Raw genomic sequence first — 137,366 nt, 5'->3', positions numbered from 1 at the left:
TCTCTCACTCGAGGCAGGGCGGGATCACGATTCGTCCAGTTTCTTATCTGCCTGGCACAGACTGGTGAGGACTCGAGAAAATTCATCACTAGCACGAGCTCCTGTGGGATTGGGACATGTTCATCATTCTCTTGCAAAGTAATCGACATTTACTACATGAATCCCTGGTCTATGTACAAAGATGTATTCATATGCTACCAAAATTAGGGCCCAAATTTGTACTCTTGCAGAGGCTATGGGAGGTATAGCCTTTGCTTCACTAAACAGACCCAAAAGTGGTTTGTGGTCTGGCACTATTGTGCAATGTCACCCGTGCACGTATTGGTGGAATTTTTTTATACCAAAATGAATCAACAGGCCTTTTTCGATCTGAGAATATCCTTTTTCCGCTCTGGTAAATGCCCTGGATACAAAGCCTATCGGCCTCTCTGTGCCAGCGTCCATTTTGTGAGACAGTACCACTCCCACTCCATAGGGGGACGCATCGCAGGTTAGCACCAATTCCTTCATAATGCACTAACAAATTTGATGAATGTAAGAGCTGTTTTACTTTCATGAAGGCTTCTTTTTGGGGTGCCTCCCAAAACCAATGCTTTTTTTTTATCAGTGAATGTAGCAGGGCTGTGGTTGGTCCCAGGAACTGTGGATAAATTTGGTAGAAATCGCCCATAATAATTTATCATCCCTAAAAATGATTTAAGTTCAGAGGCGTTCTTGGGTGTAGGTGCCTCTCCTATTGCTTTAACCTTCTCTTCAACCAGGTGTAACCTTTGGGCATCTACCCAGTGGCCCAAATAAATGACTTCATTTACTTGAAAAGTGCATTTTCCCTTCAGGTGCACACCTGCTTCTAAAAATCATTTCAGGACTTCCTCTAGGTTAGCCAAGTGTTCATTTTCTGTGAATCCTGTTATCAGTACATCATCCAGGTCAACCACAACCTGAGGTAGTCCCTGCAATAAGCTCTCTATTGTCCTCTGAAAAATGGCACAGGCTGAGGAAACACCGAAGGTCAGGTGTGTATATTGGTATAACCCTTTGTGGGTATTTATGGTTATGAATTCCTGGGAGCTCCAGTTGCTGATAAGCGTGACTCATTTCAAGCTTTGTATACATTGTCCCTCCAGCTAGTTTGGCATACAGGTCCTCAATCTTGGGAATAGGGTACCTGTCCAGTTTGGCTGCTCTGTTGACCATTAGTTTATAGACCCCCATAGATCCGGACGGTCTGGTCTGGTTTAAGGACAGGGGCTATGGGTGCTGCCCACTCAGAACTGACATTTTTATGACACGCAGCCTCTCTAGCCGGTTCAGCTCAGCGTCAACCTTCTCTCTCAGGGCTTATCGCACCGGTCTTGCTTTCAAGAAGCAAGGGGTTCTTCTGGGTCCATGTAAATTCCCACCTGTGAGCCTTGGATTTTACCCTGTTCATCCTTGGAGATAGTGTCATTTTTTTTAGCAGCTTTGGTATTCCACCTTTTCGCAACTGGAAGATTTCAGACCAGTTTAATTTAATCTCCTTCAACCACTCATGCCCTAGAAGGCTTGGCCCTTCACCTTGTACCACCATCACTGGTGACTGTGCTGAATGGTGTCTATAATGAACAGTTGCTCTGGTGATACCTTTTACTTGAATTTCTTCACCTGTGTATGTTTTCAACTTGGTCCAAATTTAATTGTTGATCACCTTTATTTAAATACCTGAAAGTGTGTTCACCTATTACAGTGGTAGAAGCACCCCTGTCTACTTCCATTTTTAATGGCTTACCATTCACTTGCACTGTAACAAATATTGGCTCTGTCTTCCCAACCTTCATGTTGAATAATGAATAAACATCAGAATTGGTTGTTTCTGGCTCATCTACACTATAGACTTCATAAGACTTCACTTGTTGTTTGGAAGCCTGTTTAAATCTCACGTTGCACTATCTCATTATATGTCCACTTCTGTGACAAAAATAACATTATACTTTTTTAAAATTGTCAATCCGTAGAAGACTGATTGTTTCTAAGTCGATGAAAGTTATTTTTCGATTTAGTTGCTAAGCTGTTTCCTCTCATTTTTCAGTTAGCAGGGACTATTTCAGGCTTCATGGCGGAGCCCTGGCCTTTCGCATCACTTTCGGCTGACTGTTCCCGCCCGACTAGGAGAATGACGTCATTTTGCGCCCCTTGAATTGCTTGTGAATTCCTTACAGCGCTTTCCATCACCAACGCTATTTCTAACGCTTTCTTAAAATCAAGATTCACTTCAGCCAGCAATCTTCGCTGAATATTGTCTTCCTGCACGCCACATACTAAATGATCTCTGAGCATGTCATTCAAATTTTCACCAAAATCACTATATTCCATTAGTTGTTTTAATTTCACCACATAGGTAGCAATTATCTTCCCCGGGGCTCTATTCCATGAATTGAACCTGAACCTCTGCATTGTGACTGAGGGCTTGGGTTGAAAATGTCCCTTAACAAAGTCTACTAATTCATTGAAAGTCTTCAAATTTGGCGCACAGGGGGCCGTCAAGCTTTGAATTAAACTGTAGGTCTTGCTCAGGAGAATCGCTCTCCTCTTTTCCACCCCTGTGATTTTGTTTGCTCAAAAGAAGAACGCAAGACGTCCTACATATTGAGACCAATTGTCCGTGGCTGGCTCAAAGCGATTGATTCTGGAAAACTGTGGCATTTCAGACATTTTTAACAAACTTAGATACTCACAATCACTGAGTGAGGTACAGCACCGAATCTGATCCCATCCTCGTCGTCAGTTTGTTATAGAGTTGTTTTTTCCAGGCAACTTTTCTTGGTGGAAACATTTGACTTTATTTACAAGACAGCAGCAGCAACTACATGTGTGCATCAAACTCTATGTAACTAAAAAGAACTCTCCCCGAGAGGTTCCCCGCGCTGCTAACCCATTGATTTACACAGATCCTGTGACCTTACAACACAGGATTATTCTTAAAGCTACAGTTCTACGTTTTCGAATTACTACAGGCCCCCCACCGACCCCCCTCACCCTGCAGTACCGACCCCTTCTCGCCGCAGGTCCAAGGTCTCGACCCCACTTTCCAACTCAACTGGATGCCTACCTCCACCCCCCCCAGTACCCCCACAGGCCTTAGCCCCCTCCCGACCCAACCGGACCTCCCTCCTGACCTCCGACAGCCCTTCATCTCTGTCTGCCCCTCCCCACCCCCCCATTCCCCCTGATGTCTGATCCAACCCTCACCCCCACGATTTCCGACCTCCCCACACCCCCCATGATGTCTGAATCCCCACGCCCAGATGTCAAACCTCCCCAGCCCCCTGATATCCCCCTTGATGCCCGACCCCCCCAACACCCCTCCCCCCAGTGTCCAACCTCTGATTCTTCCCACCACCCGCAAGCCCTATCCACCTACTTTAAGCACTTATCTTCAATTTCAATCGGACCCTTAAACTTACCTGGTTTATGGCAGTAAGGGGTGTGTCCTTCTTCAATCCGACTCTGCTGGATTATGATGCTGGGCTTTGGAGGCAGCTGCGCTGCATGGAACTTGCCTGGCCTGAAGCTTGGGAAAGACAGGGATGGAAGGAATTTAGAGTAAGTAATTGGGCACAGAGCGGCAAGCCAATGGCAGTTGCCACTTTGAGGAAGTTATGGCCCAATTTGTTCTTAAAGTGGGTCTGAAGTGTAACCCGAGATTTAGTGCCTTGGAAACAGCTCTACTGGCAATGCTGGACACTAAAACAACCAAAACCAACTGCAGATAATCCAGGTCACCATTTGGCCATCGGGAATCTGCACCAAATGCCAGTGCTCCAAAAGTTGTTCACTCCAGCTCAGGCTGAGTAACTCATCTTACTCCCAAACCCAAACGATTACTGCTTTATTTTACCAATTCCAGATGTACTGGTCAAACATATCCCTCAAAAAACCCCTCAAGACCCTTGCATTGGATTGAACGGACTCCTCATGCAAGAAGGTTGGCAGTCCTGCTTTTACACTCACATCGCTGCAGTCTGCAGCTAAAGTCAGGGCTGCCATTGGCAGCACGGCTGTATCGTAAATGCAGCATTTTTAAACATCTTCAAGTTAGACATGTGATAAGCTATATATTAAAAAAATATTTGAATTCCTATGGTTCCATTTGTGATGGAAACTGCCTATGAAAATTTATGCTGTAATTATACCTCCCTGTCATTGAGGATACTGAAGCATTTGTTATGTAACTCCCAGATACCCTCAGCTTCAAGCTCCAATCAGTTCTTCTCAGCCTCCCATTTTGCTGTTTTACTGTATAACTAATATAAAATAAAAATGTTACATGAAGTAGGGACAGAATAAATGGCTTTAAAATGGGGACAATAGTACATATCTTGCTCCAATTATCTAATTATCCCATTCTGTGATCCCACTTCACCTGAAGACTACACAGCAGATGGACTAGTATTCTTAAAACTTTTGTGCTCAGTTTCTGTAAATAAACCTTACTTGCTGTTGTTATGATCTTTCGTCATACTCTTCAGTCAGATTTCCACACCCTAAATTATTATGGCAACATTTCCCATTCAAATTTATAATGTCAATGTTCATATAGTTGCAGGCTGTTGCTCGTCTGGCTCCGTGAAGCAAGTTGCTGAAATCCAGCTCCTAACACTGTTGCAATCTTCTTGGATACATATTTTTACATTCCACAATTGACTGCAGGCATGGCACAGGCAATTTACTAGTATATATTTAAAAGTGTGTGAATTTTCCCTGTCATATTTGGATATTGCAAGCTGGTTGGTTCATGAGAACCACATGACTGAAATTTGCTTCATTATTGATTTGGGTAACCATTTTTCATTGATCACTACTCCTTGGTATAATTGGTTACTCATTCCTAATTCAGTGGTAACAATTCCCAGACTAACTTTCCACCGAGTACCACCATTCCCAGATCAACTCTGCATCTAATCTCGCCATTCTCAAATCATATCCACTTCTGTTCTCCCACCCCCAGAACAAGCTTCAACTCAATCATGACAGCAAATCATGATTAATGCCCAGCCACATTATTCCCACCTCCTGTCTTCTCCAAGTTCTATTCACTCCCTGTGAACTTAAAATTCCAAGTATCTCTGTTGCCTTGCTTGATCCTACTTCACTGATCTCCTGTCTATGTCCCTCATGCAAACTCTGCTCCTCTAATGCAGGACTTAACTAAAGCATCTTGAAGGAAAGTCACACTGAATGAATACTGGACCAGAGCAAAGCTAGGAATCTGGAAGTTAACATGATCGGAATGATGATGAACAAAGCCCCAGAGAGAAAGTAGCAACAGCTTGATGAGAAACAATGTGTTAAGATCACCTCACCACAAGTAACATCGGAAAGGAATGAGTGGGAAGTGGAAGCAGCAGGGAGGAGAAAAGTAATAAAGTGGTAAAGCACACAGAGAAAATAAAACAGGGACAGTTAGCTAGAAGGGGAAAGCAAGTGAAAGTATGCCAAAGAAAGGCATAAAGGAGATAAGAAATGATTTAAAAGAACAACAAATTATATTTATCTTGTGCTTTTAACATAAAATATCCCAAGGTGCTTCACAGGATCATTATAAGACAAAATAACACATTGAGCCACATACGGAGATATTAGGTTCAATGACCAAAGAAGTAGATTTCAAGCAGTGTCTTATAGGCAGAGAGTGAGGTAGAGAGCCAGAAAGGCTTTAGGGTGGATTTCAGAGTTTAGGTTCTCAGCAACTGAAGGCATGGGCACCATTGATGGAGCACTTAAAAATGGGAATGCTCATGAGGCCAAAATTTGATGCACACAGATATCTCAGAGGGTTTTAGGCCTGGAGAAGTTGACAGAGATAGGAAGGGATGAGACCATGAAGGGATTTTAAAGCAAGGATGCAAATATTGAAATAAAGACGTTGCTTGACCAAGAGCCAATGCAAGTCGGTGAGCACAGGGCTTATCGGCAAACGAGGCTTGGTGTGTGTTAAGACATAGGCAGCAGAGATTTGGATAACCTTAATTCTATGAAGGCTAGATTGTGGGATAGCAGCTGGATTGCATTGGAATAGTCAAGTCTAGAGGTAAAAAAGGCGTGAACGGGGTAAAAGAGAGTAAATGCAGTAGAATTATGCAAAAATAAACAACAGAATGAAATAGTCTATTAGTGACACGCCAATTTTAGCAAACCCTATTTACATAGAAGAAACAAAGATTAACTTGGATTTATATGGCACCTTTCACTTTGTGCAACACATTGGACAAACGCTAGTGTCCTTCTTAAAGCCAGGTCCACAGGCATTCAGGCAAAATTCCTGCAAAATCAACTTTAATGGACTGGCCACCATGTCTGCAGGGCCAAAAAGCGGTGTGCCCTGCCAGGTACTGTTCTCTCAACTCTCGAAAGACCAACGTTCTGGGAGAGGACAAAGGAAACACATCAAAGACACTCTGAAGCTCTCCTTGAAGCGCAGTGGCATAGACCTTAATGACTGAGAGGAGCTTCCTATCAATCATTCAGAATGGCAACAGCTTGTCCATCAAGCTACATCGCACCTTGAGTTCTAATGCCTTAATGACGAGGCTGGGCAGCGGCAGAGAATGAAGGAAAAGGAAGCAAATCCTGTACTCCAGATCCCACCACCTTGTGGGATGTCCTACCCCAAGTGCCCAAGGATCAGCGGGTCAAAAATCGGCCTGCTCAGTCACATGAAGACCCTTGGCAGAAACACGTGACCCTGAGTAGATGTCATCTTCCAATCAAGGGACAGTCGATGACAATGACGATGATGCAAAGCATCAGACCTCTTTCCATCCTAAATGACAATGCCAACAATAATCAATCACTTGATTGAATAAGTCAGCACAAAATCAGTACACCATTTCCCATATGATCCAATTAATACAAAGCAACAAGCTCCAAAGTAAGCAAAAGCAATTTTACTCTTTCCTAATATTTGTTTCCCCAGTTGAAAAAAGAGGCCTTTTATCTCCTATTCCAGTATCTCTTCAAGATTCAAAATAAGCGTCAGTATCGGGTTACAGTGGGATTGAGAGCAGTACCATCCACACAGTGATGTAAGAAAATACATGTCCCACACCTAGGGGTCAGTGTAGTGTAGGACAGAGCCATGTGTAGAAACAAGCATGGAGACAGCTCTTAGCTTGGACCTTTACCATACCTATATATATAGTTGCTAGTAATTAATAAATACTTACTGTTGAACTACCTACAACTCTGAATACCTTAATAAGATGGACCAAACTATGCCTGACTCCTTATGACATGGTGCCAGTGAATAGAACAACTCAAAACTTTGCAGAGACTGCAGAAGAAAATTAAAATCCTGGAAAACTGAAGGAAAAATCAAAGAAAGCAATGGACCTGAAAAAAGCTCAAGAAGCTAAGGCGCAGAAGGAAATCACCAGAGAAAAGCTCCATAGAAAGGTTTGGAAGCTGAAGGCAGAAATTAAATTCCTCATTACAGCAGAACATTCCATTGAATCCCATGGGAAGTCCAGCTTCAATACCAAAGGGTTGCAGAGTCCTGATAAAAGTTAAATACTGCGGTGGTCAGAAATTGCATTTAAATCACAGTCCAAGAAACCTGATTCCCGAGTCTGTGCCTGAACACATGGCGGAAAAGCTTGCTCTGAACAAATAATAATTAATTAAAATTTAATGGCTGAAGGATGTGATTACGGTGACCTGAAATCTGAGCTAATCAGGAATAGAATAGTTGCAGGAGCGGTGGACGACACACTCTCAGGCATGCTTTAAGCGAAGGAAGATCTAACCCTTGAGAAAACCATCCAGATTGTCAGGCAATCTGAAATGCATTTGCAACACAGATCCATACTAAGGGGAGAAAGCAAACCATGGTACAAAGTAAGCCCCATTGTCCAGTTAGTGAAACAACACAGAAACAGGGAGACTCCAAGCCAATGGAAGCAATACCTTTGGAACATATTTTTAAAAAGGAATTTTGTTTTATAATGAACTAATCATTCGAAGTTTCTTGAAAGAAGCCTGGTTAAAGTCTCTTTTATTCTGAGTCTACCAAGAGCAAAGGTAAATAATTAGCTATTTTGATAAGTGTATTAGCACTAGTTGTATGACCTGTGGAATAGTGGGGCAAGATAAACTGCACACTCCTCCCATTCTGGTCATAACATAGACTGGGCGCTCTTGCGGAATTTTGAAATGAGTGATTGGATACGGAATAATAATTGGTAAAGGATAAAAGGACAGATACCAGGTTTCTTACACATTAATAAACCAAAATGGCTTTGGAAGTTGCTAAGACTTTTCTAGAGATTGTTGTGACGTGGTAGATAATTTGTGCCAGGCAGATCAAGTCCACAAGGGAAACTTGGTCACACCATCACAACAGTTTTGCCAAATGTATTTATTACGAGAAGATGTGTACACTGAATTCAGAAGAAATGAGTCCGCCAAGACCCTTAAAGATTTTTTTACAAATTAAATTAAAATATTTATTAACAAGATAAAAGATTTCAAGCACATACATTGGACTACAATTACTTACTACTATAACAAATCCTAAAATTCCTAACTGACCTGACTCCCAGTTACACACCTCCTTTAAGGCAACAGTCCAAAATATATTCTAGATTTAAAGCAAACCCAGCAAGTTAACACAGTACCCACTTGACAGTGGAGTTCCAAATGGCTTTTCCCCAACTTCAGTCACTTTACATAACAGGCTTATGCACAAATGGCTGGAGGCTTCTTGAAGGCTGTTTCACGCACTCCTCTTAGATCTTACATGACCTTCTTCACATAGACTTTCATTCTCCTTATATATGTTTCTGTCTTTTTAATATGTAAATTCTATTGTTCCATATGCCATTGAAACCTTATCTTTCTCATAATGTAATAACATTCATGTTGCCAACATTGTCAGGAACCTTTGGGAAAAATAAACACACTCCTTAGCCTTGCTTATTTGGCTAGTTGCAAACAGACTAACAGCCCTTTGAAATCCAACAATCCCTCCATTTATCTAAAAAATGCAAATTCCCTTCACACCTTACATGTTAAGACAGCATCCATGTTTACTCATTAGCATCTCAAGCATATTTCAACACCAAGCTTCTTTTGACCATTTCAAGCTTGCAGTCTACTTGACCCCAAATGTAATTAAATCACACAGGCAGAAGCACCTATACTAACACCCATAAACCTACTTTACAATAACCAGAAAAATATGATGAAAATTATTATACTTTCATCACAAAATGGAAGATCTAACCCTGACTGGTTTACATCAAGTAACCAGGACTAAGCTAACGGAATTGGCGGAAAAGTTGCAGTTAGAATTAACCGTAGGGGCAAGGAAAACAGACATGGTGAAGGTAATGCCACAGCATTTGAAATTGAAAGGGATACCATGTTCTCTAGAAGATGAGTCAATTGAGTTAGCTAGGATTCAGTTGCAAATGAAGCAGCTTGAATGTGAAAAGGAATTGAAAAAGCTTGAATTGGAGGAAAAAGGAAGAGAAAGAGAAATGAAAAAATTTGAGCTAGAAAAAGAAAATGAAAATGAATAAAATGAATTACAAAAAGAAAGAGAAATGAAAAGGCTTGAACTTGACCTCCACAGGGAGAAATTAGCAAGGGAGGAATGAGAAAGGGAATACCACCTTAAAAGGCTGGAATTAAAAAAAGAGGTCTCAGATGCTGGGGAAAATTATCATGATGAAAAAACTACCTCCAACCCAAAGCCCAGTGGGGAGATACTTAAATTTGTACAAACCCTTCCAAAGTTTGAGGAAAGGAATGCAGAGACATTCTTTATTTTGATTGAGAAGGTAGCTAAGCAAATGAAATAGCCAAAAGAAAACTGCTCCTACAGATTAGGTTGGTGGGTAGAACTTATGAGATTTATGCATCACTTTCAGAAGAGGTTTCTATGGATTATGATGCAGTAAAAAGGTCCATTCTTAGTGCGTATGAGTTGGTCCCTGAGGCATACAGGCAGAAATTTCAAAATATAAGGAAACAGCCTGGGCAGACCTATATTAAATTTGAGAGGGTAAAGCAAAGTAATTTTGACCGTTGGATATGGGAATTAAAGGTAGATGCAACATATGAAGCTCTTAGGGAAATAATTCTCCTGAAAGGATTTAAAAATTCACTTCCTCCACTAGCTACAACCCATGTTGAAGACCAAAGGGTTGCAACAGCTGGACAGGCAGTGGAGATGGATGACAATTTTGAGCTGGTCCATAAATCCAATCCCTTTTTCCATCATCCCCACCAACCCGAGAAGGATAGAAGATGGGAAGGTGAAAGGAAGGCAAGTAGCCAGGGAAAAAAAGGTACAGCTGGAATGGCACAGAAACTTCTGCTCAGACCAGAAAGGAAAGAGCTGAGGGTGGAAGTGATATTCTAAGGCCAAAGTGTTTCCATTGTAACAAAGTGGGACACATGCTGGAAGATGCTGGAAGTTGTGTGGCAAATCCTTGGGACTTAATAGTAAGGGTGATTCAGGAAAAGGAGCCCTGACTAAAAAATATAATAGATCAAGTGGTAGTGTTAACTACAGCTGTGAAACTGAATGTGAACACCGCTGTGAGTTCAGGAAAGGTGAATAAGATATATAAGAGTTATAAAGAATTTTTGTCAAGAGGAAAATTAACCCCTTATCCCTCAAATGAGACAACTAAGCCTATAATTATATTAAGAGATGTAGGAGGCGCTCAAACACTTTTGCTGAGGAAAGGCATAACTTTTCCCCCAGAAAATGCATTAAAAGCCAAAGTTTTAATAAATGGTATTGGTGGGGAGTATATACTTGTACCTTTGTACCCGGTACACTTGAAGTGTGACCTAATGTTTGGGACAGTAATGGTAGGGGTAGTCCAAAAGTTACCCATAGATGGAATTGACTTACTCCTGGGAAATGATTTGGCCAGAGTGAAGGTAGTAGCTTCTCCTATAATTAGGGAAAGCCCAAGTGAGGTTAAAGAGACAAGCAGTTACAGGAAAGGGTTCCAGGAATCTTTCCTTCGTGTGTGATCACCTGAGCAATGGCTAAGCAAAGTCCACCATTGGAGGTAAAGTGATACCACAGACAGATAATGGCTAGCTGAAACTTTGTTTAAGGGCTTAGATAACCTAAAAGAGATGTTTAATAAATCTTCTCTAGTTGAGGCTCAACAAGCCAATCCGGAGTTAAGTATGATAGCGCAATCAGCCCAAACTGAAGCTGAAGCTAAGGAAGTTCCAGAATGTTATTATATTAAAAGTGGGATACGAATGAGGAAGTGGAGACCTCCTCACAGACCTGCAGATGAGGAGTGGACAGTTATTCATCAGATAGTGGTACTGCCCAAATATCGTAAAGAGATATTACAAACAGCACATGAAATTCCTATGGCGGGACATGTAGGGGTATGGAAAACTCAAGCACGGATAAACCAACAGTTTTACTGGCCGGGTCTTCACAAGAACGTGGTGCAGTTTTGTCATATGTGCCATATGTGCCAGATGGTGGGGAAACCACAACCTATAGTCAAACCAACATCCTTAATTCCCCTACCAATTTTTGAGGAACCGGTTAGTAGGGTCTTAGTAGACTGTGTGGGACCATTACCAAAAATGAAATCAGGACACCAGTGTATCCTTACTATTATGGATATGACAACTCGATTTCCAGAGGCCATCCCTTTAAGAACAATTATAGCTGAAGTAGTGGTAGAGGAGTTAATCCAATTTTTTAACTCGATATCGATTACTGATATGGAGATCCAGTTGGACCAAGGTTCCAATTTTTTGTCAAAAGTTTTTCAAAACATACTGAACAGTTTGGGTATAAACAGTTAAAATCCACAGTATATCACCCACAGACACAGGGAGGTACCATCAAACTCTCAAAACAATGATTTGACGATATTGTCATGAATAACCCCGTGATTGGGACAAAGGACTGAACTTTCTTTTATTTGCTACAGTAGATTCAATGAATGAATCTATCAATTTAGTTCTTTTGAATTAATTCATGGACATCAGATAAAAGGTCCTCTGAAGTTAATCAAAGAAAAGTTTTTTGGACAGAGGGAAAATTCTTCTGTGTTAGATTATAGTGTCTAACTGTCCTAATATTTCAATGTTAGCTAACCAGATAGTAGGAAGTTCACTTTGTCAACTGTCTAAGTGTCCTTCTGCTTCGTTCTCACTGTCTCTTCTGTCCTCAACTGTGCTTACAACCTGACATACCTGCTCCTTCTTATCCTTCTCCCTACGATGGTATTGTTTTAACTATTGATATGACACAGCTGATTCTTTTTTCTGTGATCAGGAGTGTCTATCAAATAATTTACTTTACCTAACCTCTTGATTACCTTGTATGGACCACTGAACCATACTTTCAGGGGTACATCATGTAAAGGCAATAACACTAATACTTCATCATCTGGTTGTAATGTTTGGGTCACAGCTCGCTTATCTGCCCATTCCTGCATTTTTGTTTGAGAAATTTTAAGATGTTCTTGAGCCACTTTGCAGGCTCCAGTGAGCTGTTCCTGGAACATGGACACATAGGCCGGAATTTTACGGGGATGGGGCCATAAAATGTGGCGAGCCATTCTAAACTTGATCGACTTTGGCTAGAACACAAAATCCCACTGCTGTAAAATTCCACCCATGAGCAGGATTTTGAGGTCATCGGGCAGGCACGGTGGGCAGGCTGGAGAGCAGCCGGGAAACAGTCCACCAGCCGTGGTCGGCTCCCAACCACGATTTTACGCTGGTGGGCCAATTAAGGCCTATCCAGCATGAAACGTGGCTCTGCATTGGTCAGGGAGGGCTGAGCAGGGGCAGGGGCAGGGGTCTGTCGGCCGCTAGATCCAATGGCGACCTGGCAGCTGGTTTAAAAGCAGCTCAGGCAGCCCCTGGAAGGCTACCACGGAAGGACGTCTCCTCTGTGTTCCCAAACCGAAGTTATAGAGCTGAGTGCGGCTGGACACAGCAGGCGGGAGGGCAGGTCAGGTGAGCACTTGGCCCCCCGCTTTTCCAACGAGTGCTTCACCGTCCTCCTGGAGGAGTTGGCACCCAGGAGGGACACCCTTGTCCCAGAGATGGGAGGAGGAGGCCACTGCACCTCACAAAGAGGGCATAGGAAGAGGTGGCAGCAATGGTGAGCAGCCATGATAGCGGTGCACACAGGTACCGAGCCAGAAGCGCTTCAATGATCTGCTGCGCTTTGGAAGGGTGAGTACCGTGTTGGCATGGGTCAGTGTGCAGAACTGTTAAGGTGTGGCTGACCCCCCTCAGGGTTGCTAGAATCTGAGTGCCAAATGCCAATCCCCATTGCCAGGGTAACGGAAGGCTGTCTGACACCTGGAAGGGTCCACACAATCCGAATCCTCCAGGGGCCTTGCAGATACCGAGGAGTCCTGAAATGAAGCCTGGAAATGCTGGGAATGAAGCCGCCAACAGACATGAAGCTGCCAAGATGCCAAGTACCAATAAGTCAACAGCATCTACCAAATCTACGTATCTTTCAGACTCCTCACTACTCTCACTGGCAATGCTACTGACCCATTTTATCCCGCCCTTAGATGAGGTTTCTGAAAATGTCAGCTGGTTGCCTGCCCATTTTGACTGTGCAACGAGCGTGAAATTGCAAGGGCAATGAAAAATCACCATCAATTTGACTGTCAATGGCCTTAAGTGGCCTGTTAATTAATGGCGGGTGCGGCTGCAGCGCACACGTGCGCCCGCTGAGCGAAATATCACGCGAGTGCACGATGGCATCGGGACGCTTGCCTGATGTCATCGCACTCTATTTTACTCCTGATCGGGCTGGGTGCAAGCCCACCCATGAGACATAAAATTCTGCCCTATACTTTCATACTTAGAGGCTGGACAATGAGAAGATCTAGTGAGGTTACTTACAGAACTTAAAGGAATCTGTAGTGATAAACCAGGGTGTACAACTTTCGCCATGCATGATGTGGATGTCGGGAATATTTTCCTACAAAACAACATCCTTATCATTTAAGTCCAGGGAAACAAGCTCCATTGGAAGCAGAAATTCAATGTTTATTAGAAAATCACCTAATTGAACCTAGTCAAAGCAATTGGAGTTCTCTAATAGCGTTAGTACCTAAACCTGATGGGTCAACCAGATTCTGCATAGAATATAGAAGGATTAATGCAGTAACAAAAATGAATTTCTACCTTATCCATTGTTTAGAAGATTGTATTGACAGGTTGCCACGTTCCTTTCCCAGATAGATTTATTGAAAGGATGCTGGCAAGTACTTTTAATGTTGCAAGCTAAGCAGATATCGACTTTTGTCACGCCGAATGGGCTATACCAGTGCCAAGTGATGCCACTGGGGCTAAAAATTGCTCCAGCCACTTTCTAAAGACTAATGAAACAAGTTGTAGCTAGCGTTCCTACTTGTGTAATTTACTTGGATGATGTATTGATTTACAGCAACACTTGGAAAGATCATTTAAAACAATCGGAAGCCCTATTAAAAACAATTACATTTGGCAGATCTAGTAATAAACCTTGCCGAGAGTGAGTTTGCAAAGGCACGAGTAACTTATCTGGAGCATATCATAGGGCAAGGGCAAGTGTTGCCAAGAACAGCGAAAGTACAGGCTTTGACGGAATTCCCTGTCACTAAAGCTAAACAGGAAATCATGAGATGTTTAGGGATGTGCAGCTTCTATCTTAAATTTGTGCCAAACCTCAGCACAATAGCTGCTCCACTAACAGATTTATTGCAAAAGAAGGCAAAGATGGTATGGTCAAGAGATTGCCAGACAGCTTTTGAGGAGGTGAAGGCATCCTAACTAATGAACCGGTGTTAGCCGCCCCTAATTTTTCTAACCCCATCAAGGTAGCAATCGATGCTAGTGAATTGGAGTTGGGTGTGGTCTTATTGCAAGATGAATCGGGCATACAGAAGCCACTGGGGTACTGTTCTAAAAAATTAAATCAGCACCAAAATGGTAGAAAAGGAAACCCTGGGATTGTTACTGGCTGTTAAACATTTTGAGGTATATATCCATCATGGCTGTAAAGAAAAACTAGCATATACTGACCATAATTCCTTGGTCATTGTGGAAAAATGTAAGACTCAGAATGACATACTGTTCCGATCGAGCTTGCTAATACAGCCTTGTAATTTAAGGATTGTACAAAGTGCTGGGAAGGATAATAGAATTGCTGATGCATTACCAAGACTGTAATTTTTGTAGAGTTACCTGGAAATCAAGAAAATCAGAGAACACTGTACAGATTCAGTAAAAGAAGTGAATGACTGAGTGAGTGAATGTTTGAATTTTGTTTTATATATTGCATGTGCTTTCCCTATACACTTTGTAATGAAACATATTTGGAAATGGTGTTTCATTTCTTAAGGGTGGAGGCGTGTCAGAACCATATCTACAATTTTCTTTTAAAATTTGGAAGGACATTGCATTGTTTGGATACTTGGGAGCTGACCTGGGTTTTAAAAAAAAGGTTATAAGTTCATCTTGGACTGGAGCAAGCATGCCTTTTCCAAGAAATCACATGAATATCAGCTGAATGACCAGCATGGCAACTGAGGAGAGATATCGGTGGGACCCACCTGCCCATGCATAAAATGACGCGCGGTGATGTCGGGTGTACGTCCCGATGTCACCGCACGTCATTTAGATTGTCAGTTCGGTGGGCGCGCAGCCGAGTCAGCTCTGCGCCCACCGAACTGTCAAAGGCCTATTACGGCCATTGAGAAAGTAATTAAAGTTGTTAAGAATGCTGCTCGTCCAACTTTAAGGTTGGCGGGCAGGCAAAGAGCCCAGGCGGCCTTCACATGACGTGTTTATTAATTAAATTTAAAAATTTGAAAAAATTAATGGACATGTCCCAGCTTATGTGACAGTTTCATATGAGGGGACATGTCCTTAACTTTTTTTTGCCTTTCTTCAATGTTTCATAAGTGAAAGTAATCTCCCTAGACACCTCTGTGCCTCAGGGAGATTTCTGCGCTCATCCGTGCGTATACGTGAAAGAGCGCAGGCCCCGACCCAGGAAATCCCCCCCCCCCCACACAGGGAGCGCTCAGCGCTTCTGGGTGCATGTCATGGTGGGCGGGCTGACGTAAAATGGTGGTGTGGCCCCGATTGGGGGCACCAATCAGGTTTGCACCCGCTCCCGCCTGCCCCCACACAACCCCCTCAATGGGGGGAAATTTCTGCCTTATGTCTATTTGAACTAGTCACTTTAATTGATGGTTAAAAAAAAGAACTATTTTAAAGGCAAAGGCCTGGTGATTTGCTGGAAATCACCTGGTGGAGGAGCTTTATGTTTTGAACTTGTTTTGAATTCAGTTGGGAATGAACTAATGAAATCAGAAGGGAAAGAGCTACCCAGCTTGTGCTCTCCTTGCCTTGCTTGCAAGACAGTGTGATTTATCAGTATCCTGCTAGGAATCCTCATCTCGGGGAACTTGTCTGTATTTGGAAACCCGAGAGGCTGAGATGAGAAGGATTGATCTGGCTCTGTTTTCCTTCAGGCTGAAGCTCCGCTGGTGAGAGCCTCCATTACTGGGTCTAGCAACCCAGTCCTCACATGAGGGAGCACCAGATCGACAATGTCAGTACCCTGAAAACGTTATCCTTTTTGTAAAGTTTTTCCTTCAACCACCTATCTCTGCAGAGATCCTATTTGTTTGACCTTTGTTCGTGTGTCTGAGTCTGTGTCTGAGCGTGTGTGCTAGGGAGTTTTAAAAGGGATAGATAGTTACACTTCCAGATTACAAATTGTACGTTAACAAGCACTTGCAACTTGTTTTAACAAAGAAGTTTTGTTTTATAATAAATCAAACATTCTCAGTTTACTGAAAGAAGCCTGGGTAAAGTCTCTTTTATCCTGGGTCTAACAGTAGCGAAGGTAAATAATTGGCCACTTTGATAAGTGAATTAAACATTTACCCTAATGGTATAACCTGTGGAGTAGTGGGGCTAGATAAACTGCACATTCCTCCCATCCCGGTCGTAAAAGCCTTCACTGGCGTGATCAATGTCCAGCAATTTCAGCCCAATGTTTTCAATGTAACTGAAGAGGACCCTTCGGGAAGCTGTGCAAAGCCAAAGCATCAAAACGCACAGAAGATCCCAAGAGGACTCACAAGGTCAAGACTGCACACCAAGAGGACACACAGCCATGCTTTTTGAGTGAGTTCAAAGATCCTGGATTTTCATTCTGGAATGCGGATATCTTGGTTAATTTCCATCTCACAAACTTTTAGTTGGACACAGGAGCCAGTGTTACAGTCCTATCAGACAAAGACCCATGGCTGAGAGACTTCTGGCTACAAACAACAGACACACCACTTTATGGACCTGGAGGAATCCGACTTCTGGTTACAGGCATGATTCTGGAACCATTAAGGTCTGGCGGCAAACAAATGTTCAAACTTTTGTACGTCATCCATAACCAGTCCTTTCTCTCTTGAGCAGGGATGCGTGTGTAGCCCTGAATCCCCTCAAAACAGCAGAAGATGACAAGGCAACCACTGTCTTGAATTATACAGAACTGTAAGCTTTCAAGAGCTCCAACAAGAAAGATTCTCTCAACTGGGACTTCAGCTCTGAATTGTTTACTCTCTTTGCAGAGCAGGATTGTCCACTTTCATTACGGGTGACAGAAGCACCTCATTGGTCAGACCAGCCAACCACTCAGTTGGTTACCACGGCACTTCAAGTAGATGACAATCAAGAGAGGAACCAGCAGCGAGAAGAGACTCAACCTGGCTCCAATGACAGTTGGAAGGACAAACCTGAGATCATAGAGCAGACACTGCAATCCCCAGCCAGCATGACAGTGCCACAAATGATGCTGGAATCAAGTAGCAGCCATCCATTTATGACAGCACACCACACATCCAAACCCAAATGTGAGCTTACTACCAAGTCACAACCTCACAACAGGAAGAGCCATCTTCCATCCCAGTATGTGTCACAGTGATCCGCACGAAGGAAGAGAAAAACACTAGAGAGATGAGCCCAGAGTTCTTTTGCCCTGTAAAGAATGGAATAAACCAACTGCCATCTATCACTACAATTGGGGAATTGACAAAGAGCGATTCAGTGCCCAGGAAAAAGAGGATGAAAAGACACCCAGATGCCAGAACAATTTCCAATTCAACAAAGTTTACCTGGAATGACAGAACCTACCACTCCTCTGACAGTGGTGAGAACCAGACTTGGAAGGGTTATTAGGGCTCCAGGATGCCTGAACGTATGAACTCAGAGACTTGAGGAGGTGATATGCGGTAGTAGTACTGATGTAATACATGGGGTAAACTGGGAAACCTTGTAAGTACATTGGATAAAGGAGGTGTAGTATAAGGATCTGGCAGATAAAGGGTAAACATGGAACTGATTCCAGTACCACCCACACAGTGATGTGAGAGAACATATGACCCGCACCTAGAGGTCAGTGTAGTGTTGGACAGAGCCATGTGTAGGAGCAAGCATGGAGACAGCTCCTAGCTTGGACCTTTACTGTGCCTATGTATATAGTTTCTAGTAGTTAATAAGTGCTTGCTGTTGAACTACCTAAGACTACGAATACCTTAATAAGACCAACCGAATTATGCCCAACACCTTACAACAAGTATTACAAGAGGTGATTGGCAGCTCTTGTGCTGCAAAAAGCTCATGGAAATAAGGTAGCTCTCCTCTCATGGTAACTTGCTTCTGGAAGAGAGCTGCTGCTGTCTGCACCTCTGAAGCTTGTACCTGGGAAGCCTGGTTTCAGCCCCTACACACCACTAATGTAGTGCTCTGAGGAGGTGCCTAAAGGCCTGGCTTGTGCTTCTATCCTAAGAGACGGCAGTATCAGGAAGCTTGAGTCCTGCCATTGCTTTCCACTGAGTTTCGGACCTGTGTCCTGACTGATTAGCAGGATGGTTGGTATCCTGGCAACTATCATTTCCTAAAAGCCCTGAAAAACAGCAGTTTTCACCCTTGCTGCTTTGGTCTGGAAGGTAGTTTGAAGGGTACCTTCTGCTCTGTCCTTACCACAAGGACAGTAGCTTATGCCTTCCCAGAGGTGAGGGCACTAACTAGTTCCAGGACACTGGTTGGAGGGGCTGTTGCAGAAAACAATGCTACATGTAAATTATGTAGTAATTGTGTACTTAATTGTATTCAGATGGTGGGCATTAATTGGGGGTTCACTTATCCTCCTATGCCCAGATGACTCAGTTGATAGAGCATCAGACTTTTAACCTGAGGGTCTAGGGTTCCAGTTCCTGTCTGGCTGCTGCTTTAGACCTACAGTGGTGTAGTGGTAATGTCACTGGACTTATAATCTAGGTCCCTGGCTAATGCTAATGGGGACATGGGTTCAAATGCTACCATGACAGCTGGTGGAATTTAACTGTTGTGGCACACCCTTCCTCACCCTTGTCAACTGTCTGGGTATGCTATGGTATTCTCTCCTGCCATCCAAAGATGGCAGGTGCAAACAGTGGAAGGCTCTCCATGTGGGGGTCCTTGCCTTTACCATCGGGGATTTGGCATGGAGGGTGCTGTATGCAGCAGTCCCGTACAATCGTAGGCTAAGATGGTTCACAGACTCCCAGGATGTTTGTTTTTTCTGCAGCCTCGATGAGTCCGTGTTCCATGTTCATACAGGTTGTCAGAGGTTGTAGCCCCTTTTTGATTATTTGAAGGGGCTGCTCCTCAAATTCTGGTTGCACTAAAGCCCCACGCTCTTGTCTTTGGTCACCCGGTGCAGAGCGGGGGAGGTAGATCGGAGGACCTCCTCATGGGTCTGCTCCTGGGCCTGGCCAAAGTGGCCAGGCAATGGGCTGTGGATGGGGTTGTTAGATCTGACTGTGTGTCCCTATTCCATGACTGCATTCTCACCCTGGTGTTCCTGGAGAGGGAACATGTGGTATCCATCGGCATGCTTGAGGCCTTCTGCAGCCAGTGGACACCGCAGAGGCTGGAGTGTATCGTCAGCCCCAGGAATTACATTTTAATTTGATTGGATAAGTTTCCTTTAAAGTTTTTATCCTTTGTTACAGTGCCCTTTAAGGGGCTGTCAGTTTGTTAATCATTAATTAGTTTATTTTATTGATTTATTGTTTATAGAGTATATAGGAATAGACCGAAATTGTGGTGGTTGGTTTTAGATGTGCATGTTTGTAATGTGTAAATAAAGCTTATAAAGTATGTAAAGATTAGGCTTGAATTCTATCCTTCACCACTTGGCTTTTTGGAGTAAAACACTGCATACTCCATTGATTACTGCCAGAAAGAAAAACTTTCTTGATGTCACAAATGACTCAGCTGTCACAGCTGTCACTTGTCCTGAATCTTTGTAAGTTGACCTGTCTGCACTGGATTGCTGCTTTGGGTGATTAGAGTGCTTAAGTTGGGGTTTGGTGAGTGAGGGAGTTTTACGGGTTAATTTTAAGGGTTAATTTAAGGGTTAATTTCTATCTAATTTCTATCTGAAGTCTAGTCTTTTCTTTAATTTAGCAATTAACTTAAATTTGCTCTTTGGGTTGGGAGAAATTGAGTTTTATTCCAGCTTTAAAACAGGGTTTTACAAGCTCTCCTTGGAGCTGCAGGTAGTTAATTTGATAATTGGTTTAAACTGGTTTTCAGAAACTTGAATCAGGGAACCAAAAAAATGGCCTTCTTCAGTGCTGCTTTGGGTGTATTAAAGTCCTTAAGTTGGAGTTTGGTGAGTGAGGGAGTTTGCTGAAGAGCAGAAGGAGGTGCTCCTTTCTTTTTCTACCTTTCCTCAGCCTCCAGTAGCTGGCTCTTACTTTGCTACAGGGGAAGTAGTTGACTGAATGTCATTGGAGCCCCTAAAGCAGCAGACAGAGTCAGGAGTTTATAAATAAAATCTCTAAGTGACATCACAGGAGTCCCATCAGTTGATTTGTTGGTAAGTAGGTGCCTTTCTGGACATGACACAGAGAAGACGATTGGTGAGTGACAGGTGAGTTATTACATTACCATACAGTAATAAACACCTTATATAAAGTTTAAGGTATGTCAGTGCAGCTCAGCAGTGTGGAATGTGCATCCTGCAGGGTGTGGGAAGTTGTGCAGGCACAAAGTGCAGGCCCTTGATGAGTATGTCTGCAGGAAGTGTCACCAGCTGCAGAAACTTGAGGTCCAGGTTGCAGAACTCGAGCGGTGGCTGGAGTCACTGTGGTGCATCCGCAAGGCTGAGGATTAAATGGATAGCATGTTTAGAGTGGTGGTCACACCACAGCTAAGAAGTACACGGACAGAGAAGGAATAGGTGACAGCCAGAGCATCTAAGAGAAACAGGAAGGTAGTGCAGAAATCCCTTGAGGCTGTTTTGCTCCCTAGCCGTTTTTCCAATTTGGATACTGGTGAGCAAGATGGTTCCTCAGAGGACTGTAGCAAGAGCCAAGTTCATGACACCATGGGTGGCTCAGCTGCACAGAAGAGGAGGAGGAAGAGTGGAAGTGCTATACTGATAGGGGATTCCACAGTTAGGGAAACAGGCAGGAGTTTCTGTGGCCATAGATGTGTCTCCAGGATGGTATGCTGCCTCCCTGGTGCCAGGGTCAAGGATGTCATAGAGTGGCTACAGGACATTATTCTTGGGGAGGTGAGGGAGGGAGGACAAATAGCCAGAGCTCGTGGTCCCACGTTGGGGCCAATGACATAGATAGAAAAAGGGATGAGGTTCTGAAAGCAGATTTTAGGGAGTCAGGAAGGGAATTGAAAAGCAGGATTTCAAGAGCAGGAATCTCAGGATTAGTCCCAGTGCCACATGCTGGTGATCAAAAGAATAGGAAGATTGAGAAGTTCAACATGTGGCTGGAGAAATTGAATAGGAGGGAAGATTTTAGATTTCTGAGGCATTGGGACCGGTTCTGGGAAAGGAAGGGTTACATCTTAACAGGATTGGGACTGATGTCCTCGCGGAGAGGTTTGCTAGTACTGTTGGGGAAGGTTTAAACTAGATTGGCAGGGGCATGGGAACCTGAGGGGGAATTCAGAGTGGAGAGGACAAACACTGGCAGTGGGAAGTAGAGAAGCATTAACTGATAAGGAGGATGTATCAGAGAGTAGTAACAAAATAAATAGAATACTTGGGGAGTTTGGTAGAATTAGAGTAAGCAATCGTAAATCATTTAGATGGGGTCAGAACAAGGGGGAAAGTAAAAAAGGCTCAATCAGGGTTAAAGTGCACAGAGTGTGGTTAATCAGATTGGTGAACTACAGACACAGGTTGACAAGTGGAATTATGATATTATTGCTATAACAGAGACCTGGCTCAAAGAAGGACAGGACAGGGCGTTAAATATTCCTGGTCATGTTTAGGAGAGACAGGAAAGGAAGAATAGTGGGGCAAGTGGTAGTATTGATTAAAGTTGGCATTACAGTACTAGAGAGAGAGGATGTTCCAGAGGGGCCAAGGACAGAATCTCCCTGGCTAGAGGTAAGGAATAAAAAAGGTGCAATAATCTTTAGTATCTAGACCACCAACTGGTGGAAAGGATGTAGAGAAACAAATTTGCAAATAAATTACAGAGAGGTGCAAGAATTATGGAGTGATTATAGTGGGGGACTTCAATTATCCAAATATAAACTGGGATAGGAATAGTACAAAGGGACAAGAGGAGCGAGAGTTCCTGGAATGTGTTCAAGATAATTTTCTGCAGCAGTATGTTTTTGGTCCAACGAAAGGACATGCACTGTTGGATTTGATTCTGGGGAATGAGTTGGCCCAGTTGGATCAAATATCAGTGGAAGAGTACTTAGGGGACAGCAATTATTGTATCAGAAGGTTTAGATTGGCCATGGAAAAGGACAAGGAACAATCCAGAGCAGGGATAATTAATTGGGGGAAAGCAAACTTTGATGGAATGTGAATGCATCTGAGTCAAGTGAGTTGGAATCGAATGTTGGCAGAAAAGACAATGACTGAACAATGGGCTATCTTCAAGGAAAAGGTATTGCAGGCAATGTCAAGGTATATTCCTTTAAAGGGAAAAGGTAGGAAATAAATCCAGAGCACCCTGGATGACGAGAGAAATAGAGGTGAAAATGAAAAGGAAGAAGTGCGCATAAAGCAGATTCAGCTAGAAAATACAATGGAGAATCAGGCTGAATATAGAAGGACCAGAGGGGAGGTGAAGAAGCTAATAAGAAAAGCAAGGAGAGAGCATGAAAAGAGACTGGTAGTTGATATAAAAGGGAGTCTCAAGGTCTTCTATAAGCATATAAATAATAAAAGGGTGGTAAAAGAAAGAGTGGGGTTAATTAATGAGAAAAAAAGAGGACTTGCTCATGGAGGCAGGGGTATTAAATGAATACTTTGCATCTGCCTTTACAAAGGTAGTAAATGCTATCCAGCCCAAGGTGAGTAGGGGGTAACTGGTGCACTAGAAGAATTTACAGTTGAGAAGGAGGAGGTGTTTGAAAGGTTATCTTTACTTAAAATAGATAAGGTACCAGGACTGGATATGATGCATCCAAAAGTACTGAGGGAAGTGAGAGTGAAAATTGAAGAGGCACGAGTGATAATCTTCCAGTCTTCCTTAACCACAGGGGTGGTGCCAGAGGACTGGAGAATTGTGAATGTTACACCATTTCTCAAAAAAGGGGTGCAAGGATAAAGCTGGTAAATGCAGACCAGTCAGCTTGACTTCAGTGGCAGGGAAACTTCTGGAAATTATAGTTGGCACAAAATCAGTAGTCGCTTAGAAAAGTGTAGCATAATTGAGGAAAGCCAGCATGGATTCATTATGGGAAAATCATGTTTAACTAAATTGCTGGAGTTTTTTGGAGGTAACAGAGAAGGTTGATAAGGGCAACACTGTTGATGTGGTGTATATGGATTTTCAAAAGGCATTTGATACAGTGCCACACAACAGACTGGTGAGTAAAATTTTAGCTCATGGAATAAAAGGGAAAGTAGGCACTTGGATAAGAAATTGGCTGTGTGACGGGAAACAGAGAATAGTGATAAATGGTTCTTCTTCAGATTAGAGAAAGGTTTTTAGTGAAGTTCCCCAGGGGTCAGTGTTGGGACCCTTGATCTTCGTGATAGACATTAATGACCTAGACTGTGGTGTTCAGGGCATGATTTCAAAATTTGCATAAGATACAAAGATTGGAAACATTGTCAATTGTGATTAGGATAGTCTTGAATTTCAAAAGGATATAGACATGTTGGTGGATTGGCAGACAAGCGGCAGATGAAGTTTAATGCAGAGAAGTGTGAGGTGATCTATTTTAGCTGGAAGAATATGGTGAGACAGTATAAAATAAAGGGAGAAACCCAAAAGGAGGTGCAGGAACATAGGGACATAAGTCATTGAAGTTGGCAGGGCATATAGTATCTTAGGCTTTATTAATAGGGGCATTGAGTACAAGAGTAAGGAGGTCATGTTAAACTTCATAAGAACTTCATAAGTTAGGTCTCACCTGGAATACTGTGTCTAGTTCTGGACGCCATACTTGAAGAAGGATGTGAAGGCAATGGAGAGAGTATAGAGGAGATTGACATGAATGATTCCAAGGATAAAGAATTGTAGCTATGAGGATAGATTGGAGAGGTCGGGACGGTTTTCTGTGGAGAAAAGAAAGCTGAGAGGAGACTTGATAGAGGTATTCAAGATCCTGTGGGGTATGGACAGGATAAGTAGGGAGAAACTGTTCCCACTGAAGAGAATATCAAGGACCACAGGGCACAGATTCAAAATTATTGGCAAAAGGGGTAAAAGTGATGTGAGGAAATTTCTTTTTCACCTAGAGGGTGGCTGGAGTCTGGAATGAACTTCCTGAGAGGGTGGTGAAGGCAGGTTTGATCGAGATATTCAAAAGGAAATTGAATTGCTACCTGAAAAGAAAGAATGTGCAAGGTTACGGGGATAAGGCAGCGGAATGAGAATAGGTAGAATGCTCTTTCAGAGAGTCAGTGCAGATCCGATGGGCCAAATGGCCTCCTTCTGCACTGTAAAGATTCTATGATCTCAGAGCCTGCAAGCAGGTGTGAACTTTCTTGAAATTCCTTCTTTACAGGCGTGTACCACGAGTTCCAGATACTGAGGCTCCAAAGCTATGGACAGTCTTCTGCTCAGCTTCCACTGAGAAAGATGCATGGCCTCAACCACTTCTTAAGCTCCTCTGTGCTTTTTGAATCATTCAGTACCATGTCCCCCCTCTCACTGTCTAATTCCCTCCAGGTGAAGGTATTTGAGCGGGCACTTGAGGGTGAAAAATCAAATGATGCAGGTGGTGAGATGGGGTTTGTGGCAGAGACTTTGGTCCGAGAACTTAAGGATGGGTATGACATCCTCTCCCTTTCATTTCATCATCCTTATTTCCATAATACTCATAGTTGACAAGGAAAAGTTCCACATCTAGGAGTGTCTTTGTTCAATTCAATAACAAATTGGCTTCAAAACAGAAAGCAGTAAGTTGTGGTAGATGATTGTTTTTTGGACTTGAGGGTGTGGAAGCCAGTGCGGTTCCCCAAAGGTCAGTGCTAGGACCACTGCTTTTTTGCTACACATAAATGACTTGGATCTTGGAATATGGAGTAAAACTTCAAAATTTGCCGATTATACCAAACTTGGAAGAGTGGCAAACAGTGAGGATGATATGAATTGCCTGCAACAGGACTTAGATAGACTAGCAGAATGGGCAGACAAGTGGCAGATAGAATTTACTACAGAGAAGTGTGAGGTGATGCATTTTGGCAGAAGGAATAGGGGGAGGCAATATAGACTTCATGGCACAATTCTAAAGAGTTTGCAGGAACATAGGGGTGCATGTGCTTTGATCTTTGAAGGTGACAGGACATATTCCAGTATGTAGAAAGCCCTACAAGGGAGGGAGTGGTCCTGGACTTAATTTGAGGGAATGAAGCCGGGCAAGTGGTAGAGGTATCGGTGGGGGAGCATTTTGCAGATAGTGATCATAGCTCCGTTAGATTCAAGATTGTTATGGAAAAGGACAAGGATGGGCCAGAACTCAGAGTTCTAAATTGGGGGAAGGCCGATTTTAATAAGATCAGATATGATTTGGCCAGGGTGGACTGGGAGCAGCTACTTTTAGGTAGACCTGCGTCAGAGCAGTGGGACTCATTCAAGAAGGAAATAGGGAGAGTACAGGGCCAACATATTTCAGTAAAGACAAAGGATGGGACCAACAAATCCAGGGAACCCTGGATGTTGAGGGATATACAGGATTGGATAAAGAGAGAAAGGGAGGCGTATGGCAGATACCGAGGGCTCAAAACAACGGAAGCCCTAGAGGAGTATAGAACGTATAGGGGGGAACTTAAAAAGGAAATTAGGAGAGAAAAAAGGGGGCATGAAAACACATTGGCAGGTAAAATAAAGGAAAATCCAAAGTTATTTTACAAGTATATTAAGAGGATAACTAGGGAAAGAGTAGGGCCCATTAAAGACCATAGTGGTGATTTGTGTGTGGAGCTGGAAGACATAGGTCGGGTTCTAAACGAATACTTTGTGTCGGTGTTCACAAGTGAGAGGGATGACATGGGTATGGAAATCAGGCAGAAGGACTGTGATATAATTAAAGAAATTAGCATAGAAGGGGAGGAGGTTCTAAGTGGTCTGGCAGGCTTAAAAGTAGATAAATCTTCAGACCCAGATGAAATGTATCCTAGGCTGTTGAGTGAGGCAAGGGAGGAGATAGCAGGGGCACTGGCAATAATTTTCATTACCTCTCTGGCCACAGGAGAGGTGTCAGAGGATTGGAGAACAGCCAATGTGGTACCATTATTCAAGAAGGGAAGAAGGGGTAAACCAGGGAACTACAGGCCAGTCAGTCTAACCTCAGTGGTGGGGAAACTATTGGAAGCAATTCTGAGGGACAGAATTAATCTATGCTTGGAGAGGCAGGGATTAATCAAGGACAGTCAGCATGGTTTTGTTAAGGGGAGGTCATGTCTGACCAATTTGATTGAATTTTTCGAAGAGGTGACCAGGTGTATAGATGAGGGCAATGCATTTGACATAGGCTACTTGGACTTCAGCAAGGCTTTTGATAAGGTCCCGCATGGGAGACTGATAACGGAGGTAAGAGCCCATGGGATCCAAGGCAATTTGGCAAATTGGATCCAGAATTGGCTGAGTGGCAGAAAGTGGAGGGTGATGGTCGAGGGGTGTTTTTGTGACTGGATGCCTGTGTCCAGTGGGGTTCCTCAGGGATTGGTATTGGGTCCCTTGCTGTTTGTGGTCCATATAAACGATTTAGGCTTGAATGTAGGAGGGTTGATCAGTAAGTTCATGGTTGACACAAAAATTGGTGGGGTGGTAAATAGTGAGGAGGATAGCTTTAGGTTACAGGAGGATATAGACGGGCTGGTGAGATGGGCTGATCAGTGGCAAATGGAATTTAATCCAGATAAGTATGAGGTGATGCACTTGGGCAGGACAAAAAGGCACGGGAATACACAATGAATGGTAGGACCCTGGGAAATACCGAGGATCAGAGGGACTTGGTGTGCATGTCCACCGGACCCTTAAGGTAGCGGGACAGGTAGATAAGGTGGTTAAGAATGCATATGGGATACTTGCCTTTATTAGCCGAAGCATAGAATATAAGAGCAGGGAGCTGGAACTGTATAAAACGCTGGTTAGGCCACAGCTAGAGTGTTGCGTGCAGTTCTGGATTCCGCATTATAGGAAGGATGTGATTGCACTAGAGAGACTGCAGAGGAGATTTACCAGGATTTACCTGGGCTGGAGAGTTTTAGTTATGAGGAGAAATTGGTTAGACTGGGGTTATTTTCCCTGGAGCAGAGGAGATTGAGAAGGGACATGATTGAGGTGTATAAAATTATGAGGGGCATAGATAGGGTAGACAGAAAGGAACTTTTCCCCTTGGTGGAGGGATCAATAACCAGGGGGCATAGATTTAAGGTAAGGGGCAGGAGGTTTAGAGGGGATGTGAGGAAGAATTTTTTCACCCAGAGGGTAGTGGGAATCTGGAACTCACTGCCTGAAAGGGTGGTAGAGGCAGATACCCTCATAACATTTAAGAAGTATTTGGATGTGCTCTTGCGATGCCACGGCATACAAGGCTATGGGCCTAGTGCTAGAAAATGGGATTAGAATAGTTGGGTACTTGTTTGACCAGCGCAGACTCGGTAGGCCAAAGGGCCTTCTTCTGTGCTGTAGACCTCTATGACTCTCTGACTCTATATTGAGAGAGTGGTTAGCAAAACAAATAGGATCTTGTGCTACATAAATTGAGGCATTGAGTACAAAAGCAGGCAAGTTGTGCTGAACTTTTATAAAACTCTGGTTAGGCCCCAAGTTGAGCATTGCATCAAGTTCTGCTCACCACACTTTAGGAAAGATGTCAAGGCACTTGAGAGGGTACAAAAGCGATTTACCACAATGATTCCAGAGATGATGCGTTTTGGTTATAAGGTTAGGTTGGAAAGGCTGAGGTTGTTCTTGCTGGAGCAAAGGAGCTTGAGGGGAAATTTGATAGAGGTGAACAAGATTATGACAGGCTTAGATAAGGTAGACAAGGAAAAACACTTCCCATTAACTGATGGTGCAAGAACTAAGGAACACAGGTTTAAGATTTTGGGCAAGAGATGCAGTGGGTGTGTGAGGAAGAACCTTTTTATGCAGCAAGTGATAAAGATCTGGAACTCACTGTCCACTGGAAGCGGAAACAATCAATGATTTCAAAAGGAAGTTGGATGGACACTTGAAGGAAATAAATTTGCAGGGCTTTGAGGATTGAGTGGAGGAGCGGGACTGACTGGATTGCTCCCCAGAGAGCTGTCAACGACTCAATGGGCCGAACGGCTTCCTTCTGTGCCCTAAATGACTCTATGGCCCCTCTATCATATCACCATCATCACCTTTCCTGACACTTTTGGAGTGTTATATCATCAGGAAAGGAGGTTAGAAGCTAAGATAATGTGTTTTATGGGATTAAAGAGACAGAGACGGACATGGCAACTTGTGGTTGTGTGTGCTTCACATAGATGCTGCAGTTACTGTGCTGATTTGTGGTCACGAATCTGGTGCTGAGTCCATGCCTCCAAATTTGCCATTTCTGATATCAATTCCATGGACTGTCCTTCATAGGGAATAAACTTTGTAAAGTTGTGAATGTTCCCTCCAGCCCCCTACCTCTCACCAGCATTCTGCCTGCATAAGCTTCTTTTGCAATACGATTGAGTGAATTAGGTGAAGGTTTTAATAATGACTTGCATTTATATAGCACCTTTAATGTAGGAAAACATCTCAAGGCACTTCACAGGGGTGTTACCAAACAAAAAATTAACATTGAGCCACATAAGAAGATATGAGGTCAAATAACCAATTGCTTGATTTAAAAGGATGTTTTAAGGAATGTTTTAAGGGAGGAAAGAGAGATAGAGAGGTTTAAGAGGGAATTGCAGAGCTTAGGCCCTCAGTGGCTAAAGGCACAGCTGCCAATAGTGAAGCAATTAAAATTGGGGATGCTCAAGAAGCCAGAATGGGAGGAGCGCAGATATCTTGGACAGTTGTACGGCTGGATGAGGTTACAGAAATAGGAATGAGTGAAGTCAAAGAAGGATTTTAAGACAAACATGAGAATTTTAAAATGGAGGCATTGCCAGATCAGGAACCTATGTGGGCAGTAGGCATAGAAGAAATGGGTGAATGGGACTTGGTGCAAGTTAGGATACAGGCACTAGAATTTAAATGGACTTATTTTTATGGAGGGTGGAAGATGAAAGTCTAGCTAGGAGTGCACTGGGATAGTCTAGTCCAGTGGTAACAAATGCATGGATGAGGGTTTCAGCAGAAGATAAGATGAGTGTGGGACAGAGACAGGCAATGTTATGAAGGTGAAATATGAAAATAGGTCATGTAACAGTTCTGTGGTCATAAGCTCTTCTCGATGTATAATAAGCATCCAGGTTGCGAATAGTCTGGTTCAACTGCTGACAGTTGCCAGGGGTCAGCAGCTAGACAGTGAAGTTTGTGGAGGGGAATGAAGCTTGTGGCAATGACCAAAGGCATGGCTTAATTCTGAAGATTTACTTAGAGGAAATTTCTGCTCATCCAAGCAGTCTGACAACTTAGACAGTAGATGGTTTGAGAGATATGGTGGTGAAGTAAAACTAGATTTGTCAGTGTACAGGTAGACAGGTACAGGATGTGTTTTTTGGATGGTGTTTCTGAGGACAGGATGTTGATGAGAAATTGGAGGGGGCCAAGGATTGATCCTTGGGGGACACCAGAGATAGTGGTTGAGATTTTCCAGCCCCATCATGGTGGGACCTGCCACGGAAGATTTGGTGGCCCAGCCAAAAGTCCATTGACTTTCGGCAGGACCGGACGATCCCAGTGGTGGGCAGGGCCGGAAAATTCCACCCAAAGGCTTTGGAGTGGGAGAGTGTGTATTTCTGAAAGTTAACTCTTTCAGGTGAACCTGAACTTGTAGCAAGGAAATGGTGGAGGCATTGAACAGGTATTTTGTGTCTGTCTTCACTGTAGAAAACTTGGAAAACTTCCCAAAGATACTTGAAAATCAAAAGGTGAACGGGAGGGAGGAACTTAAAACAATCACCATCACTAGGGAAAAGGTGCTGGGAAATCCATTAGACCTAGAGGCTGACAAGTCCCCGGGACCTGATGGCCTGCATCCTAGGATCTAGTGGCTGCAGAGATAGTAGATGCATTGGTTATGATCTTCCAAAATTCTTTAGATTCTAGAAGAGTCCCAGTTGATTGGAAAGTAGCTAATATAACACCTTTATTCAAGAAAGGAGGGAGAGAGAGCAGAAAACTACAGGCCAGTTAGCCTAACATCTGTCATAGGGCAATTGTTAGAATCCATTATTAAGGAGGTTATAGCAGGATACTTAGAAAATCATAACATGATCAGGCAGAGTCAACATGACTTTGTAAAAGGGAAATCATGTTTAACTGATTTATCAGAGTTCTTTGAGGAAGTAACGAGCTAGGTGGATAAAGGGGAACCTGTAGTCCTGGTGTGCTAGGATTTCCAAAAGGCATTTGATAAAGTGCCACATCAAAGGTTACTGCACAAGATAAGAGAACATGGTGTAGTAGGTAACATGTTAGCATAGATAAAGGATGGGTTAGTTAAGGAAGCAGAGTGTAGGGATAAATGGGTCTTTTTCAGGTTGGCAAGTTGTAACAAGTGGAGTGCCATAGGGATCAGTGCTGAGACCTAACTACTTACAATCTACAGCAATGATTTGATTAAAGGGACCAGGTAGGAAAGTAAATTGTCAAGAGGAGGTAGACAGTCTGCAAAGCGGTATAGACAGGTTAAGTGAGTGAGCAAACATTTGGCAGATGGAATATGATGTAGGAAAATGTGAACTTGTCCACTTTGCAAGGAAGAATAGAAAAGCAGTACACTATTTAAATAGAGAGATCTGGGTGTCCTGGTACCTGAATCACAAAAGGTTGGTATGTAGGTACAGCAAGTGATTAGGAAGGCAAATGGAGTGTTGGTGCTTATTGCAAGGGGAATGGAATATAAAAGTAGGGAAGATTTACTGCAGCTGTACAAGATATTGGTGAGACCAGATCTGCAGTACTGTGCACAGTTTAGTTTCCTTATTTAAATCAAGATATAATTGTGTTAGAAGCAATGCAGATTCATTCCTGGGATGATGGGCTTAACCAATGAAGAAAGGTTGAATAGGTAGGGCCCATACCCATTGGAGTTTAATGACAGGTGATCTTACTGAAACATTTGAGATCCTGACAGGACTTGATAGGGTAGACACCAGGAGGATGTTTCCACTTGTGGGTAGGACTAGAACTAGGGGACACAGTTTAAGAATAAGAGGTCTCCCTTTTAAGACTGAGATGTGGAGATTTTTTTGTTTCTCGCAGAGGGTTGTTAGTATGTGGAATTCTCTTCCCCCGGAGAACAGTGGAGGCTGGGGCATTGAATTTATTCAAGGTAGAGTTGTACAGATTTTTGAGAGGCAAGGGAGTCAAGAGTTATGGGGGGCGGACAGGAAAGTGGAATTGAGACCACAACCAGATCAGCCATGATCTTACTGAATGGTGGAGTAACCTCGAAGGGCCAAATGGCCTGCTACTGCTAATTTGTACATATGTTCCTATGTTGTATCAAAGGCACAATATAAATTAAAATAAATTTACTTCCAGTCCATATGGATAAAAGTCCCAAAATGTTACATGTTCATTAAATGCATTTCCATAAGCAGCAAATTTGTGGTTGCCTTAGATGTCCTTTTTTTATTAGTGGTTAAGTGTGAGAATGCCGTGTGTGCATAGATACCAGAAAATTGCAGGGATATCTAAATAATGACCGAAATCCTGCACAGGTGCCAGAAGTCCTACTGCCAGGGCCAAAAGTGGGAGGCAACCAAGCTTCAGCAGGAAGTGGGATCCGGGGCTGCATTCTGCTGGCGGCAGCTAATTATTAAGCCTATTAAGAACAGCAGTTTGCCCCAAGAGCTGCCAGCCCAATCCCTTGTTTATCCTTGTCTATCAAAAGTCTGTCCAACTCTACCTTGAATAAATTCATTGATCCAGACTCCATTGCCCTTGGGGAAGAGAATTCCACATACTAACAGCCAACCCTCTGAGAGAAAAATGCTCCACATTTAATTTAAAAGGGAGACCTCCAAGTTCGCCTCCAAGCCACTCACCATCTTGACTATATTGATGTTCCTTCACTGTCGCTGGGTCAAAATCCTGGAACTCCCTACCTAACAGCACTGTGGGTGTACCTACACTACATGGACTGCAGCTGTTCAAGAAAGAGAAATGACAAACACCTTTTTCTAAACATCTACCTTGTATGCATCAGTCAGTGTAGGCAATCAGAAAACCTGCCATATTGTATCTAAACATCTTGCAGACAAATTTTATCTTGAAATATTTGCTGATAACCTGTTGACTGAGGGGACTCAGAAGATCATGAGAACACCTTAAGGTATGAAATAAGAACAGAACTGTTTCTAAAGAACCCACTCCTTTCTCCAAGACCATCCAACATCTGTGCTGCCAGAGCCCCTTTCCAATTTATTTAGTCCCTGAAGAGAAGTGATTAACTGCAGGTCAGGTTTACAAGAAAATAAAATGTTGAAACTTCTCTCTAATCCTCAAAGGTCAGCTTATCAAACTCTACACATGATATAATGTTTACTGACTAGTGTTCATACCCAATAAGTTGCACTCCATTGAAGATATTCCTATAATTCAGACCATAACAGTTGAATTGCATAGGTTATTGATCAACTATGTCTATAAAGTTATCGTCATAATCTTAAGTCCTGTTCTTAACCACACTATTGTCCAAATCCTTCTTAAAGAAGTTAAAACAGATAGAATTAATTGCTTCTAATAGCAGTTCATTCTATATATTTATTATGGTATGGGAGGAGTAACCTTTCTGTCTTGTTTGAGGTTTGTAAATCCCTCTAGCTCTGTGTTTAGTGCATAAGCTGAATAACTCAATTACAGTTTATACATTCATTTACCATAATGTTGTACATTGGGAGTCAAAACTAAGCATAGTTTTAGGTGAAATCGATTCAAAGGCAGAAAAACAATTTTGTTGCTTTCCAGTGAAGTCTACCAATATCTTTATGAAGGTTAGAAGCTCAAAACAATATTATATTTAAAACTGGTTCTCCCAATAAGTTATAAAGATCAAGTAACTTGTTTCATCTCATAATCAAATGTCCTCGAAGTACATTGAATCACGGGATAAGTCTGATTGAAAACAGTTCATTGCTGAATATTTTCAGTAGACGATAAGGAATACGAGTCTTTTGGCTTCATTTTATAACACTGATCTAAATGCGTCTGATCTCAGTCAGGCTTGATCTGCAGTTTGGCAGGAGACTGCCTGAATAAAAGAAGTGCAGTTGACTTTCTACAAAATCAGACCAATATCCATTGTGTACACACCTCCAATATGCTCTTCAGATGAACACGGAGGGTATCCTTTAAAATATTAACTGGATCATAATACTCTGTTACCCATTACCCAAAAGAATTATCCCGTAACTTGTACAAAAGCTTGGAAATAATTATAGCAATGTGGCTGCATTCGCTACTCACTAGAAAGGTCAACTGCCTTTGAACAATGAAGTAGATTCACTAGTGTAATACTGATTGATCTGTTTTGATGCTCTTGTAACATAATTTTTTAATTTTGGTTTTGAAGTGTTAAATTGATTTTTATGACAAATAATTCAGGGACAAAAGTAGTATTTTAATAGCTTTTGCACAGCAACACAGTACAACATCAATTGAAAGTTGTGAGATGGAGCTGGGATATGTTAATCAAGAATTGCACTCATTAACTGAAGTTTTATGTTAATAAAAATCAATATATTTACTTCTATCAACTTTATTACTAACGTCCTCAAAATATGTTACTATTTTGTAAACTGCTTATGCTATTCTTATACAAAAAGATATGTTCATACTGTCTAATCTGCATCTGCTGTATGCATTTTAAATGGAAAATATATTATGTGACAGACGTGTGTTATAAGCCACAATGTAAGAAAATGCTTTCAATGGAACTATCGCTACCTCAATGAACGCTCATCATTCTTAATAAACATGAACCTTCTGAAAGATATTTGAAAAAGTTGTAACGTACAAAAAAATAACCACAGCAGCTCAAACACTTTAATCGATATAACATGGATAATCGTAGATCATACATCATCTTAAGTAAACAACTAATAATACAAACGTTATACATTAAATTCCAAATAAATAAGCAAAATTCAGTCTCCCTACTTCCTGTGCAACCTTTCATTGATATTACTAGCTATATAGTTACAACATAATTCCGGCTTTAAGATAACCATTTCGCTCTCGTTTTTTTGTCTGTAAGGAGATCTTTGATATGCCAACCCTGTAGCAACAACCATTGATTATATACGAATGTTCAATGGAAAGTAAGGATTTAATGTGCACAAAAATCTTTAGCCTGGGTGAGTGTATTCGATGACCACGAGGTATAAAGGCAATAACAAGGCTGTATTGCCAAAGTTGCACTTTATTAACTTACAAAATGTAGTTACAACAGAGTGGGGAAAGTCTCAGTCAATGTTGTCTATGCGTGATTTATATTTATTGGCATAATTAAATCAGAACGACACCACCTTTCACTTTTCCACTTAAAAGAATTGATGAATTGCAAATATTAAGGGCATTAGAACAAGTATTAGGGTGTTGTGGTGTTTTGATTGAAAAAAGCCATTCACATTATCCTGTTCTTCAGCGGCCTTCAAATAAAATCTGAAAGCGATAGCACGTTATTTCCAGTTGGAACATTTATTTTTCAATATATTTACATTGGACTGGGTGAACAAATTTTTTGGAAGTAATTTGACCCTAAAAGCCATATCTAGATCGCAGAATCGGCCAACATGTATTTTCTTTATCCTACTACTTATTAAACTAATACATATTGGGCAATGCTCTGCAACCGTCGGGGGATTGTACTTATATAACGTACAGCTGAACCCTCAAGCTAGCAAAAGTTTTATGAACTTATGGTATATAGAGTTAATCGTTGTATTTTATTAAACTAATTTAGTAAAACACACGATAACATCCAACAAAAACACAGTTTACTAAAGTAGTGAGCGTTTGCTAATAAGAAACATTGCAGTTACTAAATTCTTGAAAAAATTATTTTGAAGATCCATAAAGGTACATATTTTACAAACAATACTCAGCGAACCCGTGTTGTGTTCAAAAATCCCTTGAGTGTAATTAGTGTTCGTCTGTTTAGGCAAGAGGCACATTATGTTGTTAAGGTTGCTACTAGGAATCTCAGATTTTTTGATTTTTTTAAATTTTGGGAGATGCTAATGTATTAATTGGCAATTTACATGCGTTTGCAGATGCTACCTTAGCTCAAACCTGACTCTGGAATGCTTGATTGAGATATCACAGCGCATTTGGCAGTTTTCCCATTTTAAAGAAAGCTTCAGCAACTCGAGAACATCTGACAGACCCGACAGCGTGAATTACAATTACAGTACTTTTCACACTAAATGTGGGTGATAGCTACTTGGAAAGAAGTTTTGTCGTTTCGTTCCAAAAAACTGGAAAAAGAATTACATGGTCATGCTGTGCTTTTAAAGGCAGTTTGGCTCACTTAGGTCTATTTAACACCTAATTCAAAATAGTCCATAGGCGTCTGAATATGCTAATGTTATATAATTAGTTTACTGCAAGCTAGAAAATTTGAGAAGCCTAAATCAAATTACATTTAATAACAGGGCGACAACGAAGTGCGATTTTTGTCAGACGATTCTTTATTGAATAATCTGTAGGTATTTTCAGTTTTTATATTTGAGTTTGCGGGGGTATTCAATGTCAGATGGACGTCTTAACTGTTTAAGCTTTCTAGAATGTGACCACGAACCGGAAACGTTATGATAAAGGACCTGATGCAACCACAGCTAAAGAAAGTCCACAGATATTGTGACCTTCTAAGGGGTACATTCTACTGCTAGTCTTAATAATTTTAGTTTTAAAAGCAATCTAACACATATTAATTGAAAGAAAGTCCCCTACATTTCAACAATACGCATGTATATTAATTGCATGATTCGATTTGTGCATTGCTAGCGTAAAGAACTACCTTCAAGACAAACACGATCAGAATGTCATCAGGCATCTGTCGGCCTTTCAACAAAATGTTTATCCTTAGATAAATTAATAATTTAAACACGATCTGCCAGAACGCATAATCACAGATCTGATTTATTATTTGTAATCATACATTGCTACAGTAGCAATGTTTTATAGTTAATATCATGTTGCGTTCTTACAGAATAAAATAATTCCCCACATATTGCATTTCATGAATTGGAATCTAAGGGCAACTGAATAAGTGATAAATCCCTGATGCTGAACCGTGACCCTTTTTGTGGTAGTGTCGATGTGAAAACATTTTTATCTAAACAATAAAGCTCAGAAATGCAAAAAAAAAGTTCTTCATGGTGACGGCCATGATCTGTTAAAAAATAAACGTGATAATGATTATATGACACAGACAATTATGTTTGCATCATGCAGTCCTTTTGTTAAGATTATTTGGATGTTGAAGGGTTAATGTTACTCTATATTAACTAAATGCTATATATTATGTGTGTAAAAAGCATTTAATGCCGATTTCTACGTGAGCTGAGACATTTCTGCCCACAGTCATCTTTTCCGGGTACGGTTTTAAAGGTACTCTGAACTCATTAGAATTATACGTGCCATCTCCAAGTGAACAGACATAATTATAATTTAAATTTGTATTTTTATTTAGCTAAGAAATTGTATATTCAGTAAATACACAACACAACACTGAACTTGAGTTGTTGAAGAAATGTACCAGGACTACACATCAATTCTGGCCTTATTTTACTATATGCATAATCTAAAAAAATACGTAGGAAACGAGCCTTGAATGTAATGGCATATATATTTAATACATCTATACACTGAGTATATAGAAACATAACAATTGAAACAAATTTATATAAAGCAATTGAATGATTTAAATAGTTGAAAATTATATCTATATCTCTATACACACATATTAGTATATACTTAGCAACACCATATCTATCCATATACATAGAATCTCACTTGAATGCGGAAGTGTCATGCTAACTCGGGGCTCCTGAATAATTATTTTAACTATATTTGATTATTGTTTGCAATGTGCAATTACCACTCCTGCACATGATTTCAAACATCTAGCTGATTGAATTTAATGTGGTATTACGACTAAATTATGTTGTCACACACATTGGTATCTGCAGTGTTGCCTGCGCCCGTAAGAAAATAAACTTAAAATCTGAATGTTAAAAGTCTAATATTAAAAGAGAAAAGGCAATATTAAACATTATTTACATCAATATAGAATGTGGTATATTTGCTACTTTATACACCTAAACGTTACCAAAGCTTAAATGATGAATCAGAGAGATAAGGCCGTAGCAAATAACCAGATAGGGTATATTTTATTTTAGTTTCGGCGGATCGTGATAAAAGTTCTCCTACATTATTTGGCGCCCAGCTGATTGCGCGGGAAGCGCCTGTTGGCGAGACGCCACCTGAGGAACAGGCAACTCTGAGCAGCACACAGCCATCTCTTTCTCTCTATCTAGATACATAACTGGGCTCTCTAACAGACACAGCCCGCACTGATTAGCATGCCGTAATGAAGCCGAGCCGGCCCCATTGTTTTAACACCTCCCGATCCTGCCTCACCAATCTGTCACTATTCCCCAGCTCTGCTGATCGAGTCGATAAATGAGATGTATAATTAGTTGCCCGCACGAATGCCGCAGTCTTCTCACCCCGCTGTAGCTCCTGATTGCTATCACCTTCTTGCTCCTGGCAATTTTGACACCTCGTAATCAGCCTGCTGCTTCTCCCGATTCCATTTTTTGTCTCTACCTCCATCTCTCATTGTACCGCCTCAAAAAAGAAAACCTTGCAAACAAGCTTTTGCTTCTATGGTTACCACCAACCATACTGAGAGGACGCGGGAAAATGGGACTCCTGAGGAAACTTACATTCATCACAACACAAGGATTCCGTGCTCCTCTATTCCTCGTATTCTTACCACCATGAGATATAGGCAGAAAAACTAGCTTTTGATTGTGCTAAAATTCCTCTCAGTAAATAATAAGGTGGATATATTGACAATATAACAGTAGTGACTAACAGGCCGCTTTTCTCGACCCTTACGATGGAAACAACGGTATATATGGGATATTCTGTACGAAATTCTTGCAAAATAATCAAACGCTGAAAACTTTAAAATGTCGGGAGTCACATTAATTAACGTTTTCATTCAAACTTACAGGAACCCAATTGACAGTGGTCTGGGATAACAGTACACGACATTGCCGAATACAATTCATATTCCTGAACATTTACCAGCTAAGCTCTCGTGCACTTTTATTACTTTGTCTTATTACTTCTACCACCAAATACCTGTATCATCACAATTGTGACTAAACAAAGTCAGCGTTGAATAAAGTATCCAGTGAAGCAAATGTATCGCGGCGGGCATTATTTATCCCGGCAGGTTTCATTTACTGTTGTTCTAAATTTATTTTTATGTAAAATCTTTCAAGGGTTCATTGTGTTATGACGAAGTTTGACTGATAAGCCTGAGAAACCAGTTTGACTTCCTCCGTCAGTAAATAGACATTTAATTACTTCAGTTGTAAAGTATACTTTGCACGATAAACCGCCCAGACAGATGACCTTAATGCGAAAATACGCGTACGTCTATACAGAATATGACAGGTATTCTGTGACAAATTCTGTTTTTAACAACTGGAAGCTATTTGAAGGAAACATTATAGCGATCAATGTTATGTAACAAAAAAACATTTTACTGATTTTTTTTTTAAATCAGCAGAGATACGACAAAAGTGCTGGCAGCAAATAAAGAGTATGTGGTAGAACCAAACTGATCCAGGCTGATTGAATCAAAGTTCGTGCTCCTCAGCCTAAGGAGTAATGAACACGTCACATTTTGTCCCTTGTTGTCTCAACTTTTGCCAGATTGTTCATTCTTAGCTAAATAGCTGCCCATCAGTTTAATGTAAATAAAACAATGATCAATAACGATATATTCAAAGCAATGGATTACTCGGAGATGAACTGCGGAATATGCCGATTCACCAAATATCATTTAAATTTAGTGATTTAATCCAGAGCATACTGTTGCAGTTTTGAATGATTTGCACTTTACAACGTATCTATTAAGTGCGGATTTTTGTTAGCACTTTTTCGTTAGAGAAAAACGAACGATTTAAACTTGCAGCATCTTACTATTTCTTTTACATGAGACTACGGATAAACCCTAAGTACGTGTTCTGCTTTCGATAATGAGACGTTTATTGATAAAACCTAAAAGGGACAATCATGATATAAAGTAACAACTCGATTTTAATGAGTACAGCCGCGAGGTTCATTTGAACATCAACTCCACTGCAGTATCAAACAGGTTACTTATGGTTACAATATATCATTGTATTTATGTTACCAATACAATTCATGCCTCGAACAATTAGACATTTCAAGAATTTAAAGTTCGGTTAAATAGAAAACGATCAACAAAGCCTTTTTACGGTTTGTCCAACCAAGTCCACCCATTCTCCGAAATGTGCTGGTACTTGTCTCTCTCTGACATTAATGTTAAGAAATTCCCATTATGGGGGTAATAAATCTTACAATCTTCAAACCTGCAAATTGTGTTACAACAGTGATAGTTCTGCCAACAGTTTGAGTTCGAAAAGCCAGCAGTTGCCGGTACTCGCTCAGTTTCCACGTGTTAGATTAAGGCTGAGTTACAACATCCTATTGTGACACCATCACACATTGCGTTAGTGCTCCATATATTATTGCTAAATTCAGGTTAGAAACCAATGCATAATTTTAAGGGAAATTGCTCCCTTGAAAAGAGGCCCCAACTAATAAATAGGTAGTTCATCGTTGCAAATCAGGCGTGAACTACCCAAAATAGGGACTCTCTAAAGAGTGCATATAAGATTTATTAGCACATTAGGTTGTGATCACGGTTGGTTTCCAGATGATTTTCGAATTACCGTATCCGTATGAAATGTGGTCAAATAGCTCCAGAAATTGGAACACACTCCATTGTAATGATAGTAGATGCAAGTGAAATATGCTCTCACATTCTACATAATAACATATAATTTGGAGTTGGAGAGTTATCACTGCATCTGATATTATGTTTTCCTGCATTAATGCTTGCTTAGTATCGTGGTAGACTGTCGATAAACGTACTTCGATTCGTGTACTGTATATTACATGCCACTTCAGCTCAATTAACATAAACTGTGTATTTTACAAATCTACTGACATTGCCTATTTCATTTTTTAGTTTCACTTGTACAAGGTTTCACATTTTGAATAATTTTATATATTTCATTTACGTCGGTTTAACAGGCTTATAAAACAATTAACATTAGCTTCCTTTGGAATGACTGAACATTAGAGGATACTGCAATCTGAATGCACTAATACATTAAACGTTATTAACAATGTTAAACGAATCACTGGTTGCTATTGAACTTTAACATATTAGCGTCAGCATAATGTTGCGAGTTCTGGAAATCGGCACTATTTTCTATTTGTCAGTCCTGACAGAACCTCGAAATCAGAATCGTAGTGAGTTGGTTATATATGGAATTATATTTTTTTTAAATCACCTTAATTTGAAGCTTCTCATATTGCATAAAGTCAGAAAGCTAGTTAAATATCTAGCCAGTAGCTTATTTTTTCTATAAGCTCTTGTGAAAAAAAGGTAACACTTTAAAGTTTTTGGTTAGCTATTGCCACAATGACTTGAGCTAAATTTATATTGGTTCTGTCAGCAAGAATGTGTATTTACATAAAATATGATTTGTCATCTCTTTAGGATGCCTCAAAGCACTTCTTAAAGTATTATTTTTAAAGTATTGTTATGTTGGTATATAAGCAAATACAGCAGTTAATTTGCACATTGCAAGATCCAGAAAACAGCATTGAAGATAAATAACCAATTGTTGTGTTTTCCTGATATTAATTGAATGAGGAGTGTTCTCTGAACAGTGTGATGGAATCTTTAACATCCACCTGAAGAGATCTTGGTTTGACACCTCATCCAAAATACAGCACCTCCAACAATACAGTACACTCTTGTACTGTATTGAAGTGTCAGCCTTGATAATCTGTTCAACTCCTGGAGCAGGCCTTGAATGCACAAGAGATAATAGGGCTACCATTTGAATCAAACTAGCATTTAAATTGTTGTTTGAAGTGTTTATGTGTTATAGTTCAATGTGTGGTAACCAACCTGCCTACCGGTTCTTGCTTGCAATTTACCAAGCTTCACTTATATATAAAAGGAAGACTTGCATTTATATAGCACCATTCATCACCATAAGACCATAAGACATAGGTGTAGAAGTAGGCCATTCGGCCCACTGAGCCCATTCAATGAGATCATGGTTGATCTGATAATCCTCAATTCCACTTTCCTGCCTTATCCTCATATTCCCTTACTGATTTAAAATGTCGATCTCAGCCTTGAACATACTTAACGACCCAGCCTCTACAGTCCTTTGAGGTAAAGAATTCCACAGATTGACTATCCTCTGAGAGAAGAAATTCCTCCTCATCTCTGTCTTAAATGGGGGACCCCTTACTCTGAGATTATGCCCTCTGATCCTAGACTCTCCCACTAGGGGAAACAACCTCTCAGCATCAATCTTGTCAAGCCCCCTAAGAATCTTATATGTTTCAATAAGGTCACCTCTCATTCGACTTAACTCCAATGAGTAAACTCCGTCACCTCAGAATATCCCGTACACTTTACAATACTTTTGAAGTGTAGTTATTGTTGTAATGTGGGAAACACAGCAGCCAAATTGTGCACAGAAAGCTCCCACAAACAGCAATGTGACAATCACAATTGTGTATTCTGTCCAATTCCAAGTAATTGTCCAAACAAAGATAAAACAATTTAGTTTCTTGCACACATTTTACCAATTAGCCTGCACCACACTGTCAAGGAACAGCGTGATTTCCTTTTTGTTGAATTATATTTTTTAAATCTGGAAACTTGAATATAAAACGATAGAAAATAAGATTTTAATGTCTTGAATGTTTTAACACCTTTATATGTATTTCTGATGGCCAACTCTTCTGAATAATTGAAAAGTGCATTAATAACCTAGTTCCTTTCACCATATTTAGTTTACAGGCCACAGGTGCACAGTATTGAAACCAAGTTGTTTAGCAGACTGTGTTCTATTATGCATGTTCTAGTTTTATTCTGTTTCAAGTATAAACACAGATGAATAGCAAAAGTAGATTCACTCTTATACCCTTTCTTCCCCACCCTCCAAACAAATTGTTCTGCAGGAGCTTTAGTGGCACAATCCATTCCAACCTAAACTGTTAAATGACAAGTGAATTATAGGAATTTACTTGTAGAGTTATTTGATCAGTAAGGGAGTCAAGGATTATGGGGAAAAGACAGGAAAATAGAGGTGAGGATTATCAGATCAGCTGTGATCTCATTGAATGGTGGAGCAGACTTGATGGGCTGAATGGCCTACTTCTGCTCCTACGTCTTAAGAAGACTGCATCAAAAGAAAGTGCTGAAACTGATCATTATCTAGTTCCCGTTTTACAAAAGTCATAATGCCAATGTCAGTAGGAATAGTTGGCAGATAAGATGCAGAATATAATAAAGCATTAATTAATTAAACATTGGTACCTTGTGTAAGAACTACATATTAAAATTACACTTACATTTGATCAACTGCCTGATTGTTTCTCCTTCCCGATTATCACTGATCTGCATTGATGCTTCTGAGTTTTGGTGTGTGGTAAATAATTTAAGCTGTCTTTCACAATAATTTTAAATATGTTTTATGTAACATTCTTAAAGTTTGTGAAACAACTTATGGCTTTTAAAGATACGAATTTCCACCCAGTGGGACTATCACCTGCAACTGTAAGGATGGGAAGCAACTTGCTCCAAAACTTGGAGAAGAGTGAGGATAGTGTAAGCATAATTTTCTTTGAAATGTTTTCACTTTCCCTTTCTGTGGTGACATTAGACCTTCTGGAGGAAAGTTAATAGTACAGAGTAGATTAACGTATTTCAGTATAAGACATTTTGGTCTCTTGTTATGTGATACTAACTTCAGTTGGTTGTAAATACCAAATCAATTTAGTAACAACAAACTTACTGCTAATGTGTCATTATTACATCTTATATAAATACAGGATATATCCCCTCTATAATTGTGAGATAATCATAAACATCTCCCAGTAAGATAGTTGCAGTTCAAGTCCCACTCCAGAGACTTGAGCGCAAAGATCTAGATTGGCACTCCAGATACAGCTAAGGGACAGTTTTGGGTGATCCCTACCAGTCCAGGGGAAGTTAGCACTTCTGGGCAATTGCCGTGCAAACCCTTATCTGGGAACTTCCGAGAGGGTTTCCCCAGCACATGTTTGGGGTACCTACCAAATCCGACGCTGGAGAGCTCGGAAGTTACGATCGTCCTGCCAGCGGCGAAGCCGTGTCTTACGCCGCTGACTGCATTTTCAATGACGTTTTTACCTTTTTCGCTGGCTGCAGCAACTACTTCTCCTGGAAGCAGTGTGGATCGATTGTCAAGGAGAAATGCGAGGCCTGGTGGCAAGGTGTAGTCGAAGTGCAACCAGGCCCCTTTTGTTTTCATAAACTGAAGGCATGTCCCTTGAGGCCTGCCTTCAGTTGTGTTTCCAAGGAAATTGTTAATTAATTCTTAATTGAAGCTCCCCCCACCCCACATCCTCAGTGCCACTCACCATTCCCCATGTCCGGTACCCGCCTCCCACCCCCGATTTCACTCACATATCCGCATCCTCCCCTTCTGGGTGCTGCACACTCCTTCCCATTTTACCCCCGGTGCCGTTCAACACCCTCCTGTTAGCCGTACCCGTGACTCACCCTCCGCCCCCCGCCACCGTTCCCCTTCCAACAACACCACCGGCTCTGGTATAACTTTGTCGAAACTACGGAACGAGGGGGTGGGAGGGTGAGTCATACCGGTGGTGATGGGAGTGTGCAAACACTCTCCTGATTTCCTAAAGCTGCTAGGAACCACGCGAAATAAACCAGAGTAGAAAAGTGGGCACGCTCTGGCGGGATCATCAGCAGGGGGCTCCCACGGAGCCATTTGGAGTTAAGTCAAAGTTGGCTCCCTGGAACATTGCTAATCTCATTAGCGGCAACCGTCTCAACATTCGCGCTATTGGGAGTGGAAGATCTGGGCCATTTATGTATATCATTGAAGATTTATTTTAGCCCCTTGCAATTGAGGTTAAGCATCAGAGCAAAAAAAAAATTCATTTTTACCCCTAGTCACCCAAGCCATACTATATTCTGCATTATCATTCTCAGGACTGTGGTAATGTCAAAGAACAATATTAGGGTGGAGCTGTCCCTTGGTTCATAGTACTGGAATAGCAACTGAGAAACTCTCTCTCTCTTCAGATATCATGCCCCGAGAGAGTGTTGGCAACCATGGACCATGTGTTGGTCCTGGGTTATGCCTTGCAGTGGTTTGCCATTGCCTTCTGCAGGTTCTGGCTGACCAGGAAATCCTCCCGCTCTTAGCACCTGCCATAGGCACATTGGAATGATTTACAGGTTGACAGTCAACCAGCTTGGCCATGCCACAAACATGCCTTTATGGCCTTTGAGTCTTGGGGTGGGACTCGAACCTGGGGCTTCTGGCACAGAGGTAGGAATGCTACACACCAAACCTCTTGTAACAAAACCTCTTCCTAACCTAGGGACTATAAACTCATAATCTCAACATGGCAAATTGTGAAAGTGAATTAAATAAATATGGTAATTTGTGGGCCAGTGCTAGAAGAATACCCATGAAAAGCCAACTGGTTCATTAATATTCTTCGGGGAAGGGAGCCTCTTCCCACTATCAGTTTGGCCTACATGTGGCTCCAGGAGGACATAATTACCTCACAATGTTAGAGGGATTATGTTGGAAAGAAGTGCAGCTATCTAAACAAATTGCAAGCAAAAACATGCCAGGTGGATTAGTCAGTAGTTATTACATGTCCCTCAATTGACACTAGATGCCTGCTGGAGTGATCCCAGGATCACTAAGGATCATTAAGGCAACCAGGGTGTGCAATAAATGCACCATTTCAACATTGCCCCACAACCTCAGAAATAAAACACTTAAAACAGGCTACAATATCATCATATTGTCCATTGCAGTAGGCAGTAGGAGACTCTGATTTTTTTTCCTGCTGGTTGAATTTGACTGGAAAGATGCCAATGAATGAAAAGATGATGAATTATATTTATAAAATGGACACAGAAATTTTGCAAATTAAACAATAGAATTTTCCAAATTGGCTCAGCTCTAGACGTCTATACCAGTTCTGAATGATGAGGAAAACAAGGATGTGTTCACAGCACCTGAATCTTGCACACTTGGGGAAAAGAGCAATATTTTTTTCCCAACCTGCTTTTAATGCCACACCATTCACTATTTTCTTTGGCCACCTGGCAGATTGGCTGAATAATTATCACACAAATGGTGTTTACACAAGCATAAATGTTTTTTTCACCAATTAGCTTTTCTTCAGCCAGACAAACAGTTCCAGTGAAAGATAAAACAAAAGTAAAATAAAAGAAAAAAAGGTAAGACTTTCATTTATATAAGATCTTTCACAACTACTGGATGTCTCAAGTCACATTACAACCAATGAAGTACTTTGAAATGTCGTCACTTTTGTAATGTTGGAAAAATACTGGAAATAAAAACTGAAGATGTTGGAAATACTCAGCAGGCTTGTAAGCATCTGTGGAGAAGGTAACAGAGCTAATCTTTCAGATCAATGACCTTTCATCAGAATTGTTCTGATAAAAGGTCATCAACCTAAAATGTTAACTGTCCACAGATGCTGCCAGACCTGCTAAGTATTTACAGAATTTTCTGTTTTATTACAGTTAAAGATGACTGCTTCACAAATCTATAAGCACATGGATGTGGGTTTAGTCCACCTGCTTATGAAACACTAAACAAGGCATTCAAGGTATTAAATGGAATATGGTGAATTCAGGACTGTCTTGCTGTGATTGAGAAGTACACACTTTACATTTCTTTTTGAGATATGGATAAGGTAAAAAAGGACTGCAGTTTGGCTATTTAGACCAAATTATCTCAATTTCAATCAGGTATGTGCTGCGTCAGATAATCTCAGGTAGGCCAGAAGTAGAGAGACTATAAAAATCAAAATACTGCAGATGCTGGAATCTTGAAATAAAAACAAAAATTATGGCAATAGTCAACAGGTCAATTTGGCACCCACAGGGGAGAGGAAGGTGCGGTTAACGTTTCAGGTCAATGACATTCTGTGTCATCTCCCAGTTCCGACAAAGCAGCTTATAAGGAAAAACAGAGCTAGGGAAAAGGAGGTGTGGAGAAAAAAAAGCTTGTAATAAGGTTAAAATTGGATGTTTAAATAACAGAAGTGATAATGGTGCAAGACAAAAGGAGACAATAATAAGAAAAATTCGAGAAAAGAAATGTATTTGAGGCCCATAGCGTATGCAATATCGTAGAATGGTTGAGGGGAAAGCATGGGAAATCTGACAAAGCAGGGAAGGGCCCAGAGGCTCAGCAGTGTGGTAGAAGGAAAAAGCAGGCAATTCCAGGGTGCGGATCACTATCCCTATCCCAAGTACTATCTCACAACCTCCCCATATGCATGTAACAAGATCTTACAATGAGATGATCAATTAATCTTTGTGTTTTTGCTTGTTGAGAGAGGAATAGGGAAAACCTCTGCACTTCAAATAATGCTATGGGATCTTTAACATCCACTGGAACTATTGAACTAATAGTTGGGACTTCAGATTAATGTTTCATCCAGAATAGTGTGCTGTTAGAATTTGAGCTGACACATTTTTAATTTGTATAACAAGAAAGCAGCAGTTTTCATAAGCAGACCTACACCTCCTATGAACTAAAATCTAAAAACTTTTATGTACGACATGTGACAGTATACCACAGGACAAGCAGATGGCATTTTTGCCATACGATTATGCATTAGAGACCATGTTGGCTGTCCAATATGATCTGCTTTTCACTCCAAAGAATGGAAAACACCACACCATTGAGCTAATATATTCTGGCTAAAATTAATAGCCATTGTTTATTTACAATTATGATAAATACAAAAAAACACAAGTACAGAAGCACAAGAACAGATCGTGATACTTAATTTGTTTCAAAGCAATGAAAAATCCAGAAATGCAGCTCTTCCAGTAAATTTTAACCTCGTCTCCAATGGAACATTATATAGTGTGATGAAACCATGGGCCCTGACTTTAACTGTCATACATGGAATAGGCTGTGCAAAGTGGGAAACTGATCAATTTATATCCTTGCCTTTACTTTGAAAATCTAAATGGGCACGTTTGAAAAATGAAACAAATCCTTTGCAAGTTTTACAAGTGTTAAATTTAAAACATCCAATTGTCTCCCTTGCAAAATACTTCCTGATGGGACAAAATACCAATATAAATTATTTATATTAGTTTGCAAACTCTCATTAGCATCTTGAAACAACGAGTAATCTTCTAATGCAATTAATTCCTGGATAAAGCAGCCAACATCAAGAAAGGAAAACCAGTTTGGCTAGACAATTTTCATAAGAAAGCAAACATGTTAAAGGATCAAAGCTGGTTTATACATCAACTCTAATTACTCACATTGTTCCAGAACCCTCGGTAACCTTACATAATAATAATCTATCGATTTCAATCTTAAAAATTTCAATTGGTCCAAAATCAATAGCCTTTTCAGGGAGCGAGTTCCAGGTTTCTACTACCTTCTGTGAAAAAGTGCTTCTTGATTTCACACCTAAATGGCCCACCTCTAATTTCAAAATAATGATTTTGCCCACCAGAGAAAATAGCTTCTATTTATCTATCCTATCGAATCCCTTCATCATTTAAACACCTTGAGTAGATCACCCCTCAACGTTCTAAACTCCAAGGAATACAAGGCAATTTTATGCAACCTGCCCTCATATTTGGCCCTTTAGGCCTTGATATCATTGAGGTGAATCTGCATTTTATCCCTTCCAGTACCATGCCGTAGATCAGTGCTCAAATCTGAACTCACACTCAAGATAAGGTCTGACCAAGGCTAATCAAAACAATCCCTTTCTCCCTACTGCCCTACAAACATCCCAATTACTGACCCATGACTCAAGGTTACCTCCATTTCTGTGCACTTACATTTTTGATAATCTCTTCGTGAATAACCTAATTAAATGCTTACGGGAATCCCATTTGGACACTACTCATAGAAACGCACCCAACTGCCATGATTGTGGCCTCCTCAGAAAACTTAACTAGATTAGTCATTTCATTCACAAATTTATGTTGACTCTCTTTAGTTTAACTTCTCCACAACTGATAATAAACTGATACCTGGTGTCTTCGGGCCTCCTTTCTTAAATAACGGAATGCTATTAGCAATTTTCATATAATGAATAACTTCTTGCCATTTGAAATGTTTCCACAGGCCATTATGTAGAGAATCATAGAATTGATCTTTGTTTGAGGCACAGGCATACAAGGTTGGTGCATCGGAGCAGATGAAGTTGACAGCACCTCCATCAAATAGGCGCAGAGAGATGTGGCATTCAGAAGTTGCTAAAGCCCAACTGACTGCATCAAACTACTGCTGACTGTGAAGCCTACACCATGCTCATGGGGGTCTTCTGTGCTCTTGCCGTTGCAATAGAAGGTGTAGTTAGCCTAACATATAGAGCCTATGTCGACTAATCTGGTTTCCTGTCGACATCAAACTTCGGTCAGTCAGTGTCATTTTGCGTACATTTGCTGTGGAATGTGGTCATTGTTCATGCAGGGCATCTAGTCCTGACATTCCAGCTTCCAAGCCAGAAAATTTCTCCTTTGTTTCTTTCTTTGCTATGTAGCCCAGGCATGGTTTTAGGAGATGCAGACTTGCCTAGCATCTGAACTTCCCCCTAAACCTTGCAGGCTAATATCCAGAGGAAAGATAAAAGCCTGTACCTATGGGCGGCCTAGTTGGTTGCAGGAGTTGCATTAATCCCCCTAGATAAAGCCCCACCTCACTAGGCCTCTTTAAAAGTACCTGCATCTCACAATTGAACCTCCTCAATAAAACCACCACCACAATATAGCTCCCTCAATAAAACCTCCACAACAATTTAAACCTCTCAATAAAGCTAACACATCAATACTAAGCTCCCTTGGTAAATCCCCACCTCAGCACTAAACCCTCAACAAAACCCCCACCATAGCAATAACTCCCCCAATAAAAAACACCCTCACCTCACCAATCAAACCCCTCAGTAAAGCCCCCACCTCAGCACTAAATGAACATTACCCATGTTCAAAACTCTTGCACTGTATCAATTTGTCCCTCACTAGCTCCCTGGCTTCTCCACATCCCAAGCACATGCTAAGCCACCAGCCTTCCCCACCTCCTGTAAACCAGGCAGGGGTCTGCTACCAGCCAGCCACTGATACCAATCTCCCTAGAGCGAAGAGGGTCTACCACAGCCCAGCTCCCCAGGGTCACACCTCACATAATACACACAGTCATGGGTTGCAGGACTCTGGTCCTTGACCCTTGCTGCTGCACGGTCTACACCCTACCTTCCCTGATCCTCCAACAAATGTTGCAGGAACTCATCAACTTTCATCTTTGCTTTTTGTGGCACATTCTGGGCATTTTATGGAAGGACAAAATCATAATTGCAACAGTCCTCTCAAAGGCAAAGCTTTCAAGTATGTTGGCACTCATCAAGCAGAGACAACTTTGCTGGCTTAGGCAAATTCGCAGGGTGGAAGATGGTCACATACCTAAGAATTTTCTATATGGCGAAGTAGTCTGAGCCAGACGATCAGCAGGATGCCCACAGATCCATTTCAAGAATGCTTGCAAGCATGACATGTAGCTCCTAAACATTGATTCTTCTTTCTGGGAGACACTAGCTGGTGACAGAGGAAAATGGCAACATCACCCATGGGCTGGTGTGGCACTATGACAAGCAGTGGCCACAGCAGTTTGGCAACAAGTGCAAACACTGAAAACAACAACCCACAACCATGATAACCATGTCATATGCAACACTTGTAGAAGAGCCTGCTTCTTATGGATTGGTTTCTCCAGTCAGCAGCGAAAGTGCATCACATGATGCTATCCTATACCTAACAGATTTGATTTGCCGCATGTCCAACATCATATCCAGATGGAAGGATGCCAACAGGCAGTTAGCAATTTTCCAGTCCAAAAGTTACAATCCTGAATTGGGAAGTTGTAATATTATGATTAATGCATCTATAATTTCATTTTTTTCAATCCACTTTAATATGTTGAAAGATCTATTTTAGCATTGGCCATAGTGATTTGGAGAATATACGTTTACAAAGAAGCATTTTGGGATATGGAAGTAGGGTAGGGATGCACATCTTGATTTTACAAAAAGACAAAAATGTAGTTTATTTATATTTAGCATAATTTGGTTTTTTTCCTGACTGTTCATACTTGATTCATTCTTTTCGTATGTCCTTACTAGATCCTCATTCATTTATCTATCCCTTTTCCTTGTGCATATATGGGCCTGATCAGTTTTGACTAGTTACTGTTTACTATATACAAAATTTTACCTAATGAACCACAAAACATTTTCAACTGTACATGTGTGATACTGAATGGTGGATGATAGATTAAGTACATGTTCAACACAATATTGCTAAAGATAGAGACAAAGGATTTTGTTCAAAGAAAAAATGAGTTAATACAAATTGGTAGTTGGCAAAAATAAAGTTTTATTTTCCCTCACCAATTCTGACCCTTCGTTTATAGCAGGTATCAACTCATAAGGGGTATGGTTCCACAGGCACTAGTCACTCTCCAGTACCTCACCTAAATAGATAATATTCATGTGTAAAACTCAAAAGAGCATATTAGCAAGGTACTTAACCAAGGACATTCCAGTTGGGTTTGGCTTTGTCCTTATCCTATTCCCACATTCAAGGAGAGTTAAAGGACAGGCAGCAAAAGCAGAAATTTACTAACTTTCCCTCTTTAACCTTAGAGGATCAAAACCAAATGTAGCACTTCCATATGCACTCCAGATGACATTAGCTAATTTAACAGAGCAGGGATTGAACATGCAACTTTTTTGGTCGAGATAGCTGAGATAATTGTTAATCAGTAAGCTAAATCGTATAGTCCAGAAAGCATCAAAATAGCTTAAACAAAAAATATTTAAGTTGATATTTTTTTCTAGAAATACTTACTGGATAAACATTTTAATTTCAAAAAGAAATGTGGTGGAACCTCTTTTATTAAATAGCAACTTAATTTTGAGGTACATAGTTATATTTGAAATATGCTATCATAAAAATCCCAGTTATTTGTACTCCAACTTTTAATGAACAAATCTAGAAGAACTATTCATATATAATTCAAAGTATTTCCTTTCCATCAATTTATATTTTTTAACAAGATAGCCATCTATGATTCCAGCATAGTATACAAAACTTTCTCTCATTTCTCATGCCAATCTGGATTTTCAAAATATTTCCAAAATGGATGTAGAATAGAGAATTATGAAGTACCAATTACATTATTTGCAATTTGAACACTCCAATACAGGTACTGATACAAAGTCATCCTGGACATCACTTTGTTAAGCAGGAGCCTATTGTAAACAAGGCTTTTACTTAAATTTACTATTTTAATTGAAGATTTATAGTTTAAAAACCTGTAAAATTCTTAATTTTATATCCCATAATGGTTACAATATTTTATATGGAGGCTTTTCCTGACTGTACTATTATTGCTAAAACACAATGTTGCTTTGCACACGTAAAAAGAATTACATATATTAAGACCCCCCACCGCCCTTTACACAGTATGAATTCCATCACTTTCTACTTCTCTTTAGCTCTGAAAAAGAGTCATACGGACTCGAAACGTTAATTCTATTTCTCTCTCCACAGATGCTGTCAGGCCTGCTGAGTTTTTCAGCATTTTCTGTTTTTATTTAAGAATATACACATATTTGTCTGCAACCTGATTTATAGTTGGGAAAGCATACAGTGTCCAATGAACATGGACAATCTATTAAGCCTGCCACATTTTCATAGTGGTCAATGAATTAAAACTAATTATTTAAGAAAAAATACAACTTTAGGTCTAAATCTTAACATGATTCTTAGTTACCCGGTTAACTCCAACTTTTGTACATTTCATTAAAATATTACAATTATATAATCAGGAAATGAAAAGTAAACATTGTGCAATATAAAGGACTATGTGATACATATGGGTTGGATCACACATTTTCACATCTCAGACAAGGGGTTGAATGCAGCCTCAGGAAAATTAGTGGCATCTGGACAAATCATATGATTGTTCTGGAAATATTACAGGTGTCTGGGAAAACCAACAAAAAAATCTGTCCTTATGTGCTGGGAAATCTGAGGCACAAACAAAAATCATATTAGCATCACTGGGTGCTCCCAATTAAGGCTGGTATCTTCTTCAACAGGAGTTGAGTTGATCAGAGAAAGAACCCAATAAGAACTTTCAAAATCCTGACGTTAGAAAAGGCATTGGCCCAGATCTTCCAGTCTCTGGATTGGCGGAGACCAGACATACCCTGAAGGATGCGCTATGGGATCCCTAGAAAGTTCCAGCACGAGGACTCTGTGGGAACTGCCCAGGAAGTTTGAACTTGTGATGGGTAATTCCTTAGCTCCTCAGGACCTTCTGAAAAAGTCTCCAACTCTGTGTTAAGAGTTGGAAACTTCACAGGGTTCCAACTTATCTGAATGGTTACCGAGGAAATCTTAGACTGAAAACAGCATGTCTAACTCATGGGTAACTATACAACTGACCACCCCCCACCACCTCACGCTGACTCCCCACTGACCCCTCGACGCCCCTGCCGACACTCCGAATCCCGACCTTCCCACTCTATGACCCTCTGACTTCCCCTATAACCTGAGTCAGCCTCACCACCCTACCGACTTAGCTCACTCACACATAACACACTAAAACATTATTTAAATGTCCCAAAGCTTTTCAGTATGTTAGTGAATGAAGACTTGCCAGAATGTGGCAGCTAGTACCATAAAAAGGGAGTATGACATCGCTTCCCCTGACAATCCTGCGTTATGAGGAAGGATTCCAAGAGCAGGTACGCTCTGCATTTCTGAAGAGGCCCATTTCGGAAGTCCGGGCCATAAATAAAGAGCTCTGGTGTTGTGCAAGAAAATAGGAGTAGAGTGGGAATCACACAGTGATTGCCTCTCCTCGGAAGATTTGACCCATTATGATTTAGGCAATGAAAAAGACAGAAGAGATGTAACACCTAATTGGAGTCCTGTTCAAGAAACAAATCAAAATTTGAAATTAGAGTTTTTAACACCTGCCTCTTCAGTTGAATGACATCTTGAAAAAGGATCCATGTGACTGAATTGATCACCTTGGTTTGGTATTAATAGATAAGTCCACTAAGTGGACTTCCTTAGCGATAAACTAAAACATTTAAGGTCATCCTTTGTCCACACACACTTTATGAGAGTAAAGGAAGTGGTAGAGACTTTTAAGAAGCCAGTATGTTACAGAATGATCAAGCCTGGGACTCTGTCCTCAAAGATCCACTTTGTAATGGTAATCTGTTACCATAGATGTTGTTTGTTTTAGTTAATGCACCTCTGTATCTAACTTCATTTTAGATGAAAGCATTTTAGATGAAGAGTCATACAGACTCGAAACATTAACTCTGTCTTTCTCTTCACAGATGCTGTCAGATATGCTGAGTTTTTTCAGCAATTTTTGTTTTTGTTTCATTTTAGATGACATTGACAAGTGGGAATTAAGTATATTCTGCTCATTTTTGTATGGAGGGCCTGTGGTGATTTAATAGGCTAGGGTGACTATTGATATATCTGCGATTCTGTTTTGTGGGACAGTCCAAAGGTAAGCTAATTTTGGCATCTTATAAATCTTAGGTACGAAGGCTCGATTCCAATCCTCAATTCCAAAGCATACAAGTTTGAAAGAGGGCAACATATTCAAATGCTAGTCTTAAACTAAGAGTACATACTGGAATTTCAGATACAATGAGCTGGATTTCCCTGGTCCAGTGGCAGCAGGAATGAAGGCAAGAAACCAGGAAAGTAAGTGCTAGCTGTTCGAGATAGCTCCCCACACATTCCTGCCATGGAAAAGTTTCCCAGGGGTGATCTAAGAAGCAGATTGCCTGCTAACTGCACAGAGATGGCAGAGAATTTAAATCATTATATAGGGGCAATTTTGCAATACTGTCGACATTTTCCCAGCGGCAGAGAAACCCCTCGCCACATGGGGAGGCTGAGAGGTCCGTGAGGCGCCCTCCTTGTGGCAGTTGCCGGGGGAGGGGGGTGGGGGTGGGGGAGCACGTGGTTAGGCCATCAAAGCCAGAAGTTCCATCACCCAAAGAGCAAGAAAAGTGTCCTCCACCCATGCCCTAACAATCCAACTGAGGGGGTTTCCCCTTCGAGGGGCTTGCCACCTTCCCTCCTCTGAAATATTTCATTATTTTTATGCCTCCGAGGGCACCTCTATGTTGAGGGTGCCCTCCCAGTCACTCACCAGCCTCAGCAGGGCCCACCTCTCCTGGTGAGGCTGCTGACAATCTAGAGCTGCAAGCCCTTTAATTGGACTGGCAGCATGAGGAGCTTGCCCGCGGCAAGCATGGCAGTGGCCAATTAGGAGGCTGCCTCCAGGAAAATATCTCCGCCAGTCTGGCTCCCACCAAGTGTGGGCTCAGAACCCTCACTTGATCCTGCGTCAGGGTCCCATAGCCAGTAGGAAAGTCCTGGCCACTAGTTCTGATCGTGTGCAATTTAGCATTCATCGATCCAACGGCCTAAAGCAATGTGGTAAACATCTCTGTCTGATGGCTTTGAGGAATTACTTTGATAGTCTCAATAATTTAAAACTTGAAACAAGTTCATAAGACAAAATTCTTCATAATTCTCTAACTCATCAACAAATTCAAACTAATGCAGGATGTGAAAATGTGACAGCAGCACAATAATGGTTTCAGTTGTGAGGTTTGAGTTAAACCATGTTGTGGAAGAATAGTGAAATTTTTTGATGCTGACATTAGGTGAAAAAATGTGAAAGATAACTAGAAACTTCAAAACAAATAAAGAAATAAAAACTTCACTGCAATTCTTCAGGAAAAAAATGTAAAAGGATTGCACGGATAATAACAATTGCTGTATTTAATTCATCTGCTTTTCAATACTAGAACTCCACTCAATGATCTGCTCATTTTTTAATACTGACTTGGATGACCTGCAATTCGAATATTCAAATTCCATGTCACACAAATAACCCTTGTACAATAGGACTATTTGCTTCAAATTAACTTTAGTCAGAATGTATAATGAAAAAACTGAATAACTACACAATATATTTCTTTAAAAACCAAACATTTTCCCTATTGTAAAAAAAAAGCTGTTTCAATAAAAAAAACACAATGTACTAGCCTTCAATTCATAAATGTCCTTTTGGTATTTACAATTCCACACTAACAAGGACTATTTTGTACATTGAGCATACATGTTAAATTCACAAGACAGGTTTCTTCATTTCAATGTGGAATTGTACAAGCATTAAGATCCATTTTTAGCAACACCCACAAAGTGTGAATTAAGATGCCTGAGGAAGTCTTCCCTAGATGTGGTGCCTGCTGGGAAGGCTGTATGACAGAATTCACAGATTTTGGAGTTTAGGTCCAGGTCAGAGTCTTTGGATGCTTGATGCAGTAATTCACCCTCTTTATTGTGGTATGGATTCCACACAGGCTGCAGGAGAGAGGAGACATTTTTCATTACTGAACGTGCTGTGTAAATGGAAAACACACCATATGTCTATAAAAGTCAGATTATAATGCAACAGCTTTAGCAGAATAATCAGCCCTTATGGCAGTCTAGAAAAATATGTTCTGATCAACCTTTTATCTACCTCAGTACTGTGTAGGAAATCAGCTCAAAATACCCATTTTGCAGGATTGTTTTTTCTAAAACAATGACTCAACAACAATAAATGCACACACGTATGTCCAAAGGTTGCTTTTCAAATTGATTAAAAAGTGATTCACCAGTTAATTTGCATTAAAAACGCTCAATAAGAGCAACACACAATGACGCAGTTTCTCACTTTCATAAAGTCCAGAGATTTCTTTAGTCAATTTTTATACATCTCACATACAAACTTGCATTTTCATGCATTACAACAATTTCAGTGTATAGAAAGGCTACAGAGCATACAAGTATTAAAATAGTTGGTACACAGCATGTTTTATTTGATATCACACATAGCTGGTGTATTGGGTCAGAAAAGTAAAAATTTAGTAACCATGTGATAGCTTAAGTATACTGATCTGAACTATTCTTTAAACTTGCTATGTAGCAGAGTGCATGAATTCTAACTGCATAGCTGGGTCAGCATCAATGCATATTAATGTCCTAATTTTAAGTGTAATAGCACCACTTCCTGTTGTTAATAAACATTTTGCTTGATGTATGTAACTAGCAGTTGGTGTAAATTGCACATGAAATCTGCTTAGGTGCAGACAGAACATTTATCTAAAGCTACTGAAACATATGTATTTGCTAAATACTGTACTTGACAGAATATAAAACTCAGATTGTAACTGCTCCCAGGAGGGTGCAATTTATAAGGGGATTTTGTATTGCAGACTACTTATAAATGTTCACTGACTTAAGCTGTCTTTGTACCTTATCTTTGGCATCGGTGTTAGACCAACATTTTCTGCACACTGTGCCAAAACAGTATAAAGCTGCCAGTGCAGGCTGCTACTGGAGGAAATGCCAGCGCTTTGTTTCATTTTATACCAGTGGCAGTATAATGATTTCTGGTGTGATGCCTGCTTTTTAAACTTACCTATATATTTTTGAAACATAATTCTGGGTACAGTGGCTCATCATTTAATTTCTACCAACTGAGAAGGGCTTGTCAGTAATAAACTGCCCCAAGTGGGGCTCCAAAAAGCAGCACTCCGTACACATATTTAAGAGGTGCAAGTGGGCAACAAAACACAGGTCCCTAATAACATCTGAGCTAATTAAATCAACAGAAAACTCCACAGATACACCTGGACTGATTCAAAGACAAACTTGCATCAACTATAACACCAAACAGTTTTTCCATTGTGACTTTCTGTCATCCACTACCACCAAAAAGATCCAGAAACTAGTTGTATTTGAACTCCCATCCAATGTCTCAGTGAACATGTCAAGGGACATTAGGGAGGGCAAAGTTGGCCATGGCTCCTGTTATCCAGTGACTCCTGCTGGAAATGCACATGTGTGGATGTAAGGGAAGGGCTGAATTGGCTCAGCTGCAATGGCCCCTGTAGCTGAACAACATCCTGACATTCGCTTTAAAACTAATAAGTAATTAATGGCCACTTAGTGAGGCACCAGAGGATTCCCAGGACCTGTGTAATTGTTCCAGTAAGTATTCAATGTCTTCAGGAAAAGAGAGAAGATAGTTGGCAAACTAAATAAATGTCTTTCAATTCTTTTGTAAATTATAGCAGCTGAACTGGAACACAAAATGGATAACCGAGAGAGATTCTAAAATTTTGAACATCATCAGGCTATTGAATTAGCTGAAAGGCAATGTGTCAATCAAGTATGTTTTAATTTTTAATGTAACAGTTAAGCTATTTAAAATTTTGAATGTCAAGAATAAGTCAGAATAAATAACCTGACACTTATACTTTGACCTAGACAGCTCAATATCAGATTGCTTTGAATAACTTCATGCAATATGATAATCTTCCTTTATGTCTAAACAGCATAAGTATTTTGCAAGAAAAGAATAGTGTTTTGCTCCCTAGCACACAAACAGGAAGGAACTTTGGAACAGATAGCTGACATGATACATTAGCAAACTGAAGACACACAGAAGGGAGTGATATTTGATGGTAGTTAAATAGGACTACTTCATGTAATTTTATTAATTTCCATGGAAACAAAGATCTTTAAGTAAATGACAATGTTATGGAAAACTGCACTTTTTCATAGTCAACAATTTCATACATATTAATGTAACTTTACTAACTGCATATCATAATCAATGAGTTGATAACCCCTTTCTATGCAACTTAGCAGCAATTCTTGTTTTATATTTTTAAATAACCTGCCTCTTCATAACATGTAATTACATACCAGCTGCTTCATTTGCTTCTGTACAGTTTTGCACTGTACAAAGCAGGGTGCCATCTACTGAAAATAGATACTCAGATAACTAGTAAAAGAACAATCCAATGAGATAATAGAAAAAGGCATTAGTAACAAGTAATGTGATAGAGTGTGTGTGTTTCACAGCTCCACAGGGCTTCTAAGTAATAGAGGAAATAGTGTAATTTGTTTTTGCTAAATCTCTTACAACAGCATTGGTGATAAACATGATGCAAAAGAATTAATATACTGTACTGACTATATAGCAAGCAACAGACCTTGGGCTAGAACATTTGAGAAACCCTATGGACAACACATTTTTGTCTCAATAAAAATGCAAGACTTTTTTTTAGAAGTTGTGTTTGTTACTATGTTCATGTTTACTGCTAAACAATATGGCCTGGAATTCACTCCAATGACAATACTAGTTCTGAACATCCTAAGTTAGACTGTTGTGCTCCCCAATCCTCCAGCTGTAAATTTACAACACAATTTGTTGGAAGATAATGAGAATATATGCAGCAAGCATAATGGTGGATTGGGAGCAGTGCAGCCAATGGCTAAAGTAATGCTACTTGGACCCAGATATATTTAAAATAGATGCATAAAAGTTGATGGGCAGAAACAATCACATTGGATGCAACAATGACCCTCCCTTTCCCACTGAACAACACAAAAACCCAATTCCAGTATTGGCAGAGCAGAAATTGACTCCAATTAAATATTGAGGCCTGACACCATTATCGTTGGTTCCCTGGCACAAATTCTGTTCCCTAAGTGATAGAGGTCACAAGTTTTGGAGGTATTGTCGAAGAAGCCTTGGCGAGTTGCTGCAGTGCATCCTGTGGATAGTACACAAAGCAGCCACAATGGAGAGAGAAGATGTTTCAGGCGGTGAATGGGGTGCAATGAAGTGGACTGCTTTGTGCTGAATAGTGTTGAGCTTCTTGAGTGCTGTTGGAGCTAAACCCGCCCAAGCAAGTGGAGTGTATTCTATCACACTCTAGACTTCTGTATGGTAGAGAGGCCTTGGCAGTCAGGTGACCATTCACGACAGAATATAATATAATCAGCCCCTGGTTTTCTCTAGTAGCCACAGTATTTATGTAGGTGGCCCAGTTGAGTTTCTGGTCAATGGAGACCTTGGAAGGTTGATGTTGGTGTTTTCAGTGATAGTAATGCCATTCAACATTATAGTGGCGGAGTTATGATCTCTTGTTAGAGATGATCATTGTCTCAAAGGTGTAACTGCTTCTTGTCACTTATCAGTCCAAGCCTGGGTGTTACCTAGTGTTGCTACATGTAGGCATGGAGCGCCTCATCATCTGAGGAATTGCAAATGGAACAGAACATTGGAATCATCTGCAAACAAAAATCACATCTGACCTTATGATGGAGGGTAGGTAACTGAAGAAGCAGCTGAAGATAGCTGGGCCTATCACATTTCTGTTTTACACAGACTCCTTGGTGGAACACTTGGTCACATGATCCCTTGATGTCAGTGGTACTTACATCTCACCTGTAAATCTTTATGGAGTCTTCCACAAAGGATACATTCAGTTCCAATCTACCATCCACGGATCCTCAAGTGTGTTGTCTTGCAATCAACCTGATCCCAAAATGACCCAACTTATTTCCTCCACCACTAAGGATAACAGACACGAGCTGGTTATAAGAGAACTAAGTAGCTGGAGTTTATGCCCTCACTAGATGGACAGTAGGCATCAAGAACTTGTCCAACAGCACAATTCGCCATAAAATGTGCAAGTGCACTGTCACCGTTCTGCAATCGTGTTTGAACGCAGACATTAACCCAATAAGCTCCTGGAGTTGGAGGTACAAAGTTGCAGGAACTACTCATTTCTCTATAAACTCAGTCAAGGTAGGCATTGATAAATGTGCGTGTGTTTATATAATCAGCCTCCAACTGTTGTTATTCCTAGTCTGAAAAGTTTATTAACAGCAACATGATTAACTCCTACTTTCGAAGTAGTAGAAGGAACTATACAGGACAGTTGCCTTGATGTTCAAAAGTCCAAGCCTAATGACAATAACCAGGTTTACTCATTACCAACTGCTTAATATGGCTTCTTATGGAAAAGCCTTTGGCAAATAAATGTATTCACCACAAAACTGATTTACTGTACAGGTGACTAAGCAACAGGCTGAAGTGACTGAAGCTCTTCCTCCCTCCAACCATTTGCTTTTCCCCATCTGGATCTTACACAAGCTAAAGGAAATCCACCTTTTGCATGCCCAATAACTTTCAACTATGAAAGAGAACTATTACTACCCTCTTAGACCCAAGGTCAACATGCACTGGGACTCTGAAGGGGAATGATGAAGGCCAGTTTTCTTCATCCCTTCTTTAAAGGCAACAACCAAGCTCTTCATGGAAGACAGCAGAATGCACATATATTGTTGTGAATGTACAACTGGGGGAAATCACTTGCATTTTGTCTTCCAGAGCTATAACACTGTGCTAAATGGCAAGCAGTATCCTATCCCACTGGTTCTTCATTATCCAAGATGGTGAAAAATACACAATAGATCCTGAACAAACCCACTAAACCATCTGTGAAAACAAGTATCATGGCTTTTTGAGAAACAGCTTGAACTGACATTCAAGCTGCTGTGTTTCATACAAAAGCAAAATACTGTAGATGCTGGGAATACCCAGAAGGTCAGGCAGCATCTGTGGAGAGAGAAACAGAGTTAAAGTTCTAATGAAAGCTCATTGACCTGAGTATTTCCAGCGCTTCCTATTTTCGTTACAGTGCTATGTTTTCATGTTCTTCGAACCTGTTCCCTCAAGGTCCTCTTGCTCTGCAACAGGACCATGCCTACTTCCATTCAGAGTACAATTACTATTTTAAAAAAAAAACAAAATGCATCGCCTCACTCTTAGTGACAATGAATTCCATCTGCCACTTTTTAAGCAATTTCTTCCCCTCTTATTAATATCCCTTTGTAGTTTACTTTGGTCTTCTAAAGAATGAACTGTACCTCCTATTTTGGTTTCATCTACAAATTTCAATGTAATTTCCTTTAGAGCTGTATAAGCAGCGAGTGGCTAGGATCTGGAATGCACTGCCCGAGAATGTGGTGAAAGCAGATTCAATCATGGCTTTCAAAAGAGAAGTGGACCATTATCTGAAGAGGAAAAATTTGCAGGGGTACGGGGAAAAGGCAGGGGAGTGGCACTAAGCAAATTGCTCTTGCAGAGAACTGGCACAGACACGCCAGGCCAAATGGCCTCTTTCTGTGCTGTAACCATTCTATGATATCCAGATTTTTGTTATTGATATACACAGTGAACAGAAGGAGCCCCTGAAGTGAACTCAGAGTAATATTACCCTCTTCCAACCGCTCTGATAAACAGCCCTTAACTTTTTCTATTTATTCTTTCACGTGGTGTGGGCGTCGCTGGCTAGGCCAGCAATTTTCCCCCTTCTAACCAGTTTTTAATCCAGTTTCCATTTTCCCTCAAATTCCATTTCCCTTAAGCTTCTCTCATAATCTCCACTTGGGTACCTTGTCAATGATTATCCAAAAATCCATGGACACTACATCCACTAAATTTCTCCAATCTACCAAGCCTGTTACATCCTCAAGAATTGTGATGTTGGTCCCTTTTGAAATCAGTGTTGACTGCTTATAACTATTTTTTCTTTATCTAGATACATGGTTATTTCACCCTTAATGGAAGACTCAAATATTTCTTACCATTTCTTAACATGTGTTAAGCAAACTAGCCTGTAATTACCCACATTAGCACAGTCTCCGTTATTTTTTTCTAAATAAAACACACTGGCAATGCTCAAGTCCTCCAGCACACACCCATGCTCAATAGAGCCCTAAAATATATTTGCTTGGGTCTCTTCAATTTCCGCCTTCAACTCCTCAGCACTTTGTCTACCTTTACCCGAACTAAAATTTTTCTTTCGTCTATCACAGTATCACTCATCTTGCCTTTAATCACATTAGGATTCACGTTCTGCAAAAGTCCAGCACTGCAAATTCAGTTCTGTTAAATCCCTGGATACCACCCCATCCCACATGAAACCACTTAAGCTCAAGGACACCTGTAATAAAGTACCATATCTTAGCACTTTCATTCTAACAAAGTGCAGAACTCTCTCCAAATGCTACCAGAATCCAAGATCCCACCCCCATACCATTAAACCCCAGGATTTCAATTCTACAAAGCTTAGGATGCCCATTTCCATATTGTTAAATATCAGTATCTCCACACCAGTTCTTCCAAATTGCAAAAGCACCCCAAGTGCTCCAGACCACAAATTCTCCACCAGGTGCTGTCAAATACCACCTTTCTACCCTGGTTTTAGAATCTTTTCCCTGGCTTAGTCAGTCATTGTTAATGAATGGCCTTGGTAATACATTGGCCTTGGTAATAGCATAACACTCCTGTATCAACCACCCACCATGTGCAATATCACGAGAAATCAGTTTATATATCTGAGCAGATATCTCAAATGACTGCTCATGAGAAACCAGATGATATACTTGAATAAGCAGCGGAGCATTATATAATGCAGTGCAGAATGTATTATTCAGAGGCTAAGATAAAGCTGTTGTTTTCAGAGCACAAAATGTAATTGGTGTCAAGCTCAGAGAGGCACAGTGAATTCAAATTTAATTGGTTTATGATGACACTGATTAAGCTGTAATTTAATTAAAATAATGTCTTCCATAGTCTTTCACATGGTGTCTAATACATACATTCATAGGTACGTACAAATGGCAGGAGTAGGCCATACAGCCCCACGAACTTTATCTGGCATTTGATAAGATCATGGCTGATCTGAATGTGGCCTCAATTCCACTTTCCTGCCTGACCCCATAACACTTGTTTTCCTTGTCAATCATGAATCTAACTCAGCCTTGAATATACTCAATGACCCAGCCTCCACTGCTAAGGAAGCAAATTCCGCAGGCCAATGATCCTCTGAGAGAAAACATATCTTCTCATTTCTGAACTAAATGGGAAACCTGAGATAAAAGCAAAAAACTGCGGATGCTAGAAATCCAAAACAAAAACAAAAATACCTGGAAAAACTCAGCAGGTCTCACAGCATCTGCAGAGAGGAATACAGTTAACGTTTTGAGTCCGTATGACTCTTCAACAGAACTGTTGAAGTTCTGTTGAAGAGTCATACAGACTCAAAACGTTAACTGTATTCCTCTCCGCAGATGCTGTCAGACCTGCTGAGTTTTCCCAGGTATTTTTGTTTTAAATGGGAAACCACACCTTTAAACTGTATCCCTTAGTTCTAGTCTCGTCCATGAGTGGAAATATCTTCCGAGCATCTACCCTGTCAAGTTCCCTCAGGATCTTATATGTTTCAATAAGATCACCTCTCATTTTTCTAAATTCCAATGGGTATATGCCCAACCTGTTCAACCTTTTGTCATAATATAACTGATTCCTAATATGGAGGGGTTGAGTGAACCTTCTCTGAATTGCTTCTAATGCAATTTTATCCTTTCTTAAGGAGAGACCAAAACGGTACACAATACTCCAGATGTGGTCCAACTAAGGCCCTGTAGAGCTGTAGCAACACTTCCCTATTTTAATATTCCAGTACCAGGACACCCAGATCCCTCTGTACTGCAGAGTTCTGCAGTCTCTCTCCATTTAAATTGAATTCTGCTTTTCTATTCTTCCTGCCAAAGTGGACAACCTCACAATTCTCCACATTATACTCCATCTGCCAAATTTTTGCCCACTTACTTAACCTATTCATATATCCCTCTGTAGACTCTATGGCAGGATTTTCCTGTCGTCGGGTGGACACGGCAGGCAGGCCCAGCAGCAGTTGGGAAAAGGTCCACCGCCCACGATTGGCCCCCGGACCACGATTTCACGCTGGCTGTCCAGTTAACGGCCAGTCAGCATGAAAGGCACGCTGAGAAGTTCAGCACTGCCAGGGTGAGGGCAGGAGGAGGGCAAGCACAAAATTCTGTGCACACGCAGGGGGGTGCACACCGAAAGCGCTCCTTGAAGGCACAGAGCAGCCTTAGGGAGCTGAAGCATTGTACAATTAAAAAGAAAGATTTTTAAAATGTTAAAAACATGTCCCGACATAGAACTCAGTAACAATAGCAGAAACATAAAAAGAAATTTTAGGCATAAATTTTTATTAATTATTGTTGGAAACCTCATCCCGCCCATGGATGAGGTTTCCTAAAAAATCCAAAGGCTGCCTGGTTGATTTGCCCGCCCGCCAACCATAAGGTTGGACGGGCAGCAAAAAATTACTTTTCATTAATTGATTAAAGGTCTTAATAGGCCTCTTAATTGTCGGCCGAATCTTGCGTGCACCCGCCAACCGAAATATCGCGCGAATGTGTTATGACATCAGGACGCTCACCTGACGTCATTGTGTACTAGTTTAAGTCTGATCGGGTCGGGCACATGCCCGTCCGTGGGATGTAAAATTCTGCCCCATGTCCTCTTGACAATTTACATTCCTACTTATCTTTGCTCATCTGCAAAGTTAATTTCCATACATTCAGTCCCTTCATCCAAGTCATTGATACAGTGTGTAAATAGTTGAAGCTCCAGCACTGATCCCTGTGGCACTCCACTAGTCACATTCTGCCAACCTGAAAAAGATCCATTTATCCCTACTCTCAGCTTCCTGTTAGCTAACCAATCCTCTATCCATGCTAATATGTTTCCCCCTACACCATGAGTTATGAGTTCTTATCAAATGCCTTTTGGAAATCCAAGTACACCACATCTGCAGGTTCCCCTTTGTCCACCTTGCTTGTTACTTCCTCAAAGAACTCTAATCAATTAGTCAAACATGATTTCCCTTTCACAAAACCATGTTGACGCTGCCTGATCGCATTGTGATTTTCTAAATGTCCTGCTATAACCTCCTTAATAGATTCTTACATTTTCCCTATGACAGATGTTAGGCTAACTGGCCTGTAGTTTCCTGCTTTCTGTCTCTCCCTTTTCTCGAATAGAGGTGTTACATTAGCTATTTTCCAATCTGCTGGGACCTTCCCAGAATCTAGGGAATTTTGGAAGATCACAATCAATACATCTACTATTTCTGCAGCCACTTCTTTTAAGACTCTTGGATGCAGGCCATCAGGTCTAGGGTTCTTGTCAGCTTTTAGCTCTAATAGTTTTCCCAGTAGCTTTTCCCTATTGATTTCCCTGGCGAATGCACTGCTTCATAAAGATGATGTATTGCAAAATCAATTATTCTTCTACTAAAATCAAAATGTCTCCTTTAAGATTATAAAGTCTAATTGTCATTAATGAAACACTGGGTGATGTTGATTTTAATTTCTGCCATAAATTGGGGAGGCAGGCAGTGTGTCTCTTCCACCCATCTGAAGTAAGCAGGAGGCTCAATAGATTTTCCTGATCAGGATCTGGTTAAATACAGAACGTGAGCTGCCAGTACTAATTCTGTTGTTTACGGGCAACTCGCTGTTTGGGGCAGCAGGAAATCATTAGCGTAAAGATTGTAGTGGAGCTGCTGCAGCACCTTAATGGGGATAGCTAAAACAATGGCAAAGTTGGTGGGAGGGTGGGGCGGAAGAGTTGAAGCAGCAGACTGAAGTGGCAGGAAAATAATGTACAAGAGCTCAGAAAGCAATGATGAGTTCATGTTTAAGGCTTAAATGTCCCAAAAGTAATGAAGGAAAAGTTATTGGCAGGCTTCCTTCCAGCCTTGCCTGAACGCAGCTTATTATCCTTTAAGTAGTGCTGCAAATGGCTGCCTTCCATCCAGAATACCCGTCATTTGTGGGCAGGTTGAGGCAGTGGCAGTGCTGCTGACAAAAATAGCAGTGGGGTCCTAACTGTGCAGGAGGACTCTTATTTTCACAGAATTGTTGTGCTGCAGAAAGTGGCCATTTGGCCTATTGTGTCTGCACTGGCTCTCTGAATGAGCAACTCACCTTGTGCCATCCCCCCGCCTTCTCCCCATAACCCTGTACATTCTTCCTTTTCAGATAACAGTCTAATTCCCTTTGGAATGCTTCAACTGAACCTGTCCACCACGCTGTCAGGCAATACATTACAAACCCTAGCCATTCACTGTGTGAAAAATTCTCTCATCATAACACTTCAGCTTCTTTTACTAATGACTTTAAATCTGCCCTCTTGTTTCGATCCTTTCAGGAGTGGGAACAGTTTCTTCCTATCTGCTCTGTCCAGACTCCTCATATGATTTTGAATACCTCTATCAAATCCCCTCTCAACCTTCTTTTCTCCAAGGAAAACAGTCCTAACTTCCTCATCCTTGGAACAATTCCCGTGAATCTTTTCTGCACCTTCTCTAATGCCTTCACATCCTTCCTAAGGTAATATTCTAGCTGAGGCCAAACTAGTGACTTATACAAATTCAGCATAACCTCCTTGCTCTTGTACTCTATGCCCTTATTAATAAAGCCCAAGATACTGTATGCTTTATTAACTGCTCTCCCAACCTGTCCTACCACCTTTGATGATTTATGCACCAGAAAATCTCAGGTCGCTCTGCTCCTGCACCCCCTTTAGAGTTGTACCCTTTATGTTATATTGTCTCTCCATGTTCATCCCACCAAAATGAAAATATATTAGTTATACACTTACTGGTTTCAGGTGGGAATGTTAGCTGCCAACATTGAGGCCCATCTGAAGATTGCAATGGCCTTCAGCAATAAGTTGGCAACTTTCTTTTGGCTGCAATTTTCTTCCTGATAGCGCCCAGTTAACACTGAGAAACAGGAAGCAGGGAACTAAAAATCAAACCTTGTAAATTCAGAAATGAATAGCTGGAGCTTAAGGTGTCAGCTGTAGTTGTTTCTTTTGTTCGGTTCAGTCAGAGGTTAGAGATAATCAGATACCAAATAAGTACCTTCTTTTCTATGAGTGCGGCACTGAAATTTGAATGCGATATTTGAAACATGTAGATAGGAAATGTTTGGAAAAGTTGGATGAAAAAACATATGGATCTCCAGGAAGTTGGGACATTTCATTTCTTTCTTGTCTGTTTTCACTCTGTCTAATTCTTCTCTTTCCTTTTTTTGACAGGTGGTGTAGTGTGGCGTGTAAAGAGGCTGCAAAAGGCTACATTTTGAGTCGGAGTTGCAGGGAAACTCATTATGTCCATATTTTCATGGAAAATATAAGTCAGAGGTTGTGATCATTATACATTTCTATAGTTTTACGTAATTTGATTATTTTTTAAAGTTGAGGATTTACAGAGACAGTAGAGAAGATTTTTCAGGTTCCAGGGATATAAGAGGACATCAGAAGCATTGAGAAGAGGGGTTGATTTGGGTCAGCAGTAATGGGAAGCTAGGCTAAATCTGCGGAAACAATGATTTCAGGTGGTGGGATGTGAATATCCAAGAATATTGTGGAGAAGGTTTGTGAAGAATTTGGTTCTTGGAGTAGTGGCTGAGGATTCTGAGGCCTGGGCTTTTTAGTGTGTTGAAAGTGCAGATGCGATGGAAGATACAAGTGCTACAGTGTGACAGTAGTGCAAGATTGTTCTTAGGGTATGGAAGCACTGGGATAACATGACAAGCTGGGGCATATTGGAAGAGCTGTTGTTAGGGAATCCTAGAAAAAGAGCAATAAGCACTTAAAACTTAAACCTGGTTTCTGGGACAAGGTTGAGAACACCACGACCAAGATTTTCTCAGAAGTTGGATGTCAGTGGGAAGCTTATGAAAAGGCGTGAGTGCCTAGCATGGGAGCAGTGGGAGTGGAAAGCAGTAGCAGGAAAAGGGGTGGGGGTGGGGGGAACAAGCGCCTGTACTTTAGGTACTGGTGATAAGAGTAGTGGGTAAAAAGGAGAATGAAGTTTGTAAAGCCTTCCCAAACTCCCCAAACCCTCACGCACCAGGAGAAATTTTCCAAATGGGCTTCCCCACCAGTGAGAGTACTGTGGTAATACTATATTTGTTATTTGTACGTACTACTTTAAGGAATAGAGGTTTTGTCAATTCAGTGCTAGGCAGTCCTTTGGGAAATCCCACTTCGAGTGAAATAAGCTATATTAAGCCCTTGCTATAATTCAACTATTTTAATAAAATTATACCAAGGGCTAAACAACATACAACTGGAACTGATGCCAGGAATGTGGTTTTTCCCATTGTGGCCATGGGGAGAAAAAGTAGTGTAATTTAGAATGGATTAGTGCATGGCAAATGATGATAAAGATCGAGGGGAAAGGGTGTTTGGCTGCCTCAGGGCAGTAAGCAAGACAGGAAGAGGGAGCAGCGTCAGGTTCGTAGGTACAGCTACGGAGAACATCTCCACCTCTCTTGGAGAGATGGTTGGGAGGCTTCAGTGGTGGACAAGCATACTGAATAGCGAAGTGGGTTAAGATGGGCAAGTTCAAACATGATGTGAAAGCATTACATGACAACACTATATAAATTACACATTCCTTCCATTTTAATAGTTAATGTTTCTCCTTTCCTTACGTTGTTGCATCATTTTTTGATTTTTACATGCCAGAGGTGGTCAGACATAAAACACGTTGTTAATTTGAAACATTGGGCAGAAATTTTCGCTCAGTGGACGGGCGCGCACCTGACCCACTTGAGTGTGAAACAATAAGCGTTGACGTCGGCCGAGCGTACCAACGTCAACGCACAGTCATGTGATAGTTGGGTTGGACTGGCAGCGACAAATTTACGTTAATTGATTACTTAGTGGCTTTAACAGGCCTTTTAATCGTTGGCGGGCACACTGCCGGCTCCAGCGCGCGCCCACCGAACGAACTATCACGCGACTGCGCGTTGACATCAGTACACTTGGCCGACGTCAACGCGAAAAGGCCAAGCGACCATTGCATTTTCTTGCACGGGCGGGATGAGGTTTCCAAAAGCAAATAAAAATAAAATAAAAACTTTTTCATTCATAACATGTCGCTGCTCATGAGACAGAGTCACGTGAAGGTACATGTTTCATTACAATGAAAAAAAAATTTTTTTCCCCGTATCTCTTCATCTCCTTGAGGCAGCTCTGTGCCTCGGAGATTATGAAGTGCTCATTCGCATGCATGCATGAAGTTTGTGCTCGGCCTGCTCGCCCTCCTCCCCTTCCCCCTCCGCACAGGCAGTGCTCAGCGCTGCCGCTCGTGTTTCACACTGGGCGAGCCTTAATTGGCCGCTCGCGGGAGGCGGTTGACTTTCCAACCGGCCCCGCCAAGCCCGCCCACCAAGGGCAAAATTCTGCCCCTTCTTCCAAAATTACTTTGTATGTTGCCAATAGGAAGAAAATGGCAGTGATCCAAGGACAAATGTATTTAATAATTAGAAATGGAAAGTAATAAAACTAAAATAACAAATTGGATTGCGTAATAGATTAAGAATAAAATCTTGATGTATGTCAAATAATGGATCAAATGTTGAAAACAATCTTAGACCATAAATCACGTAAAATGCTGGAGTATGCAAACTGATAGAAGTAACAAGTCCAAGAAGTGAGAGTTACACTGTACAAAACACTCCTGTTGTAGTCAGCATAAATAGAAAATAATAGAAAAGCTTTGGAGAAAATTCCAAGAATAAAGGTAATTCTAGATTCTGGGTTATCAGTTATGAGCAGAGACCAAGGAAAAGAGTGAAGAATATGTTCTTAGTTGTTAAAATATTGACACAACTCAATGCCTGCGGATGTGGAGAAGTACTTCATGTGAATGAAGAAAGAGTAAAGATAAAGTTAAAGAATAACATTTTCATGCTTAAAACTCCAATTTATAAAATAAGCTTATCTGGTGCAGCACACAGTGAGTTAAATGTTGCAAAGAAATTAATTTGATTCCCAATTCTGCAGGGTAGTATAGATTTGGGAAAGGAAAATGATCAGAATAAGTCTTGAAATAAAATAAAATGAGAGAGTGAATTGATTGGGAGGCTTCTCAATTCTACTTTCTTATGCTCTTATCAACTATAGGATATATGGCTGCTGTGCCTTAAAAAGGTAATTCTCAATTATACTAACAGGAACTAATTTCCACACACGATTAAAAAATGATGAAAAAATAAGTTACAAACAATGTAAGGTTTTCAGTAGTGATTATATGCAAGCCTAGCCTGACTGGTTCAAGACAAACCATTTAATTTTAATACACAATAAAAGGTGATGCCATGCCATCAAGGGATGGGGAGTGCTATATATGGTTTCTAACACCCACATTCTCTAAAACACCAGAACCTCTACATTAACAGCTCATTTTGACCGGAGAACATACTTAAAAACTCCAAAATCAATACTAAGTCAATTGATGATATGTGGAGAATGCAATTCATTCTGTGAATGAAGAACACAGGAGATGGATAACTCATTTTACTTCATTCAACAGCTGCCATATATCAGAGGTGCCCACCAAAGGCAGAAGTTAATCAGGAGAGTGGAAAGATCAAAAATGCCAGTAGTCAGGATTAAACTGTGGAAGAATAAGCCTATGCAGCAGTTAAATACAGTCAGTAATGGTCTGTGTGTGTATTGCACCAATGGGACTGTTTTGCAAATACTTGTGCATTGCTCAACAAGGTTTCACGATATTGCACCATGTATGATATGACCTTTAATTTTACCTGTGCTTTCTTTCAGGAAAGAGGATAGCAGTGTAGAATGTATTTCAATTTGCTTAGCTAGCCACTGCTTGATAATTGGTTAGTCTTCAATAGTAGGCAATAGATAACTGCTATAGCTTCTGAAGATGCATGGTATAGTTATTGTGGAGCTTAATGAATATCAGCAGAACGAACATGAAATCACACATAAATACATGATTGCACTTGAAAACTCATATGAGGTCAAACCTTCTTGGTGGCTGGGCAATCTTAATTTGAAATACAAGGTCCCAGATCTTCTGCAAAGCAGCAATCATCATCAGATTGCTGCTCCACATTTCTTCTGAGCCCGGCTTCTTCAGAAAAATGGAGCGTACGGTCCAACAAAGAACTCCACTACAGTGCTGTAGGGTAGGGGTAGACAAAATAAGGCCCCTTTTTACAGCACAAACTGCCATAAGGTAAGCTTAAATGTCCAATGTGAATGTTAATGAATAGATGAATGTGTGCATGGGTAGTGTGGTAGGGTAGGGTGAGTGAGGTGGGTAGGTGGATCGGGGTAGTTGTGTCTGGTAGGGAGGGGTAGTCAGGTCAGGTCTGGAGTTGCATATTCAGGAGGGGTAGTCGAGTTGGGTCGGCAGTTTGGCCAGTGGGGGTTCAGGGTGAGCGATTGTGGGGGCGGCGGGGGGGGGTCAGTTCTGTAGTTAGCCAAGAGTTAGACTAGGATTTTTCTGCCTAACATTTCCTGAATAACCATCCAGTTAAATCCATGGAACTGTCCGAAGTCTCTGGGCAGGATTTTCCGGCCCCACCCATCTGGGATTGTCTAGTCCCACCGAAAGTCAATGGACTTTTGGCTGGCCCGCCGAATCTCCCACATCGGATCCCGCCACGACAGGGCCTGAAAATCCCGGCCTCTGACTCTAGCTCAGAGTAGAAAACATTTGCGGAGGGTCCCAGGGGCCAGGGGAATTGCTCGACAGAAGTTTAAACTTCCTGGGCATTCCCACAGAGGTCAGCACGTTGGAACATCTGTGGGGTCCCGAAGCGCATCCTAGGTTGCAAGTCTGATCTCCAACAATCAGGGGACTGGAAGATCTGGGCCAAGGTCTCTGAGTAACAGATTGACGAAATAAATGAATTTGATTGGCAATGAAGCTTTGTTCTAATTCACTCAGATTGTACACTGCTAAAAAACATTGACAGATATGTGAATAGTAAACAAGTTATGATTTAAATTGCTTTTCAGTATCAAAAGCTCATTGGCTATCAGATATGTAGGATACTACTTACCTTGCAAATGTTTGAAATGGTTAATATCTAAATTGATTGAGCATTATAAATAATTAATTTGCTCACAAAATAAGCCTGTTTTATCAAAGACAGACATATATGGGGGAGGATGAAGGGAATAACAGTGTCAACATGAAGCACTTCAAATTCAGATGTAGCAAAGCTACATGCAAAATAAAGTCTGCTGTATTCTGCTACAACATGTGCCTCAGCCAAACCCAAGAAGAGCAGCTTCTACTGCACCAGACTGTCTCCCTGCGACTTCATTTTTCACACCAATCAAACTGATCAGAGTAACACTGCCAATTAGTGCCAAATCGGGTTCAATTGTGTGCAAGAAATTAGGTTGAGATTACTCAAACTTATTTCACATATGACTCCTACAGCCAATAGACAGAGAAGATCTTGCTCCCATGAGTCTTGGTTGAATTTGAACACAAGTTCCAGAGGTAAAATCCAGCATCACGGTACACCCACATCCCCAACACAACAGTGTGTTTCCTGCTTTTCTGAACAGACGGGAGATTATGGACATCCATGAAGTATCCAGTATAATATACTGTGGTTAAGGGATAATTGTTAGTCCCAAGGCATGTAGAAGCGCATGTTTTGGTTCATTAGAGACTAGATACAATTACAGCCTCTTTGCCTAGACAGCAAGGTTGGGTAAGAAAGGTCAAAAGCTATTAGAACAAAGAAAAGTACAGCACAGGAACAGGCCCTTCGGCCCTCCAAGCCTGCGCCGATCATATTGCCCGTAAAACGAAAACATTTTGCACTTCCGGGGTCCGTATCCCTCTATTCCCATCCCATTCGTGTATTTGTCAAGCTGCCTCTTAAACACCACTATCGTAACTGCTTCCACCACCTCCTCTGGCAGCGAATTCCAAACACTCACTACCCTCTGCGTAAAAAACTTGCCCCGCACATCTCCTCTAAAGTTTTCTCCTCTCACCATAAATCTATGTCCCCTAGTAATTGACTCTTCCACCCTGGGAAAAAGCTTCTGACTATCTACTCTGTCCATGCCACTCACAATTTTATAAATTTCTATCAAGTAGCCCCTCAATCTCCGACGCTCTAGTGAGAACAATCTGAGTTTCTCCAACCTCTCCTCATAGCTAATAACCTCCAGACCAGGCAGCACCCTGGTAAACCTCCTCTGTACCCTCCCCAACGCCTCCATATCCTTCTGGTAATGTGGCGACCAGAATTGCACGCAATATTCCAAGTGTGGCCTAACCAAGGTTCTATACAGCTGCAGCATGACTTCCCAGCTTTTATACTCAATACCCCTGCCGATGAAGGCAAGCACGCCATATGCCTTCCTGACTACCTTATCCACCTGCGTTGCCACTTTCAGTGACCTGTGGACCTGTACACCCAGATCCCTCTGCCCATCGATGCACTTAAGGATTCTGCCATTTACTGTACAATTCCTACCTGTATTAGACCTTCCAAAATGCATTACTTCGCATTTGTCCGGATTAAACTCCATCTGCCATTTCTCTGCCCAAGTCTCCAACTGATCTATATCCCGTTGTATCCTTTGACAATCCTCTTCACTATCTGCAACTCCTCCAACCTTAGTGTCGTCTGCAAACTTACTAATTAGCCCAGTTACATTTTCCTCCAAATCATTTACGTATACTACAAACAGCAAAGGTCCCAGCACTGATCCCTGCGGAACACCACTAGTCACAGCTCTCCATTCAGAAAAGCACCCTTCCACTGCTACCCTCTGTCTTCTATGACCAAGCCAATTCTGTATTCATCTTGCCAGCTCACCTCTGATCCCGTGCGACTTTACCTTCTGTACCAGTCTGCCATGAGGGACCTTGTCAAAGGCCTTACTGAAATCCATGTAGATAACATCCACTGCCCTTCCATCGTCGATCATCTTTGTCACTTCCTCGAAAAACTCGATCAAGTTCGTGAGACACGACCTCCCCTTCACAAAACCATGCTGCCTCTCACTAATACACCTATTTGCTTCCAAATGGTAGTAAATCCTGTCACGAAGAATCTTCTCCAATAATTTCCCTACCACTGATGTAAGGCTCACCGGCCTGTAATTTCCTGGATTATCCCTGCTACCTTTCTTAAACAATGGAACAACACTGGCCATTCTCCAGTCCTCTGGGACCTCACCCGTAGCCAGTGAGGATACAAAGATTTCTGTCAAGGCCCCAGCAATCTCCTCCCTTGCCTCCCTCAGTACTCTGGGATAGATCCCATCTGGCCCTGGGGACTTATCCACCTTAATATTCTTCAAGATGCCTAACACTTCCTCTTTTTTGATCTCAACATGATCCAGGCTATCTACACACTCTTCCCTAGACAAATCGACCGCTAAGTCCTTCTCTTTGGTGAATACTGATGAGAAGTACTCATTTAGTATCTCTCCCATTTCTTCTGGCTCCACACACAGATTCCAACCTCTGTGCCTGAGTCGGTCTACCCTTTCCCTGGCTACCCTCTTGCTTTTTACATATGTATAAAAGGCCTTGGGATTTTCCTTAATCCTGGTTGCCAATGACTTTTCATGACCCCTTTTAGCCCTCCTGACTCCTTGCTTAAGTTTCTTCCTACTTTCTTTATATTCTCCACGGGCTTCATCTGTTCCCAGCCTTCTAGCCCTTACGAATGCTTCCCTTTTCTTTTTGACTAATCTCACAATACCCTTCTGTTATCTAAGATTCCTGAAACTTGCCATACTTATCCTTCATCCTAGCAGGAACATGCCGGTCCTGAATTCTTATCAACTGACGTTTGAAAGCCCCCAACATGTCAGTTGTTGTTTTGCCCTCAAACATCCACCTCCAGTCTAGATTCCTCAGTTCCTGCCTAATATTGTTATAATTAACCTTCCCCCAGTTAAGCACCTTAACCCGAGGACTCCTGTTATCCTTAACCACCAGTACCTTGAAACTTACTGAATTATGGTCACTTTTCCCGAAATGCTCCCCTACTGAAACTTCGACCACCTGGCTGGGTTCATTCCCTAATACCAGGTCCAGTATTGCCCCTTCCCTAGTTGGACTATCTACATATTGTCTCAGGAAGCCCTCTTGGATGCACCTTACAAATTCTGCACCATCCAAACCCTAGCACTAAGTGATTCCCAGTCAATATAGGGAAAGTTAAAATCACCCACCACAACAACCTATTGCTTTTACATCTTTCCAAAATCTGCCGACATAACTGTTCCTCAATCTCCCGCCGGCAATTGGGAGGCCTATAGTAAACCCCCAACATCGTGACTGCACCCTTCCTATTCCGGAGCTCTACCCATATTGCCTCGCTGCATGAGCCCTCCAAGGTGTCCTCCTGTCGTACAGCTGTGATTTTTTCCTTAACCAGCAGTGCAACTCCCCCACCTCTTCTACATCCCTCTCTATCCTGCCTGAAACATCTAAATCCTGGAACGTTTATCTGCCAATCCTGTCCATCCTTCAACTAAGTCTCTGTAATAGCAATAAACATCATAATCCCAAGTACTAATCCAAGCTCTAAGCTCATCTGCCTTGCCTGTTAGACTTCTCGCATTGAAACAAATGCATTTCAGACCCCCAGTCCCAGTTTTCAGTAATTTCTCCCTGCCTGCTCTTCCTTTTAGTCCTACTGGCCATATTCACTAGTTCCCAGTCATTTATTTCACCTGCTGACCTATTGTTCTGGTTCCCAACCCCCTGCCATACTAGTTTAAACCCTCCCGAGTGACACTAGCAAACCTCACAGCCAGGATATTGGTGTCCCTCCAGTTTAGATGCAACCCGTCCTTCTTGTACAGGTCCCACCTGCCCCGGAAGAGATCCCAATGATCCAGATATCGGAAACCCTCCCTCCTACACCATCTGTTCAGCCACGTGTTTAGCTGCACTATCTTCCTATTTCTAGCCTCACTGGCACGTGGCACAGGGAATAATCCTGAGATTACAACCCTAGAGGTCCTGTTTTTTTAACTTTCTGCCTAACTCCCTGAACTCCCGCTGCAAGACCTCGTCACTCTTCCTGCCTATGTCATTCGTACCAATGTGTACCATGACCTCTGGCTGTTCTCCCTCCCCCTTCAGAATGTCCCGTACCTGATCAGAGACATCCTGGACCCTGGTACCAGGGAGGCAACATACCATCCTGGTGTCTCTTTCACGACCACAGAAGCGCCTATCTGAGCCCCTGACTATAGAGTCCCCTATGACAATTGCTCTTCTGTGCATTGACGCCCCCCACTGCTGAACAACAGAGCCAGCCGTGGTGCCACTGCTCTGGCTACTGCTGTTGTTTTCCCCTGATAGGCCAGCCCCCCAACAGTATCCAAAATGGTATACCTGTTAGAGAGGGGGACAGCCACAAGGGATTTCTGCACTGACTGCCTGCCCCTTCTAGCGGTCATCCATCTATCTGTCTGTACCTTGGGTGTGACCACGTCTGCAAAACTCCTGTCTATGACACTTTCTGCCACCTGAGTGCTCCTAAGTGCATCCAACCGATCCATGCAGTCTGTGAGGAGCTGCAATAGGGTACACTTCCTGCAGATGTAGTTGTCCGGGACACTTGAAGCTTCACAGATTTCCCACATCCCACAGGTGAAGCACTTCACCCCAGCAACTGCCATTTCTAGAACTATTTAATAAATTAGGAGGTTGCACCATACTAAGAACAGTTTCTTGGTTAGAATAAAGTTGAACAAGAATATTTTCCAGAAACTCTCACAAAGTACTTCAAACAAAATCTCATCATTAAGGGTTTTTTTCAAGACAAAAATCAGTCTTGAGATGTGGGCTGCCCTGAGAGGTGGTGAGTCAACTTTTTCAACTTCTGCAATTCTTTGTAGCAGCTTGATGCAACTGAGGAGCATACTGGGCCACTTCAGAGGGAAGTTGACAGTTATTCATACTGGCATGGGATTAGAGTCAAATAAAGTCAAGGCTGAGGAAGGATGGCAAATTTCCTTCCCAAAAAGGACATTAATGAACCAGTTGGGTTTTTGCATCAATCCACTAGCTTCATGGTCACTTTTACTGATCATCTTTTTTAAAATACTTTTTTGTAGTTCACCTACTCTTTAAGCCACAATTAAAATTGGCAGTGCAATTTTCTATGTGAGGAGCTTAAAAGTCACATGTTCAGACTTTCAAACCATGGCCATGACATATGCTTTTACTAATTTCAAACAGATACTAGAGATACTCCAAGATATAAGGAAACTCAAATAGATATTGCTTATTTGTTTCATAAAACAAAAGCAAATGTTTCTGCTTTGTGTTATTGGCTTTATTGGTTGGTATCCTAAGTAAGCTCATCTATGTATTCACTAGCAAAGAAGCTATCACTGGCCTAGCGATCACCTTTCAATAGGGGTGCCATCAAAACAAAAGTTTGAGATTTTAGATGTAATATTTGGGTCAGATTAAAAGGCAAGGGCAGACATCAAAGCATCCAGGGCCAACACACTGAATAGCTTTAATTAGAATTGGACATCGAGTGATAAAGCTGTATTGTTTACAGATGTCGCTTTGTTTTTCCTTCTTGGATTCGAGCCGTATTGGCAAAGTAATGTGGCTTAGGTGTTCTGAGGCTTCAATTGAGAAATTTTGGCATCAGGTCATTGGCTGCAAAACAGAAGTGACTACACTTCAAAAGTAAATAATTAGCTTTGAAGCACTTCGGGAAACCTGAGGACATGAAAGACAAAACATGAAGTCCAAGTCTATCTTTCTTTTAGACAATGTACGCTTGTCTAGAATGTTTGGAAGACTTAGTGAGGAAAGTTGAGGCCAGAGGGTGACATCAATCTCTGGACAGTGTTTCTTTGATGACCTGGCAATGCATTTCTCCAGTAGCCAGAGTCTTTGAATATTTTTAAGGCAGAGGTGGATAGATTCTTGGTAAGCAAGGGGGTCATGGCCTATTGGGGGTAGGCAGGATGCAGATTTGAGGTTACTATCATATCAGCCACGATCTTATTAAATGGCAGAGCAGGCTTGAGGGGCTGAATGGCCCATTCCTGTTTCTTGTTTGTATGTTCGTATTCCAGGTCTTCCTTGATATTGGTCTCCAGGTTCTTCTTCCAGAGCAGCCAGTTATCCTCAAATGGGGCCTCCAGTAATGAGGTCAATGCAATAACCAGAATTTAAGATTCCCATTTGGGAACCATTTCAGTGAGATCAAAGTATCTAAAACATACTTTTAGTATTCAGGTTTTCCTCTTATTGACAAGAAGAGTGACTGCATTTGCCTCACTGTACCAATGTTCAAAGATAGACACTCAGTGAATTCAACAGCCAGGTAACAAAGGTTGGATTCTGTCATTGAGAAGACATCGACACACACATCTATCTAAGTCTTCCTCAAAATCAGCAAACTAAAATGTCACGCGACAGCTTCCAGCAAAGGAGGCACTGGTACCCAAGATTCATTACTTGGTTAGATACCAATTGAACATTGAACAGGATCCCTTTCTATTTAGGAAATTCAATGGGTTCAATACAAGGGGCTCCTAAGCCAATGTGGATCCCATCTACAGCTTCCTAAAAGTTGATAAATCCAGCCACATAATAAAATTGTATCACTCAGTTACACTATTGCCAAGCTATCATACCAAAAAGAAAAGTTTGCATCTTTCCAAAATATAATGTGTGTTCTGATGAATGAAGGCACTTACTGAGCCCTGGCTAATGTTCCATAGATCCCCAGCTGCAACAAAAAAGTATGATTTATCCATCTCTTCCATTCTCCACCAACCAGGTGGGGATATAATACCTTAGGACAATGTCAATTTGAATCAGTCATGGATAGCTTATGTCTTGTAATATATTTTGTGTATTACTTTTACTGAACAATGTAAGTAATGTTATTTTTCTTTAGTAGGTGGAGGGTCTAAGCTACAAAATAATTTTAGGTGTCCATTAATACTGTACTACATCTAACCATGAGAATCACATCATTAGATCTTGCATTAAAATGGAAACCCTTTGCTCAGTGACTGGCCAAAAATAACGACACCTAGAGAAACATAATGGGGTAGATTTTGCTGTACCAGGGGATCTAATGGCATCTGCTATTAGTTATACTTGTTTCTGTACCCTTCAGCTCAAAACATTTTTTGCCCACTAAGTTGCTGAAAGCACGAGCTGATAATGTTGCAGTGAGGAAAACAGGGAGTCTGGGACCTGAGTGGACAAGGCAAGCAACAGTGTGTCTCCTTAACCAGATTGAAGGATTGAGAAATAGAGAGTGGAAGGAAATTTAAAGTGAGTAGTTTCAATGTCAAATCAAATAGAGAAAGAGTAAAAGAGAGAAAGAAAGATTGGATTATGAGACAGAAAAGAAAAAAGGTTTTAATTTAGTGTTTTTAAAATCTCCAATAATTAATGCCTGAAGGAATGAAACTCCACATTTGTAACCATTAATTTTCAAGCGGCAGTGAGGTTGTTTGGCAGTAATTATCACATTGTTAAGAGTACTTGCGATTGAAATGAATGACAAAAAACTTAACTTTCTGTGATAAGCTTTTGTATTACCTTGTAAATGCAGCAACTTCGAGGCTCAATGCATGTCAACGGTGAGGCAGTTAGCAAAATGCCATTTTCGTGAAGCTGACACAGAATGGTGACAACTCAGAAAGTGACTTTTGGATACTGGCATTTAACCACATATCTCCTCCTCACCTGAAGTTGTACTGTTTCCGCATAGATAATTATGAGTGTGAGAGCCTCAGTGCTACTTTGACAACAAAATATGATCCAAAAAAATTGGAAGTATGGACTCATGCCATTAAATAACTAAGAATGCAATGTAAATACATTATTTACAGTGGTTGTGGGATGTTTTGACTTACCTGTTGCGGTCCTCTTATCTCTGTTGGCACTGGTGAAACCATTGGATCAGATTCAACATTTAGAAAAGGATTTGAAGGCTTAAGAACTGGAGGGCTTGAAGGGCTTCTAAATGTGGTCTTATCAACTGTGGTACCTATGGATGTATTAATATTTGTAGATATTCCTTGCTCATCACAAAAAGGATTATGTGTTGCTTTATTAGCTGGTCCCACAGTAAATGTTTCAAATAAAGTGCATTCTTCCTTATTTTTATGTTCCAAGTCTTGGATATCATCTTTCAATAGCACCTCTTGAACTTTACATGCAGGATCTTCAAAAGGAGCTTTTGGTCTTAGTTTTTCTGGTGCACTGTTTAGAAAGTCATAGTCATTGTCTGAAGGTGGGAATTTGACATCTAGATCAGACAGAGACTCAACAACTGGAAATTGTTCCTGCTGCGTTCTGTGCCCTCGTGTTCCATTTGTGCTCTTAGGCATACTTTTGTCATTCTGCTCAACAAAATGTTCTTCTAGTTGTTCTTGTTCTCCTTCATCTGTACACTGTATAGGCATTGAGAAAGGCATATCTAAAATAATTTTAAAAAAAACATTCGTCAATAATTGGATCACAAACTATGTGGAAAAGTCAAAAGAAAATGTTTTAAAAAGTAACACGGTCTTAGAGTTCTGCTATCAGCCTGTAAGGCAACGTTCAAGCTATTTATGTCATAATTTGTACCTTCTCCCCGTTAGCACATTACCAGGCATATATTTTCAACAGCACCTTCCAAACCCATAACCTTTACCACCTAGAAGGATGAGGGCAGCAGATGCATGGGAACACTACCACCTGCAAGTTTCCCTCCAAACCATACACCATCCTGACTTGGAACTATATCGTGGTTCCTTCTCTGTTGATGGGTCGAAATCCTGGAACTCCCTCCCTAACAGCACTGTTACAGGCGGCTTACCATCACTTTTTCAAGGGCAATTAGGGGCGGGCAATAAAAATGCTGGCCAAGCCAGCGATACCCACATCTCATGAAAGAAAAAAAATCATAAATATAGGGAATATATTTGGTTTCATCAAGCCTATCATTAATAATTAACTACTTGCATGAAGTTCCTTTGGCTAAATTCGGATAGGTGAAGCATATTACACAATGGGGAATAAATGTACTTAATGTATCACACAGTTTGTTCCAAAAAATGTGTTAAGTTTTTTTTAAACTTGTGAGAATAAATGTTAGTTTTCATCAATACCTGGGAAACCATTTAAATTCTGGCCAATACAACTTTTTTTTTCATTGAGCTGGAGTTCGAACACCAGCGTCCATGGCTGGAAAGGACAACAGTCTACACCTTAGTATGGTAGCTGATCACTCACAGTTCTGCAAGATCAACACAGCAGCATGGATTGCTAGGACATGGCTCCAAGCATGAAACTCTCAAACACTAAAGCCCTGGTTTTTCAATCATCATCATTTTATAATTGAATGGCTTACACATTTGTATTAAAATAATGGTGATTGGAAAATCTAGGTTTAAGTATCTGATCTCTATCCTATGACATAAGGAGGTCCTAATTAGAAGCCAAAGGCCTCTTCATAGGCAAAAAGAAATATAAACCTCCTTGACTCAAGACAACAGTAGCAAAAATCTCATGGATGAGGATGGTGTATGGCATAAGAAATGGGATTTCAGGAAATACCTACAGGGGAAAAATGGGCTAATTATACATTTTTGAAAATACTTAATTTTCTAGAGATTAGAATATGAGTAGCCATGTAAACTATTAAACTAATGAAGGGAATATTAACATATTGCTAAATTTTGAAATACAGAGTTGAACTGTTTCATCCTTAATCTTTTCCACTTAGGTTTATTGTAATAAATCCTATTGTTTAAAAAAAACCCAGAAAGAAAATTGACATTTTACAACTGACAACCCAACTCACTGCACTACACAGTGACAGTGACAATCAGTAGTCTAATGCTTGGCCATACAGAGGGAAAATTGGGGGCCAAGTGAAATTGGGCTCGTGTACCTTCTAATGACTACTCGAGAGTAACACTGGTATAATTCAGAGACGAGTCACTTGCTTTCCCCATCCCTCTCTCCAAACTAGGGGCAGTATGCAACTGGAAACGCCCAAAGGCAGGAAACAAATGTATGACAAAATTATATTTCTATTTCACGATTTTCTTTAAAGCTACCTGAAGTGGAGGAATGTTTACATCACTTTCCAACCCACTACAGAAGTAACCAATTGATGGAATTGACCTTTCTTAAAAAGTTAAATACTGAGATTGTGAAATCAGTATAGTTGTTTTGTCAAATCAGTCAGGATTTATTGGAAAAATCTTGTAATTATGTGCCCACCGATTTCCACAGGTTAAATTTTGATTTAACTTCTTTAGTTTTTCCCCTAATTTCAAAAATGTTAACTGGACATATATAACCTTTAAACTAAAGTTTCAAATTCATTCTAATACTGGCACCTCCAATATTAAACATTCCTTTTCATCAGTTCCTGTAATCGTTACATCACTGATGTATAGGCAGATCTTGTACTTTTGGTATTATCAAATTAGAAATACCTATAGAGAAAGAACTCATTCTGGAACCATTGAAAAATTTCTAATAGTCCTTTGAACACATGAAAGATTTCTACAGGTTAAATTTTGATCTAATTTCTGTTTTTTTTCCCCCATTTCAAAAATGTTAATTTATTGGAAACTTATGCCTAAAGTTTTAAGATATTTAACTATTATGGTCAAAAGGAGCAATGCATTTCTACAGGCTGACATGAATTACAAATATGCAATTTCTCACAGCATGGTAAAATTATAAGCAGTCTTCTATATTGCGTTTTCAACTATGTTCAAAAAGTCTGCAGATTATTCCTCTGTAATTATAAAAAAACCTGGTGGACAAACATTTAAAGTTGTTTCAAATATGATGAAAATACAAAGCAAGAAAATAAAGGGTTCAGACAATGAAGATTTCCAAGGAAGGATATGACATTCTAATTAGTGGAAAAAAATCCAGGTATGAATTTTTGCAGTTTTACAAAGATGCCATTTGGTTGCCTAAACGACTGAAGTACAATGCAAAGAAAATGTGCAGAGTACTCACTTATTACTTCTTTGTTGCAGTTATGTTTACTCAGAAGTTCCGTTTGTTTCTTTGTTAAGGCACACAGTTGTTTAAATTCTTGACAAACCTCCTGAAAAGCAAAGTCCAACCTCCCTCTGTAATACAAGTATTGGTATGTCAGAAAAGCGGTTTAATGTTAATTTTCCTACATAAATCACTTGCCATTACACAGCCTTCTTCAGTAGAAAGGAGGGACGGTCTAGGTCTCAGACTTGGCCGTGACCATAATCAATGCTGTTACATGATCAGCTGACAGAAGGTGCGCTTATAGCGAAGTAGAAAACTGCCAATTTTTCACATTTCCTGAACCTGTGATCATCTGGTTGGGAGGCAGGCCACCAGGTGGTGATAAGAACCACATTCTGAATAAATGGCTTTATTTCTTTGTGCAGGTATGAATACCAACACCTCTTTGCATCAAATCTTTAGTTATAGATGCAATGACATTTATTGAAGTAGTAACCTATAATATTTTGGAACTAAGTATTAGTTTCATAGGAGAATATCACATTTGGAACTAATTCCTCAACACAGAAGTCGAATGTTTTATAACCAGTCTATACTGCCAAGTTTGTGTCCAATTTAAATTTGGCATTTACAATGATCCAGCACTAGACTGGCACTATAAATCCTGCTGAATTACTACTTCAAGCTCATACCAGCATGGCAAGATAATCACCCCTTCAGGGGTTGGTATCATGCCAGTAGGAATTCAGAGGTACTTCACTGAAGACTCTGGCAGAAATGCAAGCTGGCTTCACTATCCTGGCACCCCTTGTACCCATCTATAACATATCTGGTCTGCTTTCATTGATGGTTTATTACTACCATTTAATAACTGAATAAAAGTATCTTGTGAACTGTAAAATGTGCTCCAATAACACACAACATACAAGAAATTACTCATTTTTTCTCTCCCAATTTTCTTCCCTCCTCTTGTTGGGATACAGTTTCCAAAATGTGAAAAACTAGTGCGAGAGGCCATTTTTCAAGTCTAAAGCCACTTGTCAGTGGACCCCCGAGTTGTGGTGGGCATCGCAGCCAAGCACCTTATATTCATACACACAAATTTTCAGGGGTCACTACATAGTGATGAGTAGCAAGATACTTCTTTGATTTTTTTCCCCCCAACCAAGCCAAGAGTATAGAAGCTAATTATAACACCATTGTTATTATCCCATGTGAGCTCAACTACTAAGCACAGATATTGGGTCCTTCTGCTCTGTAGGGAAAAGTTGTGCCTTTTACACAGCAGACTATCATGGAAGCTCAATTCTTATATATAGTATTTATTTTGTCAAAAGTTGCTGCATAGTAGATTCTTCAAAACCGGACGGTTAAACACTTAACATACTTTAAAAAAATATACACAGTTATTCTTTCTCTCATGGCACAGCTCAGACATTGAACGAAAGGTTTGTGAAAACTGGAAATATTTTCAACTAGTGGGTGGGGGGGGCAGAGCAAAAGTGGAGATGGAAAATCTTTATGGAACAGGGAAAGATCATAATCATAGATGAGAATGGAAGATAGGTAAAGAAAATATAAAAGGACTTTTTAAAAAAAAGTCCAAATACATGCAGTGAAAGTCAGATTTGAATAATTAATTTATGTTTGGGTTTGACGATAAAACAAGAGGTGGGGGAAACAAAGGCCAGGGAAAGGAATCAAATTGCAGGTAAGAAGCAAAAAATTCCAAGATCTGAAAACACAGAAAAACCTTTACAAACAAATCATACAGGAGTCAGGAATATCTTATTAAATAAGAGAAATGCATAACCAACTTCCATGACTTGAAAGGATTTTTTTTTATTGGTTTATCTTAGAAATGCTACTTGTACAGCCATGTCAGATTAAAAATGACAGTCAGAGTGGCTTTGAAAGAATAAATATGGCACGCAATATATTGAAATTTCAGCCTTTCAAGTAGCTCTAACTGGGAGCTGTTTGCTGATCTAAATTTCAGTTAGTTCATTTTGCGTTGTTTATTGAAGTCAATGAGAAAAGTGGGGCACTTGGTTTCCATTCAGCCCAGCTAAATTTAATATGCCACTACTTTTAATTATAAATAGGTAATTTTTTTCACATCATCAACTGGGTGAGATTAAAAGGATTGTCCAGATCTATAAATAAACATGGTATTTTAATATCAAATATTATCTCCATTGGTAGATACATGACTTGGCACCTGCAGTAAGAGAGACATTTGGAATTAAATTTTCAGAATAAATAATATGGAATACCGGAAGGATATGTTGTCTTTACAAAAGAAGGCACTATAAAATCCACTAAATTGATCCTCAAGCTGGCTATCAAAGAAGCAACCCCAACTTACAGTATGTGCAGACAGTTCCTTGGCAAAATGGCATACACAGGAATTGGAAAACTGATTAGGGTCCCAAGTGTATAAATTTACTGTCCATTCCATCAACTTTCAGGTCCAGAAAGACTTCTTAAACAAAGAGTCCCAAGGTACATTTTCTGCACCCAAATTTGAGGCCACAGAACTGATGCTTTGAAATATCTTTGTTTGCACAAGTTAAGAGTCAATCCAACCAAATCTTTTGGGTTTAGTGTCATTGAATATTCATTGCATTTTCCCAGTCCCACCTCAGGGACCCTGTAACTGTAATTAAAAGGGGAGTTAATTTGTTAACAGTAAGTGCATCACAGCAGCAATGTACTGCTGCAAGTAATGGCATAGAAACAACTGTGCAGCTCCATGAAAATATGGTTGCTCCACTTAGCATCGTAGGACACTCCCTGCACAAGGGCCACCTGGAATATGTGAAAGATGGTGGAACAAAGAGTAAACATGGTGGCTCACATTCAGAGGACTTAGCTGCAGCTGATAATAAATTTTCCTGCTTCAAAATATCTGGTAGAATTAACCAGGATTTCCCCACACAGAGTATATAGGAAAAATAGGGGTACTACAAAAGAGTTTCCTCTCAAGTTACTCCGCTTTGACTAAGTCTGCACGCAAAGCACTGAAGTGACCTTGCAGCTCTTTCCCAGGTTCATAGGCGATATTGCAGCAAGGCAAACTCTTCAACTACAATTTAAAACTGGAACTATTAATGCATTACTATTGTCTTGTATTTTGTAGGACACATGTTGGATAAAAAAACTTAAAAGGGTTCCAATTGTAGGACAATTGCAACCTGTGCTCTATGAATAGGCAAATACACATCCAAGGTGCATTCTCTCAAGTCACTGAGTTTGACTAACAGTGGGAGAAGCAGGATGCAGAGGGGTTTCTGGACTGTATGGTGCAGAAACAAACTCTGGGAGGCTTCTTAGTCAAACAAAACAAAGTTTATTTACACAAGAACTTCTGTGGCTGCTTGTATCCAGCCAGCACCTCATACAGCCATCTTTTCTTAGGAAACCCCTCCCTAGAATTTATTTCCCCACACTAGCCACACATTGGCTGAACAAATCACATGACCCCCTACTCAGTTGAACTGGCCTTAAAGTGACAGTCATCACATACAGTCCAAGAGATGGTTTGGTCCCATGGAGACAGATTGACACAGGAAAACAATTTGAAGTGATTGATCATCTATCGCCTTGGGAAGAAGTACAGAATTCCCCTATGATAATGCCTTGCCAAATAAGTTATCAATACTGAGGACAATGCGTCAAGACCCCAGAAGGGTCATCAACCTGAAATATTAACTCTGTTTCTCTCCTCAGATACCGCCTGACCTGTTGAGTCTTTCCAGTATTTTCTGTTTTTACATCCAGTAGAAAGGCCTGGGAAAGGTCCTTGAATGCATTGGTCGCCTCCCAAATCGCCTTGCTTGCAATTTCATCTTTGAATATTTCTGATCAAGTTTCATGGCCCAACCACAGCCCTAATCAAAGTCATAAATTACATCATTGCCCTCCATGTTTTCTCTGCAGCCTGTGGCATGGTTGATCACACTATTCTCCTCCATTGTCTAGCTCTGTGAGATTGTCTTTGCTTGGTTTCATTCTTAGTTATCCAATCACATCCACAGCATTTCCAGCACTGTTGCGTTTGAAACCCCCACAACCCAAGGATCTAGGAACAGAAGTATGCCATTCAACCCCTTGAGCCTGCCCAGGTTTCCTTTAAACCTTTGTGTAAAGAAATATTTCCTCACATCAGCCTGAACAGCCAAGCTATAATTTTAGGGTTATGTCCTTGTTTTGAACTCCCCTCTATCTACCCTGCCAACTCCTTTATAATTATTTTAAACACCTCATTTAGTTCACCCTATAATCTTCTATACTTAAGGGAATACAAGCCTAGTCTATGCAAATTGTCTTCGTAATTTAGCCTCATTATCAGTCTGATGAATCTGTGCTACTCTCCTCCAAAGCCAATGTATCCTTCCTGAGATGCAGTGTTCAGAACTAAATGCAGTACTCTAAATTGGATCTAATCAGAGTCTCATAACTAAGCTAACTTCCACCTTGAGATAAAGGCCAACATTCCATTAGCTTCTTGAATTATATTTTGTGCCTGTACATTAAGCCATTTCTGTAATTGGAGCCTTAAATCTCTCTGTTCCTCCAGTTTCCACTTTTCTTTCTGAGCCAATCTATTTAATTTGGCCATATCCCTTTATACGTAACCAGGTAATAATTGTGAAAGAGATGGATAGCAATTATTGGTGTCATGTGCATGAGATTCAACAAATTAGACATTAATTTGCAATTTCAAAGAACGCCATTGATGCTGAAAACGAAGTGTTCATGAAAATGAGCTTCCTCAATATTGCTACATTTGATCAATATAACTAAAATATTTGTCGCACCAGTAGAATATATGAAAAAAATAATTATGCTTTTCCTACTGTAGTAGCCTTCATCACTGATAAAGGTTTATGTTACCAAAGTGTATTATTGGCATAAAACAACTTTCCATTGAAGGAGGGAAAAAAACATACTTGTACAGAGGATGATGATCAGTCCCTGTCAAAGGAACAGCCTTCTTTGAAGATGATTCAGCCGTCTTCGACTTCACCTTGAAATACAAACAGTTTTAACCCCATTGACTAAATTTTGCTTTGGAGTATACATAATAATTAAAAATAAAGAGACTGAGTAAATCATTGCAAGACTGAGAGAACAAAGCTCAGATTTAAGGTATACACACTCTTACAAATACAGTATATGTTAAATACTTTATGGTGAAAATAACAGCTGATGCAATGTATGCTGCAAGCCCGATTCCAACTGGCTGAGCATGTAGATGATCAATGAGCACCATCTGCTGAAATTGTGTCACACTACAAGTATTAATCTAACATGACTGATCAAGTCTTTTCATCTTAATGTACAAGACAACTTGAGGGATACACTTAAAGCTCAGATCCACATTCCTATTAATTTATATAGACCACATTTTACAGACTCCAACAACTTGGAGTTTTAATGTGCAAATTATCTGCCAATGGTGCTAAGATTAACTCCCTCCAAACCCACAACATTCAGTCAGGAGAAACAAGTAAATAAGAAAGAAGTTCTAAAAGAGTTCAGTTAGTTGGATTTTGCAGGTTGGATTGCTGCAGCTCTGCTTCTGTATGCTGGTTTTAGACTATTTTTTGCACGCTAATTTAATATTTCAGAAATAATTTCGGGAGGCTCCATAGTTAAACAAATTTTTCAAAATTTTAAAGTTGTACACATCCCTCTCAGTCCCTGTGCATTCAGTTTCTGAGATCTGATTGGTCAGGGAATACCACATGCCCGCAAAAGCCATGCTCTCGAAAGATTCAGGTGAAAAATTCAGTGTTTGTTTGTCATAACCATGACCACATCATGGGATTCTTATCAGGTCCACCTGCCCAAATGTCAGAGGCCTGTTTCCCCAAGCAGGCAGGACCCACCCAAAGTGTTCCCTGACAAATCCACCTTCCAAGCATGTTCCTTGGTTTCCTTCTAAATGATTCCAGCCTCTGCTGTGTGATCCCAGACCCAACGTGAACATTCCTGTGTCCATGCCCATCTTGCTCCCCAAAGGCTCCCAAGCCTTTTTACGCCTTCATAGGCCTTAACCCTTCCCTACCTCTCCACCAGCATTCTCCCAACCTCCATTCTTTCTGATCCTTGCTCCTCACTAGCTCCAGCTCATGACCGTCTTGCAACCCAGCTTCTCTCATATCTGTACATGCTTGTGGGAGACATATATCGTATTGCAAGCTTCCTAGAAGTGCTCAGCTCCTGAAGTGGGAGCAAGAACAGGATTAGGATGGATACTGATCTCCCCCAGTCTCCTTGGAACCCATCTCCCAATTTTAAAAAGAAATTCTTCTTGAAAAGAAGAGACCAACCGAGTGAGACTGATCGATGCCCCCTGGGATAACAATGGAAACATTTGGCCACCCATTTAAAATGCTTCTGTGATTGTTCACATCATGTTTAACCTTTGCTTCACCAGCTAGCATACATTCCAGATGGCTTTTGTGTAGGGAGAGTGCCCTATGGTACCAAACGGAGCAACCATATTTGGATGGAGATACAGGGCTTTGTATTCAAGGAGAAAAAGTAATTTCTGTGGCCAGAGGGTCTCATCATTGAATGTATCTCTGTAGACTAAGAAAGTGTAAGACACAAACAGAAAGGGCAAGAGACATAGAGAAATAGAGATTCAGTAAAAATCAAAGTCGAAGATAGAGAAAATGGCAAAATTGTGTAAATGGCATATATAGACAGTGGGAGCCATTCAAAAGAGAATGAGAAGAGGAAAGACATCGAGGAGTGAAGGAGGGAGAGAGAACTAAACAAAAGTCTGAAACAGCCGATAACAAAACATGAGAGACAGAGCTAAGAGGTTGAGAGAGTGAGCACAAGAACGAGAAATAGAAGATGATTTAGAAATTACAAGAAATGTAGACACAGTTAAATGAAAAGAGAGAGAGAGAGAAAAACTATTTTTGTAGTGAATAGGGATACTGTGGAAACTTCTAGCTTTTGGTTAGTTTGATGACGTCATTTGCCGTTCATGTGAGGTAAACTCAATGGCGTCACTTTCATTATGTGTCATTTGCTGAGTGAATGGTGTCCTATTACACCTCCTACTTCCTTATATTGTCAGTATAGTTCTACTGGAGGTGAAAAGTTTCCATTTAAGTTGAAGTAAAATATAAAATACTGAAGCTGTTGGAAATCTGAAATGAAAACTGAAAATGTTGGAAACACAAAGCATGCCAGTCAGCATATTGGAGAGGCTGGCAAGCTATCTTTTCAGGTCCAGATCCTTCTCCCAAACTGTTTTGAAGGGACCACACCCAAACATTAATTTGCCTGTCCTCTCTGCAAATGCTGACTGATCTTCCGTGTGTTTCCAACAATAGTGGTTTTAAATAAGAAAAATGGTCAAAGTAGGGTTCAAAGATCCAAGATTGTCTGACAGATTTCCTGATTTAATCAACACTTGCACAATGAAAAAATTTTATTTTCCCTCCTAGATAGCCAACACCACATAATTGGTCACATTTCAAGGTGGAGCATTTGACAATGCGTCTCATTTATTTGGCTTTCCCAAAACACCCTTCAGGTAAAAAAAAACATTTGCACCGTAACTTGCAGGAAGCTCATAACATTGCAGCTGGGACCTTAGGATACAGCAAGACCAATAATGTATCTCTTCAATCAATCAATGAGATTTAAGGATTGGGCTAGAAACAGGGAAACAGCGATGCGTGAATTAGAGCCAAATCAGACATATAAAGAGAAACAAAGAGGGAAAGAAAGATTAGATGAGAGAGAAAAAAGGAGAAATGGGGAAAAAAAAGTTAAAAAGGCAAAGGTTAAAATGATACTTTTAAAATCTCCAACATCAATTGACCACAAACAAGAATATGATTGAACAGTTTACATTGTCCCTTTTCTGGGCCAGAGAGATTGATTAGCTTGTATTAACAATTATCGTGTTGCTAAAAGGTATTGACACTCAATCACCAATCCTAACTTTCTAGGAACTTATGTGGCAGTTAATGTGAAAAATCAAACAAGTTTTAAAAAATTAGGGGAGAGGCTAACAGCAAGATGCTGTTTGTATGAAGAGAAAGAGTGAAGAGGCATAAATCAACCAGCAAATTCTGGTGATTTGCAATTTACGGCATCTCTCTTTATCCCCTGAATTCACAGGCAAATCTGAGTGTAAATAATGACGTATGTTGTTAACATGCTGTTATTATTCCAGCAAGATTCAGCCCAATGTTTGTTATCCACGCTACTTGCAAAGTAACCGATTTATACAGAAGCAGCACCTGTATGCTACTCAGATAAGCTACAACATAAAATCATTTTTAAGTTTAACCTTAATAAATGAAATACTGTATAACCAGGACAGTAGTTCCACACAAAAATAAATAACATGCAGATTCTCAAGATCTAAAACTGGATAGTCAGTCACATCCATTATCCATGAAATGCAGTAACACTGCTATAAAGACACATTTTGTTTGCAATAAACTGTCTCATTTATATTCAGATTTTTATTTTATCAAAAATTTAATATAACTGTCACCAATACTCAGTGTCCAAAAAGGATAGAAATAGTGACAAGTAAAAACCAAAAAAGATGCATTTCACCACAAAAACTTTATTAGGCCTCATCTGCACCAATTAGACAATACAACAGGAAAATAGATCATGTTAGTTCTTGTATTTACAATAGCATGTAAGTACTGTAGGTCACACACTGACCCTTTAAGAAATTAAAACAGAAAATGCCAGAAATAAAGAGATCTGTCAGCACCTGTTAAAATAAAGCATAGTGCTTCTTACCCAATGCAGCAAGAGCTGAATTTTGGCATGCAGCAAAAATCCATTCTGCAACTTCACTAGATTGCACTAGAAGTGGTACAGAGGAGATATACAAGGATGTTGCCAGGGATAGAGAATTTTAGTTATGAGGAAGGATTGGTCAGGCTGAGGTTGTTTTACTTGGAACACAGGGGGCTGAGGAGAGAGTTAAGTGAGGTGTATAAAATTGGGGGGCCCTAAATAGAATGGATGGGAAGGACCTATTTCTCTTAGCACAGAGGTCAATAACTGGGGGGAAGGGGCAGTTATTTAAGTAATTAGTAGAAGGATTAGAGGAGAATTGAGAAACTATTCTACCCAGAGGCTGGTGGAAGGTCTGGAACTCACTGAAAGGTTAGTATAGTCAGAAACCTTGACTGCATTTAAAAAGCACTTGGATATGCACTTGAAGTGTCATAACCTACAAATTACTGGAAAGTGGGATTAGGACAAATAGCTCTTTTTTGGTTGGCATAGACCCTGACAAATTTAAGGCCCTTTGGTGCCTTAACTTTTTGTTATTCTATGATTCACTGTGCCCTTGTTTCGGATGGCTGTTCTTGAAGTGATGACTTGAAATAGCGCCACAACCAATATTCCCTCGAGCTGTATGGCTGTGTTGGAACCCAAAAGTCCCCACTTAGGCCGTGTGCAAGTCAGCCCCTTTAAATTACCACACGTGCAGAACTGTGCAAAAAAGTTTAATGGGGTCACGCACTCCAGAAAAAAATTACAGCAAGCATTGCCCACAACCAAACAGTTGAAGTATCCAGTATGAAAAAATAAATCCTGCTTCCCATTTCTAGGAGCTACATGCTTTATCAACGGGTGCCTGATCTGAACATTTTTGTGAGAAGCAATATCACTGTCTCATCTTTGCATCTTACCTTTACATCTTTTATACAGTTGAGCGGTTCACCATGTCTTAAGGAGTCAGTATATTCCTTTAATTCGTTTCTCAGCTGTCTAAGTTCATGGTCTTTTTCTTCAATAGCTCTTTTAAATTCCTTTTGCTTTTGCTGATAATCCTTTATCTGTTCTTTTAACCTACTATTTTCAGTTGCTAACTGTTCCTGAAAGTATAAAGTGATTAAGAGTAGCAAAAACCTGTTGTATCAGTACATATTATGCAAAATAACCAAGCACCCGGGGCATATTCATAGAGGGCTCAAAAAATATGATAAAACCATCCCCGGACCAAATGCAATTTTATAAGCTGATCACACAATGAATCGAATTCTACACCATTGCCGGACTACCTTTGTCGTTCCACCCCCCCAAGGAATCATTGTATTGAAGACATAGTTCATTACTGGTGCTTTATTACTGTATTTGCAATAGGTGTCAATGGAACATGAAAACCATAGCACAAGGGTATCATTGGATTTGCTGCAAAGGAATAGGACCGGGAAGTTGTATAAATCTCTGAGTTGTTGAATTTTTTAAAATGGCCAATCTCAACACTTTGGCCAAATTTAGAGAAGGCATGATGAAACAGGTGATTGGATGGCACTAGTTCAGTATCTGCCATTGTCACTACAACTGGTATCCGAAGGTTAACTGCAGACTAGAGGCCAAACATTTTCCATGCTCTCTGCCTCCCCCCACCTCTACTTATCAAGTTACAGAATATAAACCTGCATGAGTGTGACAGTTGTTAGGAAATAGAGATAGCTTAAGTAAGTTATATTGGTATTTGTGGGTGTTAGGAATGAATTTTAGCTTTAATGTTTAAGTTTGATTTGTATTTCTATATCTTAGTTCTGTTGAAGGGTCATGAGGACTCGAAACGTCAACTGTGCTCTTCTCCGCCGATGCTGCTAGACCTGCTGAGTTTTTCCAGGTATTTCTGTTTCTGTTTTTGTTTTGGATTTCCAGCATCCACAGTTTTTTGCTTTAATCTCTATATCTGTGTGTTAAGTAAAGGTCAAATTGAGTTTTAGTTTCACTTTAAATGGTGCTTGCATTTCTAATGAGAGTTTTCCGACTGTAAGCTAAGTTAAACAAACAAGAGTAGAAAAAAGTGCTATTGCCTAGCAACAGGGGTCCAGAGAGATAAATCCCTCCCACAGACACACAGAAAAACTAAAGAAACAGCACTTTTAAGTTCAGTTTAAAGCCAGGATTCCAGGTAGACTGGACACTGGGACAGGGAGCTGCAGATTTCCCAAAAGAACCAAAAGGTCCCAAGGCCAAAGGAGTGAAACAGGAGCAAGTTCCAAACAGACCTTCTAGTCAAAGGAAGGACAGGAACCTGGGAAAACATCCTGTTAAGTGAAGTTAAGAGTGAGGGGCAGAGAAAGGCTCCAAGCTTCAAGTTTAAAAGAGACAAAAACTACAGAAAGATTTAAAGCGAGAACAGCTTGCAAGAGGCAAGACGATCCAAAGAGATGGCTAAAGGTCTGTAACTCTTTACTATGGGCACGTGAAGCAGTGGTGTACTGTTGACAGCTGAGTCAGTGAGAGAGAGTGCGAGGAAGGCAGCTTGAATGCATGAAGAGGAACATCAGGAGTGTTCAAAACCCTGGAGGTGCACCCTTGCAGAAGGCGTCTGAGAGAAAGCGTCAGTTTGGGAGAAGATTCCAAGGCAAGTTCTTGGAGAGTTGAGATTGGAAACCTTCATGTGAAAGATGGAGTTCAGTGAGACCAGTTGGCTCATGACAAGCATCTGGGGGACGTTGAGGAGAGATCCATAGCATCTGTTTGAGGGGGCATCTGTCAATTGGTTTCAATGTGTGATGTGTTTGACCACAGGTCACCATAAGTTTACATATACTTTAATGTTCACAGTAAGTGCACAGTCTAAGATAGCTTTTGTAACTTGTGTTATCCTTACAAATCTGTATATATCTGTTAAGGTATAGTTGTGGATGAAGTAGCACTGTAATATAGTTCATCTTTTCTTGTTGAAAAAATGTTTTATTCTTTTGTTAAAAGTTCGTTAGCTGACTCCAGTGACTCTGTTCAGTAGCCACTCGCCACGTAACTAAAGAAACAAGTTAGGATCTATCAAGCTGGGTTCTACTCTGGGATCAGGCTTGTCCAGGGGTAACCTCAGCTGGGATCATAACACAATCACCAATAGAGATGAATAATCAGGTAGCGATATCTATCAAGCTGCTTTATTTATTAGTGTCAGCCATGGCTCAGTTGGTAGCACTCTTGCCTTTGAGTCAGAAGGTTGTGTGTTCAAGTCCCATTCCGGAATTGGAACACAAAAATTAAGGCTGACACTCCAATGCAGTACTGAGACAGTGTTGCTCTGTCAGAGGTGCCATCTTTCAGATGAGACATTAAACCACGATGCTGCTGGCTCTTTCAGGTAGTGGTAAAAGACACCATGGTACTATTTCAAAGAAGAGATAGGGAGTTTTCTCCAGCGTCCTGGCCAATGTTTAGCCCTCAATCATCATCACAAAAACAGATTATCTGGCTGTTATCACATTGCTGTTTGTGGGAGCTTGCTGTGCTCAAATTGGCTGATGTATTTCCTCCATTACAACAGTTGCTATACTTCAAAAGTACTTGATTGGCCGTAAAGTGCTTTTGTCCTGTGCTTGTGAAAGAAGCTATATAAATGCAACTCTTTTTTTCCTATATGAGCCAACTCGTATAGATGGGAATTACCTCAATAATGAAACCTTTAGATCATTTATCTGCACTAAGTGGAATGAAGCATGCTTTCACAACAACATTGTAATAACCAGCATCACATAAAAATACAGAAAATAGGAGCAGGAGTAGGTCATTCGGCCCTTCGAGCCTGCTCCGCCATTCAATATGGTCATGGCTGATTCTGTATCTCAATGTCATACTCCCACTCTCTCCTTATATCCCTTGATGCCTTTAGAGTTTAGAAATCTATTTCCTTCTTAAATATATTCAGTGGCTTTGTTTCTTCTGTGGTACAGAACTCCGCAGGTTCACCACCCTCTGAGTGAAGAAGTTTTCCCTCATCTCAGTCCTGAATGGCCTACCCCATATTCTGAGGCTGTGACCCCCTGGTTCTAGAACCCCCGCCCAAAGTCAGAGGAAACATCATCCTGCATCCAGTCTGTCCAGCTCTATCAGAATTTAATACGTTTCAATGAGATCCCCTCTCATTCTTCTAAACTCCAGTGAATACAGGCATAGTCGACCCAATCTCTCCTTATACAATAATCCTGCCATCCCAGGAATCAGTCTGGTGAACCTTCGCTGCACTTCCTCTATGGCAAATATATCCCTTCTTAGGTAAGGAGACCAAAACTGCATTTAATACTCCAGGTGTGGTCTCACCAAGGCTCTGTACAGCTGCAGTAAGACATCCTTGCTCCTGTACTCAAGTCCTCTCGTAATGAAGGCCAACATACCATTTGCCTTCTTAACAGCTTACTGCACCTGCATGCTTGCTTGAGATCGGTGTACAAAGACACCCAGGTCCCTTTGTACATCAACATTTCCCAATCTATCACTATTTAAATATTAAAAATTCTGTTTTTCCTACCGAAGTAGATAACTCCACACTTATCCATGTTATACTGCATCTGCCATGTATTTGCCCACTTACGCAACTTGTCTAAATTATCTTGAAGCCTCAACATCCTCCTCACCACTCACATTCGCACTAAGTTTCATGTCGTCAACAAACTTGGAAATATAAGATATGGTTCCCTCATCCAAATCATTGATATATATTGTGAATGGCTGGATCCCAAGGACTGATACCTGTGGTACCCTCACATTCAGAAGTTTCTAGCTTGTTCACCGGTTTGCCTTGCTACCACAAATGGATCCAGCAACACCTCTTATAGAAGAGCTCCAATCATACATGTCAACCTTAGCAAGTGGTAGCACTCTTGCATTATAGTGAGAAGGTTGTGTTTCAAACTCCACTCCAGAGACTTGAGCACATGATCTAGGCTAACAATTCAGTGTAGTCCTGAGGTAGCACTGCATTGTGAAAGGTGCTGTTTCTTGAATGAGGCATTAAATCAAGGCACTTCTGTCCTCCTGGGTGGATGTAGCAAGGCCCTTCACAATGTTCAAAGAAGAGCAGTGGAATTACCCAGGTGTCCTGACAAACATTTTTCAACCAACGCCAAAAAACATATCATCTGTCATTTATTTTGTTGCTGTTCGTGTGACCTTTCTGTGTACAAATTGGCTGATGTATTTCCTACATTTGAAATGTAGTCACTGTTGTAAAGTAAGAATTAATTGGCGATAAAGCAATTTGGACATCCTGAGGACATGAAAGGCATTACAGGTACCGAACCCTTTATCTGGCATCCCAAAATCTGGAAGGACCCAAAAACCAGCTATACGATGATGGCACCTGGCATAGCAATTCAAAATTGGTGCACAGAGTACTTCATGCTGCCACTTTATTTGATGGCACCACTGATTCCCATGTCGATTATACACAATTCAAACACTGTTCGAACAAGTATCTCACTGCAATTCTAGTCTTTGTTAGGCCTTGTTTCATGTTGAAAAGGCTACAGGAAGTCCTGTGGCTGGCAGGAGCACGAAGAGGGAGCATTTGTCACTGAGTATTAAGCATAAAGTGGAGTCACGAATGCATCTAGAAAAGGGCGCCTCAGTGAAAAGGTTAAGTGAACAATATGCTGTTGGTACATCGACCATTTATGATTTGAAGAATAAATTTACTAACAGTGATGTGTCCAAATTAATGGATAAAAGGAAAACACTCCATCAGTCAAAGACTGTCCATGTAGACAATGTATTGCTAGAGCGGATCAGGCATCATTGGAGTGAGAAATATCCATTGGGTCGCTTCATTATCATGGCCCAAGCAAAAGTGTTCTATGAAGAGCTCTGTTCAATAACACCATGTGAATACTCATCAGGATGGCAGAACACATTTTGCAAATGCCATGGTGTACATCTTCTGAAAGTATGCAGTGAAAAAACTTCAGCTGACCATGAAGCTGCAGAGGCATTCTTGGATGCATTTTCCACAATAATATCGGAAGAAGGTGTAACAGCAGAGCAAGTGTACAATGCTGATATAAGACCTAATTATATAGGAGGAATGTTCCCAGAAAAACTATGTAATGGCGGATAAGACAGAACCAATGGGATTCTAAGGAACAGCTTACTGTAGTCAGGTGTTCAAATGCAGTAGGTACGCACAGGTGTAAATTGCTTGTTATTGCAAAAAGCTAGAATCCTGGGTCTTTCAAGGGGATGAGAGTTTTTCCTGTTGTTTAAAAGGCCAATAAGCATGCATGGATGACTAGACAAATTTTCCTTGATTGGTATGAGAACTGTTTTGTCCCTGAAGCCAGGGCTCATCATCAGTCTGTGGGTCTTCCTGGGGGCTGAAAAATTGTGTTACTCCTTGACAATTGTGCTGCACACCCCAATGCAGAACTCCTCATCAGAGACAATATTTTTGGAGTTTATTTGCCCCCTAACTATTCGTCTTTCATCCAGCCCATGGACCAAGGCATTATGCGGGCATCAAGACGGGTACAAGGCTGAATTTATGTGCAAAATGCTCATTGCATGCAACAGAGGCTTGGGATTTAAGGAATTCCAAAACGAGTTCAAAGTAAAAGATTCACTCTGGAGTGCTGCGAAAGCCTGGGTCAATGTACCCCAAGATATTTTGATAAATGGATGGCACAACTTGTGGCCATTTACGATGTTCCTAAATGCTGAAGATGAAATTGATTCTGATTTTAGTGGTTTCCATGGGGCTGAGGAGAAAAAAGTTGAAGATTTATTGGCATGTGAGAAAGGTTTGTCATGTGCTGAAGCCAAGTTGTTGGACAAAGAAGCCATTGAGGATTGTCTGAATATTGACAACGATGCTCTGGTTCGCCTCTAACTCACAAGAGAGTGAAATATGGGCCATGGTCATGAATAAGGATGAAGACAGTGAGAGTGATAATGATGACAATGAAAATGGTGCAATGGATGAATAGGAAAAATTGTTTATTGACAGGTGCATAAGCCTTACAGAGAATTGATTCGTGGGATAGAGCAGAAGAGGTTCATACAGAGCATCATCTTATGTGGGTCTCCAAAATACAGGAGGTGCTCCTGAAAGAAAAGCCCACATGCTTGAAATAACTTAAGCTCCAGGACATGTTCAGAAGAGGTATGACAGAGCCTTAACCTTCAACTTCCCCAGCCTGTGTCTGTACACCAGCTACCACCCCAGACATTCCTTCTGACGCTGACTCTTCTTCATTTCAGATGTAATTTAATAAAATGAAAAAGTTAAACAATAAAATAATGAAACAATATAAGTAAATAAAAATCCTTTTATTCTTTATTTCTCATACTTTATTTCATGTATTATAAGTGCACTGTACATGCTAGGCCTAGGACCCAAAATTTGTAAACTCCCCAAATCCAGCACACATCCAGTCCTGAGCTTCCCGGATACAGGGCCCAGTACCTGTATATACATGAAAGCTCTTTCCTATTTCTATGAAAAGGAAAAATTGCAAGCACTGGAAATCTGAAATTTTCATCTTTCATTCAGTTTCATGCAAGGAATGAGTCTGTATCAAAGTGTCAATCGGACAAACAACTTAACTTCAACATGTGAGACAAGGAATGGTTCACACTTCTTATATGTGGAATTAAAAGATATGCTCAAATTTCTAATAAGAAATTAAGCTTATATAATTTAGTATACTCATTAAGGGTGGATTAATTAAGGAAAGCTAGCATGGATTTGTTCAAGGCAAATTGTGTTGAACTAACTTGATTGAGTTTTTGGAGGAGATGGTTGATGAGGGTATTGTGGTTGATATAGTGTACAAAATACATAGACTTCCAAAAGGCATTTAATAAAGAGTCACCTTATAGGCTTGCCAGCAAAGATGGGGCCCATGGAATAAAAGGGACAGTGATAACTTGGACACAAAGTTGGCTGAGTGATAGGAAACAGTAGTGGTAAACTCTGGTTTTTCGGTGGAAGTAATACAGTGAGGAAGTAATACAGTGAGTTTCCACAGGGATCAGTACGAGGACCACTGCTTTTATTGAACTATATTAATGACTTAGACATGAGTGCACAGGGTACAATTTCAAAATCTGCAGATGACACCAAGTTTAGAATTATTCCGAGATGTGTGAAGGATAGTGATAGACTTCAAGAGGTCATAGAGAGGTTGGTGGATTGGTGGATATGTAGCAGATGAGATTAAATGCAGAGAAATGTGAAGTGATGCATTTTGGCAGGAAAAATGAGAATAAGCAATATAAACTAAAGGGTGCAGAACAGAGAGACCTGGAGGTTTATATGCATAAAGATTGAAGGTGGCAAGGCAGATTAAAAAAGCACCTAATATACAGGATCCTGAGCTTCATAGAGACAGTGTACAAAAGCATGGAGTTTTAATAAACCTTTATGAAACATTAGTTCAGCCTCAACTGTAGTATTCTGGGCACCACATTTTAGAAAGAATCTGAAGGCTTTTGAGAGGCTACAGAAAAGATTTACAAGAATGTTTCCAGTGATGAAGGAATTCAGTTATGTGGATAGATTGGACAAGTTGGGTTTGTTCTTAGGGAAAAAAAGATTGAGAGATTTGATAGAGGAGTTCAAAATCATGAAGTATCTCGATAATATAAAGATAAACTGTTCTCTTTGACCAAGGAATCAAGACACAGATTTAAGGCAATTGGCAAAAGAACCAAAGGTGACATGAGAAAACCTACTTTACACAGTGAATGGTTAAGATTTGGAATGCACTGCCCGAAGAGGATGGTGGAGGCAGATTTAATTGTGGCTTTCAAAAGGGACCTGAAGATTGTGGCTTTCAAAGGGACCTGAAGATTAAAAAAAAAAATTGCAGGGAAAAGGTAGCAGGGAGAAACTAGCTGAATTACTCCTTCAGAGTTGACACAGATTTAACAGGTCAAATGGTCTCCTTTCATGCTGTAACCATTCTATGATTACCATACGTTTGAAAAGAGCCTGCTAATTACCAAGTATTTGTTACAGATAAAGGCTTTCAGGTACCATGTGAGTATTGGATTAAGGGGTGACAATGCAGAAGACATGCTGCTACGCTGAGAAAGGGGCCACCCATCCCGTAGTCCCACATCACTCAAACTGCTCATCATTCTTAATGATCTGAGGGAGAGTGGACAGCACGAGATCAATGACACCTTGAAAGCACCTTTTTTCCCCCTTTATTCTTTCATGGGATGTTGGTGTCACTGACAAGGCCAACATTTGTTACCCATTCCTAATTACCCTTGAACTGAAAACTTCAGAGGGCAGTTAAGGGCCAACCACATTTCTGTGGGTCTAGAATCACATTTCCTTCCCTAAAGGGCATTAATCAACCACATGGGTTTTTACAACAATCAAGGAATATTGTAATGGTCAGCATTACTGAGACCAGCTTTATATTCCAGATTTATTAAGTGAATTTAAATTCCACCAGCTACCGTGGTGGGATTTGAACCTATGTTCCCAGAGCATTTGCCTGAGCCTCTGGATTACTGGTCCAGCGACATTACCACAATGCCACTGTCTCCCCCAAACATATTCAATCTGTTGCATCTGTCTCTCCATTGTGAAAGATAGTGAAGACCAGAATCTAGATGGCAGCCATTTGAACTTCCAAAGCTGCAAAGGCTGGTTGTTCTGCCATTGACAGCATTAGGACAGGCTGAAGGCTCCATTGTACAAAATCATTATGTAAATCATACATGTTTCAAGGATTAGTTTTATAACTTTTACAGGCTCCTCAGAAATTCATTAACAATGAAACTTCTCTCAGTATTGGCATAGGAGAAGGGCCTTGATAGGCACCTTAGAATTTTGGAAACAAGTAAAATTTAGGATTGATGTACTGCTTGTATTTAATACTGCTCATTTACCTGTTCACCATTTAATAGGTTAGACTAACATACCATAAATCACAGGCTGAGAATATTTATTTTTTCATCTATCAATGTCAAGGCAATAATATGATGACATATTGTATGTCTAATGAATCAGAGTACAAAGACAAGATTTCTGAACTTATTACCTGCTCTATATCTCAGCAAGTGTAAAACCATGCATTATGTTAAAGGGAGCATGGACCTGCTTAGGTTCTGGTTTGCTTATTCAGAGGAAAATATCCGGTGTAAAAACTGAAAACTTGACAAATCCAACAAATAGGAATGAGCCATACTGCCTCAAAATATGTCAAACTCAATAAGAACTATCATTTTGAATCTGTCCCCACCCTGGTAATGAAAGCTACATACTTTAAAATAGCAGTTTCATTCATTTCAAATCAGAGCCAAAAACACTGCTAACTGCAATAGCATGTGAGAAAGGGAAAAAAAAAAGAGAACGAGTGTGTGCATATACATGCAAAGAAAGAAAACGCAATGGAAGGTAGAGAGGGAGAGGCACACATGTGCAAAGGGGATAGAGAATCAGGGCGAGTGGCGAGGCGATAAAAATGTTTGCAAATGGTGAGAGAGAGAGAGAGACTTTGCAAATGACTAATAAGTAAAAAGGAGCTGAGAACAAACGAGGGAACTACCGATGACTGAGCAAGTTTATCTTGTGCATAGTCTAGGGAGGTCTTAGGTTTCAGCCCTAGTCTGTGTGGAGTCAGCTCATCTCAGCTGAGGCACTGGTAGAGCACTTTGGCTTTGGTTACTGTGTTGGCTCTGGTGTGAGGCCAGCCACTGACTTCTGTTGGAAGTGCATGTTTGACAATATGGGCTAAGGATAGATCAGATTTTGGCTATGATCTCTCCATGCTTGAGAAGCAAGTGAGAGAGAAAGTGAGTGAAACAGAAAGAGAGGAAGGGAGACTACTGAAATGTAAGGGTGATGGCTTCCTTCAAGTCATTTGAAAATAAAGAATTTTTTTACCTTACAGTGTCTTTCTCGCTCTAATGCTATTTTCAATTCATCTGGTGGCTCACATGTTGCTGGATGCTGTGCCTCGTTTCTTCTCATTTTCAGCAAGTCGCTCTCTTTAATCTGTGGCCAAGTGTTCACAACCGGAGCTTCTCCAGGAACATTGCCTGCAAACAGTTCAGTACCAAAAAGGTTAACACAAAAATGAGGATCAGTTGTTGTTGTAAATCAATCAGTTGCCTGACAATGAGACATCAATGTTCTATGTCAATAAGTAGATTACATGTTCCTAATTCACGGAATTCAATCTCCTCCCTCCCTTCATGTATGATGATGTTTTTTCTCCTTCTCCACAACAACCTTGGGTTTACAATATTTCCGCCACTAAGTGTATCCTATTCCCTTCAGAGATTAATGGCAGCCTTCAGTCTTGTAAGATGATGGTTTGTGTTGTAGTGGTCAACTCTGTTAAGCGTCGCCTGGTGTAGTTCAGGAGCCTCACTCTGGCATGGCAGTCTCTACCGCTTTTGCTGCAGAGACAGACAGTGGGCTGAGAAGATTCATGATTCACTGGCCTCTGTTTTCTCTGGGCCCTCTTCTCATCCAGCTGAGATTTTTGTTTCTGCTGGCCTCTTCCAATGCACTTCCAGACAGTCAGCCTCAAGAGGTCATGGCCATCAATGTCTGTCTCCCAGTTGTCAGTGTCAATATCTGCCATCTTCATATCTCGCTTGCAGGTGTCCTTGTAGCTGAGGTATGGACACCCAGGAGATTGTGACGCAGTGGCCAATTTGCCATGTAGAAAGTCTATGGGTATATGGTCATCATCCATCTGATGAACGTAGCCAAGCCAGTGCAGCTGTCGTTGGCTTCACACTGAGTGTACGCTGATAAAATCAGCATGTTCCAGGATCTCTGAGTTGGTGACCTTATCCTGTCACGAGATGCCGAAGGCATATCTGAGGCAATGAGGATGGAAACTGCACAGCCTTTTCAGCTGCTGTCCAGGTCTCCCCACTGTAGAGGAGTGTGCTGAGAATGCAGACTTGGTGGACTTGGAGTTTGGTGTTCTCAGGTTGCTGTTGCTCCACACTCTTTTACACAGATTGGACATTAACAGCTGCAGCTTTTGCAAATCATGTGTTGATTACAGCATCAAGTGACAGATTGCTGGTTATCGTGGAGCTGAGATATGTGAATACTGTAGATGTTAATAGATGGCAGGACGGCAATGCTTTGGATCATGACATTTGTCTTCCTGATGCTGATGGTCAAATCAAACTCTTTACAAGCATGAGAGAGTTTGTCCATTTTCCACTGTAGGTGTTCCTCAGTTTGGAATGTTAGTATGGCATCGTCAGCGTAGAGCAACTTTCTGATGAGGACTTGGCCTACCTTTACCTTGGGTCGCAGGCAAGCAAGGCTGAAAGGCTTCCTGTCAGTTCTGGTATGTAAGTAGACACCCTCGACAAATGACCCAAAGGCATATAACAGCAGCAAAGTGAAGAATATGCAAAAGAGTGTTGATGCCAGAACATGGTCCTGTTTGACCCCTCTGCAGCTCTCAAAGGGTTCTGATGTTGCCCTGTCATAGCTGACTTACCCATAATGTTGTCACAGAAAGAGGAGATCACACTAAGCAGCTTCAGCAGGAGGCCAATTGTCTCTAGCAGCTTAAATAAACCGCCTCTACTCACATGGCCAAATCCCTTGGTGAGATCGATGAAGGCATTATGCAGTGGTCTCCTTTGTTTAAAGCATTTCTCTTTCAGCTGCCAGACTGAGAAGATCATGTCAATTGCAGATCTTTCAGTTCTGAAACCACACTGGGATTCAGGATAGATGTGCTCAGCCAACATCTGCAGGGCAGCATGGGCAAATACCATTCCCCATGATGCTCAGTAGGGCGATGCCTTGATGGTTGTTGCAAATCGCTGTGGTTGTCCTTGTTCTTGTATAGGGTCACAATCTTTGTATCATTCATATCCTGAGGCACTGCGCCCTCCCTCCAGCAGAGGCAGATAAGTTTGTGCAGATGCTGCAGGAGCTCCGGTTTCCCATGCTTGATCAGTTCAGGTGGTGTTACATCAGCACCTGGAACTTTGCCCATAACTAGCGAGTCAATAGCTTTGTTAAGCTCCTCCACTCTGGGTTCAATATCCAGCTCTACCATGACAGGCAGGCTTTCTATGGTGTCTAGAGCTTCCTCAATGACAGTATTCACCCTAGAGTACAACTCAAGGTCATGTTTTGCCCATCTTTCCAAGTCAGTCATCTTTCCAATTGCAGTCAGTGATGACCTCGCCTGCCTTTGTTTTCAATGAAGCTTTTTTCTTTGCTGATGGACCTGTTGCCTTTTTTTGATCCCTTCATACATGCTCCTGACATTCCACGTCTCTAAGGGCATCTGGATATTCTGGCAGTAGTCATTGGCACTAGCAGTCTGTTGGACTTTACGTCAAGCGACTTAGTGCATTGAGAGTTTTCTCACCAGGATCTCCCTAGTAATTAATGAAAGTGGGACGCTTGGCTTCAATGACAGGTTCCATCACAGTGATATAAAAATAAAATACCGAGGATGCTGGAAATCTGAAATAAATACAGGAAGTGCTGGAAAAACCCAGCAGGTCTGGCAGCATCTGTGGAGAGAGGAACAGAGTTAACGGTTTGAGTCCAATATGACTCTTCTTTGGAACTGAAGAGAGATAGAAACGTGATAGATCTTATGCTATTAATGAAGGGAGGAGGGTCAGGAGGAACAAAAAGGGACGTCAGGGCTAGGTTAGCGGGCAGGAGAGGTTAAATGGCAAAGATGTCATGGAACAAAAGGCAAAGGGCGTGATAAAGGTTGTAGGAAAGAAACAAAGCATTGGTCCAGAGTAAGTGTTAATGGCATGGTTTATTCTGAAAGAAGGTGTTAATTATACAAAGCTCGTGGTAGCAGCAAAGCTCAAGAAGCCTCTGTCCGTTCTCATTTATCTTTCCCAGGCCATGATGTCTGAGGCATGGGGACCATGCCTCATGGTCTGCGCCCACTCTTGCGTTGAAGTTCCCCAGCAGGTAACGATGTTCTGACCTCACGATTCTGCTGATAGCAGTCAAGCTCCTCCTCTTTTGCCTCTGTAGTGAAGCACAGCTTTGAAGCATAGATACCCATGAGCTTAACTGGCCCTATTTGAGTTAGGAGACGAATGGAGAGAACACATGCGGAACCATTTGTTGGGGGAGGGGTTCTATCATTGAGAGTAGCAAGTTCCTTATGGTGACGCTTATGTCTTACTCATGTGTTTTCCTCTAAATTCTTCCCCTGTCAGATGAACATATGATGTTTTCCCTTGTGATATGCTCTCAGCAAGCCTGGTCTCTTGTAGGGATACTATGTCAGTGTTCTGCCTATCAAGTTCCATGTCGATCATAGCTGTCATGCGCATGTTATCAAACAAAGCTGCAAGTCATTTGCCAATCCTGTGCACATGGCCCTGACGTTCCAGTTTACCAAAGAGTTGGCATCTTCCTTCTTTTTGTTTCATTTGTTTCCTTGGTGGGATGGGTTCTGTCCACTTGGTGATCAGAGATTGTAAGCTCCAAGCACCCATTGGAGTAGATGGACTGTGGTATGACCTTACTAATCGGGCAACTGTTCAACTTGAGGTAGGCAGTGGCTGATCGGTGGGACATGATGGTCCCTCCCACCGCAGACAGCCCGTAGCCCCCAATCTCTTCAACAATCCAGTTGGGGTTATCACTCGTAACTGCTGTCTCATGTGTTGTGTTAATGCTCTGCAGTCAAACTGGAGTGTCCTCCCTGGGCAAAATTTATGGAGATTCTGGGCTGTCCAAATGTCATGATTCCCCCATGATTCACCCAGGTGGAGTTCAAAGGAATTCAAAGCACTACATTTGGCACGGGCTTAGTTGCAGGAGTTGCCAGAAAGATGTCTTATTTACACATCAGTCTGCCTTTGGGCTCCACTCCAGATTTTTTGTCAGGGTTTACTCCCTTAATCTTCAATTCTACTGGGGTACCCACGAGGCAGTGGCGCAATTCATCTATAGCTGGGAGTTTGGTTCATGAGTGCCAGGGCATGTCCACATGCCAGTGGGCCTGTGTACTGTACGTCTGGGGGCCAAACCTCCTCAGGAGTTCCTCTGAAGCTTTAGCCTGGGACCACAAGGGATGCAGTTTTCATGTGTCACCACAAGGAGGCACAGCTGAGGACTTGCCGATGGAGAAGCTGTATACTGGCAGGGAGAAGCTTATACATTTGGCTCTTGGTTTGCATTGCTGCTGAAAATGAGAAGCAAACTAGCACACAAAAACAGAAAATATGCTAACTCTCTTCACCCACACACTAGTTGCATCACATTGACCTGTTGGACACACAACAGAACGTTGTGTTTCCCTGCATAAAGTTGGGGCATTCAGTCAACACCTCACTGATGGGTGGTCAACAGCAGATACAAATATATGTTCTACCATTCATTCACTGATAAAGCATGCTGTCCTTCTCACTTATATGTAAGACAGATGTTCTTGAGATCAAATGGCCTGTTGCGGTCAAAATCTGCTGCTGGAGAAATATGAAACAGAATCTAAACCCTGACCCATGAAATACAAGCTTAACAATACACAAACCATAAAAACCTGCAAAAGCATAAGGCTGAAGCAGGTAACTTCAGGACCTTAATAATGGGAATAACCTAAGCAAAAGGGTTTACAAACTTTGTTTTAAATTTATTCATTGGACATCATTGGCTAGGCCGGCATTTATTGCTCTAGCCCTGATTGCCCTCGAGAAGTTGGTGGTGAGCCACCTTCTTGAACTGCTGCAGTCCATGTGGCATAGGTACACCCACAATGCTATTAGGAAGGTAGTTCCAGGACCCAGCGACAGTGAAGGAATGGTGATATAGTTCCAAGTCAGAATGGCATGTGTCTTGGAGGGGAACTTGCAGGTGGTGGTGTTCCCAATGCACTGTGCAGGAGCATTACAAGCAAAATTTGACACCAAGTCACATAAAGGGATATGAAGGTGGATGGCCAAAGTCTGATCAAAGCTAGGTTTTTAAGGAGGGTCTTAGAGGACGGAAGAGGAATTCCAGAAATTAGGGTCGAGGTAGCTGAAGGCATGGCCACCAATGGTGAAATGATTAAAACTGGGAATACGCAAAAGTCTAGAATTAGAGAAGGAGATTACAGAGATAGGCAGAGGCAAAGCCATGGAGGGATTTGCAAACAAGAATGAGAATTTTAAAATGGAGACTTTGCTTACTTAGGAGACAATATAGGCCAGAGAGCACAGGGGTGATGGGTGAACGGACTGAAAAATATGGGCAGCAGAGTTTTAGATTACCTCAAATTTATGCAGTGAAGAATGTGGCAGAATGTGGCTATGATCTGGATCTTCTCTCAAACATGACTTTCAAATTCCTGGACTTCAAGACCTCATTTCTGTGCTGCACTCATTTTACTACATCATAAGACTAAGCTTGTGTTTCTGTTATGCTGCCCTTAGTTATATTTTGAAGTAACTATGACCACCATACAGCCCTTCCCCATCATTGCTGTGCATGAGGAACATGAATTCCCAGCTGAGGTAGGTCTAGCCACTGATTACATTGTTTTATTAGCTTCAACTACAGACTGTTCCAGAGGTGTCAGCTGTGGCTCAGTTCATAGCACCCTCGCCTTTGAATCAGAAGGTTGTGGGTTCATGTCCCACTCCCGGAAACCAAGAACTGTGAATGTACTCGAAAGAGTTACATGCGATCTGTTGATAACTCGAAAGAGTTACAGACTGTTCCATGTCAGAAACTCACTCCCCCTAGGCTGAAGTCCAAATCTCTGCTGCTTCTGAATTTTATGGTGACTTTCAACTACCCCACCATCTTTCTGTTCTGTAACCTATTTTGTGCACCTCCTGGATCTTCATTTGGTGCGTCCTCTAACATGCTACCCTTAAAAAGCTTCCGAATTTCACTAGCTACACCTGGCTCCAAACTTGGAGAACAGTTCGTTGATGCTCCATACTGACTCCACCCTACTTATGTCAATATTATCTCACTAAGGGACTTCAACTCTGTACTCCCTTCCAATGTATCCTATCAATTTCCAAATTATTAGTTTTTTATGCATCCGAATAAGTGCTCCAAAATTAATTTTTTGGAAGGGTTGTTCTGTGCATCTGACATATGTAAGGGAGCGACATCCATACGATTCCTGTTGAACACAACACCCTTAAGTTTCTTATTTTACCTGTTATTCCAGTACCTTGGAAAACTATTTACTAAGTATAGTGTTTAAATTGAAAAGGCAACTAAGGGGAAAACATTCAATCCAATATTCAAATCCTCAATAAATAGTTATATGGTTCCAGGAGTGAGGGACTTCAGTTACAAGGATAGATTACAGAGGTTGGGGCTGTTCTCCTTAGAGAAGAGAAGGTTGAGGAGAGGTATTGATGGAGGTATTTAAAATCATGAAAGGTCTGGATAGAGTTTTTTTTAAATTCGTTCATGAGTTGTGGAAGAAACTATTCCTGTTGGTGGAAGGATCAAGTACCAGAGGACACCAATTTAAGGTGAATAGCAAAAAAACTAGAAGGGTACTGAGGAAGAAATTTTTTATGCAGCAAGTGTTTTTATGCAGCAATCTGAAGCGAATTGCCCAGGCGTGGTGGAGGTAGATTTAATTGTGGCTTTCAAAAGGGTATTGGATAATTATCTGAACTGAAAAAAACTGCAAGGCTATGGTGAAGAGGAAGGAGAGTGGGACTAGCTACGTTGCTCTTGAAGACAGCCACATTGCCATGATGGGCCAAATCACCACCTTCTGCGCTGGAACCATTCTATGATTCTAACTCCAGCCAGTGATGTCTAAATAAATGGCTGCAGTTCTTGCTGATGAGTAAATAAATAAATGTTAGTATTCCTCCAGCATGTCCCCCCCAGCCCCATCAAAAATTCAATTCTGTCACAATGTCTCCAAGCCAGTAAACTAGGTGAAACATTCAAGCAGGATATGCAATACAGTATATCTCATTCAATAAAAAACTAGACACTCCTGCCCTGATATTGCAGGGAGAAGTCACAGTGGTCCTGTTAAATTTAACAAAGAGATTAGATCATGGGAGGGTGGGGTCAGCCAATCGCAGAGGGAGAAACAGGTTTGCTTGATGGACCAGGAAAGTTGAGGCAGTTCTCCTGTTCTTCCTGGCCCATAAGCAGTGCTAGAAAGGCACTTATCTATGGGATCTAGCCTTTCCCAGCTCCCTCCACTGCCAGGTTTCCCCAGCCCTGGGAAACCCAGCACACCAGCATTACATCTAAAAGTCTGCTAAAATTTGAAGCACACTGCTTTATTAAAATATTTAAATCATGGGCCTGCCTCTGGAGAGCAGGATAGTTGCCCCCCTCCCCAACCTGCCTCAGTTGGAACTGCAAATGGTCGTGCTGAAAGTGACTTTCTGGTCTTTAAAATTTTAACCAACCCCAGCCAGACCCTAGGGGTTATAATTCCACACCAACAACACAGCAATTGGCTATAAGGTGAAATTTGCCTCAAGATTTTGATAATAGAATAAAAATAGCTGGAGGAAAAAAATTGTACTGTTCCATCACATAGAAGCAACTTTATCAAAAGGCAACATACACAAGGTGAAAGCAATTCGCCCAAGAATCCAAAGCTGCCAGATGGCATCTCAGTGAAGCAATATTTGTTATTCTCAAAATTGGAAATACAATGAAGGTAGTTGTATTCCATTCCATCTGCTTCCCAATTATGGAAGCAAAAGTTAAACTGGAAATTGTGCCAAAAGCTGTAAAAGGAGTTTGAACAAGACCTGTTACTGTTGGTAATACCAAACAAAAAGTTTTTTTGACACAGACAGTGAGGGGGAAACAAAGAAGGAAAATGAAAAAAAACATAAGCATCGATTAATAACATGAATACTGAAGGAAAATACAGTTGAAAAACACAATGAAAAAGCGAGGTTGAGTAAAAGACCAAAACAACATTACATCATAATGTTGCAAAGAACAATACTCAACTGGGGTCATTGCTCAAAAAGTCAAATGTGTTATGAGCATGCCTAATGAGTTACCTAAACAATGAAGAGGAAAAAAAAGGAGAGAATATTTTTCTCTTTACTTGGCAGACATGGCTTACCTCTGGGGGTGGTAGAGGAAGACTGTAATTGCAATTTTACTATGGTTTGTTTTTTTGTTGCCAGTTCTTGCTCCAAGGCAGAAATCTGTATTCGAGCAGAAATAAAATGCATGCTGTATTAAACAAAGGCAATTATTTACAATATAGAGAAAAACTCTTGAAGAGCAGAAAAAACAGAACCACAAATATGTACAGGCTATTAAGTGAACTTAGCACAAAACCAAACTGATCTTCAGCCTGAGCAGCATTTAACCTTGGAATAAACTCATCCAAAGATTACTTCGCAATTAGATTTTATCATGGGCACAGTAGCATAATGGAGTTACTGGAGTACTAATCCAGAGGCCTGAACAAGCAATCCGGATAATGTGAGTTTAAACACCAGCATGGCAGTTTGTGAATTTGAATTTAGTTTTAAATATACATCTGGAATAAAGAGCTGGTATTCATAGAATTATACATGAAGCTGTTGGATTTTTTTGGTGGGGGGGAGGAAAAGATTCCTGTTTGTTGTTACTCAGCTCATTTTACATGTCGTCACCAATGTTTCAAGTGGCCTAGCAAGTCACTGAGTTGCATCATCCCAGTTTTAAGGCAATTAATGATTGGTAATAAATGCCAGTCTTGCCAGCAACACCCACTGAGAATGAATTAAGAAAAAGCCTTAAACGTTTAGGTACATAGCCTTACAGCTACATATTAAAGGTTCATTAATGTCCTTTAGGGAAGGAAATCTGCCGTCCTTACCTGGTCTGGCCTACATATGACTCAAGACCCACAGCAACATGGTTGACTTTTAACTGCCTCCCGAGCAAGGGCAATTAGGGATGGGCAATAAATGCTGGCCCAGCCAGGGACGCCCACATCCCATAAATGAATCAAAAAAGAAATATGTATTATGCTTTACATGATGTATTGATTCTGTCCTATAAAAACTACACATCCTCTGGCTTGAACATTGCAAGTAGTAATTATTGAAAATGTTACAAGTTTTTGCACATAGTACAAACTTTGTTCAATACTTTTCCTGTCGCGATTGTCCATAATGCTACTTTCCTTCATTTTTTTTTCTGTCAAATATGATCTTGCCCAATGATTTTATTCACCTTTGCTCAAACCCTTCAACTTCCACGTACAAGCTTTGTGGTGCTATGGTAACAGCACCATTTTGCCAGAGGTTGGCTCCATGTCAGCCTCTTGATCCCTGTAACAGTGCTTGCTATCAAAGGGCTTCAAGTTTCTTAAAAACTTGAAATGTTTTCGAAATGCAGAACTTTTAACCTTTATTTTATAAAAATCAAGACATTTAAAAGCCACACTGTCTGTTCACAGCAGTAACCCAGCTCATGCAACATCAGGTATGGAATCCTCCTTACGGGTTTCTGAAGCTACTGTGAGAAACCACACTACCCACCTGTACCAGCCTAGACTCCCAAACTACAATGGACACTGCATCATCTACTGCTACCTAGAATTTCACACTCCCATCAGTCACTCCAACACATTCCAGCATCTGAACCACATACCCCAACCAACCATTGTATGCCTTCCTACCATTGTACTCCATCAAGGATCTTGCAATCCATCAGATGCTGCACCCATTTCCTGCCATGTGGTTCTTGAACCTCATTGTCAATTGCAAGCCCTCCACACAGGGGAGTGAGGAAGAGGAAAGGATCCAGGAATTGAGTGAATAATTGAAAGGAAGAAGAGAAGAAATAGGGGGAGCAAGTGGTAAGTAGTGCTGTCATGCCCAGTGAAGGCACGTCCTGTTCATAACTTCAAAAAGGGACTGTGTTCCTAGGGAATTTTCTGGGACTGTCTTTTACTTTTGAAAATTGACACTGTGGGGTTGGAAAAGATGGCTGCTGAGGGGGTCACGTGACTCAGTCTGTGGATTCCAGAAAACACTGCTACACTGTTGACAGGACAAAGGAACATTCCAGAATAAAGGAGGTAAGAATATCCATATCCTGAAACCATCCTAACTGCCTTCCTGACTTGAATGGACCATTCGGAGACCAAGACAATGATTGTCCCAAACCCCAAGTGGGGTGTCAGCTACAACCTGGGTGTTTGTTTGCAAACTAACTAAAATCAAACACCATATTTGGAACAGAGCTGTGAAGGATCACATGGTAAGTAGGCATGTTGGTCACCCTTGAAAAAAAAATGGCTTTTAATTACTTCAAAGGAGAATGGAGAGAGATCAGATCTCTTCGTCATTTTATTCCCCTCTCCACTCCCTTTCAATCTGTTTTGCTTTTTAGAGAAATTTGCTTAACTTTTAGGTTTTTTAACATCAAATTAGAGCAAAGCAATACATCAGTTGTGTGCCTCTTTCTGTCTCTCTCATTTATGCACAAAGTAATAATGAGCAATTAAATTTTGTGCAAAAAAAATGGGGAAAATAATTAATTGGCTTCAAGCTTTTTGGAAAGCCAAACTAACATACTTTCTTGTCTGCTTAACAGACTTTCTGAAGCTCAAAGAACACAAAACAAAAGCTGCATCAGCAGGTGTTAAATCAGAAGACTTTATACACACACCCTCCCAACACCTCCCCACTTGCACACACTCCCTACCCCCAGAGAAAATCTTCCACCAGTTTAGCTGAATGAACAGACTACAATACATTCTGCGAAGTTAAGAACACTACACATGTTCAGAATGATGACTTATGGTTAAAATATTCAAGTCCATATCTAGGCTTTTGGGAGAGGCAGTGTCCTTCAAAATAGAAGGTATTAAAAAATGCAAGAAGACTATTTAGAAATATTTTACATAATTTAGTTAAGTTATTGTAATTTTTAATTGATTTAAATTCTTGTTTGGGGCATTAAATGCTTCATCAGCTTAACATTTGCCATAGGGAAGATGTTAGAAGCTATTATTAAAGATGTTATAACAGGGCACTTAGATAAATTCAGGCAAAGTCAACATGGCTTTGAGAGGGGGAAATCATGTTTAACCAATTTATTGGAGTTCTTTGAAGAATTAACAGGTGCTGTGGAAAAAGGGAAACTGGTGGATGTGCTGTACTTGGATATGCAGAAGGCATTTGATAAGGTGCCACATCAAAGGCTATTGCAGAAAATAAAAGCTCATGGTGCAGGGGGTAATATATTGCCATGGGTAGAAGATTGGCTAGCTACAGAGAGTAGGCATAAATGGCTCATTTTCTGGTTGGCAGGATGTGATGACTGCCATAGGGATCAGTGTTGGGCCTCAACTCCTTACAATTTATATAAATGACTTGGATGAAGGGGCTGATGGTATGGTTGCTAAATTTGCTGATGACACAAAGGTAGGTTGGAAAGTGAGTTGTGAAGAGGAGGCAAGGAGGCTATAAAAGAACATAGGGAATATAGTGGGCAAAAGAATATAGTGTGCAAAAATCTGGCAAGTGGAGTATAATGTAGGAAAATATGAGATTGTCCATTTTGGCAGGACAAATAAAAAAAATAAGGCATATTATCTAAACAGTGAGAGATGGCAGAGCTCTGAGATGCAGCAGGATCTGGGTGTCCTAGTGCATGAATTGCAAAAGGTTAGTATACGGGTGAAGCAAGTAATTAGCAAAGCTAATAGAATGTTATCGTCTATTGCAAGGGGAATTGAATACAGGAGTAGGGAGGTTATGCTTCAATTGTACAGGGCATTGGTGAGACCATATCTGGAGTACTGTGTATAGTATTGGTCTCCTTATTCAAGGCTTATTCATTGGTCTCCTTATTCATTGACCAGAAACTGAACTGGACTAGCCATATAAATATTGTGGCTACAAGAAGTGGTCAGGGGCTAGGAATCCTGTGACAAGTAACTCACCTCCTACTTCCCAAAGCCTGTCCGCCATCTACAAGGCACAAGTCAGGAGTGTGATGGAATACTCCCCACTTGCCTGGATGAATGCAGCTCCAACAACACACAAGAAGCTTGACATCGGCCAGGACAAAGCAGCCCACTTGATTGGCACCACATTCACAAACATTCGCTCCCTCCACCACTGATGCATAGTAGCAGCAGTGTGTACCATCTACAAGATGTACTGCAGGAATTCACCAGGGTTCCTTAGATAGCACCTTCCAAACCCACGACCACTACCATCTAGAAGGACAAGGGCAGCAGATAGATGGGAACAACCACCTAGGAGTTCCCCTCCAAGTCATTCGCCATCCTGACTTGGAAATATATCGCCGTTCCTTCACTGTCGCTGGATCAAAATCCTGGAACTCCCTTCCTAACAGCACTGTGGGTGTACCTACACCACATGCACTGCAGCGGTTCAAGACGGCAGCTCACCATCACCTTCTCAAGGGCAACTCGGGATGGGCAATAAATGGCTGGCCCAGTCATCGAAGCCCACGTCCCGCGAATGAATTTAAAAAAATGTAAATTCATTAGGAGCAGTTCAGAGAAGGTTTACCGGACTACTACCTGGAATGGGTGGGTTGTCTTTGAGTATAGGATGGACAGGCTAGGCTTCTATCCTCTGGAGTTTAGAAAAGTAAGAGGCGACTTTGAAACATGCATGATCCTGGGAGGGCTTGACAGGGTGGATGTGGAAAGAATATTTCCTCTTGTGAGAAAATCTAGAACTCAGGGTCACTGCTTCAAAATAAGGGGTCAGCCATTTAGGACAGAGATGAGGGGATTTTTTTCTCTCAGAGAGTTGTGACGCTTTGGAATCCTCTTCTTCAAAAGGTGGTTGAGGTGGAAACCTTGAATATCTTTAAGGCAGAGGTAAATAGGGTGAAAGATTATCAGGGATAGGCAGGAATAGGAGGTTAAAATCAGATCAGCCATGATCCTATTGAATAACTGAGCAGGCCTGAGGGGCTGAGTGGCTTACTCCTGCTCCTAATTCGTATGTTTGTATGTTCATTATGTTGAAAAGACGACTGATGAGAAAAAAAAATCAGAAACATAAGTATTGCAGGTAGTTGAGCTTTCAGTGAAATGTGTATTCTTTCTAACTAACTTAGTTCTCAATCATTTACAATAATTATCAGACAATATACCTTTTGTTCTAATGTTTTCTTGATGTTCTCCTTCTCCTTGCATGCCTGGCGAAAAGCTTCAAATGCCCTGTTGAGCTGCTCGCCAACATTATCTTTATCCATATTTACCAAATCAATATTACGAACCTAAAATATCTGTAATACAAAAAATATGCTTGCTATTAATACTTGCACATCCAGCTTCAACAGAACATGTTAAAGCTATTAACTAGTAATTACTAGCCTGAAATATCAGCAACATGTTCAGTTTGTCTCTAACATTCAAATACTGCAACTTTATGACATTCAATCATATCAATTATGAGGCAGACAGCAAAATGCCACTTTTGCAAAGTTAATGCTTGAGCGACACAACATGGATACCAATGTTTCGATACTGGCATTTAATCATGCATCTGCTCCTTGCCCAAAGTTGCTGTACCATTTACCCATAAATTACAGCAAGTGCCATTTTAACTGCAAATTCTGACCCAAGAGGTGTCATTGCCTGTGCCCCTCAAATCAAAAGGAGGCCAGGCTACAAGCCAAGGGAGATCTAAGAATTATAAACCGTATCTTTTCAGTCATTGCAGTAATCTTCAGGCCTCAGTGTCTTCTAGCTGAAGCTGGCAGCCAGTCCAACAGCTGCAAGTCTTTTAGGTTTGCCACTATACCTCTGTTCCTGTTGCTTTCAATAGCATGGCCTTGCCTGGAGGGAGTCTGCACTAGTGGCGAGACTGGGCTTTGCAAGTGATAAGACACAGCAAACTCAGATATTCTCAGACTTGGATAGATGCAGTGCACTTTAGGCAAGTAGGGCCTGTTTAGCACCTGAGCAGACAGACAGATGTGCACACAAGGATCTCATGAGTCTGTCATTCAAAAATTGTGCTGTATCACTGACAATATGCATTGCATGGCATTAACACCTGTAACGTATTATGATGGCCATTGTTTTACATTACTCAGAATATGACTTATTCAGACAATGTAAAGCATTTGTGCAATAAAAAATATCTTTGGAATTGTCCTGCTGTTTTGAGGATTGAATTCCATGTTTCTTCTTGCTATTTTGTGAAAATTGGGAACAAGCAACTGTTAAGTTTTCAAGTTATTTTTAAACTCTAGATATTTTTTGCTTTCAGTTTCACAGGCCACTCCCACAGATGAATTTTCACTCCATTTTTTTTTTAGAAAAAATAGTTCCAATTGGACAGACAGCCAAGTTAGCAGTATACTCAAAAGGTCAAAAAGAGATCCTCTTCATTTCATTTTGGTTAACTGATTTTATCACAAGTTGTCATGTGATCTTCCTCAACTGTGGAAGGTTGCAGGTTAACATTAAACTCTGAAAGCTATCTTGCCTTTCTCTCTCAAGGATTTAGAATGACCTCCAACCCCGTAATTTGAACAAGACCTAGATGGCGTCTCTTAAATGCAGGCTAGGGTTGTCAATTTTTCTTGAGTGGCTGGGAATCGACCAGAAATGTCATCAAATGGTGGCCAAAGAAAACAATCTGGGACATGTTGAAAACAAATCGGTTCCATAATTCATCATTGGCAACCACCAAGAAGGGGAAGAAAGTACAACTCCCATCATGAGGCAGTGTCATGCGGTGACATCACATTTGGCACAGCACCACCCAATCAAATTCAAACCTTAAACTGAAAAAAAAAAGATAGACAGATTCCAATTGGCTAGGATTTTGGTAGCCTGCAATGGGATTGGTGCAGTTTGAATTTCTTTGAGGATTTGGCATGAGCAGCATGCATTAGTCGAGTGCGATGGGCACGAGTTTGAATCACTTCATATCATTGAAAGCACAAAGATGGTGACAGAGAAAAAGTAATTCCTCAGTTTTAGTAGCTATTAATATCCCTGTTTGAAACCATGGCATCAGATCTTGCATCAAGCCCCTTGAGAACGAGTAAAGCTCTGTATTCCTCTAAACTTTAATCATTATTCACTTTCGCTGTGTTTTTCCAGCATTTTCTGGTTTTAATATAAAAGATTATTACAAAGCAGAATACTGTGGATGCTGGAAATCTGAAATAAAAACAGAAAATTCTGGAAATACCTAGCAGGTCATGCAGCATTTGTGGAGAGAAATAGTGTAAACATTCAGGTTTGTGACCTTTTCATCAGAATTGGGAAAAGTTAAAAATGTAAGGGGTGGGTGGGTAAAGGACTAAAATAGGGCCTAAAATCACCCTGGAATAGGGTGAAAGATGATAGAAAGAATGATAGGTAGAAATATCAGGTGGATGATCAGACAGATAATCTTTTGTTGAGTCCAGAGTACTAATACTAAGGTATTTGCCCCTAAAATTTCTCAAAGAGCTTCTTCTGTATTAGCCATAGAATTGGTATCAGCTTGTGTCAGTCCATTTTAGTTTTTGATAATCTACAAAGAACTATATGATCTTGACTTTCTTGCATGAATCGAATATTATGTTGGGTGTATTCCCAACGTACAGCAATATAATGATGCAATTAACTGATGTGATACAAAAGCAAAACAAAATGGTCCATTGATGCAGGCATGTTTTTTATAAAATGACAACTATTCTGTAATGGCTATTGCCATTTTCCAACGCTTTTATGGTACATACAGGCACTTTAAGCAGGGGCATTGTTGTTGTGCTGAGCCAGTAAAACAGTGATGGGAAGCAACATCACTTAACTGAGTCACAAGGTACTATTGATGGTAAATGGTTTAGTAAGCAATTGAAAAAAAGGGATATTGAGTCATCACTTTGACAATGCAGAAACTACAACTACATATTTATAATATTGCATTTACTATGTACTCTGACCACTTTTGACCACAATCCCTCAGCTTATGGGGAAAAATGTACATCTGCTGCAATCAAATAACACCTCATAAGGTTGGAATATGGTTATCCAATATCAGCAGATTGCCATATTCAAAACATAAAATGGTCCTAACCAAGCACTGTGAGCAACATTCATGTGTTGAATTAGAAGCAGCAAGGGGTGTTGGGGGGCAGGGGTGGGAGGAGAGAAAATAATAAACATCATGGATTTGGTTTCCTCCTTTCTGCCATAGTACATGAGGAGGAGGAGGAGAAGTTTTTTAAAAAAAAATTTAACAGTAAAACATGCCCGAGTTTATTTTAAACAGAATACTGGTAAGCATTAATAAAAATAGCTGGAAAAACTCAACAGTTCTGACAGCATCTGTGGAGAGGAAGATAGAGTTAACGTTTTGAGTCCGTATGACTCTTCATCAGAACTAAAGAGGAATAGAAATGTGGTGAAATATAAGCTGTTTGGGGGAGTGGGACAGGTGGAGCTGGATAGAGGGCCAGTGATAGGTGGAGGCAAATGAGAGATTGCCAAAGATGTCATAAACAAAGGTCAAAGGGGTGTTAACAGTGGTGTTAGCTAAAGTATGTGCTAATGGTGACATTTGGGTAGAAAGCAGGTTGAGCAAGTGACAGATGACCCTAGTGGGGTGGGGTGGGGGGAAAGGGATCAAGATGGGCTAAAAGGTGGAGATAAAACAATGGATGGAAATAAATTTTTAAAATAATAATAGAAATAGGCGGGAAAAGAAAACTATATGTATATTAAAAAAACTTATTATTAGAAAAAAGGGGATCAAAAAGGGGGTGAGGATGGAGGAGAGTTCATGATCTGAAGTTGTTGAACTCAATGTTAAGTTCGGAAGGCTGCAAAGTGCCTAATCGGAAGATGAGGTGTGTTCCTCCAGTTTGCGTTGAGCTTCACTGGAACATTGCAGCAGGCCAAGGACGGACATGTGGGCATGAAAGCAGGGTGGTGTGTTGAAATGGCAAGCGACAGGAAGGTCTGGGTCATGCTTGCGGACAGACTGAAGGTGTTCAGCAAAGCGGTCACCCAGTCTGCATTTGGTCTCTCCAATGTAGAGGAGACCGCATTGGGAGCAGCGAATGCAGTAGACTAAATTGAGGGAAGTGCAAGTGAAGTGCTGCTTCACTTGAAAGGCGTGTTTGGGCCCTTGGATGGTGAGGTGGGGGGTGGGGAGTAAAGGGGCAGGTGTTGCACTTTCTGAGATTGCCTGGGAAGGTGCCATAGGAGGGGTTTGAGGTGTAGAGGGTGATGGAGGAGTGGACCAGGGTGTCCCGGGGGAACGGTCCCTACAGAATGCTGACAAGGGGGGTGAAGGGAAGATGTGTTTGGTGGTGGCATCATGCTGGAGTTGGCGGAAATGGCAGGGGATGATCCTTTGAATGCAGAGGCTGGTGGGGTGATAAGTGAGGACAAGGGGAACCCTAACACCTGCCCCTTTACTTCCCCCCTCCTCACTGTCTAAGGACCCAAACACTCTTTTCAAGTGAAGCAGCACTTCACTTGCACTTTCCTCAATTTAGTCTACTGTATTCGCTGCTCCCAATGCGGTCTCCTCTACATTGGAGAGACCAAACGCAGACTGGGTGACCGCTTTGCGGAACACCTTCGGTCTGTCTGCAAGCATGACCCAGGCCTCCCTGTTGCTTGCCAATTCAACACACCACCCTGCTCTCATGCCCACATGTCCGTCCTTGGCCTGCTGCAACATTCCAGTGAAGCTCAACGCAAACTGGAGGAACAGCTAATATCACCACTGTTAATACTCCTTTGACCTTTGTTTATGACATCTTTGGCAATCTCTCCTTTGCCTCCACCTATCACTGGCCTTCTATCCAGCTCCACCTGTCCCACCCCCCTTAAACAGCTTATATTTCACCGCATTTCTATTTCTCTTTAGTTCTGATGAAGAGTCATACGGACTCGAAACGTTAACTCTGTCTCCCTCTCCACAGATGCTGTCAGACCTGCTGAGTTTTTCCAACTATTTTTGTTTTTGTTTCAGATTTCCAGCTAATGTCATTCCACGATTCCATGAATCTGAACCCCTATATATATATTTCTTCGCTTTAATAATAAATCCTATAATTTAGTGTATGCTTCCTTACAATAGTTCCGCTTTCCAAAATGTTACTCTTTCATTTCCATGCTCCTGTAACAAGAGTAAAACACTGAAAGCTGGAAATTCAAAATAATAACAAGAGTTCTGATGAAAGGTCATTGACCAAATACATTGCCTCCACAGATAGTATCAGTTGGGAAACAAGAGATTGCAGGCAGAACCCTGGGGTACACCACTGCCCAACAATTGAAAAAAAGCATCGAGTCATCTCTATTCTTTGCTTTCCGGTTCCTTGCTACCCCTCTTTCCACATGGCTGCATTCCCTTTAAAACTATGTACATTTAGCTTTATATCAAGTCTTTTATGTTTGCAAAAGTTCCCTTCTGAAATCTGTGCATTCAGTATCTATTGCATTCCCATAAAAAAATTCAATAGGATTAAACAAACCTGATATTCCTCTACAAATCCATGTTGACTATTCCTGATTAGTTGATGATTTTTTAAAACAGCCAACAATTCATCTCATATTTTGGACACATATGTTGGCTCACAATCGAGATAATACATAATTTGGGATTGCAACATTAACTACTTTGCAGACTTTGTGGCATAATTCCCACTTCCAAATGTAGTCCCATTTCTGCCTTCTTCGTCCCTGCTGGACTCTCTTCAGTATTTTGGAAAGGCATACCATCTGTACCTGGTCATTTTCTATATTTAATCCCATCAACTTTTTGACACAGTTCATTTGAATAGTTGTTTCTGGCCATTTCTCTTCCATGACCTCCGCAGGTATTCTAGCAGTTTTAATGTCACCTCTGTCTTTAAATACTGCTGTCAAATAGGTATTAAGCATCCATTACATTCCCTCACGCTCAAGTATACTTCATCCCCAACTGGCACGGTCGTTCATTCAATTAATCTTTTGCTGAAGAGTTTATAAAAAAGAACCCAGTTTCCTTCATGTTCATCGCCAGTCTATTTTCGCACTCCCAGCTCAGTGGAACAGAAAGTGATAGAGTACAACATCACCTTGCAGTTAAATAGAGCTTTTAACATTGTAAAACATCCAAAGATGTTTCACAGAAGTTTTACCAATTCCCTGGATTCTGGAAAGGTCCCATCAGATTGGAAAATGGCGAATGTGACTCCTCAATTCAAGAAAGGCGGGGAGACAGAACGCAGGAAACTACAAGCCAGTTAGCTTAACACCTGTCATAGGGAAATTGCTTGAATCTATTATTAAGAACGTTATAGCAGGGCACTTGAAAAATCTCAATGCAATCAGGCAGAATCAACGTGGTTTTCTGAAATCATGTTTGACTAATTTATTGGAGTTCTCGGAGGAAGTAACAAGCAACGTAGATAAAGGGGAGCCTGTGGATGTGCTGTACTTAGATTTCCAGAAGTCACTTGACAAGGTGCCACATCAAAGGCTACTACACAAAATAAAGAGCTTGTGGTGTAAGGGATAACATATTAGCATCAATACAGGTTTGGTAAGCTGACAGGAAACAGTAGGCATAAATGGGTCATTTTTGGATTGGCAAGATGTAAGGAGTGGAGTGCCACCAAGATCAGTACTGGGGTCGCAACTATTTGCAATTTACATCAATGACTTGGATGAAGGGACCAAATGCATGGCTGCTACATTTGCTGATGACACAAAGATAGTAGGAAAGTAAGTTGTGAAGAGGACATAGGAGTCTGCAAAGGGACATAGATAGATTAAATGAGTGGGAAAACTTTTGGCAGATGGGGTATAATGTGGGAAAATATGGGGCAGGTTTTTCCGGTCGGCGAGTGGGGGCAGGGCCCGCTCACCGACACATAAAATGACCCGGGGATACATTGGGTGTGCGTCCCGATGTCACCCCACGTCATTTAGATTTTCAGTTTGGCGGGCACGCAGCCGATTCGGCTGCACGCCTGCCAAACCATCAACAGTCTGTTAAGGCCATTAAAAATCTAATTAACCTGATTGATGGACCTGCCCGTCCAACCTTAAGGTTGGCGGGCAGGCCGGGAGCCTAAGCGGGCCTCAGAAAAAGCATGAAACCTCATCCACAGACAGAATGAGGTTTCATGCGGGTTTTAAAATTATCAAATGTTTAAATTAAAGTTATGTACATGTCCCAACTCATGTGACAGTGTCACATGAGGGGACATGGCAGGGAAATTTTTTTGTTACCTTCATTTCAAATTTTGAGTCAGAGCCGATCTCCCTGAGGCAGCAATTTGCCTCAGGGAGATCTGGAAAAGTTATTATGCAGGTACAGCAAGTGATTAGGAAGGCAAATGGAATCGAATATAAAAATAGGAATGTTTTGCTACAGTTATACAGGGCATTGTTGAGACCTCATCTGGAGCACTGTGTACAGTTTTGATCTCCTGACTTAAAGGATATAAATGCATTAGAAGCAGTTCAGAGGAGGTTCACTCAATCTATACCTGGGATGGGGGGGTGGAGAGTGTTTGGTGAAGTTATCTTATGAGGAAAGGTTGGACAGACTGGGTCTGTATCCATTAGAATTTAGAAGAATGATAGGTGATCTTATTGAAACATAAAAGATCCTGACAATACTTGACAGGCTGGATGCTGAAAGGATGTTTCCCCTTGTGCAGAAGACTAGAAATAGGGGGCACAGTTTAAAAATAAGGGGTCTCCCATTTAAGACAGAGATAAGTAGAATTTTTTTTCTCAGAGGGTCATGAGTTTTTGGAACTCCATTCCCAGGAGGGCAGTGGAGGCAGTGTCATTGAATATTTTTAAGGCAGAGGGAGATAGATTCTTAACTAACTAGGGAGTCAAGGGTTATTGAGGGTAGTTAGAATGTGGAGCAGAGGCCACAATCAGATTAGCCATGATTTTATCAAATGGTGGAGCAGGCTCAAGGGGCTGAAGGGCCTACTCCTGCTCCTAAATTGTATGTTCATATGTGGGTTCAAACAAAATTTGACACCGAACCACATAAGGAGATCGTAGGAAAAGTCACCAACAGCTTGAATAGAAGTAGCATTTTAAGAGGAAGGGAGGTGTAGGAGAGAATTCCAGAGCTTAAGGCTTAGACAGCTGAAGGCATGACTGTCACTGATATAGCAATTAAAACCTGGGATGCACAAGATGCCAGAATCAGAGAAGTGCAGAGGTCTTAGAGGTTCTAAGGCTGGCAGGGATTATAGAAATTGGGAGGATCTAGGCCCTGAAGGAATTTTTACTTAAGGATGAGAATATCATCAAGGCATTGCTGGATCAGGAACCAGTGCAGGGCAGTGAGCAGAAGGGTGATCGGTGAATGGGACTTGTGTGAGTTAGAATAGTGCAGCAGAATTTTGGATAAGCTCAAGTTTACAGAGGGTGCAAGGTGAGAGGCCAGCCAGTGAAGCATTGGAATAATTAAGTCTAGAGGTAACAGAGATATCTATGAGGGTGTCAGCAGCAAATGAGGAAAGGACAAAGTCAAGCAACATTACAGAGCCACACACCATCATGACTTGGAACTAGATTGCCATTCCATCACCGTTGCTGTGTCAAAATCCTGCAACTCCCTTCCTAAACAGTACTGTGGGTACATGTACTGCAATGGTTCAAGACAGCAGCTCACCACCACCTTCTCAAGGGTAATTAGGGATGGGCAAGAAATGTTGGCCTAGCCAGCAATGCCGACATCCTGTGACAGAATAAAGGAAAAAAGTAGTAGGCGGTCTCGTCGATGGAGTGGTTATGGGACTGATAGCTCAGCTCAGGGACAAGTAGGGGTACAATGAATGGCAAGGCCAAACCAAAGCAACGGCGGGTCTAAAGGAAGCAGCTCGTAACAGAAAGGAGCAGGCCCAAGAGGAAGTGGGCCAAAGGAGTTGGACAACTGAGAAGGGAAGAAGCAGCTATAGCAAGCCCAAAGGAAGTTGGCATTATACACAGGCGATGCACAGAGGAAGCAATTTGAAGACAGCAGTTTCCATCAAATTTTGAGTGGGCCAGCTGGCGGTTGGAGGCAAGTGAGGGAAAAAGGAGTGATATTGATGGCAAGTACCATTTACCTCTAATGACCGAAAAATGCCAGAAGTAATAAGACTTGTGGAAAGGAAGTGCATGCCTTAAGAACATAGATTATATACAAACACTATACATGCACACATAGACTCTGATGGAGTACAGGAACAATAGACTATTTGTTTGCTCCTGTTTGTATTGCCAGGATTTATGACCTTGCAATTATAATTAATTTATTCTAATTTGCTAGTTAATCCTTGAAGTCAGCTTTGTTTGTTTGCAGTTTGCTGACTATGTTCACTGGGTTTCTGTCTTACTTTGAGGCTGTGCGCATGAGTGTGGGGGCCCGGATTTTCATCTTCAAGGTGGGAATCATGGGTCGTGTCATTTCCTAACAGCGCAATCCCACCTCCAGCCTGGCAGTACCCGCCCACGTTATTTTTATGGTGCTGTGGCGGGCATGGGCTGGAGCTGGGGACACTGCCTCCAGAACCAAGCCCAAGGCGGGTTCGGAGGTAAGCAGGTGCCAAGGTGGAAGGTTGGAAGGCCTGCCTCCATTCATTGGGACATCAGCCCAGTTCTGTACATGAATATTAGGCACCCTAGCTCTCACTCCTCACCTCCCTCAACACACCCACACACCCCCATGCCCCCCTCCATCTCTCCCATGCCCCTGACCCAGTATCCAATATGGACAGAACTCATGAACCATGAATAACATTGAGATATTTGAGATGCTCATGAACCTGTCAAAATAAACACAGCCATTCAAAGACCTCGAGAAAACCTTAATCCCAGTAATTGCTCAAAAAACTACCAATCAAAACAAAGTTCACAATCCCCTGACAGCTGCATCAACAACCCCTGTTGAGCTAAATCTGTTAGTGAAACTTTGAGCTCAGCCAAGCATTCATAATGGCATTCCATTGCACAGCTGTGTAAGCAAAATCTCCAGAGTTGAATATATTAAAACTTTTGACATGGTGGAAAAGATATCCATCTATTCCACTGCTTCAAAGGCTCAACAGATGGCTGGATTGTCAAAGAAAATATTAAATCACTGGCTTCAACTGACACATTAAAATCTGATTCTCAATACTGTTGAATACAGAAGAGCAGTTTAGCAATTAGATAAAGTCCTCTTATGCATCTGAACATTTTCACAATACTGGTCAATTTAATGGTCACTTACCTTTTGTAAACAAGCCCCAACATTAATTACCATATTAACAACATATTTAACTTATCATATATCATTACATTATGACATGTGAAGTTGTCAACACCTTTTGAACGTATCTATCAAAGGGTTCCCAACTCCAGACAAAGGTTCCCCCATGGTTCACGGCTCCTCCAAGGTAGCGTGAACCACGTCACTTACCAAAACGGGCCTGACTCCATGGAAATAACGGGGGTCTAAAACGCCCATCCCTGCAATGGGGTAGGCAAGGTACAGGATTGCTGCATGTGCGGTCGCTATTCACAGCCTTATCCAACGCCCTTAAAAATGCCACACAGTAGGAATGGGGCCAAGAATCCTGGAATCAAGTCCTGCCTGCTATTTTTAAATCCTGCCTGTGTCAATTCTGACACAGACGAAGGCATAAAAGTCCAGCTCGTGACCTTCACTAGAGGACACAATGTCATGTGTGTGGCTTTTTGAGAAAGATACTGGTCTTCTGCCAAAGTATCAGTTGGAAAGGAATCTAGTCAGTTAAATGTACTAGCTGTCTCAACAGACAGCTCCAGACATTTTTATTTAGTGCATATTATTCGTGTAAGCGAGGTAGCATTTGACGAGAGACTACAATTCCTCTCAACTATTTGGGTGTCCAGGAGATGTGGCATTTTCTTTTTTATCTGAAGTAATATAACCTTATGGCCCTGATCTTAAGCAATATTGATCAATGTCTGCTTAGTTTCAGAACAGGTAGGGAATCTATCTGTGGCTTACTCAGAATGGGTGGTTTTGTTTGTTCCTTCGTGACATGTGTGTGACATGTCTACTTTTAGAATAAATAAATACAAAAGTATCAACTAATCTATACTTCCAAATCTAGGTTGCACAACTAACCTCACCCAGTCCATCACACTTTTAAGTCAACTTTTTCATTATAAGTTCTTGTGGCCATTTTTATAATGGAAACCTCTATCATTTCATAACAACATAATCTGGGCAACAGAAGGTGCTATATTATCTCTTTCAAACAAAATCACTCAAAATGCTTTATGAAAGCAGAGCCTTTTCTCTCTTTGTAAGCCCAAAGTCGTTACCGGTGAACTGAACTGAACTTGCAACGTACCTTCTGAGTGCACGTATGGGCCTACCAGTCTCCAGTACTGAAAATATTTTTCCAACCTTCAAGCTGTTACTATTCAGTTTTTTTTTCAGAAATATTAGAAGATAATGGTCAAATTTCAAAAGCTTTTTACTGAGATACTTTTTATTTTGCAAACACAAGGGCTGTGTTTGTGTGAAAGAATGTCTAGTCACTCTTAATTTTTTTCTATAAACTTCAGAAAGTGTGCTTCTTGAAAAAAATGTCTTTTGTGTTTGGTTAACAGAGTAAGAAACACTGAATTACCAGTACTAGAAAAAGAAGCATGAGCATGGAAATAGCAAAAAAGATAATCTCAATGTATCCCTATCCAACCAATCAGTTTTATTTCCTCTTATATTAAATATATTCTTGCCTGCCTTGTCCAATCTCCACTCACTAAGATCTGTGACTCCTCCGATGTCCCAAGTCTTTGATAATTTCACGTTCACCAATCCCATTAGCCCCTTTTCACCATGGACCTCAGATTCCTCCACATTACCAACTCTCATCATGATGGTCTTTGAGCCTTCCATTACCTTCTTGAATAGGAGCCCAACTAGTTCTCGCCCACGAGCACTGACTGAATTTGCTATCACTTTGAACAACTTCTCTTATCACCATTCACTTCTTCCAGATTGAGGTGTCTAGCATGGGAACCCATATGGGTCTCAACCATGCTTGTCTTTTTGTAGAGCATGTGGAACATTCGATGCCCTACTCATGCCATATGCTACCAGCCGAAACTTATGTATTTCGGATAAGGCCCCATCTGCTTGGTTGTGTAGATATAGAAGATTCTATGCAACTATTTTGAAGAGAAAGGGAGTTAATCCCAGTGTCCTAACCAATATTTATCCCTCAATCAACCAATATCACAAAAAACAGATTATCTTGTCATTATCACATTGCTGTTTGGGGGTATGCGCAAATTAGCTGTCATGTTTCATCACAACAATGGCTACACATTAAAAAAGTAATCCATTGGCTGTAAAGCACTGTGAAACATCCAGTGGTTGTGAAAAGTGCTATATAAATGCAAGTTTTTATTTTTATTTTTAAATTGGGGAATGTGTTAATGTTGATTTCTGCTCTTATCTTGAGAATTTCATTAATTATACTTCCAATTTCCCCCCATCTCCATCACCTACACATGGTCCATCTCTGACTGCGCCCCTCCTTTCCTCGATGTTGCATGACCTCTAGTGATGGGTCTCAAAGGACATGTATTATAAACCACTGAAACCCACAATCTGGATTGGATTATGCTTCTTCCCACTCCATTTTCTGCAATGATTCCAGCCCTTTCTTCCAGTATCTCCATTGCATCTGCTCTAAGGAGTCCACTTTCTGTCAAAAGCACTTTAATGTCCTCCTTGTTTCTCAGCCAAGGTACCTCATCAACAATGGTTGACAAGACTCAACAGCATTTTCCCCATTCCTTGTGTATCTGCTTTCATCCCTCCTCTCACAACAATCCCATTTGTCCTCAACTTTGGACTCCACCTGCCTTTGCAATTGCTAAATGATGATAATTTCTATCATCTACAAAATGATTCCATGTCAAGTACATCATCCACTCATTCTCTCCTTCCTCTGGGATATTCTTATTCATTATTGCCATCCCAACTTCCAGCCTCCCTTCCTTTTCAACTGAGACAGAAGCAAAATTGTTAATTCATCTCAATGCACATCGAAGTCCAGGACGCCAAGCACACCCTCTGTGTAACAGCGATTTATACGTACTTCCTCCAATCTAGTAGTTTGTATTTGTTGTTCATTATGCAGTCTCTTCTGCATTACAAAGATCAAACTAAGATTTGGTGATCACTTTACCAAACACATCCAATCTGCCCACAAGTAATAAATGGACCACCACGTAGCTTGTCACTTCAACTTCCCCCCACTGTCATTCACATCTTTCTTCTAGGCACCCAGCAGCCATCTCGTTTCAACAACAATATCAGTAATCTTAGACCAATAATTTCTCCAATTGTTTTATCAAAGAAATTGGTGGTAGAGAATGGATCAGTTAAAGAGAGCCAAGTTGATGTTCTGGTTGTAAATCTGTTGTTAGAATCCAGTTCTAGCAGGGGACCTGTACACCCTTGTTGTTGGCCTTTTTCAGGACTGGGGTACCTAGTAAACATTTTCAGTTCATTTCGAAACACCTGCATCTCCAAAATAAAAGCAAAATACTGCGGGTGCTGGAAATCTGAAACGAAAACAAAAATTGCTGGAAAAACTCAGCAGTCTGACAGCATCTGTGGAGAGGAAGACAGAGTTAACGTTTTGAGTCCGTATGACTTCTTCTTCTGAAGAGTCATACGGACTCGAAACGTTAACTCTGTCTTTCTCTCCACAGATGCTGTCAGACCTGCTGAGTTTTCCCTGCACCCCCAAGCTTTCTTTTCAACTTGTTCAAATTTCAACCTTTTTTGAGCGTTGGTCTTTTGCCACCTTAGCTATTTATTTTATTTTATTCTGCGTTTCCATTACCTCACTAAGGTGATCTTTTACATCACTTAATAATTTCCCATTTTTTTCTTTTAAGCAGGTTGTATTAAATTCCATTTTGTGATTGGAATATTTATAGTTTTGTCCTGTTCCCTCACCACAACCCCATCCAATTCTTCAGAATTGAAAGGCAAGTGAGCATTTTCTAAGCTTTACCCAAAACAGTAACCTGACCTTTTCTTTTACAATTGTTCACTGATCCATTACCTGCATTTCCTGTTTTTACGATAATCCATTGTTTCCCCACACCTTTCAGATCTCCAGCGCACAGAAGGGAGGCCATTATAAGTTAGATATTTATTTAGTAGTTAGCAACTCAATAGGTAATTATTAAGAATCCTCCCATCATTAACATGTTGGGGAGGGGCGGGGTCAGCATTGACTAGAAACTTATCTAGACACACATACCAAGAACTGTGAATGTACTCGAAAGAGTTACAATCTGTGACTGTTGATAACTCGAAAGAGTTACTGTGACTACAGGAACTTGCCAGAGATTTGATGTTCTGTGGTGAGTGACTCACTTCCAGACTCCCCAAAGCTGTACCACCATTTACAAAACACAAGTAAGGAATTTGAATGGATTGGTGCAAGTGAAACAAGACTCAAGCTCAATACCATCTAGGACAAAGTAGTTTGCTTAATCAGCAGTGCATCAAACACTTCAAATACTCTTTCCCCACCCCCCACTACCAGTGCACCTTAGTTGCAATGTGTATTATCTACATGATGCAATTCAGCCAATCATAGGAACATAGGAGCAGGAGTAGGCCATTCAGCCTACCAAGCTTGCTCCGCCATTCAATATGACCATGGCTCATCATCCACTTAAATGCCTTTTTCCCACGCTATCCCTATATCACTTTATGTCATTGGTATTTAGAAATCTGTCAATCTCTGCTTTAAACAAACTCAATGACTCAGCCTCCTCAAGCCTCTGGGGTAGAGAATTCCAAAGATTCATAACCCTCTGAGTAAAAAAAAATCCACATTTCAGTCCTAAGTGGCTTATTTTTAAATGTTGTTCCCTGGTTCTAGACTCCCCAACCAGGGGAAACATCTTACCTGCATCTACCCTGTCTAGCCCTTTAAGTATTTTGTAGGTTTCAATGAAATCACCTCTCATTCTTTGAAACTACAGAGTTTCCTCTCCCCAAGGCATCTTCAACAGCATCGCCAAGACCTGCAACCTCCGCTACCTAGAAAGGCCTCGGCAACAAGTGCATGGTAACACCACCATCTCGGAGTCACACACCATCCTAACTTGGAAATACATTGCCGGTCCTTCATTGTCAAAAGTCAAATTCCTGGAAATCCCTTCCTAACAGCATTGTGAGAGTACCTTCACCACACAGAATACAGCAGTTTAGGAACAAAAACAAAAATAGCTGGAAAAGCTCAGCAGGTCTGACAGCATCTGCAGAGAGGAATACAGTTAACGTTTCGAGTCTGTATGACTCTTCATCAGAACTAAGGAAATATAGAAATGTGGTGAAATATAAGCTGGTTGAGGAGGATGGGACAGGTTGAGCTGGATAGAAGGCCAGTGATAGGTGGAGGCAAAGAAGAGATTGCCAAATATGTCATAGACAAAAAGGACAAAGGGGTGTTGGCGGTGGTGATATTATCTAAGGAATGTGCTAATGGTGACATTAAGGGTGGAAAGCAGGACAAGCAAGTGACAGATAGCCCTAGTGGGGGTGGGATGGGGGGAAGGGATCGAAATTGGCTAAAAGGTGGAGATAAAACGATAGATCAAAATAAATTTAAAAATAGGTGGGAAAAGAAAAATATATTTTAAAAAATTATAAATTATTGGAAAAAGAGGGATTGGAAAGGGGGTGGGGATGGAGGAGAGAGTTCATTATCTGAAGTTGTTGAACTCAATATTCAGTCCGGAAGGCTGTAAAGTGCCTAGTCGGAAGATGAGATGCTGTTCCTCCAGTTTGTGTTGAGTTTCACTGGAAAATTGCAGCAGGCCAAGGACGGACATGTGGGCATGAGAGCAGGGTGGTGTGTTGAAATGGCAAGCGACAGGGAGGTCTGGGTCATGCTTACAGACAGACTGAAGATGTTCCGCAAAGCGGTCACCCAGTCTGTGTTCGGTCTCTCCAATGTAGAGGAGACCGTATTGGGAGCAGCGAATGCAGTAGACATTCCCATTTCAACACACCACCTTGCCCTCATGCCCACATGTCTGTCCTTGGCCTGCTGCAATGTTCCAGTGAAACTCAAAGCAAACTGGAGGAACAGCACCTCATCTTCCGACTAGGCACTTTACAGCCTTCCGGACTTAACATTGAGTTCAACAACTTCAGATCATGAACTCTCTCCTCCATCCCCACCCACTTTTTCCAATAATTTATAATTTTAAAAAATATATTTTTCTTTCCCCACCTATTTTTAAATTTATTTCAATCTATCGTTTGATCTCCACCTTTTAGCCCATTTCGATCCCTTCCCCCCACTCCACCCCACCCTCACTTGGGCCATCTATCACTTGCTTGTCCTGCTTTCTACCCTTAATATCACCATTAGCACATTCCTTAGATAATATCACCACCGTCAACACCCCTTTGTCCTTTTGTCTATGACATCTTTGGCAATTTCTTCTTTGCCTCCACCTATCACTTGCCTTCTATCCAGCTCAACCTGTCCCACCCTCCTCAACCAGCTTATACTTCACCACATTTCTATATTTCCTTAGTTCTGATGAAGAGTCATACGGACTCGAAACGTTAACTGTATTCCTCTCCGCAGATGCTGTCAGACCTGCTGAGTTTTTCCAGCTATTTTTATTTTTGTTTCAGATTTCCAGCATCCACATATTTTGCTTTTATTACAGCAGTTTAGGAAGGCAGCTCACCACCACCTTTGCAAAGGGTGTCTGGGGATAGGCAATAAAATGTTAACCTTGCCAGCCACTCCCAAATCCCATGAATGAACATAAAAAAACAGAAGTATTTATTGCACTGAGGCAATACTTGCTCAGAGTGCCAGGCCAGGATACCAAAACTGTATGAAAAGCTCTACATATCTCTGGCCACTAAAAAGAATTCTCTATGGGAATGCAAGCACGCAATAAGTTTCACGCAAGAATTAAACCGAAATGATGTTTTAAACATTGACAAAGAGTAGTCAAACTTCACAAAATATCAAAATGTTTATAAAAAGTTATGGGGTTACCTCCACAGCTTGAGCACTTATCTAAATTTGATTTGGTAAATTCACACCAGATTACATTAATCCAAAGTCAAAAAACTTTCATAGACACAAAAGTTAAGTTCCCCATGAGACATTTCAGCTCTCGATTAAGGTACACATTCCAAGCAACAAACTTCAATTCAACAATGTCTGAGGAGAGAGAAACAAAGTTAACATTTCAGGTCTTTCCAGGTATTTTTGTTTTTGTTCTAGATTTCCAGCATCTGCAGTATTTTGCTTTTATCTTAACATTTCAGGTGATCAACCAGAAACGTTAACTATGTTTTTCTGCCTGACCTGCTCAGTTTTTCCAGTATTTTCTATTTTTATTTCAGATTGCTGGCATCCACCACTTTAAATACCTATTACCTCCACCACATCCTTGCTGCAGTACCATTTACACGATTCTCTTCAGCAACTCCCCAAGGCTTCTTTGACAGTACCTCCCAAAGCTGCAACCTCTATCATCTGGAAACCTGCTATTGAAACTTATTAGTATGGATATCCCCAATATATACACTTTTATACTGGTCTATGCATATTTTCCTTTAGTAAAGATTGACAAACACAAGATAACTTAAACTGTCAATGCAATAATTTATATACATACAAACATATGAATTAAGAGCAGGAGTAGGTCACTCGGCCCCCTGAGTCTGCTCCACTATTCAATAAGATCATGGCTGATTTGATTGTAACCTCAATGCCACATTCTCACCTACCCTCGATAACCTTCCACCCCCTTCCTTATCAATAATCTATCTACCTCTGCCTTATAAATATTCAAAGACTCTGCTTCCATCACATTATGAGGAAGGGAGTTCCAAAGGCTCACGACCCTCAGAAAAAAATCCTCATTCTGTCTTAAATGAGCCATCCTTTTTTTAAACAGTGACCCCTAATTCTAGATTCTCCCACAAGAGAAAACATCCTTTCCACATTCATCCTGCCAACATCCCTCAGGATCCTGTATGTTTCCATTAAGTCATCTCGTACTCTTCTAAACTGCAGCGGAAATAAGCCTAGACTGACCAACCTTTTCGCCCATTCCAGGTATTAGTCTTGGAAACCTTCTCTGAACTGCTTGCAATGCATTTACATCTTTCCTTAAATAAGCAGACCAATACTGTACAGAGTACTCCAGATGCGGTCTTGCCAGTGCCCTGTATAACTGAAGCATAACCTGTCTGCTTTTGTATTCAATTCCCTTTGCAATAAACTATAACATTCTATTAGCTTTCCTAATTATTTTCTGAACCTGCATATAACCTTTTGCAATTCATGTACTAAGACACCCAGGTCCCTCTGCATCTCAGAGTTTTTCAATCTCTCACCTTTTTAGATAATATGCTTATTTTTTATTCTTCCTATCAAAACAGACAATTTCACATTTTCTCACATTACACTCCATTTGCCAGATCTTTGCCCACTCACTTAACCTATCTATATCCCTTTATAACTTCCTTATGTCCTTTTCACAACTTATTTCCCTCCCTATCTTTGTGCCATCAGAAAATTAAGCAACCATACCTTCAGTCCCTTCATCCAAGTCATTTATATAAATTGTAAAAAGCTGAGGCCCCAGCACTGATTCCTGTCGCACACCACTCATTACATCCTGCCAACCAGAAAATGACCCATTTATGCCTACCCTCTGTCTCCTGTTAGCTAGCCAATCTTTTATCCATGCCAATATGATATCCCTACACCATGAACTTTTATTTTCTGCAATAACCTTTGATGTGGCACTTTATCAAGTGCCTTCTGGAAATCTAAATACATCCACCAGTTCCCCTTTATCCATAGCACATGTTGCTTTTTCAAAGTGCTCCAATAAACTCGTTAAACATGATTTCCCTCTCACAAAACCATGATTACCTTGAATTTATCTAAGTTCCCTACTATAATGTCTTGAATAATAGGTTCCAACATTTTCCCTATGACAGATGTTAAGCTAACTGACCTGTAGTTTCCTTCTTTCTTGCTCCCTCTCTTTTTAAATCAAGGAGTTACATTTGCTATTTTCCAATCTAATGGAACCTTCCCCAAATCTAGGGAATTTTGAAAAATTAAAACCAACATCAACTATCTCACAAACCACTTATTTTAAGGCCTGAGGATAAAGTCCTTCAGCACCCAGGGACATGTCAGCCCACAGCTTCAACAATTTGCTTCGTCCCACTTCCCTGGTAATTGTAATTTTCCTGAGTTCCACCCTCCCTTCCATTTCCTAATTTACAGCTATTTCTGGGATGTTATTTGTGTCCTCTATAGTGAAGATGCAAAATACCTGTTCAATTCATCTGCCATCTCCTTATTTTCCATTATTAATTTCCCAGACTCACTTTCTAAAGGACCAACGCTCACTCTGCTAACTCTTGTTTAAATATCTACAGAAACTCTTAGTATCTGTTTTGTATTTCTAGCTAACTTCCTTGCATTATCTAATTTTTCCATCCTTATTAATCTTGTCATTCATTGCTTTTTTTAAAAAAAAATATTCTGTCCAATCTTTTGACCTGCCACCCAACCTTGCGCAATGATATGCTTTTTCTTTAAATTTGATACTATCTTCAACTTTTTTTTGTTAAATCACAGATGGTGGGTCCTCCCGTTGGAATTTTTCCTTCTGGTTGGGATGGATCTAGTCTGTGTATTCTGAAATATCCCCTTAAATGTCTGCCAATAAATTGATTATTTCATTTCACGTAAGATCTATTTAATAAAATGAGGACCAATGAACTGTTCAGTCATGAAAATAGTTTGCGAAGTGCAACTATTAGCTGCACTTTAACTGATCATATCAGAAACTCTCTCCCCTCCTCCTTTAACCAGGAACTGACATCTGGGCTGGGGTTGGACACTGGCTCATATCACTAGGCCTCAATAATACAGTGATCACCTGAGACTAAAAGACAGTTCAAAGGTAGCGACAACTCCGGCGCTGGGACACCTTTCCTGCCATGGGACACCTACCCAAAAAACCTCGAAGCGCGGTGCCCGACTGGCCCTCAGCGCCAGGCGGACTAGCCGGGGCCCTGGCAGCGTCCCGGCCACACTCACCGAGTCCCCCGCCGCGCCGCGCTGCTCCCTCGGGCGCTGGTGCTGTTGATTTCTGCCGTGTCCGCTCATTGGCTGCTGGCGGGCGCTGGAGGGGAGACTTCGGAAGTTCCCGGCGGGGAATCCCCGGCCTCAGCGCTCGCTGACTTCCGCCTCCCTGCCTCTCCAGCGCCCCGTCACAAACCGAGAGAAGGAAGGAGAGCGGCCCGGCCCGGCCCGGCCCGGCCCTCCCCTCCCGAATAGAGACCCTCACAACCCGGCCATCAACCCCGGAGAGAAACATGGGCCCTTTACGGAGGCACCAATAAAATGAACGCTGGGGCCCCGTTTTAGGGCACCAAGAGGATGGTCCAATCGGACCAAAGCATCAAGAGCCACCAAAACCAAAGGGACACCTTCCCAGTTAAATCAGAATTTTATTATTGATCTCTCAGTTCACTCTATACCCTCCTGTGCCCACTGATCATGGAAAACATCAAAGGTACTGGCAGACACTGCATTCTCTGTCTCCATGCCACTTGGTCACAGATATTTCCATGGAAGACAGGCAGCCAGGGACCCCAGCATCCCACCCACCTGCCTCCATTACTGGAGGTGCAAATTGCTGTTTCAAGTGTGTAGATTGGCTACCTAAAGTTAAAACTGGGATCTGAGTGCCAAGCTGTTACTGATCCTATTTTTTTTTTAAATCTCGAGTCAGGACTCCCTTGACTGTGGAACCAAATAGAATACTGATTTGCTTTGGAGTCAAATTGGGCCCACTTGGCCTTACTCCATGTTTGCCCAATTTGCTGATGAGGGTG

The 137,366-nt window shown here is 41.0% G+C and overlaps 1 protein-coding gene across 8 annotated transcripts; it reads right to left on the bottom strand.

Moving 5' to 3' along the window:
* Positions 1–55,907: 55,907 nt before the first annotated feature.
* tank (TRAF family member-associated NFKB activator) lies at positions 55,908–136,910 on the bottom strand. 8 transcript variants are annotated; one of them, XM_078552265.1, is made up of 9 exons: positions 136,567–136,910; positions 116,575–116,709; positions 111,554–111,638; positions 103,399–103,553; positions 93,431–93,616; positions 88,679–88,755; positions 83,736–83,851; positions 80,618–81,183; positions 55,908–56,508 (listed from the first exon to the last, which is right to left on the bottom strand). In XM_078552265.1, the coding sequence occupies exons 2-9, from the start codon at positions 116,674–116,676 to the stop codon at positions 56,317–56,319; spliced, it is 1,479 nt and encodes a 492-aa protein (XP_078408391.1). In that variant the 5' UTR covers positions 116,677–116,709; positions 136,567–136,910; the 3' UTR covers positions 55,908–56,316. The 8 variants fall into 8 exon arrangements, with proteins under 8 accessions (XP_078408391.1, XP_078408387.1, XP_078408390.1 ...); XM_078552261.1 differs by having other exon boundaries at positions 136,406–136,760; XM_078552264.1 differs by having other exon boundaries at positions 136,480–136,760.
* Positions 136,911–137,366: the final 456 nt, after the last annotated feature.

This window comes from Cetorhinus maximus, chromosome 11, assembly GCF_964194155.1.
Source record: "Cetorhinus maximus chromosome 11, sCetMax3.hap1.1, whole genome shotgun sequence".
NCBI classification, from domain to species: Eukaryota; Metazoa; Chordata; class Chondrichthyes; order Lamniformes; family Cetorhinidae; genus Cetorhinus; species Cetorhinus maximus.
The sequence above is the reverse complement of the archived record's forward strand: the minus strand, read 5'-3'. Positions and strand labels throughout refer to the sequence as shown.

What these genes read in the sequence shown, in the direction of transcription:
- tank (XM_078552265.1), bottom strand. Translation starts at nt 116,676, where the DNA reads ATGGATAAAGATAATGTTGGCGAGCAGCTCAACAGGGCATTTGAAGCT. An exon ending in TTCCTCTACCACCCCCAGAG is followed by an intron (nt 103,554 to 111,553) that starts GTAAGCCATGTC and finishes AACTGTTTGCAG; the next exon opens with GCAATGTTCCTGGAGAAGCT. An exon ending in GATCATCATCCTCTGTACAA is followed by an intron (nt 83,852 to 88,678) that starts GTATGTTTTTTT and finishes CTTGTATTACAG; the next exon opens with AGGGAGGTTGGACTTTGCTT.